We start from the raw sequence: 144,179 nt of genomic DNA, 5'->3' as shown, positions 1-144,179 counted from the left end.
TGTATGCCAGACGCTATACTAAGAGCCTGACAGATATTAACTCATTGAATTTTCACATTAACCTAGTGAGACAGGTAACATTATTACATCTAAGAGGAAACTGAGGCAAAGAGAAGTTATATAACTCTAACTAGTATGTGGTGGAGCTGAAATAAGATACATACATGGAAAGATCATTGATGTTAAAAAAAGAATTGCACTAAATGCCAAATGAGTGTTAGAGGTAGTAAGTATTATACTATAGGTGTTCATTAAAGCAAGAAATCAGTTATGGTCAGGGAACGCGTCTTGCTAAGTACAGGATCTTGACAGATGAAACAATCTCTTTCAAGTGTACTGTGATCTTACTGGAGCACAATTGATTAAGATAACGTCAAGCTCCATGATTTTTACCTAACCACATATTTGCAGTGTGAGTTCAAAGATGAGGGCGGACATAGCACTTGGTCACTGCCTGTACTTCCTAACTATTCTTCTTCACAGGCAATTCTCTGTTTTGTGGTTTTGATGATTTCAAAGAAAACAAACCATTTAAAGCAGAAATCAAGGTGAAATACATTAGATTTGAACATGCAAAAAATGGTTTATAAGACTCATTTGAGTTTTGTTTCCCTTCATTCTCTTTAAGGCTCTAAATGAATCTGAAATAGCTTTACCCATGTCTTTGATGATTTCCTGAGATTTCTTCTCAAAGTGCTAAGTCGGCTTTGGAATACACACAATAGGCGCCAAATAAATACATGTTGTCTAGTAGACTAAACTGTAGTATTAGATCTTGATGTCGTAGACATAGGTTGTTGATTCGATAGTGTTAGAGAAGGCAATACGTGAAGCTTCCTAAATCTTTCTCCTCAGTGTGCTAATAAACTTTTTTTGTAAGACAGCTTATTCTTTTTTTCTTTTTATTGCAATATAATTGACATATAGCATAATAATAGTTTCAGATGCACAACATAATGATTCTATATATATATATAGTGACGTGATCGTCACAATAAGTTCAGTTAACATCTACCACCACACATTGTTACAATCTTTTTCCTTGTGATGAGAAATTTTAAGACCTACTCTGTTAGCGACTTTTGAATATAGAATACAGTATTATAGTCACCGTGCTGTATATTATTTATTTTTTTAACTGAATATTTATACCTTTTGACCTCCTTCACTCATTTCACCCACCCCCTGATCCCTATCTCTGGCAACCAAAAATCTGTTCTCTGTATTTAGAAGAGTTTGGCTTTTCTTAATAGATTTTATATGTAAGTGAGATCAAATGGTACTCGTCTTTCTCTGACTGACTTATTTCACTTAGCATAATGCCACAAGATCCATCCAAGGTTGTTACAAACGGTAAGGCTGAAATGAAAATGAAAATATCACATTTTCTTGATCTAGTCAGCCTTGGATGGACACTTAGACTGTTTCAATATCTTAGCTATTGTAAATAATGCTGCAATGAGCATGGATTTATATATATCTTTTCGAGTTAGTGTTTTCTTTTCCTTTGGATAAGAAATGGGAATTGCTGGATCATATGGTGGTTCAAATTTTTTTTTTTTTTTTTTTTGAGGATCCTCCATACTGCTTTCCATAGTGGCTTAACCAATTTACATTCTTACCGACAGGGCACAAAGTTTTCCTTGTGTCCACATCCTCGCCAACACTTGTTTTTTGTTGTCTTTTTCCTATGGCCATTCTAACAGCTGTGAGATTATATCTCACTGTGGTTTTGATTTGCATTTCCCTTGTGATTAGTGATGTTGAACACCCTTCATGCACCAGTTGGCCCTCTGTATGTCATCCTTGGGAAGACGTTGATTCCAATCTTCTGCCCATTTTTTAATCAAAGTATTTGTTTTATTATTGAGTTGTGTAAACTTTTACATGTTTTAGATACTAACCCCTTATAAACACATGATTTGCAAATGCATTCAGCAGGTTGCTTTTTCTTTTTCTTTTTCTTTTTTTTTTTATGGTTTCCATTGCTGTGCAGAAGCTTTTTAGTTTGATGTGGTCTCATTTGTTTATTTTTGTTTTTGTTGTCTTTGCTTTTGGTGTGAAATCTAAACAAATTCATTGCCAAGACCTCTGTCAAAGAGCTTACTGCCTATGTTTTCTTCTAGGAGTTTTATGGTCTCAGGTCTTAACAAGTCTTTAACAGTTTGTTCTTTGTCTACTTTAAATCTGACATTTTTAAATTTTGTTTTTCAATTTCCAGTGGATGGGTTTCTTCGACAAACTTAAAGAACAGACTCTTACTTTATTTCAAGATATATCAAAAGTGAGTCACTTCTTCTTATAACTCTTCAGTAATACTCAGGAAAGAAATCACAATAATAAAAACAGTTAAATGAGAGCAATTTATTTATGGAGAAGGTAATTTTGGTAAAGGGAAGCAGAGAGGTAAGACAACCATCCAACCTCTTTACCCAGATACTTTAACCATGCAGATTTATGGACCAAAAGGCTGAGATTAGTGGTTCTTAAACCCAGCTGAGCATTACAATCATCTGGGGAGCTTTTAACAAATGCCAAAGTCTGGGCCTCACCCCTGGAGTATCCTATTTAATTGGCTTTAGTGATGTCTGGGCACTGGTGATTTTTAATTGCTTTTGAGGTGATTCTAATGTACAGCCAGAGTTGAGAACGACTGGTCTAGAAATTGTCTCTACTGACCCTATGAAATATACAGATAACATAATCAGAAGTATGTTTTATTGGTGCTCCTACTCTAAGTGTGGAACTTAGTCATCTTTAACTCCTTTCAGTTTCAGGAAGTGTTGCAGTTAGATGTGCAAACCCACATAGGCACAACAGAACACTGGACTGGCTCAGATCTTTAGAGCAACAAAGAGGTACCGACTTTATCAGTCTTTAAATGCTGTTGCTCAAAATCTTCAAGTGGCAATAACTGTCACAGGAATAATCACTGGTCTTTAATAAAAATAGAATTTCACAGTTTGTGCCTCTGAGAGTAAACATTGAATAAAGCTCTTAACTCTAGTAATATAGACATGAATTAACAAATTTTTTGGAAGAGGCTGTCCAGTGATTTTTTATTCACTTCCTCTTGGAGGTGAAAGTGATGACATGTGGAGAGTGAAAGTACGGACGTGGATTGAGGTTGAGTCCTCATCAAAATTTTTTTCCACATTGAGAAACTGCTATAACTCAAAGCGGTTGGGCTGAATGTAATCAAAGACCCCTGGGAATATGCCCATAAGCTTCACAATTGAAGAGCAAATAGGTAGGAATAGAGTGATGGGACTCCGCATAAGAAAGGGGGCAGGTTCTCCCTACTAGAAACATATAAATATTTCTTTTATTAACCATGCATTACTTACTTTTATTAGATTATGCTATTAATTTAACATACTTTCAGGGATTAGTCGGAGGTCAGCACTGGACAAGAGTGGCACATTGACTAGGTAGCAGAGTTGAGGCAAAAACAATTTCCACCAATATATTGGAAGCCTTTTGGCAGACCTACATCCAATTCTTCGCACATAGCTTTCTCTTCTCCAAAGATTAACATGAGCAGACTTCCCAGTCCCTTACCCCCCAGATCTGTTATTGCCACCTGAGCTTGCAATTCCTCCATCCTTTCTTTCTGTACTATCTGAATCCCTCTTGGCCGTTGTCAGGGTGTCTATTGGAAATCCCATTAAAATTCTGGCTCATCTAATTAATACTTATGTGACTTTCATCAACCTCAGTGTATAAAATGGAAATTAGATGATTTGTCCTACAGTTTTCATTAGAGCAAAAATTAGATTAACACATGAGAAAGTATACTGTATACTGTACACTTTTGCTACTCAACCTTACCCAAAGCTCAACCTGTGAAAATTCACATTGCTTACCTTCTTTGCTTTTTATTGCCAAACATCAGTGTGGAAAGTATTGCAAATATGCTGATCCTATTGAAATATTCAATGTCAGTCTGTCCCTCACTGCCGTCCCATTAATTTTTTTTATTTAACTTTTGTGGCCTGTTGTATTATCTAAAATGGCTGTTTCATACTTTTTTCACTTGCCTCAAATCTCTACTTCTGCCTCATTTCAGCTCCTGTGAGTAGATGGCCTTGGCTCTATTGTCAAGGATGATTGGGTCCATCCAATGAGTGGTCCCTTTAATGTTTTTGCATTTTATCTGGATGTGTTCCCCTTGATTGTCATTTTCCCTACCTCTCTTTGCTCCTGTTCAAAATCTCTCCTAAAGATTAGCTTGACTGAAGCCCATCTTCTTCCTCTCCTATGACCTGTTAAGTCATAATCCTCTCTCTGCTCAGCCTCTTCCCTGACTCCCTACTCATTGACTTATTGTTTTCAGACAGGTTCAGGTCTCACCACCTCCGTATAAACTCTCCTTCACCCTGGTTCTACCTTATATTATGATGATACCGCCCTTTTTCCTGGTTACCAAATCTCTTAAGTGAGTAGTTTTTCCTTATCATCTTTTCAGTATTTAACCTCTTGTTATTTCTCTTTGCCTTGACTTCTCAGTTGCCTTTCCCATCTTTATGGCACTGGCATCCCCTTTGGCCTCTGTGACAACAGCTGTCCTGATTTTTGTCTGACATCTCACATTCTTTCACTGACTCCCTTTTCTTTCTTGTCTTCCAAGTAGTTTTACACTTGGAATCTATTCCACAGCTATTTTTTCATTTTAGAATTTCTCCCTGAAGATTATTAACCATTCTCACAAATTCTAATATGTACCTAACTCTCCAAGTTGGTCAGTGCCAGTCTTTTGAGTTCTATTCTTGCATTTCAATTGTTTGATGGTTACCTGCACCAAATTCATATTTAAAATTGAATTCATTCTATTTCTCTCAAGCACATTTTCTCCAATCTTCTAACTTCTATTAATGACATTATCAGCTATGTAATGTTGGCGTTTCAATCTCACTCAAACACCGACTCCATCATATTTAGTCTAAATGTCTAAACCTATTAGATTCATATCTAAAAAGCATGTAATCTGTCTAGCCCATGCAGCAAAAAAGACCTCTTAAATACACACTCATTTTTCCTTTTTGTCATTTATTTTTGTGAATAATGTGTAAATATTAAAAGTATGAAATGGGTTACTAGGGATAATCTGATTTGATGGCATTGTATTTATTGAAAGAAAGGAATGGATTTAGAGTAATCGGACATGCAACTCTTGTCCAGTAATTAACCAAATCAAACATATAGTGTAACATGAATCTCTTTCACAATAAAAGGCATTCTGCCTTTAATGTATTTTTAAATTTGTCTTATTTTATATCTTAGGTTGAACCGTTAAGTGATAGCAGAAATTATATTTCATCCATCTCTGTATTATCTGTGGCCCCTGGAACTTGCCCATGTAAAATAGGTAATCAATAAACATTCACTAAATTTACAAAGACATTCACAAAGTTCTTGAGGTATAATGCAAAAAGCCACCCCAAACATGGAAAGGGTGGTGGAACAATTGCTGACAACAGAGTAGAAAATTTGCAAAAAATAATCTTCTCTTATTTATGTATTTTTTCCTAGGCCCAGACATTACTGTGACATCTTCAGTAAGAAACAAGGACATTAAGACAAGAAATGTATACATTTCTACCCATATTAACACTTTATGTTTTTTATATCCTATCTTTTTCTTTGTGATTGGCAAGTCCAACATATTTAGCTTAATGTTCATTCTGGGGGTTCTTCCAGAAATATCATATTAGCTCACTTATGAAACCTGAGCAATCTTACTACATGCTTATTACTAGTAATAATAATAATTAGTTAATAAAGAGAAACATTGATTTAAGACCAACAGAGCTCTATGGAACCACTTGGTTCTTGAAATCTAATTGGAGGTAGTTCTTGAAGAGCCAGTGAATAAAATGTAGACATTTTATAAAAGCAGTGTGAGCCAAGAATTATGAAAACATAAACCTTAGGGAAACTAACTTCCAACGTTATAAATATCCTCTTTAAGTTTCTAAGTTACTTTTTAAATATATATATAAAACTCCAGCACTTTCCATTTTATTTTGGAACTGGATTGTCTCAGAATCAAGCCACTGTTGTTTTCTGACTTTGGGTTGGTTTCACACTGCCTTTTCACTAGGTTGCCTAGTGCTGGCTTTAGCACCATGCCTAAAAGTGTGGGCATGTCAACAAAATCTGGTTTTTTGTTTTCTTGCCAACATGTTATGTATACCCTCATAGAATATTTAGTGAATAAATGGGATAGTCTCCATTCTTTGTAGCTATAGGAATTATTTTCAAAAGAGTCATTTGCTGTAAATGACTGTGCTGGAATGGGCTACTGCTTATATTAGCAATGTGTAAAATTAGAAACATATTCTATGAAACCTTAGAATAATGAAGACATGATTTAAATATTGGAAAGTTTTTAAATTGATAGTTTTATATTTGATTACTTAGACTCACTGACGATATATGGACTATTTACCAGGGAAGAAATATGGGGGAAGAAAAAGAAAGAGAAAAGAAAACCCACAAATACTTTTTCTTTGATTTTTATTTTTTCTTTTAGCCTATACAGATAAAACATAGTTCAGAATTTACTACCAAACACTTATTCCATGAGTTTAAGTCAAATTAAATGAAGACGTTAATGATAGCACTTTGTAAAAGGATAAATAGTTAAATAAATGGAAGGCATTATTATATTGCAAATCATTTAAAGCAATATTAGACAATATGTAGCAGTTTAGGAAAGATTTGAATTTATGACAGATTGTAAGCTCCTCAATGCCGGGAAAGAAGTTCTGCTTCATCATTGTATCTGTTCAGAAAAGTGGTATATTTTAAGGGAAGATATAATGTGAATGTATTAATATATAATTTTATATTTATACATAAAATATATTAAAATATAATTTCATATACTATATATAAATCTTACACGTATATGAGATTTTCAAAGAAGTACAACCTGAACAAGTTTTTTTTTTAATTACCCTAAGAGTCACCAGTATATGTCTCTATTGTTTTATGGAAACATGAAGAGTTAAATTCAGAAAAGTAAGAGAAAGCAGGAACCCAGAATTCTCCAGCGTGACACACTAGAAATATTCCTACAAAACAGAAATCTCAAAGAATATGTTGTATCTGAGAATATGGTCCTACAAGTACAAAAGGAGGAAGAAAACAGCTTGCTGACTCATTTATTTTCAATAGATGTTCTAATGTAGTATTGTAAATGGAAGGTATTCCTGCTCCAAAATAACATACTCAAACTTTTAAAATAAAGTCAACTTCATATGTCTGTTTCTTTACAGGACATTTTAAGGCAAATTGTTAATACACTTTGGAGACTTAATAAATGTTCTCCAAAAACATAGAGTTGACTTTCTCCCCCGTTCATGAATCCTACCAGACCCTCCAAACCCAGGCCTCACCTTCTCCTGGAGGCATCCACACTACAGAAAGGAAAATTAAAAATCATCTTATCTGGCTGTGTTATTTTACAGGCGAGAGAACTGAGGTGTAGAGAGGTTGAGTTGCCTAAAGTCACAGTCTGTTGTTCTGAGGCCAAAACCCAGATCTTCAAGTCAAAGTTTACTTCACTTTCACCCCTTCCTCACCACACCTAGAGAATTTCTCAGGCTTTGAAAATTACCAATAAATGCAACTTAGGGAGGTAGTGTTCTAGGAAATGGGTGAAATGTTCCATGATCAGCTCCTTAATGGGGTCTTCCTGACAAAGAAAAGAGATGTAGGAGGCTTCTTAGAGGCAAGACCTCACTCTTTCCTGGCTGGTTAGTTTAAGGGGGTGATGATGGCAGTTATAACACAGTGGGAACAACCTTCTTGCCAACATTTTTATAGCTTACCTTTGATATCAGAAATCAGTGTATGTTCTAGAACACTGATTTTGAAAATGAATTTATAAATGGATTTCACAGGCTCAATACCTCTCATGAAAATCTATGTAGAATTTTGTTAATTTTTCTTTTTTTTGCATTTATCAGGGGTAAAGTTCAAAGATTTCAATAAATTTCTAATAGTTTTATGAACCAAAAAAGACATAAAGATCACATATGTAGACTGTCACAGGAAGTAAATCCCACTCCAAAACTGAAAAGTTGATATTTTTATGTTTAGTATTTCCAGCCTCTTCTTTCTGTACTATCTTGCCTTCATTAACAATATCCTGTTCCAGCCATTCCCTCCCACTTCAGTACTCTGCTGTCATGGTCTTTTCTCCCTCTTCAAAGCCTGTTTTCAGGAAAAAAAAAACAACACACACATATATATATACATTCAAAACTCTTTACTCCCCACTGAGGTGGACGTGACCCATAAGGCTGTCATTCATCTACTCTCTTCCGTTGAGTTGAGTTGGAGGTTTGAGGGCATCCAGCCACTTCCCGCTTTGGTAATGAGAGGATGTCCTTAACATTCCTTGGTTATTTGCCATCCTCTCTTTCAGACCAACTTTAATGATTCCAGATGGGATATCATCCTTTTCCTGTGTTTATCAGTTTAACTTTCTAGAGAACATGGAGTTTTGTTCGTGAAATGATTACCAAAATCAAACTAATTAACATATCTATCACCTCCCATAGTTATCGTTCTGTGTGTGTGTGACATCTACTATCTTGGCAAATCTAAAGTATGCAATACATCATTATTAACTCTGGTCTCCATGTTGTACATTAGGTCTCCAGAGCGTATTCATTTTATAATTGATAGTTTGTATCCTTTGATCAATATCTCCCCTTTTCCCTTGCACTCCCATTCGCTGGTTACTACCATTCTACTCTGCTATTCCAAATTTGACTTTTTTTTTTTTTTTTTTTTAAGATTCCACATATACATGAGAAAAGAAATGCTGGACTAGCCTGAAGAGAAGGGATTTGCTTTGGGAATTATAGGCAGTAAGGCTGAGCACCTAGGGGAAGATAAGTTATGTCGGGCCTGCTATTCCATGGTGAATTTGAACACTGTTACCCTTATAGATTTAGGTACAGAACATGGTCTTTTTGTGGGGACTTAAGGAAAAAAATGGATGGTCAGGAAAGTGACTTGCCTGCAAGAATGACTCTAGAGGTGCAGATGGGTAAAGGGGACAGTGTATGATTTGATAAATAATTCAGGTGGCGAATGAATCAGGTATTCAGAACAAAATAGTAGGGAATTTAGGTAAAAGTTAGTTTTCAGATTTCGGTGGAAAGGTAAGGAAGTAGTTGTTATTTGTGAAAATTCTCCCTGATGGCAAGCGTCTTCACACTGACTTGGGTCTAGAGCAGAGCTCAGGTCTTAAGGTGGGACTGTGAGGGGTGTCAGGATCTCTCTCGTGACAAACACACACGCGCACGCGCGCCTGTACAGGATCCCAAATCAAAGACACGGGCAGTAGGAGAGGCCACCATTTGATTAGGCTGGAAAAGGAGTTATATCAGTTGTACAACTTGTATCCAGAACTCTTTTCTGGAAATACAAAGCTCTGGGTTAGCAAAAGGGACTCAGAGGATAAAGTAGCAATCCAACCAGTATGACTGGGCCATTTATTCCTGAGTCTATAAGAAGCAACAATTCCTACTACTAAGATTTACTGGATGTGGAGAGGAACGGAGACTGTAGTTTACATCTTACATCCTATGCTATTTAGGATTGTTGCAGGTTCTGGGAGGGATTGTACCTATTTGTGGGAACACCAGTAAAACTGTTATGAAGAGCTGGGGTAGCCAGAGGCAGGAAAAATGGGTAAAGACCACCAAAAAAATGAAAGTAATGTTTTAGAAAAATCAGTCTAAATGAGAAACAAAAATTGTTCTAAAGGAGAGAAAACAGACAGAAGGAAACCAATTTATACACTGGAATATTCCAGAGGTCCCAGCATGGTAATGGAAATTGAGAAGAGGGGATGAATATGATATAAAAGCTACAGGTGAATAGAAAGTCTTGCAAGTACCAGATTGAGGGCTTGAATACAGGCAAGTTACTATGGAATTTACCATTGGAATCAAGACATATTTGAGAGTGAAAGGTGCTACCAATATCAAATAACCTGGGAAAACAGGAGTAAACTAGGTCTGTCCCAGGCAAACTGAGATGGCTGGTTATCCTGGATAAGGGATCAAAACACAAAAAGCAGTCCAAACAGAGTCTCAGGTTTGACCAGCGAATAGGAAACTTCAATTCAGCCTACAGGGAAGTAGCTCTTTGCATTCATTTACTCTTTGTATGATATGGGATTACAGGCTGTAATAAATCTCCTAAGTACGTGTTACTTTCTCCTTTTTCAAACCCATTTTGTGGTTGTAACAATTAATATGACAGATATGTGAAGTCTCTGTATGGTAATGCTCCAGGCTTTGGATTCTTATTAAAACTAGTTCACAAAATATCTAAAAGACAGTTTCCCAAACCATACTCTGAGAAACATTACCTGCAATACTGTGATGGTTTTAAAACATGTCCTTAGATTCTTATATATTCCTTCCAAGAAGAGGAGTCATATATTCCTCCCCTTAGTGACTTGCTTCTAATGAATAGAAGGTGGTGGAAGTGAGTCTGTATGATTTTTAAAGCTAGATTTTCGAACTTCCACCTGAGTCCCTCCTGGGACACTTGTTTTTGGAACTGAGATGCCTTGCTCTAAGGGATGTCTGGGCCATGTGGAGAGACCTTATGAATGGCCAGCTGCTGTCTGGTTTGTGTCCCATGCAACAGCCAGTATTAATCTCCAGACAAGTGAAAGAATGAGCCTTTAGGTGTTTCAAGAGCCAGCCACTATCAGGTATCTCAAGCCAGAACTGCCTAGCCCAGGCAGATTCCAGAAATATGAGGGATAACAGCACTTATCTATGGTTATTTTATAAGTAGTTCAATGTGTGGGGTGGTATGGTATGCACCAATAGATAACTGGAACAGATAGTAACCATTCTTCCACCAAAAATAGTTCAATGATCAAATATCTTCTGGCAGTTCTATACTGTGTCTTGGCATGTCACCAGGGGTAGTAAAGTATTACAGTTTCTGATTAAAGAATTAAAGGGCTTCCCAGGTGGTGCAGTGATTAAGAATCCGCCTGCCAATGCAAGGGACACAGGTTCGAGCCCTGGTCTGGGAAGATCTCACATGCTATGAAGCAACTAAGCCCACGCCCCATAACTACTGAGCCCATGCGCCACAACTATTGAAGCCTGTGCACCTAAAGTCCATGCTCCGTAATGAAAGAAGGCACCACAATAAGACGCCCATACACAGCAATGAAGAGTAGCCCCCGCTCTCCGGAACTACAGAAAGCCCACTAGCAGCAACAGAGACCTAACGCAGCCAATAAATAAAAAATTAAAAAATTTTTTAAAAAGACTAAAAAAATAAAAATAGAAAATAAAGTATTAAAGTCTCACATGGGGAATAAATTGGGAGGTTGGGATTGCCATATATACATAACTAATAACAAAAAAAATACCAAATTTTACACTCTAAATATATGCAGTTTATTGTAGGTTAACTGTATCTCGATAAAAGTTCTTAAAAATATAAATAAAGTTTTACAGTAAGGATAGTCTGTCATAGCTTCACTGGTGAAGTCAATGACCATCCTTACCTGACCTGTTTTGGTAGAAACAACTCTTAATATCTAAAAAAATCCCAACGTATCACAGAGAGTATTGAGAAACACCTAGAAAAGCTCTCTGTTTCTGCTTGATGTTTTAGATTGTTGTTGAGACATCTCACTATAGGCTAAATTAATGCTTTTAGGTGCATTGCTATCTTTCTAATTTTGCCAAAAAGATTCTGTTCAACTGAATAAAATCTTTTGCTCCAAGCCATCCAATGTCCTTTCTGGACCAGTAAAGATCTTCATTTCAAGAATGGGCTAGGTAATAAAAAAGAATGAAATAATGCCATTCTCAGCAGCATGGATGGACCTGGAGATTATCTTACTAAGTGAAGCAAGTCAGACAGAGAAAGACAAATATCATATGCTATCATTTATATGTGGAATCTAAAAAGTGATATAAATGAACTTATTTACAAAACAGAAACAGATTCACAGACTGAGAAAACAAACTTATGGTTACCAAAGGGGAAAGGTGTGGGGGAGGGATAAATTAGGAAGTTGGGATTAATATACACACCCTACTATTTCTATTTTTATAGAATAGAAAACAGCAAAGACCTACTGTATACCACAAGGAACTTTATTCAGTACTCTGTAATAACCTATATGGGAAAAGAATTTGAAAAAGAATAGATATATGTATATGTATAACTGAATCACTTTGCTGGACACCTGAAAGTAACACAACATTGTAAATCAACTATACTCCAATATTAAAAAAAAAATTGACTAGACAGAACCCAGGGGTGACACCCCCATTTATTAGGCTAGAACTGAATAAAACTCAGGTTTCTGCATAGCCTGAGCTCAAATTACCTACAAGATATCTCCTGAGTGCCTCATTGTGATCTAGAAGATCATGTTTGCTCAAAATGCCATCTGAAATTTCCCTGAAGTAAACATTAGCAGGTCGAAACAAAGCTAGAGCCACAATAAAGAGCACAGAACCGTGATTAATATGCACGTAGGACTTTTGGACAAGACCTGAGTGGTGCACCATTTATTCTGGGATCAAGCATTAATAGGACATGATAAAGAGAAGTAGAAAGTAATCATGACTCACTTTGTCATCTGGTACAAACCCCATCCTCTGGTGTGCAAACATGTCCCTCCTTCCCATCCAGATATGGTGGGAACAGATGGCTTTTGAAAACTTTGTTTTGTAAGATGAACTTCTGAACGGTCTAGTGTGCTTTTTTACATGACCCTTACCTTCAAACACAAGGCCCTCAAATCTTTTCTTTTTTGTCACACTGTGAAGGGGATGCAAATTCTCTCAGTCCATGCTGACAAGTCTCTTGCCCTGGCCCTGGTCCATTTCTGCCTAAATGAACTCATAAGAAATGCTATAACTGGAGCCAAGATTTGAAGAAAAAAAAAGAATTGAGAGCGAGAACTGACTTTATTTCCTGCTGGGATTTTTTTAAAAAGTAACAGCCTTGTTGACTCCAGCTTTCTTATTAGGCAAATGAGTAGGTTTGGCTAGAAGGCCCACCTAACTAGTTATTCTGTAGCTCAGATCCCTGATACATTCAGCAGCATTTCTACTGGGGTTAATAATGGTGTATTGTACAAAGCAGACTTGATTTCCATGGCTCAGTCTTTCCTTTTCCTGGTTCTGTCTTCTTCCCTCTCCTCCACACACATTATCTTCTCACCATGCACATTATCAGTTCGCTTTGTGTCAAATAGCATCCCTGGCCTTCCTGTCCCTGCTACCTTTCATTAGTTCCAAATTCTAAACGTCCTCTCCTTTTCTCACTGGTTCCTCTCTCTCAGTCTTCAATCTCATACCCAAGTGGTGAGTAATCATTACAGCTCTTCCCTTTATGTCCTCAGCCTGCTTCTTCCTCTCGAAGCCTAGTTTTTTCTTCTTAGAAGTTGTTCTTGCCTGGACAGAAAGAATCAATGAAACATGACCAATGAAAATGTTGCCTTTCCCCTGCCATCTTCTCCCACACGTAGTGTGCTGTTTAATCATTGATTTGATGATATTCAGGTCACCAGTTGTTGATGATAAATTCTTAGAGAATAAAAACGTTCTCTACTTGAACAGTGGGCCTGGGAGAACCAAATTCTCGTGCTTATTTTGATACTTGCTGTGTGATCTTTGGCAAGAGACTGCTGTATGATGTATGCAAATTCATGTTAGTCCCTGTTGCATGATCTCAGGGTGTCATTGGGGAGTAAATTTTTTTTCGAAAATGCTCACATTAGGAGCTTATATGAGCCTCTGGAAGGTAGCTTCCTTAGTGTCTGCCGTATGTGTGTATATGTGCGTGTGTGTTTGTATGTGTGTATGTGAGAGAGAGAAAGAAAGAGAGAGAGGGAATGTGAGTATATAAGGAAGGTAATGAGTAATCACTTACAGGGTGAATGAATGAAACTGGTTAAAAGATATGAAAATCAACGGCATTTCATTTTCTATTAAGAAATAGAACAGAGAAACACATTCACCTACTAATCAACTTATACTTAAGTAAGAAAAGCCAAAGTTTTGAAAAATTCAATGAGGTTTTTTTGTAGCTCCCACTTTTCAGGTTTATTTCAGAATTTTCCAAACCCCACATCTTCTTAGAAGGTGTATTTAAGGTTTTTAAATGTCAATAAAATAAATCATGCTTTCAGGAAAATGTCACCATGCTAAGAATTAGTTGATTTCAAATTTTCAGATGACTCTGACTATTAATTCTCAGTTGATAGGGACTTTGTGAGCACACTACACATAATACTGTGAGATTTGCCAACAAAGGTATATTTTGGTTTCCAGTGAAAAGTGTTGCCCATTTTGGCAACAGTGGAACGAATTTATAAATCACTAATTTATGCAGGTGTTGTGTGTATACACACACACACTCACACATTTATATATGCATACACTCTCCCAGTAAGCAGTCAGGCTATCCAAGCTGCATTCCAATTTGCCAACATCAATAAAAATTGGCTAAAATACCAAAAGATGTTCTAATAAAATTGTGTTCTATCTCCAAATGGTGAGAGTGTTCATGTTTCTGCCTGAGTATTTTCTGTAATGCTGTGACAACGAAATGTTGGAACCAATCTCAACAAAAATGCATTAGTTATATTGCTGTATATCTGTCTAGTGGAGCACTGGGAAGCAGTACAAATGCTTCAGAACTGTAGCTATTAATTAAAAAGATTTTCACAATAAATTTTTAAATGAAAAGGAAAGCTATAGAACTTAATATCATGGTCTCATTTTGGAAAAAGTAACACACATATAGGTGTGTAGAAAATTTTCTAAATGAATATACCCTGGTAAGAACTTGTCTCTGGTGTGCGGAAGTTAGAGCCTTTAAAAGCCTTTTTTTTTTTTCTTTTTTGCTTGTTGGTACTTTCTGTTTTTCTATCCTCAACATGAGTTAATATGATAAGAAGGAAAAACATTTCCAGGATGACTATTTGACCATACATGTTAAGGGCCAAGAATCATCATGCCCTCAGCATAAGAAAATTTTTACACTTTGGAATATAACCCAAGAAAATGATTAGTAATATATACAACACATGCAAAATATTGGACTAATTTCCTCTTCCTTCAGCAGTGGCATCTTTGGCAATATTAAGCACTATCATTTTAAAAATCTGTGCCAAATTGATGGGTGAAAAATATGCTTATTTATATTTATATTTTATATATTAATTTTTAATCAATATGGAATTAGTATATCAGACAGGAATTCTAAGTTAGTGTTTTTCTTTTCTATACAGTTAATTAGACTTACTAATTAGTAAACCTACTAATTAATACCATTTACTGAGTATCATAAGCTGATATGAAAATTTAACCGTATTATACACTAAATTTATAGATATATTCCAGTCCACTTCTGGACTTTCTATTCTAACTCATTTATCTGTCTATTACTCTGCCTGGACAAGACTTTTAAATATTGTAGCTTCATGATTTAATTCTGGTGAAAATTTGCCCCTCTTTGTCCTTACTTTAATGAAGGTTGTTCACTAAAATAAATAGAGAATTATTAATCAAGGAACTCAAAAACATGACTAGGACTGTTTGAGGGCGCTTTACAAAGTTTTGACAGATAAACTGGTAATGTATTTCTCTAGGTATCTAGTTCAATGCTATCATTACGACTTGTTTACATGTGTAGACAGCTTTCATCTGCAGATCAGTACTTCTCCTAATCAGCTTTTCTACTATGAAAGTTCTTACTCCTTGCCACCTGGCTTCTTTCCTAGGAACAGGAAGTAACAACGTAGAAATTTCAGATAACTCCTTGGGTTCTGTAGGTCATATTTCATTCTATTCATCCTACTGCCCTGACCCCATTCACAAGGCATCCCTGTTCCTGATAAATACCTTTCATATATATAGCAAGACAGGTGCTAAAGTTTGCACTCAGCAACTCTGGTAGGTCAAGCAACCCTGGCAGTGATTTATTAGAGGATGCATGCTGGAGACATTTGAGATTGCTTCTGCGAGTCTCTGTAATCTATGAAGATAGTTCAATATGATATTTGTACATGAAGCTCTCATATCCCATTTTTGCTTTCTTCTTATTCTTCCAAGTATTTTCTCCTAGAATTGTACCCTTTTCTTTTTTTAATTTAATTTTTATTTTATGTAGGAGTATAGTTGATTTACAGTGTTGTATTAGTTTCAGGTGTACAGCAAAGTGATTTAGTTATACATATATATATATATCCACTGTTTCTCATATTCTTTTCCCATATAGGTTAGGACAGAATACTGAGTAGAGTTCCCTGTGCTATACAGTAGGTCCTTGTTGATTATGGAACTGTACCTTTTTCTTTCAAATCCTGCCATCCATGGTCATCTTCCCAGTGAAAACGACTTTGGTTAATTTTTTTTCCACATTCTTATCTCAAAATTTCTCTGTTTCCTGTGCCAGCTTGTCACCACCACTGCTCTCTCTTCTGGACTTCCCATTGTGCCTTCCAGAATGACTGTGTCATTGTTTACAAAACCTGTGTCACTTGTAACATCACTTCACTTCATTCAGCTCTAGCAAGGATAATGTATATTCGTAGCTTTTTAGTAGACAATCCTCATTCCATTACCTCCTGAGAATGCAGGAAGCAGTGTTTATTTCTAGGTTTCCCATTGCTATTGGCATCTTTCCTCTTCTACATGTGTGCAAATCTTTTTTTCCTTTGAAGCTGAGCAGCCCTCTATATTTGCTTAGCCTCCAAGCTACTTCTCCATATTCATCTAGGAGTTAGCACACTTTTCAGACTTTTCCTTTCAAACCTTAGTTTCTTCCATCATCTAAGTAAGTACAATGTTCATGTTATCTGATAGAGAAGCAGAGCTTATCTCTCAGTTCCTTGACATTCTGTTGCATTTATCTTACTTCATTGTCAGAAATAACTTCATCCTTGACCTGTTCATCACTCTAAAATTCTCGTTTTGTAATATTAAAAAAGTTTTTGATTTTTAATTTATTTTATAAAGTTAATAATGCTCACTTTAGAAAAATTTTAAGAGATCTTAAGTATATAAAGAACATACAACTCACCAGTAAACCCATGATATTGGTAATCTGTATGTTATATATCAATATCTACCTCTATGTCTATCTATCTATCTATCTATCTATCTATCTAGCCATCCATCTATTTATTGTCTATCATATGCATGTTATCTAGCTAGCTAGCTATCATCTAGTTATCTAGATATCTATTTATCTATAGTTCTTCATCTTGAAACCCTCAGCCACACACTAACACACACACACTATTATATAGGTATACTAATATATAAGCATACATACATCTTTTTGTCTATGTCTGCATGAAGTGGCAACTGAAACTCATTCTGGCCTAAACTGCTAGGAATAAGGACATGCCCTGGAAATATGGCTGTGCAGATGAATTCTCAAAGTTGTAAGGTTGAGATCCAAGTGGATCTGAGCAAGTAGCATGCAGTTTCAGCTTTATTGCCTCTCATAGTCTTAACAGAAGACCTCTTTAACTGCCTAGAGCTCTTGAATAATCATCAATAGTGTGACCAGCAGCAGTACAGCAACTGTCCTACAAAGCATCCAAATTCCACTGTGTCCTGTATATCTCTAGGGGACTTGCAGTGTCTGGAGCAGAAAGATTAGATCCCTGTGCTCCTGTGACCATCAGACACAGGTATTCTTTTGAATTTTTTTTTTTCATTATGGTAGCTCTCTTTGCACATGTGTGTTTCCTTCTCATGGCTTTCTTCACCTACTATACAAAGATTTAAAATATATGTATATTGGGACTTCCCTGGTGTCACAGTGGTTAAGAATCTGCTTGCCAGTGCAGGGGACACAGGTTCGATCCCTGGTCGGGGAAGATCCCACGTGCCACGGAGCAACTAAGCCTGTGCGCCACAACTACTGAGCCTGTGCTCTAGAGCCCACAAGCCATAACTACTGAAGCCTGAATGCTCTAGAGCCCGAGCTCTGAAGCAAAAGAAGCCATCGCACTGAGAAACCCGTGCACCACAATGAAGATCAGCCCCCGCTCACCACAATGAGAGAAAGCCTGTGCACAGCAACAAAGACCCAATGCAGATATAAATAAATAAATAAACAATACATATTTTAAAAAATTAATAAAATATACGTGTATTGTGGGGGGCAACATATGACTCCTAAATTGTTTTACATATCTTTCAATAAATTATTTTAACAGGCATGTTTTTTTTTGTTTTTTTTTTCTGGAAACTTGAGAGCAATGCTTCGTTGCCTCATTTCTGCATGTATTTTTGTAGACTTCAAGTTGTTTATTTTATCTATACTCAACTCAGGTGGAAAGATGTTCTAGTTCTGGTGTTGCCTAGTACTCATGCTGATAGAATTGCTACTACAGATTTATGGATTCCAAGGTTCAAAATGCTCCTCTAGTCCCTCAGCTAGCCCCTACCCCTCACTTTTAACCTATGGCTTTGCTCTGATTTCATGGAGAAAATACTTTTCATCGTGTGTATACTTCTTTACTAGCCTTTGGTAATCCTTTTTAGATGTTCCTTTATCTTAACCATTTATAATCCAGAACCTTAGTACAATCCATTTATAAACCCTCACATACATGATTAAATAATATTTGATAAAGGAGCCAAGAATACTCAATAGGGAAATGATAGCCTGCTCAGTAAATGGTTTTGAGAAAACTGGACAATAACACACAGAAGAATGCAGTTGGACCTCTATCGTACACCCTACACATAAAATAACTCAAAATGGATTAAAGACTTAAATATAAGACCTGCAATCACAAAACTCCTAGAAGAAAATACAGGAAAAAGTATTCTTGACAATGGTCTTGGGAATGATTTTTTGGATTTGATGTCAAAAGCAAAAGGAACAAAAGCAAAAATAAATGAGGCTACGTCAAACTAAACAAACAAACAAACAAAACTTCTGACAACAAGTAAACAACTGACAAAATGAAATGGGAAAAAATATTTGCAAATAGACATTTTTCCAAAGAGGACATACAGATGGTCAACAGTTACATGAAATGATGTTCAGCATCACTAATCATCAGGGAAATGCAGAACAAAACCACAATGAGATATCACCTCACACCTGTTAGGGTGGCTGTCCTCAAAAACATAAGCCATAGCAAGTGCTGCTGAGAACAGGGGAAAAAAAACGTAATGCTTGTGCACTGTTAGTGAGAATGTTAATTGGTGCAGCCACTAAGAAAAACAGTATGAAGATCCCTCAAAAAATTAAAAATAGAGCTACCATATGATTCAGCAATCCCCTGGTAGGTATTTATCAAAAAAAAAAATTGAAATCAGGATTTCCCTGGTAGCTCAAGGATTAAAAATCCACCTGCCAATACAGGGGACACAGGTTCGATCCCTGGTCCGGGAAGATCCCACATGCTGTGGAGCAGCTGGGCCCATGCACACAACTACTGAGCCTGTGCTCTACAGCCCATGTGCCACAACTACTGAAGCCCATGTGCCCTGCTCTGCAACAAGAGAAGCCACCACAATAAGGGACCTGTACACCCCACTCACAGCAGCTAGAGAGGGCTAGTGTGCAGCAACAAAGACCCAATGCAGCCAATAAATAAGTTAATTAATTAATAAAAAAATTGAAATCAAGATCTGGAAGAGATGTCTACACTCCCCTGTTCAGTGTAGCATTATTCACAATAGCCAAGATATAGAAACAATGTAATGTCTATTGATGAATGAGTGAATTTAAAAAATTTATATTTGTATACAGTGGAATATTATTGAACCTTAAAAAAGAAGAAAATCCTACTATTTATGATAACATAGATGGACCTGGAGAAGGTAATGCTAAATGAGATAAGCTAGACACAGGAAGACAATTACAATATGATCTCATTTATATGTGGAATCTAAAATCATCAAATTCATAGAAGCAGAGAGTACAATGGTAGTTACCAGGCTGAGGGGAAGGGAAATGGGGAGTTTATGGTTAAAGGATAGAGTTTCAATTTTTCAAGTTCTAGAAAACTACCATACAGAACAGTGCCTAGATCTAACAATACTGTATTGTATACTTAAAATTTACTAAGAGGGTAGATCTTATGAAGCATTTTTACCATGCAAAATTATAATAATAGTAGTAATAAAACAATAATTTAAAAAGGTGGTGGGAGGAAACTTTAGGAGGACTTGGATATATCTATGGCCTTGATAGTGGTGATGGCTTCACAGGTGAATACTTATCCCCAGACTCATCAATTCATATACATTGAATATGTACAGGCTTTTACATGTCATTTATACCTCAGCAAAGTGGCTTAAAAAAGAGTCTGCTGATTTAAATGTTAATCTCATCAAAAAACCTTCATAAAAACATCCACAATAATATTTGACCAAATATCTGGGTATCATGGCTCAGCCAAGTTCCCACATAATATTAACCATCACATATTTATAAGTTAAACTCTAAATCTTAATTTTTTCAAACTCTCTTTTCTCAGTTCCTTGACATTCAGTTGCATTTATCTTTTCTCTTCTTAAGCTACTCTCAGAAATGGCTTTATTTCTTGATCTATTGAGCAGATCTGCTTAATATAAAATTAATCTATGAATAATTGGATGGTTTTCATTCATATGTGTAGTGCATAAATGATCTCAACACATTGTTGAGAGCATGGTTAGCAGCTTTGCTTGGTTAAGTTCAGAGAGAAATCAGAAAGGATCACCCAGTCCTATATTTTTACTCTATCAACCTTACAGAGCAGTTCTTCTCCAACCCAGAAGCATGAGACACAGAAGTAGAGTTTGTAGAATGACTCAGTTATAAATAAATACATTTGTTGAATGTGACTCCTGGAACAATGTTTTTCCATATAGTTTGTATGAAAGTAAGGACACTTGCCTTCAACCTCAAGGTTTTGGTTGGTCTTGGTTTACGTGATTCCACCAGGTCAAAAGATGAACAACCGGGTCTGAGAACCTACTCAAAAAACATTTACTCAGAACTTGCAATCAGCATCTTGCTTTCACTTCTAGGTGTTTAAAGTTCATTTTAATTAACGTGTCACAGATTTGGGCATTATTACTCATGTAGGTATCCCTTCCTTTGTAGAGTGGGTCTAAGATTTTCAATCCTGAGTTGATCATCTTTGTCTGGCAAAGGATCTGTTGGAGGGCCTTCTTTGAAATGCAAATACAGGGCTTGCAGGAACACATTTTTCTGGGATTAGAGGATTAGTGTATAATAAATTCTTTTTTTTTTTTATGATTAAATAGCTGCAACACCCATTTGGTATGCACAAGTACATCTTTGTGGAGAGAGTAACAATTTAAATAAAAAGCCCTGGGTTTTCTGGAAGGAAAGAGTCAAATCCCAATCTATATACCCAGTGTATGATTAATTTGCTGTGTCAACTTGGCTAGGCCACAGTACCCAGACATTTGGGCAAACAGTATTCTGTTCCTGTGAAGATATTCTTGTAGATGAAATTAACATTTAAATCAGTAGACTTTAGTAAAGCAGATTACCAACCCTATATATATATATATAGGCCTCATCCAATTAAATGAAGGCTTTAATAGAAAAAAGACTGATCTCCCCTGAAATAGAGGGCAATCTGCCAGTAACCTGCCTTCAATCTCGAGCTTCAGTCTCAACTCTTCTGGGTTTCCATCCTGCCAGCGTACCCTGCAGATTTGGGACTTGCCAGCCTCCACAATTGTGTGAGGCAACTCAGGGAATACTTCAAGGTATGATGACCAAAGACAGAGACCTCTGAATTAAATAGCATGTGGGAAAAGAGGAATTTAAGCTCGGGGCTTTAGACAAGGACTTAAGTTTGATTGAAAGCTTGATTGAGAAGGGTCAGTTTGAAGCAATATGTAGCTGCTGCCTCCTTTAGATCTAGCTACCCTGCCATGAACAAGCCAGTATAAACAATAGCTAACCAAGTCAATGCGAACTAAGAACATCAGTGCCTTATTTGGAGCACCATCACTGCCCAGGGAGGGTTCAGAGCCTGTAAAAATACTTCTATATTTGAACCAGTTTTTCCACGAAGTGACAAAACAATTGCAATAATACCAATCAGAATCCAGTTCTCAGTCTCTGTTTAATATCTTGAAAAGGCATGCCATTCTTTAAACTATGTAAATCTGTGAGAGTTGTTGAATGATTTGGGGAATGGAAGGGTGTATATAGAGAAACGTAATGAATTTCCTGCTAAGTGTGTACTGGAGGCTCAAGTGGGTTATGAAAAACTTTCCTAAAGTTAAAATATACCTCAGAATTGTATGTTAATAGATAAAAGAATTCTTCAATTTTTAAATCTTTGATTTAAATTCATTCATGTAACAAATATTAACAAATATTTATCGGGCACTTACTCTAAAACATGCACAGTTCTAAATGCTGGAGATAATTTATTGAATAATTACTTGCCTCATGGAACTCACATTCAAGTGGATGAGAGAAAGTCTATAAAAATGAATAAACACACAAGTACCTGATATGGAATGTTGGTGTGTGATAAGCACAATGGAGAAAAATAAAATAGAAAGGGTATAAGTTGTGCTAGAGAAGAGAACAATGGACATTTTTGATTGTTACACCTCGTTGAGAAGGCAATCTTTGACCAAATACTTGAACTAGTTAATTATTCAGGTATATATCTGAGGGAAGAGCATTCCAGGTGGAAGGAACAAAGCAAATGCTGAGGCAAGCATGTGCCTGACATCCTCAAAGAATGTGGAGTAATCCAGTGTGGCTTGATTAGCGTGAGAAGGAAGATGAGCTCAGACCAGAAGGGACTGAGGGGTGAGCACAGAGTGTCAGAGTACAGGTCCTGTACGCCACTGAAAGTCACTGTAATGGATGGAGTTGTGTTTAATTAGGATGGTAAGGATTTTTCAGTCAGCCTGGATTTTCATGTGTAGGAAGACCGTGAAAGGAAGATCCTACAAAAACTTTCTCTACCTCTAATTGCAGATAAGAGGAATAGATTTCCCTATGGGAGTTTAACTGTGAAATCAACACATAATGAATCAAAACAGATATAAGCAGGCCAAGGACATGCAACTATTACTAAAGGTATATGTGCTGGAGTGTCTTATTTACCTCTTATTCACCCCTTTGGTGAGAGAGAGATTGCTGCCCTAGTGTTATGGGCGTGGCTGAACACACAACACCCTAGACCGAACTAGAGGAGATCCACAAAAGTCTGTGTCACTTATACTCATGGCCCTGGTTTGAAGGATGCCATGCCAGGCGTTCCATGCCCAAACACAGAAGGGTTGCATCTGGGAACAGAGTGAACAACCAGGGGCTATGGGAGGTAGGCTTAGCAGCACGAAGGGGATGAGGTGCCCCTGATTCCCAGGGGAGTATGTGATTGGCTTATTTGAGTAATTCTCTAGGTTAGCAGGAAACTGAAACTGACTACTCAGAGATAAGCAGGAACTGTGCCTGGTCCCTTTGGTAAGGATTAGTGTTTGACTAGGAGACCTTATCTATGAAAATAGAGTAGGGAGGGAAATTTGTAGTTAGGTCAATCCAAGCCCTCTTGTTTCTTTGGCAGATGTCAAAACACACATGCTATTGGATCTTAATTTTAGTTTTTATACCAGATGAAGAGTAGGGGAGAGTGTAGGTCGGCGATGGAGCACAGAAAAAGTAGAAGAATCACAGATAAAAAGATGGACGATGTCTATTTTCATTCCACTTGGAAGACAGAGTGTTCTGACAGCCCTATCTGCTTGTTAAGTGCATTGGATTACGCAAATGATGCATCAGTTTGATTGGACTCAATAAATCTCTGCTAATTGGCTACTGCATTTTAACTTAGGTACTGTATGATGAGAGGAAAGGTCACTTTATGTTACAAACAGCTTAATGCAATGTAGCAAGTCTTAAATAATAGCTAATAATTCAGGGTGAGAGGGGTTATTGGGTGATTATAATAGTAAAACCTAAGCAAGAAAGTAAAATCTTATGTAAATGCAGTACCTGAAAGGTGATAACAAAATCTCTTGGCTTTCTTATGTAAAAATGTATTTACAGAGCTTAAGAACAAATAGTTTTCTTTCCTTTGTGTCACACTATCTACTTACCACAGGTGGGAACATGGTAAGTTAGAATAGGAAAACTTAAGGCTTTACCTTTGTTCTGGTTTTAAAAGACTAGCAGCTCTTTTCTCTCTTTTCTTATAAGACTCAGCAGCTCATGGCTTGTGGTTCAGGGGCTCTGCTTGTTTTTTGAATGATCCTCCTTCGAATCATTAATTCAGTGTGCAGACATATATTCAGTAGCTACTATTTTCTAAGCGCTATGTTGGGGTCTTGGGGGTGCAATGATGACTAATATGTACCCTAAAGGAGAGCTCAGTTTAGAGGAGAAAAGGTCCGTCTATAGTTTTGAAAAATATTTGGATTTCTGTGTTTATGTAATTTTTAAATTATAAAAATAATGGTAACCACTACTTAAACATTAAGAAATACAGAAAGAAAACAGGCAAAAATGCTTATCTTCCCAGCACATACAGAAATGCCTCTCTAAATATTTGGGAATATTTTTGCTTTTGTTTTTTAACTCCAAATATGTTTTTGAAGTTTTTATGTATGTGACCATTTTGTATATAAATTTATGGCTTCATTTTTGTTCCAATATTATAATGTTAAGATTTCCCATAATATTAAATTTCATTGTAAGTGGTTTAATATTTCATTGAGTAGGTATGTAGTTGACTATATACACATCTTTTTATTTTGGGGTGTTTAGTTTTAGTTTTATCCTTTCTATTCATAATTGGGTCCTTTTTTCTCCATCATGCCACTTCCGGTTTTAGGTTCATTCACTCCTAAGAGGTAAAGATAAGGTGTTTCAAACCTTGAACACCTCCCCTACCCATTTATCTATGTCTGTTTTCCAGGAGTTTCTTTTTTAAGGTGTGCAGCAGGGAAGAAAATAAGAAGAGAGAGTATCCTACTGTGGTACAGATACTCTGCTCCAAGAAATACCTCCCAAAGGATCCATGAAAAGGCAGAGCTCAAGACAGATCCTCCCTGATACATTGATCCTCATTGCCTGTCTCCTGCTTGGTGCTGCAGGATCTTTTCACTATCAGTCTCTTCCCAGCCAGCATCCCTAAAGGATATTCTTCTTCTGATAATCATCTCCCAGTGAACTGTGCCCTTGAGGGATGGAACAAGGATCTGAGTAACCCCAACCCTACTCAAAAACAATCATTCATAAACTACACACTGCTGGAATCCCAGCAAAAACTCCTTTAATACCTCTGGACTTCAGTTTCCTCATATGTAACTTGGAGTTGTTGATACCTACATCAAAAATTTTTAATAGGAACTAGCGACACTACATACAATGTGCTTCAAATGGCATCAGGCATATATTAAAGGGAAGGGGCCTTCCAAGTTATCTCAGAGATTACAATGTATAGGAACTACACAGTTTGGAATGCCAGTTCAAAGTAGTAATGTTCTTACCTATAACCAGATCAGATTTCATTACCTCACTATTTTAAACCAAATGATTAAAATGGATCACCTTGTTAGAATCCTCTTTTTAGGTGACATTTAACTAAGAGACATTTGTGTAGAATAGAGGATAAAGTAAACATTTTACAAACACTTTTCAAATATATAGTATCATCTGATCCTTATAAAGTCCAGCGAAGCAGAATGCTGGAAGTTATTTGTTATATGACTTTGGAACTCAACTTTGTTCATAATCAAGATTCAAGAGAAAGTTATATTCCCAGTGCAATAAAGCAAGTGGTAGAGTAAGAACTTGAACCTGTTTTTCCCACTCAAGATCCTGTGTTCTTCCTCATGATATCACAACAACATCAACTTCTGCAACTGTCAGATTTTTTGCGAGGAGTAAAGACATCACATGTTTAAAGCATTTGCCAGGTTTCTGGCAGTTAGTGAATGTCAAAGAATTTATCTCCATTATTTTTGTTGTTATTAATATTATTGAGAGATTTTTTTTAGTCTGGATATCTAGTCTGATAATATCTTGCAATGTGAATTTGGAAAACTTAATTGTTTCTCTGAACAATACTCCTGTATCATGCTATTAGAAAAATGTTCTTTCTGCGGCTTGACAATTAGGAAGCCCTTGGAAGATGACTGCATCCTCCGTCCAGAGAATTGTTGTAAGTTACTGTGAGCTGGGCAGGAACAACAAAGGAAGTGATCTCTCTCCCGGGCATGGGTATAACATCATATATTCTTAGTTCAATAGGAATAGATGACCATGTCCCTAAATCACATGCTGTGTGATATCCATGGTCCCTGGAATAGGTGTAATGAAAGAACTTTTCATAAAAATAGATTAATACTCATAAAAATCCTTTAAGCATTGGGATACAAGAGATTGTGCAGATCACACAAGTCCTGTGCCAGGCCATTCTAGAGACCCTATAGAGCAGGCATATATAGGCTTGTCCCTTGTACCACGCTGCTTGGGTCTAAATCTTGCTTCCTTTGTAGAATAAGTTCGTGATTGTACTTAACCTCTCTTTACCTCAGTTCATTCTTCCTTAAAATGATAACGAAACTATTTATTTATTTATTTATTTTATTGGCTGTGTTGGGTCTTTTTTGCTGTGCACAGGCTTTCTTTTTAGTTGTGGTGAGTGGGGGCTACTCTTTGTTGTAGTGCGCGGGCTCCTCATTGCCGTGGCTTCCCTTGTTGTGGAGCATGGGCTCTAGGCACATGGGCTTCAGTAGTTGCAGCGCATGGGCTTCATAGTTGTGGCTCACGGGCTCTAAAGCACAGGCTCAATAGTTGTGGCACACGGGCTTAGTTGCTCCATGGCACGTGGGATCTTCCTGGAGCAGGGATCGAATCCGTGTCGCCTGCATTGGCAGGAGGATTCTCAACCACTGCGTCATCTAGGAAGCCCCAGTAGTGAAACTATTACCTAGTCCATAGGAATGTTGTGAGAACAAAAATTGTTAATTCACATATGAAAACTCGCTACACGTAATCTGTCATTTTCTGAAACAGGTCTCTATTCTGAATTCCAGATCTGCTTTTCCAGCTAACAACTGGATATCCTGCCTGTATGTAACACATCCCAAACTAAACTTAAATTCTTACCTGTTCTACTGCATGAATCTACTCTCTCAGAGAACAATATAATTGGTGGCCCATGGAAAGATCAGGGAAGGTAAATTATTGGCATCTCTACTTCCTAAATAAGTCCCTGACCTGAGCGCTGACCTCCATTTTCACTGCCACCATACCAGTCAATCATTTCATTGGTAACATGTCGTAGCAGCTTCCTAATTCTTTCTTCTTCCATTTCCTGATCTCTTTCTGACTGCATTACTCTCTCTACTGTATGAATAATCTTTTAGAAACATGAAGCAACTTATGTTGCCCTCTGCTTAAGTTCTACCAAGAACTTCCCATTGCATTTAAAATAAGATACTTAAAAGCCCAACATTATTTGGCCCTTTGCCCACACTCTCCAATTTCCTCTTTTCCTCTCTTTCATTTCCTCCAGCCATGCCGGCTTGCTTTTTTTTCTTGGATATGTCAACTGTGCTTCAGTTTTAATCCTTTTGCACTGTCTATTTCCTCTGCCAAAATGCTCTTGCCTCATATTTTTCCATGCCTGTGTTCTCATCATTTGTTACCTCCTGAAAGAGGCAGAACTAGCCCCAAGTCTACTCCCTTTCCATCCCTTTATGCTGGGCTTTAAAATAGATCAACGAGACCTCTGAGCCATCTGAGAAGGAAGGCAAAACTAAGACAGATGCCGACTAAAACAGCTTCTTTATAACGGGCTAAGCTGAATACAGGCAAACATGACTTAAAACTGTGGGCAAGTCTGTTTTAACACTCATCCTTAGACTTTAGAAGGCTCACCTACCTGTCCCAGGAATTCCACAGGGCAAGGATCTTCTGTCCCATGTATAGACTGGTCTCCACAGCCCCGGAACACTGAAGGCATGGAGAACAGATGCCTACTCTCTCTCTGTGAACATCTCACTCCCAACAGAAGGAGAAGAGGAAGGGGTCAGGCAGAGGAGTCCTTCCACTTCCCCTGGTAGAGTAAGAAAAGGGACAGAAAGGGGCCAGGAGGGTATGCCACTGAATATGCTTCACAGGGAAGAAACAAGAGTGAGGAATGGATGCCCCTTTGGGACTTATCACCCTGTGTTATTTCCTTCACAGCATTTTTTTGTCTACCCTCTCATTCCACCTGGACTCTAAGTTCCATGCATGTATGAATTTTTGTCTGTTTTCAAAGTTGTTGTTTTTTTCTTTCTTAATATTTATTTATTCAGGCTGTGCCAGGTCTGAGTTGTGGTACTCTCGGAATCTTCGTTGCAGCATGCAGGCTCTTAGTTGCAACATGTGGGATTTAGTTCCCTGACCAGGGATCAGACCCGGGTGCCCTGCATTGGGAGCGTGGAGTCTTAGCCACTGGACCACCAGAGAAGTCTCCTGTTTTCAAATTTTGATCTCCAAACCCTTGTGCAGTAGCTGGCACATAGTAGACACCAAATAAATCTTTAATGAATCAATAAACCCTCTTCTTAATTTCAGCACCCTTATTAACAGGGTCTATTTTTCTAAATTTATCTTTATTTTATTTTATTTTGCCTGCATTGGGTCTTTATTGCTGTGCATGGACTTTCTCTAGTTGTGGCAAGTGGGGGCTACTCTTCATTGCAGCCAGTGGGCTTCTCAGTGTGGTGGCTTCTCTTGTTTCAGAGCATGGGCTCCAGGTGTGAGGGCTTCAGTAGTTGCAGCATGAGGGCTCAGTAGTTGCAGGATGCTGGCCCTAGAGAGTGGTCATCAGTAATTGTGGCACATGGGTTTAGTTGCTCTGCGATGTGTGGCATCTTCCTGGACTAGGGATCAAACCTGTGCCCCTGCATTGGCAGGAGGATTCTTAAACACTGCACTACTAGGGAAGTCCTAACAAAGTCTTAATAGTAACTAAATCTTACCAATTCTGCTTCATAAATACTTCTCAAATCTGTCCCCTTCTTTTTATGCCTATTGCTTCTGTTAAATCCTTTATTTTTTACTTCCAACTGATTTCTTTTCTTTAAATTTTTCTTTGCTCTAATCTGACTTCAGCCATCCTCTAGGATACTGCCAAACTAATTGTTCTAAAATTCAAATCCAGTATTACCCTATTCCATATTTCCCCTTGCAGCACTGATGCCTTATAATACTATTATGTCCTACAGCATATAATATCCTAAGTATGCGTGTGTACATGTATATATAATATGTATGTAGTATATGTATATATGTACAGGTATATAATATACACATACATAAACACACATATGTGTATATATGAGTATATACATGCTTAAATGCTATTATAAATAAATAATATATATATGTGTGTTTATATATATACCCAGTGTATGTATAAGACATATATATGTATGTGTGTGTGTGTGTGTGTGTGTATGAAGCACCATTAATAAATATATTTTAATCACTGTCCCTGAGTGCTAGTTTATGCTTTTTCACATTCTACTGCAATATTCTGAGTTCACTATATTATGAAATATAGATCATGTAGCTCTTCTTTCTACTGCTTATTTTCTGTTCTGGCTAAGAGTTTGACCACTAATGACAATAAAAAGTATAAATAATAAAGCTGCATCTATCACTAAGAAACAAAGGGGAAAATTAAGCTGGATGTCAAAATTCAACTTTTATGCTTGATTGATTAATCTTCAAAGAAATAACCTGGGAAGCAGAGTATAAACTTTATTTAAAATTGGTATGACTTATGTGACCCTAGAGGGCATTATAAATATAACCCCAGGCTATGCAGATTGGCCAAAGTTTATGAGAATGATAGCATGAAGAAAATGTGGGCAGAGACATATCAAGACTACAGGATATTTGAAGAGAACTGAAAAACAATTGCCAATTTAAGAACACTACGTGCACCGCTGTGCAAACTGTGATCATTCCTTGTTTCTGATGTGCTGCCATCTAAACAAGCAAGTGTGCAAGTTACTGAACTGATTAGAACCTACCAGTGGTGCCCATTCTCTACAGGGACAAAGCCAAACATTAATTGTTTTATATTTAGTAGGATTTCTTCCCATTCCTCCAGGCACTCTTTGCTCCACCACAATATTACAGCCATAAACTAATGTGTTATGAGACAACCTCCTCACTTCTCACAGTTGATTCTTAATTGATCTCATTGCTCCTGCCTCCAGGAAGCCTTCCTTGCCCTGCTAGGAGTTAGGCATAGAGGTCACCTCTGACCTCTGACCTCTATGCCTAAATCTACCATAGCATTAAACATAAGGTACAGTGATATATGGACAGCACTCTGCACAACTTCATGGTAACTGTTCTTGCCTATCTGCCTCACCAGACTGTAAGCATCTCAGAGGAAATGATTGTGTTTTTAACTGTGACCTCAGTGCCCTACACATAATAGATACTAATGAATGTATACAGAATTAATGGAGAAAAACCATGTAATCACTTAAATGCAGATATATTCTTTCTATTCCCTGGGAAAAAAACAAAGCAGTAGAACTTTGATGGAAGAGACAAGAAATCTGTGAGATTCCCAATCCTGACGGCTGAAATGTTTAATGACGAGATTAAAGAATTCCCTTATGATTGTTGGCCAATATGTGTATGATCATTTAGAGGGATCCCTTTTCGTTGCGATCACTAGTATAAGAAAGTGCTTCAGAGTCCATAAAATGATGCATAAGTTTAGAGGAGCAAGAATAGGCTTTGTGATAATACTTCAGGATTTTTAAATAGGAATCATATATTTATTTCTCAACAGAATTATAACTGGGTGTATAAATCAGCTCTGTAAGTAGGAAGCATTAGAGTCTGTGAGAAAGCGATCAGACAACACCGAGTTCAAATTCCACTCCCGCCACTTGCTAGATCCCTGACTTTGGGCAAGCTCCTTAAGCTTTTTATTCTATAAAATGAGAAAAACTGAGTCAATCTTTTGAATCTTTTATCTTTTTAAACCCTAGGTTTTTTTTTTTTTAGTATGCAAATTAAGGATAAGATGATATTTTTCACACAGGAGTATCATAAGAATCAATATAATAGTAAGTATAAAGGATCTGGAACTTAGTAAGCAACTCTAATTAATATTAGCTATTTAGGGCTTCCTAGGTGGTTATGTGGTAGCCAATGCAGGGGACATGGGTTCGATCCCTGCTCCAGGAAGATCCCACATGCTGCAGAACAGCTAAGCCAATGCACCACAACTATTGAGCCTGAGCTTTAGAGCCCGTAAGCCACAACTATGGAGCCCATGTGCTGCAACTACTGAAGCCCACGCACCTAGAGCCCATGCTCCACAACAAGCCATGGCAATGAGGAGCCCACGCACCAAAACGAAGAGTAGCCCCAACTCACCACAACTAAAAGAAAGCCCCCACACAGCAAAAAAGACCCAACACAGCCAATAAAATAAATAAATAAATAAATAAATAAATAAATTTATTTTAAAAAATTAGCTATTTAATTAGCCATACAGTGTGATATCTGGGCATGCCAACTTAGACTCACTACCACCTGTGACAACTCCTGAAATTTTCCTGGAAATTACATTTTTTGAGTCTTAAAGGCTTCTCCCAATCCCCCTCTCCTGGTTGTTATTGATGATACAAATTCCCATGGGGAACTCAAACACCTTGAGCTTATAGAGTCATACATTTTTATTTCATGATAGTTCAAGCTCCCCAAGATCATGATTGTGGAAGAACAGGCTAAGAACACAAGATAATTGGAAAAGAGAATTTTACATAATAATGGGATTGAGTCAGAAGTTGCTTCACTGAACCACATGTATATGTGAGAGAAGAACAACCTTCTCAATAACATTTTTGCCAACATAACGCATACATAAAAATGCATATACATTTATTTCTTTGGCTTTTTATTTTTTTAATTTTTATTTATTCATTTTTTTTGAAGTATAGTTGATTTACTATGTTGTGTTAGTTTCAGGGGTACAGCAAAGTGATTCAGTTATACACACACACATGCACATATATTTTCTTTCTCATATTTTTTCCCGTATAGTTTATTACAAAATCTTGAGTTTAGTTCCCTGTGCTATACAGTAGGTCCTTGCTGCTTATCTATTTTATATATAGTAGTGTGTACATACACATATATTTATTATGCACATAGTAAATACAGATATTTGTCAAGCTACATTGAAGCTGTTGTGGTGGCTTCTTGGAATATAGTATTTTATTGGAAATGTACTGCTTCTGAGTGGAGAATATGGGGAAGAAAGAAAGAGAAACAATACTGTGGGATCAAGGGATCTCAGAGCCAGGCGGCGGCCAGAACTTCCGTCTGCTGTGCCATTGTCACAGGACCACAGCTCTGAGGTTGTGCAACACCTTTAGTAAACACTTCCTGAAGCAGAGACAAGAATGAAGCCTGGGGTTTCAGTTGGTCTCACTTGAGAGGAGGAAGGGATAGACCCAGCAGTGCACGTCTGCTTGAGCAAGAGGGGCAGACACCAGGCTCCTGGGATCACCCAGCATGTGGCAAGGGCTTCTTCTGATGGCTACTTTCCTTTTTTCTCCACTTCCGGGTAGGTGTTTAACTCCTTTTCAGGTTCTGTTAAATACCCAGGGAGCTGCTTGTTTTTCATCTTCTTTCAATAGTTTTGTTTGTTTGCTTGTTTTAAACCAATTTTACTAACTAGTGAGCTGGTTTGATTTGTTGTTTGGGGGTCTCTGACTGATGTAAACACTCAGTGTAAAGGAGAGGCAAGCCGACAATATTTACATGCCTGATCTGAGAATATACAGAAATCAAAGGGGAAATTTCATTCAGCATTATTTAAACAATGAATGTGATCTTTGAATCAAAGAAGAGAGTGCATCAAAATCAACCTTGTGAGTTTAGAGCAGTTAAGATGAGGCACATATGACTGGTTATCACGGTGCAGAAGGCTTCAGAGAGTATCTGCTATTGTTATTGGGGCCAGTGTGACTCATCCTATTCCTTTCCATCACATTTTTATATGTAGTCTTTTCATTATTAGTGACAATAAATATGATGAATTAGAAATAAGTAATGGACCCAATTCATATTTATAAAGGGCTGTGATATTACTTGATCAAAACAATGTTGCTATTAAACTGAAGTTGATCATTCACTTCCATTTTGCTGGCTAGATCAAACATTTGTCGAATGAAAATAAAACACACAATGTGAGAGTTGTGAGTGAAGTTTTATTTGGGGCAAAATGAGGACTATAGCCTGGGAGACAACCTCTTGGGTAACTCTGAGGAACTGTTCAGAAGAACTAGGGCAGGGAGATAAGTACATACATGATTTTGTTGCCGGGGGAGCCCTGGAATCAAGCACACATTTTGACAGGAGATTGCTGCTAGTCATGATGAGCAGATGTCTCCATTAATGATTTTAGTGCTTTTCTAGATATGAACATGCAAGAAATTGGGCTCATAAAATCTTCTCCTAAAAGTATTTAATTATCTGAAGGCCTGTTCTGCCAGTTTTTCCCACAGTACAGAGAGTCTCATTTCTGATCATTGCCTGCCCTCAACTCCTGTTTCAGGATGTGTGCTGAAGGTGAGCTACCGCAGTGGCTAGTGACTTCATTCTTGTAGTGCTAGGTGGCGAGCAACAATTTTTGGTTTAAGAATTCAGAAGTAGAGTAATATTACTTCCTAATCATCAATTATACCCAACATGTCTCTCCATTTCTGATGAATACTCCAATTAGATTTTGGTTAAATTAGATTGGATAACACATTTCCTTCATTTATTTCTACTTCTAGAAATAAATGAAGAGGTTATTGACGTTAGCACATTAGCTTCAGTGCCTGAGACTCCTTCTCTGGTAAACCTTTTCTTAGGTTTTAGAATGTTTGCTGGGACATAGAAATGGCAACAAATTATCAACAAGAAGAATGGGATTAGGGAGGGAAAGATTCTCCTACCCCTTTTGCCCACTCAGTACTTTGTCAGTAAAAAGGATTTTCCTTTTCTGCTGGTTTCTGATTTATTTTTCAAACTTGGGAAAGTTTTACTTAATATCTTTTGATATAGAACTGTGCCAGGCATTTAAATTATTGACTTAAAATTCCCATTTTTTGAGTCAAACTTAATAGAAATTTTCTTTCCCTACATTCTCCAAAAATATGATCACTGAAAACTCTCTGGGACCCTTTGCTTGGTTGAAACATAAGAATTGTTTGTGTACTAGCCTTATCCAACAGCATAAAGATCAAGCTGGATCCATTAACAGAATAACATAGCTGACACTGGGGTCCACTCACATTATAGCCTTTTCAGTGAAATTGGGCATACCAACTGGTTCTGTTCCCCTGTCTTTTCATTCACAACATCTGCCCCAAGAGACACAATATTTTTAGAAGTTGTGTCTAAAAGTGTGACATCTCTGAATACATGGTGTTGGAGGGGTGGGGAGGACAGAGATTCTGAAGTGGCTTTTGTGAGAACGGGGAAGGGAGGAACCAACAGAGAGCTGCCCCCTCCTTATCTTCCGTCGGGAACAGAAAGCTGCCCCCTCTTTTTACTTTCCATTGTGTATTTTCAAGAGTGCCTCCATGGTCACTGAAATACCCTGATATCATTCCCATATTAATTAATTTCCCAGCCAGAATGTAAGAAGTAAAGCAATTTCCATTTTCCCATCTCCTCTTTTTTTTTGTTTCTCTGCCCTCTTCATCCAGAGAATAAGTATGTGCCCTTCTAACGGTGACTTTTGCCCAGTTCTTACATATGTGAAATTAAAAACATGAGGTAAAATCAGGACAACTGTTTGCAATGAGATTTACAATCCCCTGAGAAAAATAACTTATGGGATTTCATCGTGGGAAAGGGAAAAAAATTCAAAGAATGTGACAGGTGCTTGGGAGTGAAGAAGTAAGTACTCTCATAAAGGAGAAAGGTCTTTATTTCAGCAGAATATCCAGCGGATGCAGTGCTTTTTGAAATTATTTTATTTCAAATTCGCAATTTTTCTTGCTTTCATAAGGCGACTAGAAGACCCTAAAGAATTTATGCAATCTAATCTTTGTAGCCAAAATGATAGACTTAATTAGGATGTGTTTTTTCCCTTAATGTTTGTACTCACTTTTACTACATGAAGTTTAAAATCACCAGATAGTTTGATGGGTTACAGAGAATCCCAGAACTTAAGTTGTCATTGCATAAACCCTGATTCAGGGCTTAACATCATGTGTTGGAAAGACATTGCTTTAAACAGTTTTGAACAGATTTGAAGAAAAATGAAAATATCAATATTATGTGCAAAGGGGCTAAACTCTAAAATGGCTCAAAACACTAAAAAATAAAGTAGCCATCCAGATTAATGTCTGTTACATTAACCTTGTCAACAAGATTTAACTTTTTTAAAGACAGAGGGAGGGAGGCAGAGAGAGAAAGAGAGACAGAGGAAGGGAGAAAGAGAAATTTAGAAAAGAAAGAAAGGAAGGAAGGAAGAGAGGATGAAAGGAAGAGAGGATGAAAGGAGGGAGGGAGGGAGAAGAGAGAGAGGAAGGAGGGAGGGAAGGTTCCAGATTAAAAGAGAGTAAGGAGACATGAAAACTAGATAAAATACTGACCCTAGACTGGATCCTGCACTGGAATGGGAAAAACGCTATAAAGGATATTATTTGGTTAATTGACAAAACTGGAATACAGATGGTAGATTAAAGTACTGATTCAGTATTAAATTTCTTAAATTTGAGAGCTGTACTATGGTTGTGTAACAGAATATTCTTATACTTAGGAAATATTGAAGTTTGTAGGGGTACAGAACCATGACATATTGGGACTTCCCTGGTGGCACAGTGGTTCAGAATCCAGAGGAGATGTGGTTTCTATCCCTAGTCTAGGAAGATCCCACATGCTGCAGAGCAACTAAGCCCATGCACCACAACTACTGAGCCTGTGCTCTAGTGCCCATGAGCCACAACTAATGAGCCTATGTGCTGCAACTACTGAAGCCCACACACCTAGAGCCCATGCTCTGCAACAAGACAAGCCACTGCAATGAGAAGCCCACACACTGCAACAAAGAGTAGCCCCCACTCTCGCCACAACTAGAGGGAAAACCCATGTAGCAACAAAGACCTAATGCAGCCAAAGGAAAAAAAAAAAAGAGCCATGATGTGTGTAATGTAACTCATCCTCAAATGGTTAGAAAAAGTTGTGTGTATGTGTATACATATTTATATGTATATGTATGGGTATATACACATCTGTATATATGAGAGAGATTGATAATATGCAAAATCTCAGTAGCAACAACCTCAAAATATTGGTGGCTTGCAAGAATACTTTATTTGTCACTCATGAACATGTTGGCAAAAGGGTGAATCTGTGAATTAGGTAAATCTGGGCAAAGGATATAAAGATATTCTTTGTATTATTCCTATTCTTGAAATTCTTGTACACATTTGAAATTATTTCCAAATAAAGAGTGTTTAAAAACTCCCCCCACCCCACCCAAAGATTTAACTTTTCTAAAACTGATAAATGGTGAAAATAATTATCTAACTCCAACCCAAATAACAGTTTTCTTTTTCTTGATCTGTTTTTGCTAGCCAAAACTAATCCAGCATGTGAGTTCTCTGTGGGAGAGAGAAAAGCAAGTATTAAAATGAATTGGTAGAAACATGTTTCATCTCAGATGTGTGTAATCCCTGGATGGCAGTTAGCTGTGTTTGTTCCACAGGCTTCAAAAAAATTAGTCTGATGTTATTCAGCTGGGAGGAGACTGTGCCATCTCCATCACACTTAAAGATAAATGAGCCAAACAACATTTAGGTTAATTGTCTCTCTTTCACTGCTGTGTAATTTGTTACATCTCAGATCTCTTTCTTTCAGGGGCCTTCTTGGGTTCAATAAAAGAAGGGCCATTAAGGGAAATTCTATCTGTTATCTTTAAAGAATGTACTGTGTTGCAAGAGTGTAAAAGCTGGAAATATGTTCACTTCAAACTAAAGAAAACAAGAGGTTGCTGGAGGCGTTTAAAAAAATATTCCAGTTTAGTTTATTCATTGATTTATTTTGGTTGCTGTTTGGAAATGTTTGGCCATCAAACAAAGAGTTGGAAAGAAATTTCTCCACTGATTTACATCTTTAGACTCCATATTTAAGAGTCGATTGGGAAATATTAGGATTTAGATGCTAACTAGAGGCATGAAGTTCAATATGTATATCAGAGAAAACTTGTGTGGTTGGATTGGCCTGTTCCCTTCTCACCACTTCTGATGGGGAGCATATGAGTGTTCTCACGTTCTGCTTTTATAAAAAGAATTAGTTGGGTAGTTATTATTTTATGACCTGAGGGAAGCTTGGACTAATATTTCCTATCAGAATAATGTGTATTATGGATGAAAACCATTTTTCATACAGCATTTTTAGAAGAGTTACTCTGGTTGCAACGTTGGTAAATATATGGCTTCATGAGCTCCATATTAATGGACTAATTGCATTGATTGGACGCAGTCCTCCAGTCAGCATGTGGGTGCCTTATGGTGTAATTATACACAGAGTAACAGGAGACTTTAGGGAATTGTGTTGCTGCCATCAGTTAATTTCTGGCAAGAGCAATTTTTCTTACCTGTCGGCATCTTATTTTTTTTTTTAATTATCTGCTTAATCACTGGTCTTTTATTTTTTTTACATACATTTATTTATTTATTTATTTATTGGCTGTGTTGGGTCTTCATTGCTGCCCATTGGCTTTCTCTAATTGCAGAAACCAGGGGCTACTCTTAGTTGCGGTGCTTGGACTTCTCATTGCAGTGGCTTCTCTTGTTGTGGAGCACAGGTTCTAGGCACTTGGGCTTCAGTAGGTGTGGCACACGGGCTTAGTTGCTCTGCGGCATGTGGGATCTTCCTGGTCCAGGGCTCAAACCCATGTCCCCTGTATTGGCAGGCAGATTCTTAACCACTGAATCACCAGGCGAGCCCAGCATCTTATTATTTTGAAATAATTATAACTATGAAAATTTTCACTCAATGGAAAGAAAATGACTGATTTAATGTTCCTTTAGGCTTCTGAACTTCACTTATTAAGGTTTTCGGGGTTTTTTAGTTGTGGTGAGTGGGGGCTACTCTTTGTTGTGGTGCGCCGGCTCCTCATTGCCATGGCTTGTTGCGGAGCACGGGCTCTAGGTGTGTGGGCTTCAGTAGTTGCAGCACATGGGCTCCACAGTTGTGGCTCACGGGCTCTAGAGTACAGGCTCAGTAGTTGCGGTGCACAGGTTTAGTTGCTCTGCAGCATGTGGGGTCTTCCTGGAGCAGGGATTGAACCTGTGTTCCCTGCATTGGCAGGAGGATTCTCAACCACTGCGCCACCTAGGAAGCCCACTTATTAAGTTTTAAAACTAACATTTTCTTCGTCTACCAAAAATTAAATAGAAATAAAAAGTGCCCAGTGATTATCTCTATAACAGCAAGAAGTAAGTGACTGAGGGAAATTGTGATGTAATTCTTGAAGTGTGACTATGTAATGAGACATTTTATCACAATGTTCTAATTAGAACGTTATCGAAATGATCATCACCTCTTCAAAGAGATCATAGGAGATTCTGTATTTATTTGCAGAAAATTGTAGACTACTTGAACTGTCCTTAGAGATCATTTAATGTGCCCCCTCTTTTCACAATTAAAAAACCCAAAGTAAACCCAAAGTTAAGGTATTCTAGTGTTGATGCCATGGCTTTAAGTGTTTCTGAGTTGTTTTTAAGAGTGCATCTTGAGCCAGTGAAAGAAAAACCATTTCATCACTTTAACATTCCACTTTTGACCCAATGAGCTTTTAGCCAATTTAATCACTTCTTCTGTTCTTCATAGTTAGATGCAAATGGCTCTTGAATGGTCAGATGAATGAAAGCCATCCTAAAATGATAAAAGAAAATCGACATCACTAGGAATTTTGGAAAGTTTCTGCTTTAGTTTCTGAAGAAACTTTGAAAAAAAAATGCATTTATTCTCTGGAGCATCACTGGGATAATTGTACATTAATGCAAGGTGGCTAATGAAAAATACTATTTTATCTGCTAAAAGATCAACCACAGTCACATAAATTTATAACATTATGGAATTTAGGTTTGCCTATTTTAATGAGCTAGGGTTACCCTCTAGTCATTTAAAGCCTTTCCAGTCACAGTTAAGAAACTGCTGGGTTGGGGCCATACCGTGCACCCTGGTACCCCTGTACCTGAATTCTGTGTGAACCTGCAACCCCTTTAACCCCCAAAGAGCTGATTTGTTGACATTTCCTCAGGCACTTCTTTGCCCAGAGCAGGGACTGGACCATGTGGACCAATAAGAAAGAAAATAGAAAATTCAGTGTTAGCTTTTGGAAAACTGATTTCTTTTAAAAAACAACTTCTAGAAATGATATGAGAATTCAAGATGCAAATAGAAGGTTGAATTGTTCCAATTCTCTTTCAATATAACTGCAGGCTCAAAAGGTTTCCTTCCAGGCCAGTCTTAGTGTTTTAATTGTCTGCTTCTCCAATTTTCTTTCTTTTTTTTTTTTTTATGTTTTGTATGCAAAAAATGAAGGTTTGTCTGTATTGTAAAAGCCAGCCCACTCTATGGAAGTGGTATCGGATCATTTTCTTACTAATTTCGTTTCTTTCATCGGTGTAAAACACTGCTGTTGGAAAACCCAAGAAAAATATATTAGAATCTGAAATGGCATCCATTAGTTATTTTATTTTCATAACACTGTATAGTTTCAGATGCTTCACAGTAATTATTCTGACCCCAATTAGCTTCTTAGAGGATGTGTTTGGCTTCTGCTCTCTGTTCTGGCTTTTGCCTATACTTTTTGCTACGTTCCCCTAGAGGACCCAAGCTGGCAAAGAGAAGTGGGAAAATTCCCAAGAAATATGTTCACTAAGCTGAGAAACACTGGTAAACTTTCAGTGGGAAAATATCTGAACATATAGGTTAAATAGGTTAAAGATTTGAGAGGAAAAGTGGGTTTCTGATTTTGATGATCTTTTCTGGCGTCTGCACTTTTATAACTCTCTCACATAATTCAGTTAAAGCCCCTGTGTATGGTGTCATTCATCAGAAACGCAATCAAGATGATCATTACTGAACAGCCTATGTTAGTTCTGCTTTGCTGAATCTTCTCTCTCTCTTTTTTTCTTGCTCAGTAAATTCTATAAAAGAACTTCCTGGAGTGAAAAACTATGAAGTGGTTTATCCCAGAAGACTTCATCCACTGCATAAAAGAGAGCTCAAGGAGCCAGGTCAACAGGTACAGCTTTTGATTTAACAAAGAATTTTGAATATCTATATATCTGTATATATGTATAAATACATACATATGCACACACACATATGTATACATGTGTATGTATATATATGATATGCACATATATAACTATATTTAACATGTAGATATATATACATATTTTTGTATATATACATACACACACATTTGTGTATATCTTTTGACCTAGCTTATATTTATTAATCTTCACGAGACCCCAACATTCTATTATTAGCTTTATTTTGATGTTAAAGTTCTGACAGTTGAAATAAACTGTCCAAGGTCATACAGAGAGTACACTTCAATTATTTATGGTAATTTATAATTTATTCTGTTACTTCTAAAGAACTTGATACTTCTTTTATCTATCTCTCTCTATCTCTACTTATCTATCTATTTATCCATACACACATACAAACAAATCTGTGAACACTAAACTTGAAGTAAAAAATAAAATATTGTGGGTGAATGCATGCATACATGTGGAATAAATTAGGATTAATTACTGTAATTAAATATAAAATGTACCTCTGTGTTTTCAAAAGAGGCTGCTCTTAAAGTTTGTATAATTCTTACCACTTGACGAAACACACATTCTCAGTCAAAAGAGAAAGCTAAAACGTGATGATTCATTCCACAGCAATTTTCTAATTACCTACATGTGGAAGTCTTCTGCTGGAAGCCAGGAAAACACAAATAAATGAGATGTAAATAACAAATTTTACATCTATTGTAAGATGAAAGTCACTGGAAGCTCATATTCCCCAACTAGACAAAGTTCCTCGCAGATTATTTTTTTCTAAAGCAAACATGTGTATAACAACAGAACCCAGAGTAGACTCTGTTTCCCAAAACAATTGTCTCTCAACCAAATGTTTCTGCTAAATTTTTATAGGACCCATAAACATTCAATTCCCCATCTATATGACTTTCTTCAAATGCTTTCTGGCAGTCTCTTAAAAATTCTTTTCACTGAATATTTTGAGGTGAAAGCCAAGTTCTTGGAAATTATCTTTGTGACTTCGGTGTTGAGACTCTTGGTCTTCCTTATGCAAATAATTGATTAGCAATTACTTAAAACATTTAGAATTTATAATGCATGGGACCGAGGGATCTCTGTGTCTACATAGATTTCAGTCTGGATTAATCACTTCTCAAGGCAGTAAAGAGGATTCGTATTTACTATTATACAACTGTGCCCTCTGCTGGAACAGAGAACTGAGGCACCGGCATTACCTCTCAGGTGTGCCAACAGCATGACCCCTTCTTTCTGACGTCGTCACACCTGGCCACATTACTTAAGATTCGAGCTGGAATAAAGTAATCCTTTGAAAGATTTTCAGGAGGAGGCGCTAACTGCCAAGGCAGAATCTTGAAGATTGTATTCATGATTGTATTTTACATGCATGGCATAAGGACACCTGAATAAGCATTAGTTGAATAAGTGAGCAAATGAGGACGTAAACAACTAGACAAATGAATGAGTGTAAGTGGAATACATTTCCTATATACCTACATAGATGTATATTCAACAAATTCTTAGTCAAGGTCCCTGATGTTGAAACTTACATTCTAAAGGTGCTCACTGTTCTTCCTAAGATTCGGTCTTCAGATCACATGATTCCTTAGGGGTCAAAATCATCTTGCTGTCGGTCCAAGCCATAAAATAGAATATCTGGCATCACGATGCCTCCCCTTCATTGTGAACAATGTCAGGCCTTAGCTGGGTCCACCGGGGCTTTTAGAGGCCTCAGGTTACTGTATGTTATCACAGTAGTTGGGCTACAGGGTTTCCTTTGTGTGCTCACCCGGGCATCGTCTTGACTTTACAGTTCTGCTTCCATTACAGTACCATCCAAGACGTGACCTTCCCAATCCACCCACTAGACCTTACCCATGGTGTTTCCTGGAGGAAATTTTCATTTATATGTCCCTGTGACCAGCTAATCTTACTCACCGGACTCCAAATCATTTCCTTCTAGGGGAAGCACTCCAAATCAAGGTGCTTATTTCCTCTCCCAACCCATAGTTCAGAACCTAGGGAGAATACAAATAAGACACACTTCTTTTTAGTGGGCATTGTTCTCCACCATGAACCTCTACTTGAGAAGCACAGTTCTAACGTCACTTAGTGCACCCTCTTTCATACAGTCTCTGGTTTTCTTCCTTGCTGTTTTCTTCCATCCATATCCTCTATGCTAGTGTCAGCTAAAACTCCCATTCCCTTATTATCTTTCCTGAAACAACCTCCAAACACTATTTTAGCCGCAAATCCACTGAAATCCATTGCCGACACAAAACAGATATCTTGAAGGCTCTTCTGTATGAAAGGTCATATCTGATATCCTCCCAATATTTTCATTCTCTCTGGCCTTTCTTAAACCTGAACGAGAAGTGGTGACAATTCCCCATGACGTTTGTTTTCAACACTCTGGCTTTTTTCCAGCTACTGTTGTTCATGAAAATGAACTGAATTACAGCAGCTTCCGCTCACGTGGACCCACAGTTTAGGATATTTATAGTCTGAGATTTTTGACACCAAAGAAGATTTCAATAGCTGATCATTTAAAGGAAATTTGGGATGAAATAACTGACCTTGGAGATGGCAAATCCCTGCATAGTATCCTGACCTGATGGCTTTAACTTACTATTGTCCCTGGATGAGCTCAGGTCCTCTCCTGAGGGAGGGGACAAGGAAAGCTTGACCTTAGGTACAACACAGCAGCGGAAACAGCACCGAGTCCATAATAAGTGGTGCTCCATCGCATTTGGTCTACCATATTGGATCCCTTTAATAACGACAATGTCCTGGTACTTCCCAATGAATTGGTAGATATTATGTGGCACCATGGCTAATAACCCTGTTTTATAGAACTAAGTCAGAATTCAGTACCTCAAAACACCTTCTTTAAAATCCTTCTGTTTAGACCTCTCTATCTCTTCCCGTATATCTAAATCTAAACTTAAAATAGTTCTTCTTTTCCACACAGTTTAGAAGTGACATTTTCTTCTCTTTCTAAACATTCAAGACCATGTTTTCTTCCTGATGGCTTCTTCCTGCCCTAGGGTACGGATACCTGCTATTTTGCCCATATTCTGCCTACCATTTAGCCTGGAGAAGATCTCCAGACCAAAAATCATCAGTGAGAGGCTTGCAGGTCTTTGGGTCTGTGTGCATAGTAGTGTTTCTTCTCAAATAACCACCCCACCCTGTGTCACCTGGCTAATTCACATCTCGGCTTACCTGTTACTTCCTCAAGAAAGCCTTTCCTGACCTTAAGATGTTAGACATCTTACCCTGCTTCCATATTTATACCCCTTATCATATAACTCACTTTTATTGTCTGTCTTTACACATTATTATAAGCTTTCTGACAGTAGGTACCAGTTTTTCCTGCTTAGAGGCCAATTTCCAGAACTAAACAGTGCCTGGCATGTAAACCGCACTCAAAGAGTCTTTGTGGAATGTGCAGCTGGCTGGCTGGATAGATGGGTTGGTATAAATGTCTCAGACAGTTTGTCTATTCAGTTGGCAGTTGTTTGATTTGTTAAAAGAGGCAGAAGCAGACATTTGGAATTATAGAGACCACTGTTAAAGAAAAGCAGGCACTGCTTTCTAATGATGAGACGGAGAGACATAGCCAAACAAATGTGGCTGTGTATGTTTTTAATTACCAGTAAATGTTTGTGTATTTCTGCAGGAAAAGTTTGAAACTGAACTGAAGTATGAAATGACAGTTAATGGGAAAATCGCAGTGCTTTACTTGAAGAAAAACAAGTAAGTGTCTTTACTTCTGATACGGTCCTCACCAGCAGCCAGTTAGTATGTGGAAAGTGTGATAATTGAGTCTGTTACACTTATGACTGCCATAAACCTTGGTTAATCAGACTTTACTCTCGACTGACCCAAGCAGTTCTGCAACTATTTGTTCCTACTGAAGTAGTAGAGGCACATAGAGTAAAATAACAGTTTACTAGTGTTCTGATAGTTGGAGTCATAAAAAACAATGAATGAGGTGTGAGCAAGTATATATTTTATCAATTTCTGTGAAACAGCATATAGATTTTTAAATCTTCCCCATGCATTACTGCATTTTAACACTGAAAGATTAGATATTAAAACAATTTATGACTATTGTCATCAGAAAAAAAAAGACATATATAAGTTATATAAACTCTAGGACCAAAAAACAAGTCACTGGTAAAACTGGAATCAGGGTCCCCTAATTGCTACGCCAGTGCTGTTTCTATCCAGCCATCCACTAACCCTCCATTTCCTCATACATCACATTTTCTTGTATTCCTTCATTCTCTACATTCAGTTCATCGAAATTCAACACTCTTTTTCAAATTTCATTGCCTCAGCTCTCATCCAGGTTCTTGATCAACCTATATCTAGACTATGTCCTGAGTAGTTTTTCCTAATTCTATGCTTTCAAGCTTTTTCTTAATCCCTAAATTGTTCAATATAGGACAGCCAGATTCTTTTTCCCCTCAAATAGACTCTCACCTTTTGCAAAAAGTCGCAACTGTCTAGAGTTTGGAAACAGTGTGGCACAATGGAAATAGTACAGGCTTTGAATTCAGGCAGACCTAGATAGGATTCTTTGCCACTTGAACTGTTTAATCTCATCTGAAAATAAGGAGAGTAATATTTATCTCGTAGGATTGTTGAAATGATTAAGTGATGTGTGAATAGGTCTATGCCAGCAGTCAGGATAGAGATGGCACAGAATACATATGTTACTTCCTTTTCTCCTTGCCCTGCCTCTTTTAAAAATATATTCAGACTCCTATTTGCTGGTGGGTAATAGAAATGCTTTTATTTTTAAATATCTCAATACTAAGAGCATTCTTTTTTTTTTTTTAATATTTATTTATTTATTTGGTTGTACTAGGTCTTAGCTGTGGCAGGTGGACTCCTTAGTTGCGTCATGCGAACTCTTAGTTGTGGCATGCATGTGAGATCTAGTTCCCTGACCAGGGATCAAACCCAGGCCCCCTGCATTGGGAATATGGACTCTTATCCACTGGTCTACCAGGGAAGTCCCTAATTGAAAGAATTTTAAGACGCTCATGAGAATGCTGAAAGAGCCCTAACTACCAAGTGCAAGTCAATTTTCAATTGTTAACAGTTACTGGTAACTGACAAGGACTGGGTGAAAAAAGCAGTCATCCTAAGCTGTGGGGAAGGCCATTGCTCTTTTCAGTCTTTTTATCAACTTTGCCCTTCTCAGTTCTATTTCTTCCTCAAATTGCTCTTCAGACAAGCATGCAAAGTCTGATGAGGAAACATTGTTCCACACTACTCAGGAATTCCCTGCCCTTTCTACTCTCTCCAGTTTAGGCACCCCTTTCATGCTCGGATTTATCTTGAGGAGCTAGGAGGAAGAGCTCGGGAGGTAAAACTTTTCTCTACACCAAGGGAAAGTTCTTGCTTTGATCACTGGACTTTGCAGTTAGTACAAGTAAACATGACATTTTTTCCCCCCAGGGGTCTCCTTGCACCAGGCTACACGGAAACATACTATAATTCCAGTGGAGAGGAGGTCACCACAAGCCCACAGATCATGGTAAAACAGAGTATCCTAAATTCATTGCTAATTGGGGTGTGACCCACACACCCAGAGGCAGTGTCATTGCCAGACAATTAGTAAAAGTGAAATGGTGTTATGGCAATGATGCTTTTTTCAGCAGTAGTAATTTCTTTTTTAAAGTTTATATTTTATTATTATAGTTGATTTACAATATTACGTTAGTTTCAGGTGTACAGCAAAGTGATTCAGTTATACATATACATATATCTGTTCTTTTCCAGATTCTTTTCCCATATAGGTTATTATAGAATATTGAGTAGAGTTCCCGGTGCTATAAATAGGTCTAGCAATCTAGACCTACTGCAACAACAATCCAGCCTTGTTGATTATCTATTTTGTATATAGTAGTATGTATAAGATGTGGTAATATATAGTATGGAATATTACTCAGCCCTAAGAAAGAATGAAATAATGCTATTTGCAGCAACGTGGATGGACCTAGAGATGATCATACTAAGCGTAGTAAGTTAGGCAGAGAAAAACAAATACTATATGATATTGCTTATATGTGAAATCTAAAAAAAATGATACAAATGAACTTATTTACAAAACAGAAACAGTAGTAATTTCTTAATAGATCCTCTAACATTTTCATAGTTTGACAAGAACAAACGCATTCCTTGACCACCTTGGCAATGATTTCCAGCCTTCAAGGACTCCTTATAGGAGAGGGGGCAGAAGAAGCTTCTTATTTTCGTTTGAAAAGTAAAGAATTAAATGCATCTGGTGTTGTTACTCAGTGCCAATCACCTCTCAGGATCATGTAGTCTCTCAAACTCAAGACTATTTCCTCAACGGTAGAATCTTAGAATTCTATATTTTCCCTAAATAATTTCCACTCTGGACACTTATTCAGAGAAGAAGACAGGTTAAAGTGCTATGGGGGCGTTTAATCCTTGCCATCTATTCTGAGGGAGGTTTTCAAGCATTTTTTTCCATAGCAATGCACAGACGTTTATGTGGGCCAATACCTCACCAGGCCCAAAGTAGAAAGGTGCATTGGACTGAAGCCCATCCACATGAAAAAGTGCTAAGATTGAGCATTTTGCTTCGAGGGGAGACAGGGATGTTGTACTAATCTAGTTAGTCTGGTGGCATGCTTTGGATAAGTCAAGAAATAACAACACAATCTGAACAATCCATTCAGTGGAAAGAGCTTGTCGGTGTTAGGAAAATTTAATGAGCAATTAGCCAAGGGAAAGAATGAATGTCTGGTGTTTCAGGGGCTCAGGTTTTAAACTTACATCTCTGAGTTTGTTATTTTCCAGGCTGTATTCATCCCTCTTATCCTTTTTCTGCAACAACAAAATTTACAACAATGTTTAGTTAATGCCCCTTAAGCATTTGGAATCATTAGCTAAACAGTAAAGATTTTAACCACAAAAGGCTGCTTTAAAAAAATTTTTTTATGCCTCCGTTGTTTGACTGTTGTTCAGCATAAAATGATTTGAAAAAATTATAGATCCCATTTCAAGATTTCACATTCAAATTTAGTAGCAGGTCTGAAATACAAAGGTGAGTCAAAAATTCTCTGCACTCTGGCTGCAGAATTTATAGAAATTTTAAAATAACCGGAGTGCTGATAATTTTTGACTCACCCTTATACATGCATAGTTTTCCTTTGTCAAGAGCCTTTTCCCTTTTCTCTAGGATGACTGTTATTACCAAGGACACATCATTAATGAAAAATTTTCTGATGCTAGCATCAGCACATGTAGGGGTCTAAGGTAAGACTTCATAATGGTTTGTATGTAACTGTGATGATGTGTGTATGAGTGTGTGTGTGTGTGTGTTAATAACCTAAAAAATCTCTAATCTAATTAATTATGCTATAGTTGAGTATGAATTCTAAGGACTCAAAAATTTTGAAATTTGAAGGAAATGTCTTTTCTTGGTAGCAGTCTGTAAATTACACTCTGAATTGTTTGCAGAGTTGCTTTTGTTTGTTTGCTTGTTTTCAAAATATAGGTTTGTGCGTCCCAGTTTTAGAGTCAGAATCTTTAGGGAATGGGAGCATCTCTCTAGTGTGTCCAGTCCATGCCTATGACATCCATTTCTTTTGGGATGTTAATGACTCGCCATGTATTTGTCTACAGTAAGATGTCTCTTCTGACGCCCAGACTTGATTATCTGATTTCCTCTTCCGTGTCTCCATATTTCTGCATATCTGGATATCTTAAGGAAGTCTCAATCTTAATATACACCAAATCAAACTAATTATATTCTCCCTAATGTGGTATTTTTTCCACTGTTTCCTATCTCAGTGAATGATATAGTCAACCAACCACCTAATCCAGAAACCTAGGTTCCTTGATGACTTCTTGCTTTTCAAATACACATTTTCAATCCATTTAACAAACCCTATTGATTATATGTCCTAAATATTCCCTGAGATTATTCACTACATTCTCTCTCTACTGCCACATTCTAGTCCAAACTGCCATGATCATTTAGGCAGACCATTGCAATAAAGCATCTAACTTATCTCCCCAATTCACTCCTCTAATTCCATGTCCACTTAGACCAGGCTCCCTGCTATATGTTCTCAGGCTTTTTCTTCCTAGCAATTATCTGCTGTAATTGCACATATTATGTATACATCGTATAATTGTTTATATTTGTTGATCAAATGTGATTATTTGATCCACAACCACCTTTCTCACTTGAATATAAGCTCCACGAGACAAGAGACTGTGATACTTTTCCTTTTACCTTGTGCCCTTGCTCCAATGTCTAATGAATAATGGGTGCTCCCTAATTAATGGTTAAATGAATCTTAGCTAAGGGCTTTGGCAGAGAGAATTGAGAAGAAATTGATAATATTCATTGAGTATGTGCTTTACATATTACCTCCTTCAATCTTTACAACTATCCTGTTAGGTAGGTATTATTATTCCCATTTTAGAGGTGGAAAAACTGAGGCTATGTGAGTTTAAGTCATTTTCCCATAGTATCATCGATAATAAGTGATAGACCCAGAATTTTAACCCTATCTATAAGACTTCAAAGTCTCTTTTATTGTCAGTGTATCTTTAGAGTAGACAAGGCATGGGAATTGGAAGGACACTTGACTGAGAGTCAGGAAATTTCCATTCCAGCACCAGCTGTGACATAGGTTAGCTATATGACTGCAGTAGTTACTTCTTCCCAACAGGTCTAATTTCCTCATAGAGAAAATAAGTTTAGGTAATCTCTAAGGGTCTCTTCAGCTATAATGTTATACTATATTTTACTTCCATGAGCTTCGAATGCTTTGGCATTGGTTATTTTTTGAAGTCAACAAGTCTTTAGTGCTCAAAACTGGAATATTTTTAGGAAGCTTAGATTCTTGTGTTTTTCAGGGGTTACTTCAGTCAGGGAGATCAAAGGTACTTCATTGAACCTTTAAGCCCCACAAATCAGGATGAACAGGAACATGCACTCTACAAGTACGATCCTGATAAACAGAAGATTAACAACTCCTGTGGGATGGATGACATGTTATGGGTACCTGAAATTCATCGGAATGTGGTCCCACCAGCCACCAGTCTGGATGTACGCCTACTTTTATTATTTATTTGCACTTCTCTCATGTTTCTCACCCTGGCTGCTCCAGGTTCCTGTCTTAGTAGCTCCAATTGACTGAAACTTTACAGTCATTGTTGAAACTAGTAGATTACAGAGACATTAAAACCTTACTGTACATTGGTGATATATTTAATGAGTGTGTATGGATCAACTATTATTAACAACATGTGTGTAAGGGTTAAAACGATGCATAGATATAATGCTGGCCTCCTAGAAGCAGACAACTTTCACGATGCTACAACATACAACAAAGGTGTAAAGTATTGTTATTGCTTTGAGATAAAATACCCTGCTGTCTCTGTGAATGAATTTATTCAACAAATCTTTCTTAAAGTACAGTCATAGGTGCTGGGGATATAGCAGTGAGGAAAATAAATCTAGGATGCACCCACCAGAACTTAGAATATTCTTTCTTACCTGGAATTCAGCTTCTGGTCATAGAGGGAAAACGAATATGGCCTGTGCTTGAAACTATAAAGTATATACACAATATTTTTGTCATTACTACCTTTAGGATACACTTCACATCCAATCATCTCTTCTACATGTTCTCAGAATCCATAAGCACTGGACAGAATAGGTTTGAATAAAATAGAATCTCTGTCAGGTTCAATTTGCTATGGGTTTAAATTCTATCAGTGGTATGATGTCTAAGAGTCCAGGAGAATCACTCCAAGCTATATGTTCCCATAAATGTTGATCTCCTGGTTCAGCTTGGTACAGGCCTCTAGTCTTTCTGTCTTAATTCCTTAGCAACCATGTGCAAATAACCTCTCTCTCATGACACCTTCTTGTTTGGTTTTGCTACTCCTTCTCAGTTCCTCTCACTGTTATCCCACCTCTGATAGACCATTAATTATTAGAGACCTCAAGTAACTCCATCCTGGGTCTCCTTCTTTGCTCTAGCTGCACGTGCTTCCTAGGTAATCTCATCTAGTTCCATGTCTTATTTAAACAGGACCTCTGCACTAATTACCATCAACTGTATATCTCCAACCTTGGCCTTTAGAGGCCAGACTGTTACAAGTAACTACCTACTTCATGCATCTAATCCTTGCCTGAATTTCTCATCTGGCCTCCTATCAATTTCTATTGATTAAAGAATTCAAGAACCCAGGTCATTAACAAATCTACTATGAAATATGTTTCTTGTTTTTGTTTTGTTTTATGGAGAGAAAGAAACTGAAAATAGGGAAGCTTGGAATGTGGGAAGGAGATCCAGCTGTATCAGAGAAGAAAAGGACAGACTAGGTGCCGTGGTGGCTCTGGGCTGTGCACCATAGTTAAAGGAGGGGGTATTCACTGGGATAGGAATAAAAGGCAACCAAAACCAAACAAAACCCTAGGAGGATGCTGAAGTTAACTGTCTCTATTTCATGGCAGGCTAGTGGAGAAAGTCCACTGTTCAAAAAATCTGAAGACTTTGGTTTTCTTTTTAGCACTCCTACTATTAATTAGTTGTGTAATCCTTTATACTCTTTCGTAAAAATGAAGGGGCCAGACTAGAATATCACCAATGTCTCTTCTACCTCTGACATTCTGAGCCTTGTCTATGGATGATTCTGGATGGTTAGTCAGAGTCAAAATGATAATTTTTTTTTCCATCATTCCCAGATACCAACCAACTCACAAAATTACACATTTCAAGTTTAAGAATGACTCTTGCAGAGGAGGTATTGTCTTAGTAATTTTTCTATTTATGTTTATTACAGAAATCCAAAAGCCGGAAGGCTTGGGAGCAAAATAAATACATAGAATATTATTTGTTCCTGGACAATGGTGAGGTAATTATATAAGATCAATGTGTATTTTAAAATGCTATACTACATAAACTTATTATGCAAGATATTAAATAATGGGTAAGTTTTAAAAATAATGAATTTGAGCTATTCTTTTTTACAAATTGTTTTGAACCTTGGAAATTTGACATATAATTAGACTGATATGATTTTACCTTTCAAGGAATGTACACCTAATATGATAAACATAAACTGATTTTTTTGCACTATAATTGCTCCTTTCTCATTGTCTTAAGAGCTCCAAGGTTATTTTCCAATTAAATTCCTTTGTCACTTTGTCTTCTGTTAAGTAGTTAAATCATTGATAAATTAAAGTTTATGCTCACTAGGGAGTGGTAAATAAAAAAAGAAAAACTAATGGATAGAATTTTCTGAAAAAGGCAATATTTTGGTAATATTCATTGTTAATCTTCTTTTATAAGAATGCATTTTATACAGTGATTGTTTTAAATCTGAAGTCCACATGTGTGATCTCAAAAGGAAAATTTTTGTGTTATGATAATATGAGTAAGTTAGTTCAGATCCTAAAGTTTTGACCTCTCTCATTATACTAAATTCATTTACTGCTAATATATATATATTTAATAAATAGACTAATCCTTGCGCTAGTTCTCCACAGCTTAGGAAACCATGGTATTTAACTGAAAATACATCTGGAATAGCTCCTTAGAGCTTGACAATGAGCTAGTACTTCAGGGGACAAAAAATCATCTCTTCTCCCAAAGTGCTTTAATTTAGCTAGAGAAATAAGGAAGTGCTTTGTTTTTAATGTTTCATTGTTAACTTTTATAGCTGATCATTAATTATAATGACAAGTAAAATAAAATGAAACTGCTTTTTTTTTACCTTCCAATTATATTCATTTCTTTCAACGTCTATATTTTGTCTTTGTTTTGTAGTTTAGAAAGTACAATCAAGATCAAGAGGAAATAAGAAAGAGGGTGTTTGAGATGGTCAATTACATCAACATGGTATGATATATTTTATTTTGTCGTTTTAACAATTTGCTAGGCAGTGTCATTGGGTGTTTCCATGAATGCTCATGAAGCAGGCAAGAAAAGCCAATACTCCTAAGACTAATACTGCTGACTGGCTCTTGACCACAACTTTGGCTACTAATTGAATATTAATATTACATGATTGAGAAGTATCTCACCAACTCGCCACACTATTCTCAGGTCTATGAAGGTATAAAAGGTGGTTTTGTTTCATGGTTTTTGTTTTTCTAAAACCCAGTAAGAAAATGCTGACATACAAACACCAATAGAAAACCAACCTAAGGAAGAAAATGGAAAAACCAAACAATCAACCAACAAACAAAATAAGCCAAGCCCTGGTACGGTAGCAGCTCTCAATACATTTTCTCATTTAATCCTTGAACAACCCTAACATATTATTAAACCTAATTTATAGCTAAGGAATTAGCTTCTAAGATGCAAAATAAGTTGCCCAAAATCACAAAGTTAGGAAACAGTAGAGAAAAGATTTGAACTTGGATTGGTTAGATTTCCAAGCCTATTTCCATTGTACAACTGTTGATTTGGTTCTTTAAACATGATTTTATTATGTAATTTCTAAAAAAAATTTTTTTAATGATTTTTATATCCCTTCTATTTAAATCTTGTTATTTTCTTGTTAGTTGAACATACGGTTAGCCTACTTAGTTAAAATAGCTGAGTCACTGTGGTCCTGCAAATACTCTAAGGATAGAAATAAAATGAAGGTAGATTCAATGACCAAGGTTGTATCATCTTCTTACCACAAAGAGTATGCTGACTGCTCTTAAGGAACCCCAAGAACTGGCCATATTGATTGAACACCTACTTTTGCCAGGTATTCTTCTAGATTACAGAAATAAACTGGGGAACAAAACTGACAAATATCCCTTTTATCAAGGAGTTATCCTTCCCTTCAGGAATTTAGCATCCTTGTTCAAGGAGGCAAACAAACAAGTCAAAGAATTAGTGTGTAATAGCATGTAATGGTGATAAGTGTTATAAAGAAAAATAAAGTAGAATTTTTATTTTTATTTATTTAATATAAATTTATTTATTTATTGGCTGTGTTGGGTCTTCCTTGCTGCGTGTGGGCTTTACCTAGTTGTGGCGAGCGGGGGCTACACTTCATTGCAGTGCATGGGCTTCTAATTGTGGTGGGCTCTCTTGTTGCAGAGCACAGGCTCTAGGCACGTGGGTTTCAGTAGTTGTGGCATATGGGCTCAATAGTTCTGACTCACGGGCTTAGTTGCCCTAGGGCATGTGGGATCTTCCTGGACCAGGGCTCAAACACATCCCCTTCATTGGCAGGCAGATTCTTTTATTTATTTATTTAATTAATTGGCTGTGTTGGGTCTTCATTTCTGCACATGGGCTTTCCCTAGTTGCGGCAAGCTGGGGCTACTCTTCATTGTGGTGCGTGGGCTTCTCACTGCAGCAGCCTCTCTTGTTGCAGAGCACGGGCTCTAGGTGCATGGGCTTCAGTAGTTGCGGCACATGGGCTCAATAGTTGTGGCTCATGGGCTCTAGAGCACAGGCTCAATAGTTGTGGCGCACAGACTTAGTTGCTCCGCAGCATGTGGTATCTTCCTGGGGCAGGGATCGAACCCATGTCCCCTGCATTGGCAGGTGGATTCTTACCCACTGTGCCGCCTAGGAAGTCCTGCAGGCAGATTCTTAACCACTGCGCCACCAGGGAAGCCCCAAAGCTGAGTTTTTAAAAAGAGAGAGAGAAAGAGAGACAGAGAGAGAGAAGAGAAAGATTGAGATATCTTGGGTGCTTTGTTAGACTGGGGAGTCATCTCTAATAGGGTAACATTTGAGTAGAGACTTGAAGAAAGGGAGAGAAGTCTGATAGGTAGATCAAAGGACCTGAGGGCAGAACTTAGATTGCCTTTTTGGAGGAATAAGGGGAATGCCATTGTGGTTGGTTGTAGTAAACCAGGGCCAGTATGGGAGATGGTGTCGAAAGGTAGCTGTGGCCAGAACCTGAAGGCCCTGGTGGGCCTGTGTAAGGACTTTGTTATTCTTTTTTTTTTAATTGAAGTATAGTTGATTTACAGTGTTGTGTTAATTTCTGCTGCACAACAAAGTGACTCAGTTATACATATATATATACATTCTTTTTCATATTCTTTTCCATTATGGTTTATTACAGGATATTGAATATAGTGTCTTGTGCTATATAATAGGACCTTGTTATTTATCCATTCTATCTATAATTGTTTGCATCTGCTAATCCCAAACTCATAATCCATCCCTCCCCACCCTTCCCTTGGCAGCTGCAAGTCTGTTCTCTATGTCTATGAGTCTGTTTCTGTTTCATGGATAAGTTCATTTATGTAATATTTTAGATTCCACATATAAGTAATATCACATGGTATTTATTCTTGATGAGTGAGGAAGACATTGGAGAGCCTGAGCTGAGGTGTGACATGTTCAGATCTGTGTTCTTATAAGATTACCTTGGCCATCCTGTTGAAAATAAACGAAGGAAAGCAAGTGTAGAAACAAGACGAGGTAGGGGAATTGCATCATAATTCAGGGCAAAAGATGATGGTGGCTTGAGAAGAAGCAGTGATGGGGGATCTATTGAGAAGCTCTGATCTCTGGATAGAATCAGCGGGGTTTATGAGGTGGGTGGGAGATGAGAAGCACAAGAAAAAGAGAAGAGTCTGGTGACATCAAGGGTTTTGACCTGAGCAACTTTGTAATGGAGAACAATGGTGGGGGACAATGGAAACCTTTCAGAGGAAGGATTAGGATTTCCCTGTTGGACACATCAACTCTGAGATATCTCTTTGTATAAAGATTTCTAGGTGGAAATGCTGGAGATACGAGACTGGAGTTCAGGGCAAGGTCTGGGTGAAGATATAAATCTATGTCTTTAGCACGCATAGGTGGCATAAGACATGGGTCAGCAAACTGTAGCCTGTGGACCAACTCTGGCCTGTTGCCTTTTTACAAAATAAAGTTTTATTCAAACACAGCCATGCTCGTTTGTTTGCATTGTCTATGGTTACTTTCCTACAACAATGCCAAAGGTGGTGAGTAATTGCAACCAAGGTTGCATAGCCTCAAAGCCTAAAATATTTTCTATCTGGACCTTTACAGAAAATGTTTGCCAACCCCAGTGTCAGATAACCAAGGGAATAGGTGTGTACAAGTAGAAAAAGGACGCAAATAAAAATCTTTGAAGTACTTCTTTGAGGAAAGGTAAGAGGGGAGGAGGTGAGAGTAAGGTGAGACCAAGAAGGAGGAGACAGTGAAGTAGGAGGAAAACCAGGAGAGGCTGTTGTTCTTGAAGCTCCTTGAAACAAAAATCTATCAAAGGAAAAATGATCAATGATGTGAGATGCTTCTGGGGACCAGGGACTGGCCATTGGATTTAACAAAGTAAAAGTTATTGGTCTCCTGGATAAAGCAAATTTCTGTGGAGTGTAAAAGCATGATGCTAGGGAGTCCAGAAGACAATGAGAGAAGTGGAATTAGAGACAGTAAATACAGAATTTTTTTTCCCAGAAGTTTTGCTATAAATGGGAGCAGAGAAATGGGGCATAAGTCAGAGGAGGGATGGCAATAAAGGGAAATTCTCCCCCACCACGATGAGGCATCCTTTTTCTGCTGATGGGGACAATCGCTAAACACTGACAATGCAAAAAAGAAGGAAGAATTGCTAGAGGAATCTCTGATCTGGGGAGACATGGCAGGTCTGGTGCATGAGTGGAGACGTTGGCCTTGGGCTCATAGACCATTCATTCATATAGTGAAGAAGGGGAAGCATAGGTTGGATGGACTGGGTGGGAGCTTGTGGAAATTCTTTTGTAGTTGCATCTATACTCTTTAATGAATTTGGAAGCACGGGCATCTGCTCAAAGTGAGGATTTAAAAGAAAGTTTTGAGAAAGAGGAACAAGTATGAAAAAAATGTTCAGAAGGCTGGATTTCTGTTCCTTTCCTGATGTCCAAATCAGCACCGACTCAAGCTTGCTAATTCTGAAACATTATGACTCAGAAAGTCACCCAGCATTTGAGGAAATAGATTTATAGTGAAGTCATAGTCATGACGAACTAGCAGGAAATTATAATATTTCTTGAGATTGCAAGCAGGGAAAGTTTGTTTCAATAGGCCCTTTGTCCCCAAGAAAAGGAGTTTTTAGACCTGAAGTATCTAAGGGTGTCTCTCTTGCCTCCAAATGGAGTTGCTAGCATCTGCCAAAAGAGATGGTAACTTCCATCTCACAAGTATGTTTGGAAAGAAGGTTTTTTACAGTGCGGTTGTAAATAAGTTTGAAAATCTAAAGTACATTGAAAATTCAAAGATAATAGCACCGTTATGAATTACTGCTTTGCCATTTATTCTCTTTCAACAGCTCTATAAAAAGCTCAGTACTCATGTGGCCTTAATTGGGATGGAAATCTGGAATGACAAGGATAAAATAAATATATCCCCCAATGCAAGCCTCACTTTGGAAAATTTTTCTAAATGGAGGGGGGGTGTCCTCCTAAGAAGAAAGCATCATGACGTTGCTCAGCTAATCACGTATGTATAGATTTTCTCCTTTGTACACTCTGTGGTATTTGGCATAGACACTTTTCAAAGCCTTGGCAAAGCAAATGGTATCATACCGTACAGGTTTACACATAGGGAGTTAAAAGTTTAAAAAGTATTCTTCTGAATCTGAATGTTGCCTATGCTCTTACTTTTGTTCCAACTATTCCCTTTTCTTTATTTCTTTTTTTTGTTTGTTTTAGAGGGAGAAGCTAATAAGTGAGCAGTGATTCAGTTTAGATAATGGCAAGAGGAATTTAGGTTCAATGATATAAAAGAGCTGATTAGCTTCATGCACCAGTCAGGACAAACCTCTAGGATAGAAGGAAAATTGAACATGATATTCTAATCCTGTACTTCTATCATCCTGACAAAATGACAATTAGTGACTAATTTAAAAAAATAGGGGAAATAAATCTAACAGCTATAAATGATACAAGACTCTGAACATAGGCCTCAAGACAGTTCTGCTGGATGGTTTGCAGCTGGAATCAGATTGGAACAAAGAGTGACTTGAAATTACTTGTTTCACTACCTAAGAAAACAGTGAGTGTCATGGAAAATAAGTGGACTAGGTTCTGTCTGAATTCATTAACATTCCGTGCTGGTTATCTGTTACTGCATGACACATCAGCCCACAACTTCCAGACTTAAAATAAGTCTTCTTCATTGATATGTTTAGTGCCTTGCCTAGGATGCTTGTTGGTCATCTCTCTGTATATACAACTTTTTATGTGACTAACTTGGACTTCCTCGAATATGGCAGTCTCAGGTTTCTGGACATCTTAACAAGGTGACTAGGTTGGCCCAGGAGAAGGCTTCAAGGCTTATTATGACTCAGTCTTAGAAATCACACATGTGACTTCTGGTGTATTCTGTTGGTCAAGAACAAGTCATAGACCTATCTAGTTTTAGGGAAGACGTTACATAGGATATGAATACCACAAAGCTGGCTCACTGGGGTTATCTTTGAAGGATAGCTGCCACAGTTCCTTAATTTGGAAAGATGAGTTCCAGACTGAAAGGCCCACCACGAGGCATAGCTCATTTTGGGAAACAATGGGGTGATTTTTCCAGGGTCTCATAGGTCGTGAGTAGTAAGGGAATTCAAATCTTACCAGACTGGCTCTGGGACCAACCTGAAATTGTAGTAGAATCCAGTATTGTGAAGTAATAGGGTAGAGAGATATAAATTGTAGGCAAGATGACAAATGTATAGATAAAAAATAGTAATCCAATATCGAGTAGATTTCCTGAATACGCCAAAATAAACAGGATTAAAGAACTAAAAAGATAAGGATGGAAGGAAATAATTGTGCTTTCATGTGTAAATTGAAAGTCTTACCATTTACCTGACAAATTAACAAAATATACCTATACCTGGGCATAACCGAGCATGAATCTAGAGTCCAAATATACTCTATCCTCTGAAAAGAGAAATGCAAGTAGTTAACTCCATATTGAAGGAAGATTTTATTTTTTATAAGTGAGCTAGCAGTAAGAATTAAATCCACAAAAAATGTAGACTTAAGTATAAATAATTTTACAATATAATTTTAAAAGTCTATAAATGTCTTTAAAATATCATGTATGATACAAAATATCATTTCAAAATAACAGATATTGAAAATTACATAGGGAATGGAAAGTGGGAGGAAGTTCTCTAATTTCCTCATTTTTCATGGCAAAATGTGTACTCTCCATTCTTGATGTTGATAATTGGGTAAATATAGGTTCAACTTTTTATGTAAATGCATCTACTAAGGGGATTTTAAAAACGATGCATACTTTGAAAATTTCTAAACACAAACCAGGGTCGGGATCATAACAGATAGTAATAACAGAATAATAATAATAAAAAAAGCACATGGGGTCATTACAAATTGAAAGAAAAACAAAATGAAACAAAACCAAAAAAGAGATTAAAATGACTAAAGACCAAACACATCATCTATGTAAATAAATGCAAGTGGTTCCAATGTCTCTTCAATAGGACAAATATTGAAAATCCACAAATGCTTCAATAACACAAATACTTATAGAATTAGCCCAAACTTAAACCCAGCTGTAGCTGAAACAGTGTTCAAATAAAACAAAAGTAAACATACATAAAAATATATGAGGAAAATATATTACTAAAGCAAAAAATGTTTCATTTTAATTAATATATTTACATAAATGTATACATAAAGCAAAAGATTTATTAGAAAAGCAATCCCATTTTATTTCCTGACAAGAGATGAATTTTACAATGCAAATATAAGAATCAAGAATAAGAGATATAAAATATTAAAGTGATTACACCCAGATGAGTAGATTTAGGTGGTATGAAAACCATAATATCTTTAAAAAATACCTTATGCAAATGCAAACACTGAAGGAAATATTTAAGGGTGATGATTCACAATATGTTTCTCTATTAATCAGGGTTCTGGGTGAGTTGTCTATAGAAAATATACTTAGAGTCATAAGATGTATCAATTTCTTTCTTTTTCACAGGGCAACAGTATTTTCTGGAACAACTGTGGGCCTTGCTTTCATGTCTACAATGTGCACTCCTTATCATTCTGTTGGCATTATTCAGGTTTGTTTCAACTCTTGGTTCTATAGTTTAAGCCTGTCAAATGCTGTTTCGCTGCATCTATTGAGAAGTTCATGTAGTTTTTTTCCATTGGTCCTTTGGCATGGTAAATAACATTGGTTGAATTTCAAATGTTGACTCAGTCTTACATATCCTGCATAAACTCAACATGGTCATAATGTACTATCATTTGTATATATTGCTGGACTCAACACGCTAACATATCTTGAGGATTTTGGCATCTATATTCATGAGGGATATTAGTCTGTAGTTTTTTTCTGTAATGTGTTTTTCAAGTTTTGTTGTTAGGGCAAATATCAGGGTAAACGTGGCCACATAAAATGATGTGTTCCCAACTTTGATTTTCTGGAATATTTGAGTAAAATTAGTATTATTCCTTCCTGAAATGTTTGATACAATTAACCAGTAAAATCATATGCACCTAGCATTTTTTTTGTGAAAAAATTTTAAACTATTTTCAATAGATATTGGATTTCTCAGATTATTTATCTCTTCTTGAGTGAGCCTGGGTAGTTTGTGTCTTTAAGGAAAGTTGTCCGTTTCATTTAAGTTGGCATATATTTGTCAGTGATATTCCTTTACTACCCTTTTAATATTTGTAGAATTTATAGTGATTTTGCCTCTATCATTTATGATATTAGTAAATTGTGGGGTTTTATCCCCCCATGATTAGTCTGGCGAAAGGTATATCAATTTTATTGATCTCAAAGAAACAGTTTTTGCTTTACTAATGCTCCTATGACTTTCCTGGTTTCAATTTCACTGATTTCTGCTCTTGTCTTGATTATTAATTTTTTTCTTCTTTCTCTGCACTTAATTTGTTCCTTTTTTTCTAGCTACTTAAGGAAGAATTTTAGATAGTGAATTTAATCCTTTAATACTATAAATTTCCTACTGTGCACTGCTTTAGCTGCGTTCAAGATATTTGGATATGTGTGTTTTCATTTTCATTAACAATACTTTCTAATTGCCCTTCTGATTTCTTTTTTGATTCATGAATTATTTAGATGTGTGTTGTAATAATTTTCTTTATTGATTTTTTAGTTTAATGCTGTTATTCTGTCATGGTCTGCGTATTCATTTGTTAGGGCTCCCACAACAAAATACTACCACCTGTGTGGTTTAAACAACAGAAATTTATTTTCTCACAGTTCTAGAGGCTGGAAATCCAAGATCAAGGTGTTAGTGGCTTTAGTTTCTCCTGAGGCCTCTCTCCTTGGCTTGAAGATGACCACTTTTTTGCTGTGTCTTCATATGGCCATTTTTCTGTGCACACATATCCTTGGTGTCTCTTCCTCTTCTCATAAGGACACCAATCTTATTGGATTAGGGCTCCACCCTTATGACCTTGTCTAAGCATAATTATCCCTTTGAAGGTTCTGTCTCCAAATACAGTCACTTTAGGAGTTAGGGCTTCAACATATGAATCAGTGGGCAGGATGCAATTTACTTCATAATAGTCTGGGAATATACTTTGTAGAATTTTGATATTTTACATTTTTTGAGGTTTGTTCTTGGTCATTACTCCATATGAACTTGAAAAAGAATGTGTCTTCTGGTATTGTTGAAGTGTTCTGTAACTGTCAATTATGTCAAGTTGACTTACAGTGTTGTTCAGTTCTTTTGAATCATTCATGGAGAGAGAGGGTTTAAGTATTCAGGTATAATTGTAGTTTTGTCTATTCTTTCAATTCAATAAATTTCACTTCATGTAATTTTGAAGTTTTATTATAAAGTGAATACACAGAGCTGTCATGTCTTGTTGGAGAACTGATCCATTTATCATATTATGTCCCTCCATTTCCCTGAAATATTCTTGTTGTGAAGTCTACTTTGTCCAATATCAGTATAATCACTCTAATACTTTTTTTTTTTTACAACAAACTGCATATATTTAGAGTGTACAATTTGATATCTCAATCTCCCAATTCACTCCCCTGCAACCCTCCCTGCTTTCCTCACTTGGTGTCCATATGTTTGTTCTCTACATCTGTGTCTCTATTTCTGCCTTGCAAACCAGTTGATTTGTACCATTTTTCTATATTCCACATATATGTGTTAATATACAATATTTGTTTTTCTCTTTCTGACTCACTTCACTCTGTATGACAGTCTCTAGGTCCATCCATGTCTCTACAAATGTTTCATTGCTTTTTACAGCTGAGTCATATTCCATTGTATATATGTACCACATCTTTTTTATCCATTCATCTGTTGATGGACATTTAGGTTTCTTCCATGTCCTGGTGATTGTAAATAGTGCTGCAATGAACATTGGAGTGCATGTGTCTTTTTGAATTATGGTGTTCTCTGGGTATATGCCCAGCAGTGAGATTGCTGGGTCATATGGTAGTTCTATTTTTAGTTTTGCAAGGAACCTCCATACTGTTCTCCATAGTGGCTGTATCAATTTACATTCCCACCAGCAGTGCAAGAGCGTTGCCTTTTCTCCACACCCTCTCCAGCATTTGCTGTTTGTCGATTTTCTGATGATGCCCATTCTAACTGGTGTGAGGTGATCCCTCATTGTCGTTTTGATTTGCATTTCTCTTATTAGAGTGATGTTGAGAATATTTTCATATGCTTTTTAGCCATCTGTATGTCTTCTTTGGAGAAGTGCCTATTTAAGTCTTCTGCCCATTTTTTGATTCGGTTTTTTGTTTTTCTGATATTGAGCTGGATAAACTGTTTATGTATTTTGGAGATTAATCCTTTGTCTGTTGATTTGCTTGCAAATATTTTCTCCCATTCTGAGGGATGTCTTTTCATCTTGCTTTTAGTTTCCTTTGCTGTGCAGAAGCTTTGAAGTTTCATTAGGTCCCACTTATTTATTTTTGTTTTTATTTCCATTACTCTAGGGGGTGGATCAAAAAAGATCTTGCTGTGATTTACGTCGAAGAGTGTTCTTCCTATGTTTTCCTCTAGGAGTTTTATAGTGTCTGGCCTTACATTTAGGTCTTTAATCCATTTTGAGTTTATTTTTGTGTATGGTGTTAGGGAGTGTTCTAATTTCATTCTTTTACATATAGCTGTCCAGTTTTCCCAGCACCACTTATTGAAGAGGATGCCTTTTTTCTTCATTGTATATCTGTGCCTCCTTTGTCATAGATTAGTTGACTGTAGTTTATCTCTGGGCTTTCTATCCTGTTCCATTGATCTATATTTCTGTTTTTGTGCCTGTACCACACTGTCTTGATCACTGTAGCCTTGTAGTATAGCCCGAAGTCAGGAAGCCTGATTCCACCAACTCCATCTTTCCTTCTCAAGATTACTTTGGCTATTTGGGGAAACGCAAAAGACCCCGAATAGCCAACGCAATCACTCCAATACTTTGTGGCTATAGTGTACTTGATACAACCTTTTCCTTACTTTTATTTTTAGCATATGTATTTCTTTATATTTAAAGAAGGTTTCTGCTAGATAGTATATACTTGGGTTTTATTTTTTATCTAATCTGACAATTTTTATCTTTTATTTGGTATGTTTAAATAAATTATATGTAATATATTATTGATATTGGACTAAAATCTTTCATTTTGCTAGATGTTTCCTGTGCCATCTCTTCTATTTTTTTCTGCCTTTTAGGATTGAGTTTTTAAAAAATAATTTCATTTATCTCCATTTTTAGCTTTTTACTGATTTGTTTCTTTTTAATGGTTATCTTGGGGTTTATTATACATGTCTGCTTGTCTGTTTTACCTTGCAATAGGACTAAACTGGTTCACATGTAGTGTAAGGACTTTACAAGGGTACAAGCCTAATTACTCACTTCCATCCTTTGTGCTATTTTTATCACTTTTAACTTCACATATACTATAAATACAAAATACATGTTACTAATTTCTCTTTAAAAATCATCTTGTAGTGCAATTTAAAATGAGAAAAAAATTAGCTTTCTGTTCATCTTATCTTTACTGGTGCTTATTTTGGTTACATTCTCAATATTCTTCATTTCTTTGCAGAGATAAAAATTTCTATCTGGCGTAATATTTTTTTTCCAAAGAATTTTTTGTTAATATTTCTTATAATACAGATCTGCTGTCCACGAATTCTTCCCATTTTTTAAAGAAGATGACCTTATCTCTTTCATTTGTGTATCTATATTTCACTCCATTTACAATTCTGGGTAGCTAGTGTTTTTCTTTCAGCACTTTTCGTTATTTCACTGCCTGCTAGAGTTCCTAATGATAAATCTGCTGTAAATTTTATTTTTGTTCCTTGTTAATGTGTATTGGTTTGTTTTTGTTTTCGTTTTTTCCTATTTTAAGATTTTTCCTTTGTCCATTTCCTTCAGTTTGATTCTATTATGTTATAACTAAGTGGGTTTTGAGGGGAGAGGTAATTTATCCCACTTAGTGTTCCTTGGTCCTGAGGCTTGCTATTTGTGATTATTTTTTGAAAATTTTAGGCCATTATGTCTTCAAATATTTCTTTTATTCCATTCTCACCCTTTTTTCTTTCTTGGATTTCAACTACATATACGTACGATCCTTCTCTATTGGCCCACAAAGCTTGAATCTCCATTGTTTTGCTTTGTTTCTTTCTTTTTATCATTTTTTTCACTATGTGTTACCATTTGGGTAATTTCTGTTGAAATATTAAGTTCACTGTTCTTTCCTCAGCTGTTCCAGATCTACCATTAAGCCTGTGGAAGGCATTATTCATCTCTGGTTCTGTCTTTTTCAATTCTAGCATTTCCATTTGATTCTCTCTCATAGTGTCCCACTCTTTGCTGAAATTTTCCATCCAGTCTTGTATGATATTCATCTTTTCCACTGGAGCTTTTAACATATTAATCATAGTTATTTTAAAGTGCCTCTCTGATAGCACTAATATCTGAGTCTGGTTCTGTTGATTGGCAGGGTATTGTTTTTTCTTGTTTTTTTTGTTTGTTTTTTTTTGGGGGGGACAGGGGAAGCTTTATTATTTTTTGTTGAAAGTTAGATATCTTGTGAAAGACAATATCTGAGCTAAATAATTTATATATATATATATATATATTTTTTTTTTTTTGGCCTGGAAATGATCACTTCTTTCCTTCCTCTAGGACTTTAGCGTGAGGATTTGAATCAATCTAGCAGGAGTTGAGCTGGGTTTGGGATTTTTTGGTTGGTATGGCCATCCTCATCACAGACTTTAAATTCCTTTCACATTATTTTGTGTTTAGAATAAAGGCTGGTTTGCCAGACAGTTTTTCTCGCTGTGTGCTCCACACTCATCTTTAGGGCTTTACTGTACTTCACAGAGAGTCTCTTTAAGCTGTTGTCTTCCGTCAATAGGCCGTTGTTACTTGTTACTGGATGATGGTTGGACTTTTGGGGGGAGCAGGGATTCCCTTTTATTCTCGTTAAGCTCAGTCTTAGGCAAGTCCTGTGTTGCTTAGTTTCTGGGATGGGTCCTTCTAGCAATCCTGATCCACTGCCAGCTGAGAGACCTCTAGTGATGTAAGCTTAGCATGTACTCCTGCCTCTTCTGCCTCCTCCAGCCAGTGGTAGAAGGTTTTTGGCTTTGGGTTTTTTCCCTTTTTTTTGCCTTTTTCACAGTTGCATTGAGAATTCACCAGTGCCCTAAGGGTGACATGATTTGTTGTCCTTTCTCTCAGAAATTTAAGACCTTAATTAGGGCTAGGACTAGAGTAAGGCAAGTGAGGCCCTTAGCTCTCTTTGGTGCTGGATGTTTGCTCCATTACAGGGATAGGGGAGAGGATTCTGAAGGGGTTTCATGCCTTTACTGCTGCTATTCTGATCCCCCAGGTCAATACCAGAATGGAGGCTTTCCCAGAACTCTCACTTAGTGAAGTCCTGTGGAGGAAAACCTGTGAATAGGTGGGAATTCCTCTTATGTCTGAAGCCCTCACATTTTGCATATTTTCTTGCTATTTCACAATCAACCTTTATCAGTTTTTAATGTCTTATGTGAGTTATTACTGGCATTGTGGTAGTGTCTGCCCCAGGTAAACAGATGTTCACGTCCATCTGTAGGTGCCAGCCTATCTTTCCTTAGATTTCATCTTTGTTGCCTTGTGACCTCAGTTCTAGGATGGGTTCTAGAAAACTGTGAATCTGACTATTATATTACAAGTTTGGGTGTGATGCTCTGTCCAGATGTCTGTAATCTGGTGGCGGGAAGCAGGGGTCAGGGAATTCTCACCTGACTTTGTCTACTTTCAGTTTTTGGCAGGCCCTGGGTCTCAGGAGTTAGGCTTTCTGCATGATTCTGCATGCTTTCCGTGGCAGCAAAACTCTGCTTTCTGGTTTTTGCAGATGATTTGTGGAGGAGAGTTTCCTGGTCCTCCTGCAATAGGAGAAAACCTCCATTGATAACAACATAGGATCCTGGGCTCAGAATTTTTGTCTGCCCCTCTCTCTTAGGAGTAGAGGCTTTTGTAGTGTGTGTGTGTGTGTGTGTGTGTGTGTGTGTGTTAAACTCATGCCCTATCCATACAGTTCTTCAGTTCTGCTATAGATTGTTGCTACTTCTCCCATCAGTGAATATATATATATATATATAGCTCTCTGATGTATCTTATGAGTCTGGGTTTATGATTGGCTTCCTGGGATGAACAGAGGAACTAAAATATGCATTTTATACTTCGAAAGAGCCTACCATAAAATTGGAAGTGAAACTAGCCTACTTAAAGCAATAGTTAATAATGTATGATAGTAACATCCATAAGATGTTACCGAAAAAACCTGAACAAACTTTTTGGCCAACTCAATAGAATTAAAACTGCAGTAGGAATCTAGGGAGAGAATTGTTGATGAAGAGTAACGTGGTCAGGAAAAGTTGCATTAAGATGAACCTCAAAGCATGGGTTGGATTTAACAGGAAGAAAGAAGGGAGATGATTCCAGGGGAAAAAGCCTGGAAGTTATGAAAATAATTATTTCAAGGAAGATATCCTAAATTTGAAGGAAGCTCAATTAAGGCAATTTGGAAAGTGTCTATTTAAACACATTTCCTTTTTTCTTAAATTGTTTGGTTTGTTTTTGTCCCCACTGAAGACATTCCATCTAACTAGATAGCAAGGTTACCAGGTTCATCTCAACAGGATGAAACAATATTGTGAGTGGTGGGTATTAACCTCCTGTCTTACCCAAGTGTTCCTTGTTTACCAGCCTTGTACTGTGCTCGGCGGACTTCTTTGTTCTGTTCTTTGAAATGAAGTACATAAGGGAATCAGGTTTCTGTGGGTGGGTGTTATTGGCAGATTCTTCTTTCTCCCTCCTGGGAAATTACAACCAACAATGATTCTCTAGTGTTGTTGTATTGCTTCTGGATAACTTGGAGGCCCTGGTCCAACACTTTTCATTAGAAACAATCTGGTAATGAAGTTGGCTACTGGCTGAACTTCATGCAACAGGACAAGTCTGGAGTTGACTGATGTCTAGTCTTGGCAGTAGTAGATTTGAAAAAGATGCAAATGGTTCTAAGGTTCTAGGTTCATGAGCACTTTTAGTTCCCTATGAACTAAACACATCAAAGACCTTCAATTAAATTGGAAAGTATTTGAAAAACAAGCCAGATGGGGGTGGGGGAGGGAGGTAAATCAGTTTTAAAAAATTCTGATTTCTTATCATTGTTGAAAAAAAGTTTGTCTTTATCCATCATGGCAGGAAATTACAATAATTTTCATCATAGGGACCCATTGACAAGAACAGTTAGTAGGCTGCATGCCTTGTGATTGGGATTCAATACCAAAGGGGTGTGTGTGGTGTGTGTGTGTGTGTGTGTGTGTGTGTGTGTGTGTGTGTATGAGAGAGAGAGAGGGAGAGAGAGAGAGAAAAGGACGGAGAAAGGCAGGGTGAGAGGCAGGGAGAGGGGGAAGAGAAGGAGAGATGATGGGTAAGGTGAGGAGGCTGAAGCTCTCTACTCCGCTTGGCTACAGTAAAAATATTTAATTATGTCCTGAGTGATAATTCAGTTTGCAAGCCAGAGGATCTGTCTCCCTATTCTCATCCTCAGGACCACAGTCGCAATGTGCTTAGTGTTGCAGGGACCATGGCCCATGAAATGGGCCACAACTTTGGGATGTTTCATGACACCTATGCTTGCAAGTGCCCTTCTACAGAATGTGTGATGGACAGAGCACTAAGGTGAGCCTCTGTGAGAAGATGCCATTTATCTGTGTTTTGGGTTCACTCTGGGCTGTCATCTTCAGCAACATGTTCAAACTTTCAAACTATTAAATAGCAGTATCAGGACATAAGCATGGATGTATATCTATACCAAACTATCTTGTACCTCATCTGTGTGTAATGTTCTTCATTAACTGAGACATAGTTTAAACATACAGTCTCTTTGCTGTTGGGGTGCCATGTCACTTTATCCTCATCTTAGTTACACAAGATCTGGGTTCAGAAAATCATTAGCATTTATCACATTTTCAATGAATTCCGATTGGGTGGTGGTAATGGAAAAGTTTTAGAAGAAAAATCTAATTAAAGAAAATGAAATTAGAACACTTCCTAATACCATACACAAAAATAAACTCAAAATGTGTTGAAGACCTAAATGTAAGGCCGGATACTATAAAACTCTTAGAGGAAAACATAGGCAGAACACTCTTTGACATAAATCACAGCAAGATCTTTTTGATCCACTGTCTAGAATAATGAAAAGAAAAACAAAAATAAACAAATGGGACCTAATTAAACTTAAAAGCTTTTGCACAGCAAAGGGAACCATAAACGAAATGAAGAGACAAGCCTCAGAATAGGAGAAAACATTTGCAAATTAAGCAATCGACAAGGGATTAATCTCCAAAAATATACAAACAACTCATGCAGCTCAATATTAAGGAACAAAAAACCCAATCAAAAAATGAGCAGAAGATCTAAATAGACATTTTTCTAAAGAAGACATACAGATGGCTAAAAAGCACATGAAAAGCTGCTCAACATCACTAATTATTAGAGAAACGCAAATGAAAACTACAATGGGGTTTCACTTCACACTGGTCAGAATGGCCATCATCAAAAAATCTACAAACCATAAATGCTGGAGAGGGTGTGGAGAAAAAGGAACCCTCCTACACTGTTGGTGGGAAAGTAAATCGCTACAACCACTATGGAGAACAGTATGGAGGTTCCTTAAAAAACTAAAACTAGAGCTACCATGTTATCCAGCAATCCCACTCCTGGGCATATATCTGGATAAAACCATAATTCGAAAAGATACATGCACCCCAAATGTTCACTGCAGCATTATTATAATAGCCAGGACATGGAAGCAATCTAAATGTCTATCAACAGAGAAATGGATAAAGAAGGTGTGGTATGTATGTACAATGCAATATTACTCACACATAAAAAAGAACATGCCATCTGCATCAACATGGATGGACCTAGAGAATGCCATACTGAGTGAAGTAAGTCAGATAGAGAAAGACAAATATATGATACCGCTTATACGTGGAATCTACAAAAAGGGTACAAATGAACTTAGCTACAAAGCTGAAATAGTTACAGATGTAGAAAACAAACTTATGGTTGCCAGGGGTAAGGGGGGGGATAAAATGGGATATTGAGATTGACATACACACACTACTGTATATAAAATAGGTAACTAATAAGGACCTACTGTAGAGCACAGGGAATTCTACTCAATACTCTGTAATGGCCTATACGGGAAAAGAATCTGAAAAAGAGTGGATTTATGTATATGCATAACTGATTCCCTTTGCTGTACACCTGAAACTAACACACCATTGTAAATCAACTATACTTTAACAATAAAAAATTTTTTTTAAAAGAAGAATATTCTCACAGGAAGATGACAAGAGCCTCTGAAAAGAGATTACACATTCCTGCCTTGCCTTAGGTAAAACTGCCCTGGAATTTTATTTTTAAAAACCCCACAATCTCTTTTATGTGGTCATTTCCTCTTTTGTGTTTCCCTCTGCCAGCTCACTCAAGCTAAGGTTAGTCTTCCAAGCCCTTCCACAGAATAGCATATGGCTGCATGCCAGTTACATATCATATGCTATCTCTCCCAGATATTACTGCATTTTAAAAAAATTTTTAAATTTTATTTAAGTATAGTTGATTTTTGATGTTGTGTTCATTGCTTCTGAGTACAGCAAAGTGACTCAGAGAGACAGATATATATAGATAGATATATATAGATATATTCTTTTTCATATTCTTTTCCATTAGGGTTTGTCACAGAATATTGAATATAGGTCCCTATGCTATACAGTATGACCTCGTTGTTTATCCATCCTATATATAATAGTTTGCCTCTGCTAATCCCGAGTTCCTATTCCTTCCCTCCCCTCCCCCCACCCTTGGCTACTGCTTTTTTAAACCTCGTGGTCATTTGTGGAATGAAGAGAGGCTGTCAATAGAAATTCCTCTGAAGGAAAGTGAATTCTTAAACAGGTAAATAAATATTTTAGTGCCTTTAGGACTTAACAACCAAAATGACCTAAGGCTGAATGAGATTATCTGGATAAATTAGAAGGATTTTTAGGTTATTAAACAGCAGCCTGGATGCTTTATTTTGAGATGTGACCATACTTGCTCGTTAAGATGGAGGTGTTTATATCTGCCCAGGTGGGCTAATTCAGGTACAAAAAAATGAGCTCATGATTTAGCAGTTGGTGAGTGGATTCCATTTTCTCTTTTGGGTCACACTTTGAGTGTATCACACCCAACGTCTCATATTTCTCCCTATCTGCCCAGTGTGACTGTATTTCATTTTCTCTTTCCTTACCTTTACAGCTTCCATATACCTACGGACTTCAGTTCCTGCAGCCGTGACAGCTTTAAAAAATTCTTGGAAGATAAATTATCCGATTGCCTCTTTAACATTCCGCGGCCTGCAGATATCATATCCACCCCAATCTGTGGGAACCAGCTGGTAGAAATGGGAGAAGAATGTGATTGTGGGTCCCCCGAGGTATCACCGAGTTCTTTCTAAAATGATATAGTTTGTTTTTCAATTGCTGAGAGAGAAACTAGAAAAGAATGTGCAGTTCACTAAAAAAATTGCTATTTTTGTAATTTTGTAGATTTTTGTAGACATTTGTCAGGCCAACCTTTCTCACAAAAAACACTGCTTTGCTTAAGACCTTCCTTGTTTCCTTCTCAGGTTTCCTTCCCCATCCCTTGTTTGATAAATTCCACCCACCAGCTTGGGCTTCGTTTCCTCAACCCTTCTTTTCTGACAGAAATAGTTTATGTTTCTTAAGTGCCTGAGGCTTACTGGGCAGTTACTTTATTTATTTATTTATTTTTCACTTAATGTTTTCTTTTTTTTAAATTAATTTTTATTGGAGTATAGTTGCTTTACAATGTTGTGTCAATTTCTACTGTACAGCAAAATGAATCAACAATATGTATACATATATTCCCTCCTTTTTGGATTTCCTTCCCATTTAGGTCACCACAGAGCATTGAGTAGAGTTCCCTGAGTTGTACAGTAGGTTCTTATTAGTTATCTATTTTATACACAGTATCAGTAGTGTATATATGTCAATCCCTGTCTCTCAATTCATCCTACCCCTCTAGGCTGTTACTTTAGACCCCATCCTGTGATAGATCTCAGAGGGCATACATTTGCTCAGGGTCACTGGGCTGGTAAAAGGAGGATCCAAGATCTAGACTGAGGTGTGTTTGTTTCAGCAACCCTAGGGCCACCCTGCCCTGGGATTTAGTCACCGCGTACTGCTTTGGGATTCAGGAGTTGTTACCATTAGAAGTGCCTGGCTTGGTCCCACCCTCCTGACAGGGCAGCCAGAATTCTGAATGGGACCTTTGCCCCCATCTTATTAACATCCAATGTGAGTACCACACCAAGCCCTCAAGGGGTCTGTCTTTCAGTAACTTCAAAATAGGATCACACATTTATCCCTTCTATGAGAAAAATTAATCTTTCCCAGGTGGTTTGTTTGAATAAGAGCAAGAGTCCTAACCTTAAATATGTGTAACTCTAAATATATCACTCTGCTTAGAGAATCTAAACAGCTACAAGGGAAGGTTCCCAAAGTAGGAGTTTCCCCACTGCCTTGTGCAGATGCCTGATTTCTCAGAAACAAGGCGGGGAGAACAAGACGAAATGTACTGCTTTACAGAGAGTTGAATTAAATGTCAAACTTGAATAAAGAACTAAATTTTTAGATTTTCAGTACATGCTCTAGGGATTTAATTTACTGCTGGATAGATCCAAAACTGATGAGCTGAACTAATTATGTTCTTTAACTATGTAAAGGAATTTGATTTTCAAAACTGTCCCTTTCTTTTGTTTTCTCTCATGTTTCACCAAAAATAGACCATGTTCAGTATTACTATGGGAGACTGGGGGAACTAGAAAAGATATTCAAATAAAAATAGATGTAAGTAGAATTCAGACAAACTCAGTATTTCTAACATTAAGCTGTTTTTTATTTTATTTTCCTCAAAATCATTTTCACACTTTATCAAAGAAAGGTCTGAGTGATGATTAAATTATATTATGAATTGTGCCAAAATGAGACCAAAAGGTAAATGTGCATTGGCATTTGTTTCTGGTATTTCTTAGGAATGTACCAACATTTGCTGTGCTGCAAAAACATGTAAAATTAAAGCAAATTTTCAGTGTGCAGTAGGGGAATGCTGTGAAAAATGCCAGGTAAGATTATTACTTTATTATATCTTAATAATTATGATTACTCTTTGTTTATTCCTGTATTAAAAATCTTAGGGATTATGTTAAATGAAATAGGCAAAGTAATATTTGTCTCTCTATAAAATAATGTTACCTATCATCTATCAAGTCCTCACTGAGTACTTTGCAAAGATGGGCTCTTTAATCCTCCAAGAGCCCTTTGAAGTGATATTATTATTTAATTTTGTTTTTGAGGGGACAGAGTCTCAGAACAGAAAATGTACAAAATAAATGCACGGCCACTAAATGGCAAACTCCAAATATGACCCGTTCCAAAGCTAATGCTTGGTTTTACTCCTACCTGCTGTTTCTTCTGATGTCCGATGACCTTCTTGGACCAAACCCAATAATTTCTTGCATATCACTTTGGTCGATAAAAAATTAGTCTATCTAAGATCGAAATGGAAAATTGTTTTCTAGCCAAATTGAGGATGATAACCGGGGAAGAGCATCTCAGAAAGTACTGAAAACTGTTGAGCCCATTAAAAGTCACAGCACAGTTGTATAAGTTTTTTGAGACAGAGGGCTGTAAGTTAAATGATGAATTATCGATAATTTACACAATCCAGATCTGAGTGTCATCATGGCCCCTTACAAGATCAAGAAGGAATGTTATCTTTTAAGGAATTATCTTGTTGGTGCTGGGAGTGTGTTGCTCTTTATGGCTGAGCAGGTATTTCTGCCAATGGGGAGGTCTGGTCGATGCCTAATGCAGATACACACAGTACAGTGTGGGGAGTGAAGAGGCCAGAGGGCAGAGACAATTTTTTATGTTTAAATTTTTGTTATCTTGCCATAAACTATGAATTTTATCTCACACATTAAAATGGTGTACTGGAAAAGCTTTTATTTTGAATAATATAGGGGCTCCCCTATCTTTAACCTTTGAAGTCACTCCCGGGTGAAATTCTTAGAAAAAAGACAAAGATGAGGATGCCTTGTCATTTTCTCTGTGGGGCTTTCTTTACTTTATTTTCCAGTTAGAATTCAGCATATTACATTCTATTGTTGCAGAGAATTCTATATAGCGATTATTTGTTTATGTGTCTTCTTGATTAGATTGACTCTTAGGGACCGGGGTCTGATTCACCTAATATAGAATTGCGTACATTTTAAATGCCCAATAGCCATTTGAAAAAGGAATATGTAGATGACATGCCAGGTTATAGGTAGTGTTTGAGATAGGTTTTGTTTTTGTTTTTGTTTTAATGTTGGAGGTAGAGGAAAGAAATAAAGGAGGCAAAAAGGAAGAAAATTTGAGAATTTAAGTAGTATTCGACAAGTGTTTATTAAGTCCTATTTGTTAGAGATTATGAGTGATAACAAAAAATTAGTATTTGACCTCAAAAAACTTAGGGTAATGATATACATATCTGAAACAGAAGAAAATATGATACATGATTAAATGTCCAGGTAGATGTTATAATGATATATGGCCTTTGGGTAATAGTTTCCACATATATTTTCACTTAATTTTCATAATAACCTTATAAAGTTAATACTGGATCAGGAAGTGGATTTTCAGAGAGATTAAATCCATTTGCTAAGGATACACATCTAGCCACTGGCACAGCTGAGATTCAAACCTGTATCTTGCAAATCCAAATTCAGGGCTCTTTTCCTATCACATGTAGAAAAGAGGAGCAGTGATCTGCTTTGAAGAGGTTAGAGGAGGCTTCATGGAAAATGAGCATTTCAATTAGTCTGTAAAGTAATGAGTAGATTTTAGATAACTGGAAAGAGAAAAAAATTTCAAGTGAGGAGGTGGGGAGAAAGAACAAAGAAAAGGAGGTATAAGTATGGTTTGTGTAGCATCTGGTAAGAAAGCTAGTCTGACTGGAGCAGAGGGGCTTAACTTTGGAGGGTCTCATATGCTCCAATGGAAATTTGGATTTTATTCTGTCATCAGCGTAAAGTTATGGAAAGTCTTTTGATGATGCAAGAGCATGTCTCCTCCCTTCAACTAGGGAAGGGTATGCTTTCAATATCAACACAGCCCTCTTCAGATGTGCATGAATGGCAGAATTTCTTTTACTAAGATTTCTCTGAGCAAATAAGAGCAAGATTTGCAGTAATAGATTGCAATGGAATTAACACATCAAATGAATATTTGGTTGTTTCTTCCTCCTGATAAATCATTCTATAGGAAGATGTGAGTTAAAAAGAAATATCTGAACATACAATAAAAGGAATTAAGGATTAGGAAACTCTGTGCCTGGGAAAGTCTCAGGGCATGCTAATCTGGGCTTGTAAACTTATCTTCCTTACTACAGAAGATTCACTTCACCAATAAATCTCTGAAGCTGCAGGTTTAAATCTCCTTGAAAAGCTTGACAAACATGCATTCAACAAAGGGAGAAATAACTTCCTTCTTTGCATCTAAGATGTTGCTCAGTTTTCTTCTGTAATTTTTCATTGTTATGTCTATAGTGTTTGCTCTACAAATTCAGAAATATTGATTGCTTAAAGACTCAGGGCTTGGCCAAGGTCAACAGAAGTGGCATTATAAGAGATGGCTTTAGCTTATACAATGCATATGTGAACTAAAATATTGATAGAACAATGCTTCTAACTACATTGTCAAAAAAAGTCCACAGGGAAAATATTATTTGCATCAATATGAGATATTAGGGTAAATCAGGTGGAAAAAAAGCCTTCTCTCCATTTTTATTTCCCTACAGTTTAAAAAGGCTGGTGAGGTGTGCAGACCAACAAAAGATGAGTGTGACCTGCCTGAAATGTGTGATGGCAAATCTGGCCTGTGCCCTGATGATCGATTCCAAGTCAATGGCTTCCCCTGCCAAAATGGGAAGGGCTACTGCTTGGTGGGGATGTGCCCCACCCTGGAGGAGCAGTGCACCAAGCTGTGGGGACCAGGTAGGAGGACAAATCCCAGCATTGCTGGCATTTCCGCCTCTCTCAGTGTACATACAAAGGAAAATCATATCATTCCAAGTGACAGTGTTTAATCATGGCCAAAGTAGCATTCTGTCCCTTTCTTCCTTCTTAGAAACTGTGCCACTGCTCAAAATCCTGGATGAGTGGGCAGTTTTGGTGTTGCTAGATTTAGCAAGTAAAAATAAGGATAGTCCAGTTAAATTTGACTTTCAGATTATCTATTTTTGTTTCTTTTAGTATCAGTATATCTCATGCAATATTTGAGTTAGACTTCTACTAAAAAAAAGTCTTTGTTTATCTGGAATTTAAATTTAACTGGATATCCTGTACTTTATCTGGCAACTGTAACCAAAATCCTTCCCAGTTAAGCAGACCCTTGGAATTGTGTGTGTGTGTGTGTGTGTGTGTGTGTGTAGGGGTGAAATGCAGAGGAGCAGTGAGGAAAATTGAAAGTTCTTAAGTTTATTTTCAAAGTTCTTAAGTTAATTTTGTCCATAATACCAGAATTTTAGATGTCGTATTCTCTGATTACGCCATAAAAAATAAATTAAAAATAAAAGCACAACTTAAGAATCTTTAAAAACTTTAAACCAAAATTTAAATTTGCTAAATTACTTGATTAAAAGGGCAATTTTTAAAATATCAGTTTTTTGGACTTCCTGGATATGGTGTATATTGTGTACATATATTAAATTTTCAAACCCTTTTCTGCTACATTTCCAGATTCCTACTTAAATGGCTGAAGGGATATTTTTTAATAGGGAAAATACATATTCCTAAACATATTTGAAGAGGGTTATCATGCTGGAAACTTTCCATAATTCCTGAAAGTATACATAAGACAAGATGAAGGAAAGCAACAAAAATCATTCATTGATAATACATCCAGAAATAAAGAAACGTGGGAAATAAATGAACAGGAACCTAGAAAAATCCCTGAATGAAAGCCTCTGTGTCAGACTAGGGTGAGCTAAGGCACAGTTTGAGGAGAAAGCTTGATACCATTGGTGCATCAGGAAGTGCTCTGATGGGCTGGACTTTGGCTGTGGCTCTCCTTCAGTTTATAGGTAATGCAGACAGACGTGCTAAGTTACAGGTGCAAGCAAAGATGGCTTTGCTGGTTAAGGACCTTGTACTTCCTTGACTAACTTCAGTACATGGCCGAAACCTGGGGGAAGGAAATCTTCAGCACAGAGGTGAAGCTCTGAACATTCCCTGCATTACTTGATCATAAATCACTGCAATAAAAACAATTACTTTCTTCTTTTGCCTGACCCTTCAATATCTGCGTCCCTTACAAATCTGTAAATGTTCTAGTACCTGGACACTGTTTTGTCCATAGTTGTTATTCTCAGTGTATCCTAGCACAGTGCCCGACTTTAGTAAACTGAAATAATGTTGAATATATTTATCTGACATTGGAATACAGACCTTTTAAATCATATATTTACAGGTGGTACCTGTAAAAAAACAGAAAAATAGATCTGCCTAAATAAAATTCCAAATTTTACAATTCATAAGAGTCACACATTTATTTTAAATTAGTTTTCAAAGTTTGAAAAATCTTATAATACATATAAGGGGGAAAAAATCACTCTCTTTAACCTCCTATAAATCCAAATATTGAAAATGTGACCAAGGAACAAACAGGCAATTTAACATAAAGAAGTACAAGTGATTAATAAACATTAAAATCATTTTAACTCACTAGAAATAAGTATGAAATACTATTAATGCATCAGCACATGCAATATATGGTAAGAAATATGAATTACGACGACTTAATCTTCAACACTTGTTAAATTGCAAAGCTTTGTTACAGTTAATGCTTAGTGTTGGTGAGGATGTGATGAAACACCTAATTTCATACGCTCTGGTAAGAGTATGAGTTAGCACAATCTTTTCAGAGAGAATTTGGAAACGTATAAGTACAACCTGAAAAGAAAACGTGCCCCTTTCCTTAACAAATTGTACCCAGGAATATTTATTTACAAAGGGTTTTCAGCCATCATTTCTTTAAATGATAGTGGACAATTGGAAAACATGCAGAGTCCAAGAATTAAGATGAGTCACATAAATTACAGTATATCCATCCAATGCAATTATTACAGCTATGATGTAGAATATTTAATGCCTAGGGAAAGGAATGTATATTGCTAATCGGGAAAAAGTAACTTATAAAGCAGTGTGATACCAGGTATATGAATGATAGTTTATACATTATTAGCAGCAATAACTCTTAACTTTGTGATTAGGAATATGGTTTTCCTTAATTATTCATGCCTGATTATTCAATTTTTTCAGTGTACATTTTTATTATAATAAGGAAACTATAAATGTTCCAAGATCAAATAATCAAGAAAATATGGTAATAAAACTCATTTTATCATCTTGGACATTGAAGCATAAAATTAATTTAAAATAACTTGAGTCTATAAATCATTGTAATAGGTTTAATAATTTTTGTTGAAACCACTGCAATATCTTCATAGGGTTTTTTTTTGTTTCTTTTGTTTGTTTTTTTTTAATTGAGGTATAGTTGGTTTACAATGTTGTGTTAGTTTCAGGTGTACAGCAAAGTAGTTCAGTTATATACATATGTACATATATTATTTTTCATATTCTTTTCCATTATGGCTTATTACAGGATATTGAATACAGTTTCCTGTGCTATACAGTAGGACCTTGTTATTTATTAATTCTATATATAATAGCTTGCATCTGCTAGCCCCAAACTCCATAGGTTTTCAATTATTTTTAACTTTGTTAGTGTTTTTTCAAAGGCTGGATTCATATTTTCCTAGTCTTGCTTATTGAGCTTTAAGGGGGGCATCTCAGCAGGGAGAAGGAGCAGAGGCCTTCAACTTGATAGAACTGGCTGTGAAATCTGGTTTTTCATCTCTCTTTGTGGCTTTAACTAATATCATCCTCTGTTACTTTATTGATAAAATGGGAATGATAATAAGAATAGTTAATATTTATCAACCATGTACTACAGACCAGGCACATTTCCAGTGGCTCACATAGATTAACTCAACACTCGTAATAATGCTATGAGGGAGGTACTATGATAGAACCCTCACCTTTAGGCAGAGCAAACTGAGAGATTGAGGCGCTTGCCTAAGATCACACAGCTCTTACTTAACGCCTGAGCTCTTAACCACTCTGTTGTGTTGACCAGTCGACGGGATCTGAGGAAGATTACATGTGAAACTAAATATGCGATGCTCATTGTTGTGCTTGGCAAAGTAGAAGTTTGACGAAGCACCGCACGTATCCGTGACAACTGCACCCTCCGGCAGGACAGCGTTCCAATATCTGCCTGTGGGCAGCTGCTGTGATAAATACAGCTCTTCCGGCTAAGTCTTCAGTCATCCAGATGTTTCCAAATATTTAGATAGCCATTATTCAAAAATAGGCTATCTGAAAGATGATTTTAACTCCAGCCATCTCTCTTGATATCAACTTAGTGCAACATATATTTCTGAGAAGAGTCAATGGCATGATGCTAAAACCATGTTCCTCATGCTGGCTTTCTATTTCATGAATACTTTGCAGCATTGAACTACTTGTCTCTTTTCTTTTCAACTATGTCCCTACTGACCATGCCTGGTCTCAGGAACGCAGGTTGCAGATAAGTCATGTTTCAGCAGGAATGAAGGTGGGTCGAGGTACGGGTACTGTCGAAAAGTGGCTGACACACGCATTCCCTGTAAAGCAAAGTAAGTGGCCTTGTTATTTGAACCTTCCTGCTCATTTCCACACATTCTGATTTATCCCATTTAAAGAGAAAGTGAATTTGGACATCATTCATTTGATAAACATTCATTGAGTGACTATCATGTGCTATATTTTAGGCTAGGCACTGAGTTAAAAAGACAAATAGGGAATGATCCCCTTTTTCCAGTCCCTCATAATGGATGCTTCAAAGGATACTAAGTACAGCTGTTGTTAAAGAGAATGAATGTTTGAGATAGAACATGCCATAGTAAATGGGCCTGGTTGGAAATTTGCACACTGATTCTCTAGTATACTTTAGAGGCTTTTCAATCTAGTGTTTTCATTATGATTCTAGGCTAGAAATATGTATCTACTCAGAGGAATAAGCAATACAATGATTGTACCATTTTATTTAAGTTTGCCATGGCATTCCATAAAGAAAAAATACAGTAAGGGAAAAGATTGCCAATTCACCTAAAGAATTTGTTTTCCTTTTTCTATCGATAGTCTGAAAAAAATGATAGAACACCATGAGCCATAAACTTGAGACTTTTCTATATATTTTCCTTTGATGCTGCAAATTTTAAGATGATTTTTAAAATTCAAATGATGGTAGATTAAACTTTATATTTGCTCTAAATTTTACACATGCAAATGAATGTGTAACAAGAGATTGAATGAAAATGATCAGCATTTTTCAAAGTTTTTCTATTAGAATAACACTAATTTTTCTCAGTGACAGATATTACCAAACAAACTATATTTTGGACAGAAGCTCATTTCTTGGGGAGTCTGAGCCTCCAAGATTATCATACCCTGTGGGCTCTCCTTTACAGGATATCAGGAAGAAACGTGTAAAAGGCAATTTGCGTGTGGGAGTGGGGTGGGGGTGGTGATATTTAGTCTGAGAGGTCGTGATAGGGAAAAGAGACTAGGGTAATTTCATCTTTCCTCTGTAGAGTGTACACACACCCTTGTGCTATATAACTGTTTGTGTGAACAATGGATCATTTCTGCAACCAGAGACACAAGCGTTTCATTTCTTCCCACAGGCTGACCTCCCGGTCACTTCTTAATAGTCTTTGGCTATAAGGGGAAGTAAGCCTGAAATTCCCGGTGTCCTAGAGCCTTCCTCATAAAGCGCTACCTAAATGATTCAAGAAAAACACCCGCTCAGGTCTGGAGAGAATGCATACCTTTCTCTGCTCCTCAATGGTAGTTTTTAAAAAGGCACCATAGATATCACTCTCAGAAAAGTTTTTCACAGCTTTCCACTGAATTCTGCATAAAGCAGTTGATTCCAATTTTGTCAGCACTGACTTATTCCCCCTCACTAGTGATTGCAAGGCTTTAGTGAACGCTGAGCAGTTTCATCTTAATTTGCAGGGGTTCTTTCTGTAACCCACATGAAACCCTGGAGTGTCAACCGAGGCTCAGCCTTGTACTGATACAACTATAGTTGAAAGAATTATTTTGCTGCAGTTCATGACAAGAAATAGCCTGAGCTGAAACAAGACAGAAACTGATTTCCTAGGTGCCCTCCATGATGTTAGACTTCCATCTTCCTTATAGCTTCTTGCTCTATCACACTTATGACCTTCTTTCCCAAATGTTTCTCTCGGCCTGTGATGGCTTCTTCAGCTCCAACCATTCCAATAAGCAAAAAGGAGACAAAATTGAAGAGAAGACACATTCCCCCACATAAGGCCACCTTCAAGAATCTGCAGTTAAGATTCTGCTTCCTTCCCGTTGGTCAGAATTTAGGCAGCTGGCAAAAATTAGGGAATATGGAAGACGAGGGTTTTTTTTTTTTTTTGAGGCAGTGTACCTTGCTAATATTCAACAGTTCTATTACAGAAGAATAAGGGGGAAATTGGTATAAAGAAAAACTAAGAGTCTCTGGCATAGAGAGAAATACCATTTACTATATGTTGATAGTCAGGAAGCTGATTTAAATTTGTATAAAACTGCATTTTGGATCCTGGTATTTTAACGGCAGCAAATTTTGGCTTTTCCTCAGTGATGCCGTGTGTGGGAAGTTGTTCTGTAATGGTGGGTCAGATTATCTGCTCTGGAAAGGACGTATAGTAACGTTCCTGAAATGTAAAACATTTGATCCTGAAGACAGCAATGAAGAAGTCAGCATGGTAGCCAATGGAACCAAGTGTGGAGACAAGAAGGTACATTGAAATGGTAGCTTTTACTCAAAATGTTCTGTTTTTTTACTGGTGTTTCGTGGAGCACAGTTTTCAAAGCAATGTTTATGCCATTCATGTTTGCATGCTTGCATTCTTCAGTATTTTTTGCGGGGGCGGGGGAGATCAATTTTATTTGGGCTTCTCACAGTGGTTAGAGCCATTCCACATTCAGAACAATCACAGCACAGGAAATGCGTCACTGACACTGCCCAGAAAAGTCTGACTAACTGAATCTTATTGCTTAAAATACACATATTCACAGTAACTGACAAAGGGTGATGTGCCTCACACGGGAATGTGTTAGCATTTGCAAATCCTCCAACTGTAGCACCAAACCCCCGACCAACCCCTTTCTTCTTGTTCACCTGGACCACCAGACTCCCTAAATCTCCCCAGCCCCCTCACGAGTCCTTCAGCTCCCTACTTCCGTCTTGCAGGGCAGCCTCGTGTCGCAGGGGCCACACTGTGATGCTTGACTTGAGCCCAGCTCCACCCACTGTGTTTTCTTCTTCTTGTGCCTTTGGGGTTGGACGCTGCAGTGAACCCAGCAGTAAGCACGCGGACAAGTTCCCCACTCTGACTGGAGAAGGAATCCTGAGAGGGCCAGAATCCATCCCTTTGACCAGTTAACTCAAGCAGGGTTAGTTTTGGTGAAACTTGATCTCCTTTGAGACACTTCAGTGAGTTGTTTAGCATTAAAAAAAATTAAAAAAAGGTAGCAGGAAAGGCACCTGAGGGCTGCTGGCACACTCCTGCCCACTCTCACCACACACTGGCCACACTGGACCTCAGCAGAGGGAGGCAAGCCCTACAGCACTGTGGTGGGTGACAAATCCTCCAGTATTTTTTAATAAGTACTATTATGTGCTTAACACTGGTTATTAAACAGGTAAATTTCATTGCCCCCAAATTGGTAGGAATACTATTTATTTATTTTTAAATTTGTTTATTTTATTTATTTATTTGCTGCATCGGGTCTTCATTGCTGCACACAGGCTTTCTCTAGTTGCAGCAAGTGGGGACTACTCTTCATTGTGGTGTGCAAGCTCCTCATTGCCGTGGCTTCTCTTGTAGAGCTCATGCTCTAGGCGCTCGGCTTCAGTAGTTGTGGCACATGGGCCCAGTAGTTGTGGCTTGTGGGATCTAGAGTTGTGGCACATGGGCTTAGTTGCTCCATGGTATGTGGGATCTTCCTGAAACAGGGATCGAACCCGTGTCCCCTGCATTGGCAGGTGGATTCTTAACCACTGCACCACCAGGGAAGTCCCAATGCTATTTATTTTAACATAAGTGATAATTATCTTAATATTGGAGATGATGTGATATTAACGTTTCCCATAGTATTTTTATTTAGAATGGGTACCTTGTATCATGTGCAATGCTTAGCTCAATGCTAAATATGTCTTAAAAGTTGGACTAAAGAGGTAGATTAAGGGAATGACCCATGAGGAATAATGTGAAGTAAGGAAGTCTTCTTTAAAGAGGACTTCCTAAGTATTTTATTATAAAAATTATCTAGATTCCATCTTCCTATTTTCAAAAGATTGCAGTGATTTCCCTAATAAAAAGGCAAGTTTGATAACAATTATAGTAACTAAAAACACAAGATTAACTCCCAAAGAGTCCAGAGTTTGCAGAGCTGAAGCCATCGGACCTTCATGTCCACTTTGTGTTTTTCACATCACTTTCAGGTTTGCATTAATGCAGAATGTGTGGATGTTGAAAGAGCTTACAAATCGACCAATTGCTCCTCTAAGTGCAAAGGACATGCTGTAAGTCTTGACAACGTTTCCCCAAGCTTGCTGAATCTTATTGTCATTTTATGCCAGACAATTTGGATGACGTTAGTGTTTCAGCGTTGAATGATTAGAATTATGAAGTTTAACCCCTCACTAGTCTGATTCAATGAAAAATTCCTTCAAAGAACCTGGTACTGAAATTCCTATTGCTGATTCTATATAGCAAGAGTTATTCTTTTCTTAGAATGGACTTAATTATGGGTGAATTGGCTCTCGGGGTGGGGATCAGTCCAGTGAGAAAACTAACAGGATCTTTGGTCCTCTAGGTCTGTGACCATGAGCTCCAGTGTCAGTGTCAAGAAGGATGGGCCCCTCCTGACTGCAATGGTTCTTCTATGCTCTTCAGTAGGTAACACTACACATCTAACCTAAAAAAAATCACTCTCCTCTTCCAAGTTTTTATTTCCTGCGACATAAGATTTCATTACCTTTTTTCTACTCCTCTTGGAATTCCTCTTCTGCAGATAATGAATCCACAATATTAATCCCCAAATTCTCTCCAGCAACTTTTTAATCATATTTTCCACATTCTTAGGTTTTATGCTACATACAAAAAGATTTCTTGAAATTTTATACTTGTCATTTTATTTTAATTTTCTGAAATTTCTTGCTTTATGATTGTTCCATTTCCATAGCAACCTTGACTGAACGTATACTAGATATAATATCCTCGTAAAACTTTCTAGAGTATGACTTAGACTATGACTTATTATTTTTGTCAGTTCAATTTGTTCTTTAGATTATCTCTGTTTCTTTTGAGTTGGGTTGTTTTGTTTTTTCACCGTCTCTTGTATTTCACTGTGCTGTTTATTTTTAAAATTTTTGTTATTTTTAAAATTTTTTATACATCTTTATTGGAGTATAATTGCTTTACAATGTTGTGTTTGTTTCTGCTGTACAACAAAGTGAATCAGCTATATGTATACATATATCCTCATATCCCCTCCCACTTAAGCCTTCCTCTCACCCTCCCTATTCTACCCCTCTAGGTCATCACAAAGCACCAAGCTGATCTCCCTGTGCTATGCAGCAGCTTCCCATTAGCTATCTATTTTACATTTGGTAGTATATATATGTCAATGCTACTCTCTCACTACATCTCAGCCTCCCCTCCGCAACTGTGTCCTCAAGTCTGCTTTTCTCTTTGTCTGCATCTCTATTCCTCCCCTGCCACTAGGTTCATCAGTACCATTCTTCTAGATTCCATACATATGCATTAGCATACAATATTTGTTTTTCTCTTCCTGACTTACTTCACTCTGTATGACAGACTCTAGGTCCATCCACCTCACTATAAATAATTCAATTTCATTCCTTTTCATGGCTGAGTAATATTCCATTGTATATATGTGCCACATCTTCTTTATCCATTCATCTGTCGATGGACGTTTAGATTGCTTCCATGTCCTGGCTATTATAAATAGTGCCACAATGAACATTCTGTACATGTATCTTTTGGTCAAGAAACATGTGAAAAGATGCTCAACATCACTAATCATTAGAGAAATGAAAATCAAAGCCACAATGGGGTATCATCTCACACCAGTCAGAATGGCCATCATCAAAAAACCTAGAAACAATAAATGCTGGAGAGGGTATGGAGGAAAGAAAACCCTCCTGCACTATTGGTGGGAATGTAAATTGATACAGCCACTTCAGAGAACAGTATGGAAATTCCTTAAAAAACGAAAAATAGAACTACCATATGACCCAGCAATCCCACCACTGGGCATATACCCAGAGAAAACCATAATTCACTGTGCTGTTTTCCTCAGGATGTCTGATCCTTTGTTAAATATGGGATTAGGTTGACTTGAATTATCTCACATGGGTTTTCTTTGCATGTTTGTATGCTTGTTGTACCCACTGTACCTCTCCTGACGGGAGATCTGTCTGTGAGCTCTATCCATAGGCAGATCTCCCTACAGACCTCAGACCTTCAGGGTAGGAAGCAGCCAGAGAGATCCTCACCTCCAGTTGCCTTGGTGAGGAGTATTTTGCCCTGTGGAGAGAGCTCTTCATTGCATTGACTTCTTGAGAGAGCTGCCTTTCCTCAGCACTCCTTCCTATTGTTCTACAACCTTTAAGCCATTTGGCATAAACAGAATTATTAAATTTTAGCAAACCTGGTGGGTTAGTAGTGATAGCACATTGGAGTTTTTGTTTGCTCTTTATAACTAATAATAACAATAATACATTTTTTTATTTTTTTGGCCATTTGAATTTTCTCTTTTGCAAAGTTTGTTCAAGCCATTTTGTTTATTTTTCTATTGGGTGTCTCCCCTGACCCTTTAATAACTTGTATAAGTTTTAATATATTCTTGACATAAGCTATTTTTCAGTATATATGCTGCAAATAGCTCCCTTCATTCTGTGTTTTTTCACTCTCTTCATGATGTCATGTGATTAAAGAAACTTTTAAACATAATGTAGTCAATTTGTTAAAAAAATAATCTGGAATTATTTTGTGTGTGATGCAAGTTCAATTTCGTTTTTATCCCAGATAGATGCCCAGTTGTCACACCATCATTCATATAATAGATCATCCTTCCTTAATGCTCTGTAGTGCCAGTTTTCTAATAAAAGCACATGTGTCCATGCACATGTGTCTTTCTGGGCTATCTGTTCTTTTCTGGTGGTCCTATTTGGCTATCCTTAGGCTGGTATAACACATTTATTATTGAATCTTTAAAATAATTTCATTATCTTATAAGCAGTCATTTAACTTTGTTCTTTAAAAATGTCTTGGCTATTAGCTTTTGTACTTCCACATATATTTTATAATCAGATTCTCAAGTTACACACACAATTCCTGTTGGGATTTTAATTTAGTGTAAACTACATCTATAGATTTACTTGGGGAGAATAAGCATATATAAAATATTGACATGAACTATCTATCCATTTACTTAGTCTTCTTTAATTTTGCCAAATAATATTTAATGGCTTTCACCATAGAAATTTTATATATATTTTGTTTGATTTGTTTTATAAGAAATTAATTTTTATTGTATATTTTAAATGGTATTTTTGAAAAATTATTTTCAACTATTACTAGAATATAGAATGTCAACTAATTTTTGTATATTTTTTAATATCAAGTACCTCTGCTAACCTCTCTTAATAATTTTAGTAATTTATCTGCAGATTCTTTTAGATTTTCTACATTTTCAATCACACTGTTTCAGAAAAATGACAGTTTTGTTTCTTCCTCTCTAATCTTCACAATTTTAATTTCTTGTACTTGTTTTCCTTCCCTGCACAGTACCTCTTGTGCCATGCTAAATAGAAATAGTGATAGCAAGCATCTTTGTTTCTTTCCCAGTCTTAGGAAAGACAGTATTTTGCTGTGTTATCTGCAGGTATTCTGTACATATTAGATCCACTTCATCTGATTAAGAAAATTCACTTCTGTTCCTAGTTTGCTAAGAATTGTATCAAATACTTTTTATTTATTGGTTAAGATTTTTACCTCTTCACTCTGTTGGTATTGCAAAATAAATTGATATTTTAACATTTTTCTAACTTTGCATTCTTTGGATAAACTCAACATGGAAATAGCTCTTATGGATACTGATGGATGATGTTTGCTATTATTTTATGTTCGTGAGTCATGCCTGTAATTTTCTCATAGTGTACTTGCTGAATCTGAGTATCAGGGTTATGCCAGACACATTAAATGAAGTCGAGCATTTTCATTTACTTAAATTCACGAAAGAGTTTGTATAAGAATGGAAGACTCGGACTTCCAAGATGGCGCAGTGGTTAAGAATCTGCCTGCCAATTCAGGGGACACAGGTTTGATCCCTTCCCCAGGAAGATACCACATGCCATAGAGCAACTAAGCCCGTGGGCCACAACTGTTGAGCCCGTGTGCTGCAACTACTGAAGCCCACGCACCTAGAGCCTGTGCTCTGCAACAAGAGAACCCCACCACAATGAGGAGCCCGTGCACCACAATGAAGACTAGCCCCTGCTCGCCACAACTAGAGAAAGCCCGTGTGCAGCAACAAAGACCCAACGCAGCCAATTAATTAATTAATTAATAATAAAAAGAAAAGAATGGAAGACTCTTTCCTCAAGTATCTGGTAGAACTTGTCAGTAAGCCTAGAGTTCTGGACAATATTTTAATTAAAGATTCAGTGTTTTTAGTAGTTATAAGACCCTTCAGGTTTTTAATTTCTTCTTATGCAAATTTTAGTATATTTTCCTAGGCAGTTTCCTACTTCACCTAATTTCAGTGATTTTGTTTAAAATTGCTCATAATACTTATTTCAATATCGATAGTATCTGTAGCATTGTTTTTTCTCTTTTTTATATATTAGCCTACAAAATTTTAAAACTTTTATTATTCTTTATGGTTTTTGTTTTTTTTTTTGCTATTTCAATTTCTACTTTATACTATTCCCTTTCCTTAAGTTTATTTCATCTTTTTTTAAAAAATTCTTGAAAGGAGTCTCTGGCCCATTAATTTTCAGTTTGTAGCCCGTTTAGTAATTGGTATTTTCATTATCATTTGGTTCAAATTATTTTCTGTTTTCCATTTGCTTTCTTCTTTGGCCCTTGAAATATTTAGATGTATATTTCTCAACATATGGAGATTTTTTAGCTATTGTTAAATTAATGCTTAGCATAATTTCATAGGGATCGGAAGAACTACTGTGTTGAGAATATGTTGATATTTGTTGATACTTGCTTTGTGACCCTGCATATGCTCATTGTAAGTGTTCTGTGTGTGTACACAAAAATGTGTATTCTGCACTTATGCACAGTGTTTTCCATATGTTTTTTAATGCCATGTTTGTTAATTGTGTGTAATATATTAACCCTTACTGATATTTTGTTTGTTGTACCAATTACTGAGCCAAGAGTGTTAAAATCCCCCACTATAATTGTGGCAATTAATCTTGGTTCTATCAATGCCTATATATTTTGAGACCATGCTGTTATCTACAAAAAAGTTTAGAATTGTATGTCTTCCCAGTGAATTGACATTCTTGTCATTATGAAATGCTTCTGTGTATCTCTAGTCTTCTTGCCTTTTAAAGTCTACAGTTCCTGGAGAAAAATTTAGCTGTACCCATATTTCTTTTGATCTCTTTTGCTTTGGTATAACTTTTTTTTTTTCATACTTTTACTTTCATCCTTTCTGAATTCTCATGTTTTTATATCTGCCTCTCGTTAAAAAGATACAAATATGTTTTATTATTTTTAAATCCCATTTTTGTTAATGTTCTTCCTCATCTGTTGCCTTTTCAATGATTGATACGTATATGTATTTTTTAAAACAGAAATCTGAAATATTTTAGCTATTTTCAGTCATATGCCCATTTTCATTGAAAATCAAGTGAACTTTTTTTTTAGAGTACATTTGATGTAATTCTGAGATTGTTGCATGTGACTACTAGTAGCTTAAGATCTAGACGTTGTCCCTAACAAGGTGTTTTTTTCTTTCTTCAGATTTTTATTGGACTCTAATTGCTTTACAATGTTGTGCCAGTTTCCACTGTACAACAAATTGAATCAGCTATATTTATACATATATCCCCATATTCCCTCCCTCTTGAGGATCCCTCCCACCTTCCCTATCCCACCACCTCACAATCATCTTTTTGAAACTTAGTCCATTCAAATTAAATGTAATTATTGATATACTTGGGTGTAATACAATCTAATTATACGTATATATATTTTTTGTCCTGCCTGGTCTCTGTTCCTTTTTCTCTCCTTTCTTGCTTTCTTATGGACTTATTGAGGATTTTAATCATTTCATTTTTTACTTTTATTAATTTGGAGATTGTGCATTTATTTTATATTCTTTTAGTGGCCATCATAAAAATTTCCACTTTATTATTTTTAATAGAGACTTTACTTTTTAGAGCAGTTTTAGGCTCACAGCAAAACTAAGCAGAAAGTATCGAGATTTCCCATATACCCCTGTCCCACAGATGTACAGTCTCTAGTCTCTCCGCCAGGAACATCCCCCACCAGAGTGGAAGGTTTGTTACAGTTAATGAATCTACATTGATACGTGATTATCACCCAAAGTCCACAGTTTACATTAAGCTTCACTCTTGGTTTATTTACTTTTTATTTCTTTCTGTATTTCTGAGCTTCCATCTAGAATAGTTTTCTTTTTTGTGTTTCTGAGTTCCTGCTTTCTCACTCCAAAGTGATCTTCCCCTATATCTTTAGTACTTCTGTGTTTATAGGAAGATTTTTTTTTTAATTTGTTAGTTGCTTTTAGTGAGAGAGCTGGTCCAAATTTCTGAGACCACCATTTGCAGAAGCAGAAAAGACTGTATTTTTTGTTCAGTCATTGCCATCTTCAACTGTAAACCTGTTTGCTGCTATAATACTCTCCATCTGTTTTATGCCTCAGCTTTACCTCTAGACCACGTGCTTTCAAATTATGGGTGCCTGTGAAGTATTTCCAAGTTCCCCTTTATTTCCTCTGGACCATGTCACTCTTTTCAAAATAGCTACACTTCTGTTGTTAGTGCAAGCACATTTTTAAAATTTTGAACACATCTATACTGTTTCTAACACAAATGCCTCAGAAGTTTATTTCCTTTGACTTTTTAGATAGGAATTTTTATGGAGGGTAGAGAGTATTAGGTATTAGAACTGTTGTTATCTTACCCAGAATTCTACTTCAAAGGTCTCCATCTCTCTGCATGTATGTGTGTTCACACTTGTGAACTTTCCTTGTATTTATGCAAAAATCATTCTTCTTATTGATTTACTGATCTCTGCCATCTCGGTAATAAGACAGCAGTAGCTATTTGCATTGCTCTTCAAACTGGTACATCCTGGTCTTTGTGGTTTCTGATTATTATAAGAGAAATGAATATTTGAGATGGCAAAAGATTGAAATTGCACTCATTAATGAGATTAGTAAGTAAAAGAGAAAACACCATATAAACCAAAAAAAAATTTTTTTGTTAAAACCATTCCCCAGTTCACAAGGTCACATAATTTTTCTGTCCATAATAATTCCAATATAGAGCAAACATCAGTAGGACCCTCACTTATCTCCCATCTAGCTATCAATTATCTGTCAATTCTCTTTTTCACGTCTCAGCTTCTTACTTGCTGCTCAGAGGAATATGATTTCAAGGCTTCAGATTCTTTTTCCTTGTTTTATTCCAAGGCTGAATTTTAACATTTCCCTCCTCTTCCATCATCTTCCTTACTTCATATTCCTTCTGATCTCCCAGCCCTTTTTTTCAATTTATTACAAACATCATTCCTTCTAAGAATTCTCAGTAGTATGATGCTTTAGCTATCTCATGTGAAATGTTTTGTATAGATATCCTCTTTATTTACTCTGTCTAAATAATATAATAATCATTTATCAAGATACATTTTCATATTACTAGCTATGAGAGGTTTTCCAGGGAATGCATGTTCTTCGGAGAAAGGGTAGATGGAGTTTGTGATAAATAAAGAAATAAGGACCAGTGTGATGTACATTTGTGAATTTCTCATATTCTCACAAAGCCCTTGTTCTCTTTGTGCAGACTTCTCCATTGTGGTTGGGGTGCTGTTCCCTGTGGCCGTCATATTTGTGGTGGTTGCTGTAGTAACCCGATACAAAAGCACCAGAGGAAAGCATAAGAAAGTCCAGAGGTAGGCTTTTCTCTTGCTTTGGGGACTTTTGGGCCTCTAATGCACTTTAAATGTAAGAACCCAAATTATCAAACTTAATTTTAGTTTACTTCAGATACTCAGAAATAAGTACAGATACTCAGAGGCTGGGTATTCCTTTTACTGGGAAATATTTCACAGTAAGATCTGCTTTTTTTCTTCTGTTTATAATTAATAATTCTCATTATTAAAGATTTTTACACTCATTATACAAATACAATATCTAAAATGTGTTGATCATAGCTTTATGGCAAGCACTATGCTTAGCCCTTTCACGTATATTATGTCATTTAATCTTCATAAGAACTTTTAATCTTCACAAGGAAATAATAGTTACTATTATTTCCATTTTATTAATGAAAAGGTGTTATACATTGATCCTCACAACAATCCTGCAGGGTCAGGTACTTCACATTTTTACTGATGTGGAAACAGAAGCTCAGGGAGATAAACAAACATGTTCAGTCTTACAAAGTAAGTAGTGGAGTCTAGATTTGCACCTAGATCAGTCAGTCTTTCAAACATAATCTTGACACTACAGTATCTTTCTAGCATTTTTAAAAGACTAACTTATTCACCCAGAATGGGCTTTTAATAAATATTGAAGGAATAAAACAAATCTTTAATTAAATGGTGTAATTTAGATAAAAGTTGGATTCAACACCATCATTATTAGGTTTCAGGTCTCGATAGAGGATTGAAAAGAAAAATCAGTGGTGATAATTATGAATTACAGGACAAGAAAACTTGCAGGGTGTCCTAGATAAAAATCCAGTCAATCACTGAGAATGAGACAACGGGCAAAGGAAACTAGCTGACTTCTCTTAAATCTCCCTCCCATGGTGAAGGAATTGCTTAGTTAGTTTATATGATATGCTTTCACATACAGGCCACTGTCTACTGCTGACCCCGGGCCACACAAGCAGAAGAAACCACAGATGTCGAAGGCTGTTCAGCCCCAAGAGGTGAACCATAGTCTGTACTGTGTTTGCTGTGGGTCCCAGCTTGTGATTCTCTGGCTCTCTTGTCCTGACCAGCTAGCTGGCATTTCTACTCATCAGTGTCTTACAAATCCACCTCTCTAGTTAGTAAGTAGCAAGGACTGTGGGCTCTGTAACTACACATTCAGAAATTTCCCCTTTGCCTTTTGTTAAATGCAGAGGCGTCTCCCTACAATGCAGCGGCTAGTTCACAAAAAGCAAAGAGAACAAAGGGAAAGAGGAGGGCAGATGCTAGCTCTCTTTCTCTCTCTCTCTGTGATCCTAGGTTGATTCCTTATTCCTTTTGCAACATCCCAATAATAACAATAATATGTATACTTGTATGACAATACATGTAGTATGTATAATCCTTAATGCCCTAGTTACATCCTGCAAGTTTAGAAATTTAAATGGCAGTTGCCTAATGACAATGACGTTGGTAGTAATGCTTTTGATGGAAACTTACACATCTCTGATAGCTCTGTACACAACAGAATGCAGCGGCTCGGCCACTGTGATTTTCCATCCAATCTCTTGGTGTCATCTTAGTTCTGAGCTCACGTGAGCAGAAAGGGCTGCTTATTTGGAAGCTGAAATTAGGAAACGGATCATTTCATTTTTTTAATGTATTTATTTTTATTGAATGAAAGATTCTCTAAATTCTATAGCGCTTTCCAATTTTCAAAAGGTTCACACACATGATTTCCCATAATCCCATTTTAAAATACATATTTTTTCTTTTTAGACGAAGCTTCACGAACATGACCATCCAGCAGAGGGATATGAGCCTCCAGCTTCTGTTGTGAGTTGGCAACTTTTCTTAAAGATCCCTTCTAATCAAACCTCAAGGGAATACTAGTGAAAGACATAACCCAAGATGCCCAATTATTTCCTCAGGAGAATGTCGAAATCTGTGTGAATGGTCATAGAAAATATAGATTCTTCTGTAACGCTTTTTGAAAAGACGAAATGTGAGCTTGCCTTTCCATTGTACTGCTAAATTTAAGCCTTCAGCCTGAATTACTGGATCTGAAAAGCTGGTAACTCATTAGAGAACCGATCTGCTTCATAGGATGCCATCTTCATTACATGCCTGTTGGCACTGAGCTTATTTTTGAACCACATGTGAGCACCTAAAGGAAAGCAATTAAACTTACAGGTTTAGAAGATTCCTAGTTCTCCATTTCTGAAAGTGATTTAAGCCTTTCTGTTAAGCACAATTGTTTTCAAGGCACCATTTTTTAATTATTCTTATTTTTTTTCACCTTCTTACTAGCTAATTACAAAACCAGATTTTCCTCCACCACCAATTCCTACATCTGTATCATTCTCTTCCGTTGTAAGTATCAGATGGTCACTGGCGATGTTTTAAATGTTTCTTGTGCCCAATGTAAAGGCTGTCTGCAAATCTCTGGGTTCCCCTTCAGGATACACTAAGCTAACCTGAGATATCATAGCCCATCTGAGAAAGAGGGCCTACTCACCATCTACAAATTAGAGTGACTATTAATTTTTTACTGTTAAAAATAGTTCTACTGTTACATAATTGTGAAGAAATGATCAACGGTTTTGCTGTAGAAGCTCAGTTGTCTCTTTCAAAGGGTAGCTTCTAGATGCTTATTTTGGAGGATATAAAATTGTATTAGAGGGCTTCCCTGGCGGTCCAGTGTTTAAGACTCCGTGCTCCCAGTGCAGGGGACATGGGTTCGATCCCTGGCTGGGGAACTAAGATCCCACATGCTGCAAGGCATGGCAAAAAACAAAATAAATAAATAATTTAAAAAATTGTATTATAAATTAGATTTTACTTATATATTCTAGATAGAATAAGACCTAGATTAGCAACAGTTTTCTAGAGGAGGAATAGTATGAAAAACAGAGCACATAAAGGCAAACCCAGAATAAAAGCCAATACTAATGAAGTAAGAGGTAGAGTCATTTGCTCAAGCGTATGCTTAGCATCTTCCCTCACACCTGGTACTCTGTTGTGAGTAAATGAGAAGGAACTAAAATTGAAGGTCATTTTCTTTCAATAGTTTTTGCATTTTTGGTGGGAAAACAAGTCATATACATTTGGAGCATTTAACTCCTCATATATTATGTATGCCAAAGTAGGTGATACTACTGAGAAAAGTAGTGAAGGGACAATGAATGGGGTAGGAATGGGAAAGTAAGAGGAAGGTCCATTGACTAAGTGGTTGGAATTTGTACTGGACCCTAAGAGTTGGGTAGAGTTTAAAATAAGTGACAAGGGGGTAAGGAAAGATTGAAATAAGGAAATAAGTATAGCGAAGATGGGAATTGTGTAGCATTTCTTTTTTTTAATTAATTAATTTATTTATTAGCTGTATTGGGTTTTCGTTGCTGCACGCAGGCTTTCTCTAGTTGTGGCGAGTGGAAGCTACTCTTCATTGTGGTGTGCAAGCTTCTCATTGCAGTGACTTCTCTTGTTGAGGTGCCTGGGCTCTAGGCACACTGGCTCAGTAGTTGTGGCTCGCAGGCTCTAGAGCTCAGGCTCAATAGTTGTGGCACATGGCTTAGTTGCTCTGTGACATGTGGGATCTTCCCGGACCAGGATTTGATCCCGTGTCCCCTGCATTGGCAGGCGGATTCTTAACAACTGTGCCATCGGGGAAGTCCCTTACATAGCATTTCTAATGCCCTAGCATTATTTTTGTCCCTAATACAGCATAAAGACATTAAAGGATCTTCCTCTACTGTTTTCAAGGATAAGCCAACGTCTACATCTAAGGTAAGAGATACATAACTAAGCTATTCTAATTTTGTAGCCCTCCTAGAATCAAGGACAGAAGTTCTAACCATGTCTTCCTAGAAGATGTTCACTAAGGAAGGTGTCTATATGAGTATATGGTGGGCTCTAGTATATGTCTTCCTTCTGAGCTTGGACAATAACCAAGAGAAAGAAGATGTAAGGGTCTTCGCTAGAAAGTGATGATGGACCCAATATTCTTTGTTTTCTCAGAAATATTACCCAGGGATAGTGAGATGGCAAAAATTTCCCATAGAAAAATCACTCAGCATGGCATAACTCTTCTCCTGATCCCTACCCTTTATATATGAGAAGTAGCCAGCTGGATAGTTGGATGCCAGTGTGATGTTTTTCTCTCCTTCCTTCTCTACCTTCCTGTGTTTCCACCCCTTCACTGATGTATCAAATAAGCTGTAGAATAGGAAGTGTGACTACAGAGAATTCATTTTAATTTCTTAATAGTTCAAAGTTATAGAACATCTAAAATTTTAGGAAAAGTTCATTATTTAAGACTTTTGTCTTTTTTTAGGGCTCCAATCCAAAAGTCTGAAGTAACAACTAAGCAAGGATTGGTGGGTAAATGATCAACTTGGAAGATTGGACAATCTGTATGGGAGAGAAATGTACTTAACTTTCTCACTATTATTTGTTATTGGTACCCAAGGACTACTTCTTGATTATACTTTGATAACATAAAACTTCCAAAAGAGACATACTCTTGATAATCACTGTATGAATTAAAAATTTCTCTTCTCCATCCTCATGGGAAAGAGGATGGCTCTAAAGAAAGAGCTATGAAGCTGAAATCTCTAATTAGGTGAATTTCCTAGTCTTTCTCACACCCCCCCCCCATTTTTTTTTACTGTGATGTTGACTAATATTTGTAAAAGGATTTTGAGCACCTTGATTTTCTCATTCCATAGGAATTAATTCATGCTCTAATGAAAACAAAAAACATGCTATCACAGGAAACTGGGAGGGATGGGAGAAAATTGTATACTCATCATTAGATGACTAGCAACAGCTTAATTGTTTTAACCATGAAACTGTCAAATTAGAACCCTCAGTTACAAAGAATATATAAACATTCTCTGGTTTGTATAATGTCTTTTTCCTATCCTACATTATCTTCTGCAATACTTATTAGGTGTGTCATTGGAGGTTCACTATAGTTGATTAAGACTTTATTAATTAAAATTTTTTCATAGAAATTTGTATAATTCAGTTACTGACAAGCTTTAAGTGACATTACTTTCTATGAAAAAATTTTAGTTAAATAAATTAATAACATAAACCAGAGGTTGTACATTGGTGGCCTGCAGGATGTGTCTGGACTACAGATTTATTTTATTTGGCCTGAATGATTTTGGCCAAAGAGTATTTTTTAATGTTTTGAATATATTGCCAATATTTAAAAATTGGGAGATCTTGCATAAACATCCAGATCTCCAGCATTTTAAAAGTAATCAAATGGTTTGTCAACACTTGAATTGAAACTATGCACCTCAGATTGGGACTTGAACCCACACGGCTGGGAATCACATCCAGCCAAAACCCACGGTCTTCCAACTGAGATCACACACCTGGTTTTAGGACTTAATGAAGATCAGGTTCTTGATGTCTCATCATAGAATGAATTCGGTGAGAGACAACATGATAGGTAAGAAGTGAACTTAGAGAGAAACACACTCCACAGAGTGCAGGCCATCTCAGAAGATGGGAAAGGCACCATGGTTTGGGGTTGTCAATTTTTGTAGGGGTGGGTAATTTCATAGGTTAATGAGTGGGAGGAGTATTCCAGCTATTTTAGGAAGGGGTGGGGATTTCCAAGAGTTGGACCACCGTGCACTTTTTGATCCTTATGGTCAGCCTTGGAACCTTCATGGCGCCTGTGGGTGTGTCATTTAGCTTGCAGATGTGTTACAATGAGCATATACTGAGGCTCAAGGTCTAGTGGACATGTTGGCCATCTTGGACCCATTTGATTCTTATCAGTTGATGTCATGTCTATGCTATGTCATTCTTTCAAAGGTTGTGCCCTGCCCCCTTTCCTCCTATTTCAGAATCACATTGCCCACAGCAACCATCAGCTTAGTTGACTGGTGATGGAACAAACATTGTAGGTTGCCTACCAAAAGCCCCTTTCTTCCTTTTCAGAACCCAAATTTTGTTCAGTTTTCCATAACTACAAGGGTGAGTCAAAAATTATCCGCACTCTGGCTATAGAATTCATAGAAATTTTAATATAACCAGAGTGCGGATAATTTTTGATTCACCCTCATATTTTAGAAGACATAAACTCTGTAATAACCTATATGGTAAAAAAATCTGAAAAAGAACAGATCTATGAATATGTATAACTAAATCACTTTGCTGTACACCTGAAACTAACACTATATTGTAAATCAACTATATGCCAATATAAAATTAAAAATTAAAAAAAAAAAAGATAATCGTAACTCCATCTCCTGGATCCATTTCTATCACTCTAAGTCAATCATGATAATCTCATTTCCCTTACCAGTGGTTGATTGATTTGGAGATGAGTGTATTAATCCCCACCCTCCTGCCTTTTTTGCCAATGGGACAAGACAGCATATATGCTGGACAAGATATCCTTGTCCCTTCTGGCTATTTGGATATCCTATCTGGTATTGTCGCAGCTATGGCATGATTATGAGGGCATGGCTGATATACTGAATAAGATAGAGCAGAAAGATGAAAAGAATAAAATCTGGTCTTTTAATAACGTCACAAACTGGTAAATTAATAACTGCCTGGGTCACCATGTACTTTCTGGGGACTTCTGTTGTATGACCAATAAAATTTTCTTAATGTTTAAGCCATTTCAAGTTGGAGTTGCTCTTACTCGCAACAGAAGCCATCCTGACAAATAAAGTAGCTGTTTCTATTATCAGGGCATATGCTTTCCACTTCATCATCTACTATATATTGTTTCCAGAAAAAGACCTTCCCTTGCCACTGGCAACTTTAGACATTGCTTAGTAATTAGCCTTGGACAGTCTGCTATGCTGCTCAACACTAATACAATATCACTGTTATTAGTATGCCTAAGAAGTAATATTGTTGGGGAAACTAAATCCCTAAGCAGGAGAAAATTAGGGTATGCAGTTTACTATGAAAGTATCTCCTTCTTAAAATTTAACTCTTTTCTCTCTCACACTTGGTGTTGAAGTCCATACACTTTTTTTAAAATAAATTTTAAAAAATGTATTGTGGTAAGAACATTTGACGTGACATCTGTCCTCAACAGATATTTGAAAGTACAATAAAATATTGTTACCTATAAGTACAAGATTATACAGCAGCTCTCTAGTTCTTATTCATCTTGCATAATTGAAATTTGATACCCATTGATTGGCACCTTCCCATTTCCACTCCCAGCCTCTGGCAGCCACAATTCTGTGCTTTGCTTGGATGAGTTTGCCTATTTTAGATACCTCATGTAAGTGGAATCATGCAACATTTGTCCTTCTGTGATTCACTTATTTCATTTAGCATAATGTCCTGCAGGTTCACCCATGTTGTTGAATATGACACGATTTCCTTCCTTTTTCAAGGCCAGATAATATTCCATTTTATGTATAGACCACATTTTAAAAATCCATTCATTCATTGATGTTACATTGTTTCCACATTTGGGGTATTAGGAAGAGTGCTGCAATGAACACGGGATTGCAGGTAACTCTTTGAGTTTCTGATTTCAATTCTTTTATATAAATATCCAGAGATGAAATTGTTGAATCAATATGGTAGTTCCATTTTTAATTTTTTGGAGGAAACAATACTGTTTTCCATAGTGGCTGTACCAATTTACACTCCCAGTAAGAGTGCACGTTTCCCTTTCTCCACATGCTCGCCAACTGTTGTGATCTCTGGCCTTTTTGAAACTAGCCATCCTAACAGATGTGAGGTGATATTTCACTGTGGTTTTGATTTGCATTTCCCTGATGATCAATGAGGTTTAGCACTTTTTTAGATACCTGTTAGCCATTTGTCTGTCTTTTTTGGAAAAATGTCTATTTGGCTCCTTTGACCATTTTTTGAAACCTGGTTGTCCTTTTGAAAATATCAAAAGAATTTTACGATTTTAAAAAGTTTTACCATTTCAACCAATTTCATGTATACAGTTCTTTGGCGTAAGTACGTTCACAATGCTCTGTGCTCATCACCACTATCTGTTTTCAGAACTTGTTCATCATCCCAAGCAGAAGTTCTGTACCCATTAAATTACTTCCCATTACTGCTTCCCCCAGGGCCTGATAACCTTTCTTCACCTTCTATCCATATGAATTTGCCAATTTTAGGTACCTTGATAAGTGGGATCATACAGTATTTTTTTTCTTTCACATAACTGGTTTATTTCACTTAGCACAACGTTTTCAAGATTCATCCATGTTGTAGAATATATCAGAATGTCATTCCTTTTAAAGGCTTAAGAGCCCGATATCATTTTAATGTATTTATTTTCTGCTTAAAACAGCTGGAGGCAGTTTCTGGGGTTCCACATCCTCATGCACGTTATCACTATTTTCAGACTTGCTCAGTTCCTAACCCAATAATGCTTTTTACACTTTGCTTCTTAGTGAACATACTTTTAAGTTGATCATTTTACTCACTTTATTCTTAATGTTTTAAAACCTTGTTTTAGAGCAAGTGTCTTGCTGTCCTCTTCTTAGCAAGAAGCATGTCTCAGATTGCTTTCTTAGCCTTCCCAAGTGTCCGCATGAGTTGAGTGTTGAAATCCTGTGTACAACCCAGATGGGGAACTTAAAGGAAGCCCACAAGTTTGTCTAAGTGAAAAACAGGATGATGACAATCTGACTATAGATAATGGTCTCCTCCTGATGTCCCTGTAACTTCTGATGAAGGTGATCACGGCCTCTGGGCTGCAAAAATTGTTGCATTTTTCATAGAGAAGGCCCCTGATTCATAGACCAAGTGTTATGATTCAGTGCATAGCACTTTCCCTTCTAAGTCAATGGGTGTCATCCATCTGGCTTTCTAAACTCTAACTGCTGTGAAGTAGTTCGCTAAGATTTGTGTGTCTTTGGGGACATGTTATTAACTATGATTAGAATGGAGCCTACAGGAGCAAGTTCTAGGCAGAGACTCTTTTAGTCCTACTTGCCAATAGCAGGCCAACCAGATCCAGTGGAAAGCTGAAGTGTCAGATGGGGAACCAGAGAAAGTCAAGAGAAAATTTAATGGAAATGTACAGAAAAGAATAAGGTAAAGTTTTAAAAAAATGTTACATGGGGGAAATATACAACACACAGGGATAAAAGCAGAGACAGTTCTCCCAGCTCTGCCACTGACTAGACTTTTAGGCTTAGTAAATAATTTGAACTCTGTGGGCATCTTTAAATTTCCTCACCTATGAAATGCAATTAGCAATTCACAAATTGCCAATATCTAAAGAGGGTTTTCTAAGAAATGTGTAAAGGTAGTATGAAAACATAAAAGGAAAAAGAGAAAAGAAGAAAGATGTCCATAGTCTAGAAGGGCAGATAATGTCCATCTGTCAAGGATCTACCCATAACATGCTTCCATTCATGGATTTGTCAAAGGTGAAGCCCTTCTCTGTACAGGCTACTGTTTCACACATCTTTGAGCAGGAAGTAGGGCAAGTTACTTATTATTTGTAGATATTTCATTGGTGAGCCTCTATTTTCCTTAGTGTTTTATTCTGCCTATGAATTGCTTTTAGAATTTGTCTCCATATCCTTATTCAGAGTCCTCCTCTTCTACTAAGTCTAAATCTCAGCCAGAACTTCTGGGTTAAACCAAACGCTATCCTAAATTTGGGGGTGCCATGTAAAATGACCCTGAATTGATATTTGGGGGAAATCAACAAGCACTGAATCCACAAAACTATTAGAAAAAATTCAATCACAACTGATTGTAATTTTGGTGATTTTTTTTTTTAAAGTTAAAATATCATAGGGTAATGATAAAAGTTTACAATTATAGAGTACTATATGATTTATACTGTGTGTATGTGTGTGCATGTATGTCTTCACTTAATCCTTACAACACTGTCCTCATTTTACAGATAAGAAAACAGAGATAAAAAGGAGAATAGGTTATTTTTCTCTAGATTATTCAGCTAGGAAATGTTGAAATGGGAACTCAAACTCAAGTATTCTGACTCCAAGTTTTTAGTTCCTTCTACATAGCCATACTGTCTGCAGCAAAAATATTTTGCACAGAAAGTCACATTTAATGTTATAGTACTAAATAGGGAAATTCCCCTTTATTTCCAGCTATAATTTCTTTTCTACAGTGTTAGTGGTGAAAATTTATCTGATGTTGGAGTCAAATCTGATGCCCCTTGGCTGTCTACTCCTTCTGAAAATAACTTTTAATTTTTCTCGCCATTATTGTCACTTAGCCTGGAAAATGGTAAGTACTTAAAAAGTCCTTAGCAAAAGTCTTCTGTCAAGAGTCTGAATTTATGCATTATGCAACTACACTTACTTGGTTGTTTTCTTTTGTTCTTTAATTCAAACATTTATAAAATGCCAGTTTACTATGTTGATCCTGGGGATGGAAAGGTTAACCTCTTTTCCTGCTGTCTAGGGACTCACAACCTCATTCTAAAGGCTGAACATAAATAGATACGCAAATAAAATCATTGCTAAAATATCAGCACAGGGGAAATATTTATCAAGGGAGGGCATGAGAAGTTTCTCAGGGAGATGCCATTTAAACCCAACCTAGCAGGTTGGGCTTCCCTGGTGGCACAGTGGTTAAGAATCTGCCTGCCAATGCAGGAGACATGGGTTCAAGCTCTGGTCCTGGAAGATCCCACATGCCGTGGAGCAACTAAACCCGTGCACCACAACTACTGAGCCTGCAAGCCACAACTACTGAGCCCATGTGCCGCAACTGCTGAAGTCCACATGCCTAAAGCCCAAACTGTGCACTAAGAGAAGCACTGCAATGAGAAACCCATGTGCTGCAATGAAGAGTAGCCCCCGCTCACCACAACTAGAGAAAGACTGCATGCAGCTACAAAGACCCAATGCAGCCAATAAATAAATAAATAAACCAATAAATTTTTTAAAAAATAGCAAGTTTGTCAGACCAATAAAGGAAACAAGAAAGGGGCATTCCAGGGAGATAATGAGATTCAACAACAGCATGTATGAAGTCATGGTTCATCAGGTTTATCAAGGCTAGATTGAAACAAAACATTTTATTTATTTTTAAGGAGTCGCTTTCTATATTTATACATACCACCCTTTGTTAAACATACACATACATTGTGCACACACAAATTAAGGAGGTTTCAAAAAGCATAACAAAAGGAAAAGAAACAGTTAAGAGAATTAGAAAACAAGAAAGCAAGAAAGTTCCAGAAACCATAAAGCCATGGGTGGCATGAAATAGCAAACATACAGCCCTACATGTTTGATGAGTATGAGCTCCAAGTTTTACTCCAAACTGGCAACAAAAAAGTAAACAAACAAGAGAAGTAAACAGGATTGATAGGAGATTTATAGGGTCCATAAAGTAAAAACAAACATACTATTAACGAGGATAATAAAACTACATAAACAAAACAAAGCCAACCAACCAAATAAATAAAAACAGAAGGAGCACAGCTCTTCCTGCTTCTGAGAGTTTTCATGATGGTATTGCTATTGGATCAAACTTGAGAACCTGACTTTGCCTTTCTCCCGAGCTCTCACCCTGGTGTCCTCCAGGTATTTCAGATACAGATTCTTTGCTGCTTGCCCCAACCCATGCTATGCTCACACCCAGTAGGAAAAGAACCCCCCAAAGAAGCAATGTGTAAGCTCAATTCAGGTCATTGATCCAACCTTTTCACTAGTGATTTTAATTTATTACTTGTCACAGTAATGGAGTAATTATTTCTAACTAAGCTCTGAACTGTGAATTGAGAAACCAAATAATTGATCTTTTTCATGCTAGTATTTCATATCATCACTGAGCAAATGAAATAGGTATTTTAACCTGTTTTAAGGATACTTGTAGCAAAATGGATGGACCTAGAGATTATCATATTAAGTGAAGTAAGTCAGACAAAGACAAATATCATGTTATCGTTTATATGTGGAATCTAAAAAAAAAAAATCATGCAAATGAACTTATTTAGAAAACAGAAACAGACTCACATAGAAAACAAATTTATGGTTACCAAAGGGGAAAAGGGCAGGGGGAGGGATACTTTAGGAATTTGGGATTAAAAAATACATATTATCATTAGATAACCAACAAAGTCCTATTATATAGCACAGGGAATTATAGTCAATATCTTTCGATAACCTATAATGAAAAAGAAGATATATATATATATATGTATATATATGTGTGTGTGTATATATATATACATATATATATATATATAAAACTGAATCACTTCTTTGTACACCTGAAACTAACACAACATTGTAAATCAACTATATTTCAATAAAAATGTTTAAAAAATTAAAGAGTACTTGAAAAAATTTTTAAAAATGTGCATTCATAAGGTATTTAAAATTGCCACTGAGTAAATTTAATATCTGAAAACTGAATGGCTTGTTTACATTTTGTATCATTTTACAAACAGTTATAAATATTTCTATCTCAATTGATTATTTGGAAACCAGAATCCATTTTTTTTTCCATAAAATCATTTCTAGCCTCATTGGATTGATATTTTTTGGTCACTAAAATCTTTAGAGAGAGTATTACAATATTTTCTCTCCTGTAATAATGAGTCAACCAAAGGTGAGCACTGAAATCATCTATATTACTTTAAAATAATAAGGGCCCCACTTTATACCAACAGAATCTGAACATAGGAGGAAGGAATCAAGACGTCAGATTTTTAACAAATTTTAGATGTGATCCCAGTGTGTGCTCTCGGTTAAGAACCAAAGACGTAAAGGGAATATCTCAGCCATCTTTTGCTACCTATATTCTATTCCTATATCCTAATTGATCTTGATTGTTTATGGAAATTAGCATCGGGAACAGCAAAAGTTATTTGATTACAAAAATATTTTAAAATATATGTTTTTCAGTAGTCACAATCTCTTATCCAAACATTGTAATTAAATTGTAAACATAGGATATTTCATTGATGCTACTGATAAAAACCCTTGGGGCTTTAACTGAAGTAAAAGGAAGACAAAGTTAAGTATTAGAAACAAAGGCTACAGACAATATTGAAAATTCAACTTGTAAATAATCAAGAAAAAGCAATATTTATATTTGAGGCTATCATTTTCTCTCTTGGTGGCTGCTCAATAAGAAATTTGTATAAGGATATCAAGTGTAAACAACAAAATATATGAGCTGTAGCAGAACCCAAAGCAATTGGGATAATCTGATTAGCTGCAGCACACATTCATGGTTCACTCATTTTTTGTGGTTCATTCCCTTGATTGAAAAGAGAAAGCTTTTATTCTCTAGAGCAGTTTTAGGTTCACAGTAAAACTGAGTGGAAGGTACAGAGATTTCCCATGTACCCCTGCTCCCTCACATGCACAACCTCCCCCACTATCAACATTCCCACCAGAGTGGTACATTTGTCATAATCAATGAAACTATGTTGACATATCATTATCATTCAAAGTCCATAGTTTACATTAGGGTCCACTTTTACTGTTATCTATTCTAGAGGTTGGACAAGCATATAATGCCATATATCCACCATTATATTTTGTATGGTACTATCCTCTTTACTCTGCAGACTTATTCCTCCCACTCTCCAGCCGCTGACAACCACTGATTCTTTTATTGTCTCCAAAGTTTTCCATTTTCCAGAATATCATGTAGTTGGAATCATAAAGTATGTAACTTTGTTTGGATTGGCTTCCATCATGTGGCAATATGCCTTTAGGTTTCTTTCATATCTTTTCATTCTTGATAGCTCATTTCTTTTTAGTGCTGAATAAAATTCCATTTGTGGAATTTTATTTATTTATCCATTCACCTACTAAAGGATATCTTAGTCACTTCCCATTCCTGGCAATTATGAAAAAGCTGCTGTAATTATCCATATTCAGGTATTTGTGACATAAGCTCTCATTCATTTGGCTAAATACCAAAGAATGAGATTGCTGGATTGTATGGTTACGCCAAACTCTCTTTCAAAGTGGCTGTACCATTTTGCTTTCGCACCATCAGAGAATGAGAGTTCTGCTTGCTCCACATCCTCCCCGGCATTTGATACTCAGTGCTTTGGATTTTAGCCATTCTAATAGGTGTCTAATGGTATCTTATTGTTGTTTTAACTTACAATTCCTAATAATATGTGATGTTGAGTATTTTCGTATGTTTATTTGCCAGACATAGCCTTTTAAATTGATCCAGGCACCTTTTATTTTGTTGCAACTAAAGATAATGCCATAATAAAACTTATACCTGAGTCTTCTAATTTCTCTTGAGATGGTAAATCTTCCAAGTAGTTACTCAGATGATATCAAATAATATCTCCATTAGCAATGTGTGGGTCCCACAACTAAAGATACATAAGCTCTTTGGTTTAGACTTCTGCTTTCTTCTTAAAACAAAAATGGAGAAGTAAAGAGGGGAAAAAGGAAGCTAAACTGATACAAATAGGTTTTATAACTTGAAAGGGAATTTAAAGGACCCATTCAGTTGAATGATCTAATTCTAAGTAAATTTAGTGAGGAAAGAAAACATGCATATCTTGTTTACATTTAAAAATCATCCAATGATTTCAAGCAAATAATCTGATGTAGCACAGCTGGCTATTTCTTTAGTCCCAGAAGAACTTAAGGAAGCTGGAAGACTGCCCCGGATAATGTGGGAGTGGGGGTGGGTTTGTTTTTAGATCTCTGTGTGTGGCTTTGGCTTGGAACAAGAGGCAGCTTGACAAGTCTGTGAGAGGGTAAAAGAGGAACAGAATGTTTTGAGCTTCTCTACCTGTTTGCCAGCTTTGCCTTGAATACCCAGTGTTGTGTATTATACCTGCTGCAACTGGGATTAGTTCTGGTGGATTCAGGGATAAAATCAGGGCAGTAGAGAAACTCTCAGTAGTATGAGTCCAGAGGAAATGAGACTAACTAATCCTTGACAGTTGCTTTCTCACCTCACCGGCTCTAAACTGACAAGGGAAGTTACATTTAAGGAGTTTATCTTACTAATGCTATTTCTCTCGGGGCAAAAGGTGAAGATCTGAGTGCTGTCGGGGACGGAGGTGGGGGGGGGCAGTAATTGACTTGTTTCCTGGTATTTGAGGTTTCCCACCCCGTGGGAGACTCATCAACTTCCCAATTTCTAACTTTTCTAGCTGACAATATGTGAGGCTGTCCTTCTCTATATGGATTGCTTAATAGAATAAGCAATAATGTCATGTAAAAATGAGGTAGCTGACCCAAAAATAATACATGAGGGAAACAAACATTTCCAAAGACAGACAATATGTTGGATTACAGATTCCGGCCTAGGCAAAAATATTAGAAGAGAGGAGACAAAAATAATAATAAACATATGAATACACATGAGGGAAGATAGCTCAGATATGAAACTGGAACCAGAAAACATAAAGAAAGGAACCAAGGGGAAATATGAGACATAAGAAAACTTAATAGGTGAAATATACAGAATAGAATAGATAGAATAAATAATAGAACATACAGAATTGAGGAACAAATCAGTAAACTGCAGAGATCAAATGAAGAGTTTTTCCAGAAAGAACTAAAAAGTAACAAAGAATATTTTTTTTAAAATAAAGAGCCAAATATTATGAAGGGTAGAAGTAAAAATGCTAAAATCCAAATAATAGAAATCCCAGAAAAATGGATATCTCAAAAAAGTGGCGATAGGGAAGTACTTGAATAATGGAGATGAACTTTTCAAACTTAAGAAAAAGAAAAGAGCACCGTATAAGAAAAGCCATGGAGAGTCAAAGTGGGAAGGGAAACAAAACATTCCAAAAAAAAAAAAATCTTGCCCCTAGCAACTTTATGGCAAATGTAGGAATGTCAGAACAAAGAAAAAACCCAATGATTTTGAGAGAAATAGCATATCACATAGAAAAAAAAACAAGGTTATCATCGACCTCACATTTTCCAACAGCTGTAATAGATTCATGAAGAAAATACAATAGGAATTTTAAAGTATTGAAGGAAAAACTTAGAACTAGGATTTTATATCCAAGCAAACTCTATTCAATTATAAGTGTTTGATTCAAAAATTCTCAAGCATCAGTGGTTACAGAAATTAACTATACAAAGACCCATTTGAAAACCTTTTTAGATAAAAAAAATCCAGAGTATACCACAAGAGATATATGAATCAGAGATGATTAAATACCTTGATAAAATGTATGTATCCTAAAACAAAATAGTTATAGCTCCCCCAAAGTATATTCATAATTTCCCTGATTTGAAAGTCTAGATCAATTCTATCCAAGAAAACTTTCTATTATGGTGGAAGTATTCTACATCTTCACTCTGTAAATGGTAGTCACTAGTCACATAGCTATTGAATGCTTGAAATATGGTTTCTGTGACTGAGAGACTGAATTTAAATACAATTTAAACTGAATGTTTAAATTGTATTTAAATTTAATTAACATTAATATTAATAGCAACATGTGGCTAGTGACTACTCTTTGGACAATATAAGTCTATATAATATCAATACAATGTAGGACTTTGAAAGAGTAAGAAATATGAGAGCCAGGTGAATTCTTGTCTTATCTGGGGGAGAAATAGCTCTCAGTTATTTAAAAAGTAAGAAAGAATTTGAAAAGATGAATAAAAGGACAAAAAATACCAATAGTCACAATAAATATAATTAAACTAAACTTACAAGTAAAGAGACAAAGATTGATGTACTGAATACAAATAAAATATACATATGTGTAGTTTACAAGTGACACATCTAAAATATAATTTCATGCAAAAATATAATTTCACATGAAGTGAAAAGACAGGAGTAGAAATATCAGGCAAATATAAATATAAAGAAAGCTGGGGTATTTAATTATCAGAGAATATATACTTTATGGCAAAAAAGCATTATTAGGGATGGAGAGAGTAGAAAACAGAGTTGTATAATTTTAAAAGTTACAATTCACAAAGTAAAATGTATTTTATGTATCTAAACACCTAATAAATTTCTAGAACCACAGGGGAAAGTGATAAATTTGCCTTCATTCTAAGATATCTCAACATCTTTCTCTTGATTATGAATAGTTCAGACAGACAAAAAATTAGGAAGAATATATAGGTGATGTGGACAATATAATTTTCAAGCTAGGACTAATGTAGTTATATAGAGTTCTGCATCAAACAACAAGAAAAAAAAAATCTAAAAAAAAAAAAATTACAAAGAGATATAGCCAAAAATCCAAACACAAGAATTAAAATGTGACACACAAAAAATTGAATAACCAAAAGAAGGCAAGAAAGGAAAAACAAGGGAATAACAAACGCAAAAAAGAGAAAGGAAACAGCAAAATAGCATATTCTCCCTATCATAATAATAATACCTAAAATGAAAATGGGCAAAATACCTCAAACAAAAGAGCCTAAACAGATATATTAGAAGAGAGAGGGCAAAAATAACAATAAACATATTAATAGGCATAAGAGAAGTTACTCCAAATATAAAACAACAAGAAAACATTTAAAAAAAACAAGGAAAAATATTAGGCATGAAACACTTAGTAGATGAAATACAGAGTAAAATAGAATAAATAGTAGAATGAATAGAATTGAAGAACAAATCAGTAAATTGCAGAAATCAGAGAAAAAATTTCCAGAAAGATTTTTAAAAATTTGATTTATATCCAAAGAAACTTATACTCAATATTCCTGTAAAGATAGAATTAACTATAAAAAGACATACCATGTAAACAGTCTTTAAGAAAGCTAGTGTGACTACATAAATATCAGAAAAATTAGATTTTTTACAAGAAATACAACTGGAAATAAAAAGGGACATTCATCATGAACATATAATAATCTCAAATGTTGTGCACCAAGTAATAAAGCTTAAAAATACACGAAACACAAACTGAAGAGCATTAAGGGAGAAATAGGTAAATCCACAATTATGGTAGGTGATTTAAAATACCTCTTTCAGGAACTGACGGAACAACCTGGAAAATTTTAACAGTATAGTTATATAAGACTTGAACAACACTACCAACTAGGCAACTAGTATGATCTGATAATGGTACAGCATTATATTCATAACCACAGAAATTATATGGTTTTTAAGAAAACGTGGATTCTTCACTAAGATAATATGTTGATCAATGTCTCATATATTTCAAAAGACTGTAACGTTACAAAAATTTTCGCACAAAATTTCATTAAATGAGATGTATTGAAAAGCTCCAAATATTTGGAAATTAAGTAGCACACTTCAAAATCTCATAAGCAAAAATAAAATTTAACTGAAAAATACTAAAATAAAAAATTTGTTGGTTAGTGGTGAGAAATGTATAGCTTCCCAATGCTTGTGTTAGAAATTTAAAATCAATGACTTCAAATAACAAAAAATTAAATGAAAATAAATTAATTAAAATTAAAATTATAAAAAATAAGGAAAAATGAAATGGCACACAAAAAATAATAAAGGAGATTAACAAAGTCATAATTTGATTTGAAAAGAGAAATTAAATTGATAAATCTTTACCAAAACATATCAAATATAAAAAGAAAGCAGACATTACTAATATTAGGAATCAGAGTGATGGCATCATAGCAGACCCTTTAGATATTAAAAGGATAATAAAAAGTAGTATGAAAACTTTACAGAAAAAAAAATCAGCAGCTTAGATAAAATAGAAAAATTCCTTTAAAAACAATTTAAGCAGGAAGATAGAGTAGGTGTACTTTTCCCTATTTCTCACATGAAGTACAACTAAAAACCCTATATGGAATATATACAAAATAAACATAATAAGACTCTGAAAGGTGGAGAGAAGACAGAACATCTAGGACCTTGGTCTGCAAGAAAGGACATAGCGGTGAGTTCCCTGGGTTTTCTTTTTCACCCAAATTGTATCTGAAGAAGCCATCTGGAAATGTCAATGGACACAGACAAGAAAAGTCCCAACAAAAGTCTGTTCACTTTAGCCAAGGAACCAGGAACAAGACTAGCAACACATAAAATTTTAAATGCTCTACTCCAGCCAAACACTACACACAATAATTTGTGGCTATACTCCAACTACACCCGCAAAGGCTGAATGAACCCCTGACCCCCATACTGGGGTGGTGTCAGACAAGGTTAAACAGATGCCTGAGCCTTTTTTCATTCTCATCAGGTGGTCTCGGTGGAAATGAGGTAGGTACCCTCAGCTTCTGCTCCTACCTGGGAATAACGAGGAGCTCCCTCCTCACTCACTGTTGCAGGATTGTCAGAGGAAGCTTAATGGAAAGTCAAATCTTTCATCACCTCCCAGGTGTAACAAGGCCACCTTCCCTAACCTAGGTGTCAATGGAGGTCATGTGGGGAGGAGTAACAAGGTGCTCCTATCTCTCCAGAGACAGAAGTGTCAGTGGAAACTTACTGGGGAGCCAGAACCCCCACTCCTACCCAGGAGTGATGAGAAGCATTCCCACCTTTAGGTGTCAGCGGAGAATGTGGATTTCTACCTGCACTAGCAGGTAATGAGGCGGTGTCCCCTTTCTGCTGCCAGAGTGGTGTCAGAAGAAGCCAGCTAAAACAGAAAGTTTAAATAATATTTAAAGCTTCAAAACATAATATCCCCAAAGCCCAAGCTTTAATAAGAAATCACTCATCATAGCAAGAACAATGGATGCTCTAAACTAAATAAAAAAAAACAAAACCACCCAGTATAGTTGGCGACACTGAGATGACAGAGATTATAGAATCATCTGACAAAGATCTTAAAGCAGTCCTCATAAAGCTGCATGAATGAGCAACTATTAACATGCTTGAAACAAAAATCAGTATTTGAAAAATCAATCAACCATCACATTAATAGATTAAAGAAGAAACATCACAGGATCATATCGATCAATGAAGAAAAAATTTAACAAAATTCAACAGCAATTCATGATAAAACCCTCAGAAAAAAAGGAATAGAAGTGAATTTCCTTAACTTCTTTAAGAACTTCTAACAAATTTTATATTTAATTATATTTAATTATATTTAATTATATTTAATGATGAAAAACTCAATGTTTTCTCTTAAAACTGGGAACAAAATGAAGATATTTGCTCTCACTACTCTTATTCAACAATGTAACAGAAGTGCTAGCCAGTACAACAAGGCAAGTAAGGGGGAAAAAATCAGATCAGAAAGATAAATAAAATTTTCTCTATTTACAGATGACATGATGGTCTATACAGAAAATCTCAAGGAAGCTAGAAAATAACCCTAGAATGAGTAAGTTCAACAGGTTGCAGAATACAAGATAAACATATAAAAATAAATTTTATTTCTCTATATTACTAATGAAAACAAGGAAGCTTAAATTAAAATTACAATCCCATTTGCACTTTTTAAAAAAAATGCGTGTAAATCTAACAAACATATATAGAATTTACACGCTGAAAACTAAAAATGCTGATGAAGTATATCAAAGAAGATTTAAATAAATGGGGAGAACTACCATATTCATGGTTAGAGAGACTTAGCATAGTAACATGTCAGTTCTTTGCAAACTGATACATGGGTTCAACACAATTCCTATCAAAATCTCATGAGGATTTTTTCTATGTACAGACAAGATAACTCTAAAATTTACAGGGAAAGGCATAGAAATTAGTATAGCTAAAAGAATATTGAAAAGGAAGAAGACAGTGAAAAGAATCAATTTACCTGATTCCAAGACATATTATATAGCTATTCTCAATTTCCTTCTAATAGCTTGTATACATTTTTTTTTCTAGCTCATGAATATATTACTAGCAGAGAACTGGTCTGATACAAGCTAGTCCACAATAGCTGGGAGTTTTCTTTGCTTGATACCCAAAATACTCCCCTTTTACTCAATTCTGTATTTTCTTTTCCCTCATGCACTGTTCCACTTACTGTTCAGTGTAATTTTCCTTACAATTATACAGTTGAATCTTACCTCCCAAAAACCTTAATACAAAGCCTGGAACATAAGCAATTCTAAATATTTTTTTAATGAATGGGCAAACCAAACTGAACCCTCACTCATTCCTTTTACTTTATTCACCTGAAAACATGCTTAACCTTCACCTTCAATCTCTTTGCCACCTCTAATAACTGAAATCTCACTCTCCATTCAATGACCATGTTACGTTGCATGCATTTTAGGGATTTTTCCAACATACTCCACATATTTCCCACATTAATTGGGAAAACTGCTGGTTCACCAAAGATAGCTTTAAAACTATTGCATTTTCACTTTTACTTCCATTAACTTTCACGTTGCTCAGCTATCACGTCCTATTTTTACTTATCTTTGATATCTAACAGCTTGATGATATCTAACAAATACACATCAAAATGGTGTGATGTAGCTGTTCACCAAATCCATTTCCCTTTCCTCTGGATCATATAGCTGGACTACTGTTCAGCCTCCATTACAATTAAATGTGACCCTGTAAGTTCTGGCCAATGGAGTTCCAAAGATGTGATGTTAATTCCAAGTCTAGCTACGTACATGCTCCACTCTTTCTCTTCCTCCATCTTTCAGATGGATGTGGATTTCCATGGTAACACTGAAAGTTACATGTTGAAAATGGCAGGGCCTCTATTGTTTGGTGTCTCTGAATGATCGTGTGGAGCAGAGCCCCTTGCTGCTAATTGGATTTCAAGTGAACTATAGTTTGTGTATAGCCACAGAGATCTGGGATTTACATGTTACTACCCTTACAATTACCTTTAATAATGCACCCTGTTACTTTTCTGTATTGATATATTCTGCAATAATTTTAGAACTTTTAATATGTAAAGACCCCAAAATATACTAGCATTATAGTTGTTGGATCTTGCAAGACAACTTTAACTTCAGATAACTTAGGTACCTAATCTATTCTATTATATGAAACTCTTGTACATCTAACTCTTTCTGTTATTTATAACCTTAGTTATTTCATTAATACTAACTAAATAATCTTTTTATCTCTCCTTAGCTCCTCTTCCATTGTTTTCAATAATTATTCTCATTTTTTTAAATTTATTTTTTATTAAAGTACAGTTGATTTACAATGTTGTGTTAATTTCTGCAGTACAGTAAAGTGATTCAATTATACATATATATACATTTAATTATTCTAAACCCTCTCCTCTCATCTCAAACCTCTCACGCAACCCACTAGTTCCTATTCTCTCATATTCTTAGAATAGGTTTCTTCCTTGAAGCAACTGAAGCCATCATGGAAATCTCCCACAATAAAATATTTGAAATACTTTAGTTCTCATATCAAGCAACTCTTCTCCTATGTCAGTGACTTAGGAGACATATATTACAGACCTTCTGGATGATTTGAAGTTAAGTCTCTTTGAGTATAAAGAGAATGGGAGTATAAAATGGAATAGGAATCAATCTTTGAACTGACTACTTAGATCTGTTATGATTACCAAGTAAAAGAATTCATGTAAAATATTTACATTTTAAGGGATTATTCTAATTTTTATCCATGTTGCTGTTTTATTTTCATTTCTAGTTAGACACTATTTAAACATCTTCCCGAATCATCATGCATACTTATTATGAAACATTTCAGAATGTTAAGTTGCTGAGTTTTATGGGAACAAAATTCTCTGTGGTCAGGATGTTGGTGATGATTTCTTAGTTTTATGATCATAAATTAAGTCCTATGTTTAGTGAATCCTTGGCTATTGTATTCATAAGGGTACATGTATGTCATTCCTCATTCCCACCAGATGCACCAAGTAAACAACCTTGTCACTGTTATTACCAAAGTTTTAATTTACAGACTGATATTCAACTAACAAACAACATGAATATCTTGGGCAGATAGTTCAGTTTACAAATTTGTGGTGAATATTAATATTTTTAAACATCTATTATCTTCAAGGTGCTATGCTCTTGCAAGACACACCAGGAGATATATATTCTGCCTTTAAGGGTTATAACTGTTTAGTTATAACCCTTCAACTGACTATCAACTGACCAAATTGGAAGATGTCATCTATAAGATTCATACAGTTGCTCAACCTGCACCTTAGAACTCTTTCAGAATTTTCTATCTCCCTTAGTTGCTGCATCCAATCCATTGGCAAGTGTGACAATTTTATGAGCTAAATTTTTCTCAGATAGGTACCATTTTCTTTAAGGCCTTCAGCATTTGTCTCTCCATAACTTGCTCCCCACCCCCGCATATCTCAAAAGCTTTATGTCATATACCTGTTACTTTTTATGTTATGTTCAAGTCATGGAAAATATACTGTAGCTCTAAAAACATATGATTTTCTACATACCCATGGCTTTTCTCACATAGTTTTCTCTCGCAGAATACTCATTGCCCTATTTATTTTCCAGCTAATATTATCTGACTCTCTCTGCCCACCAGTATGATGTATTCTAAAATCTACCTCAATCATAATGTTTACCATTTGTATAAATTGTATCTATTTGTAAATTAATCTCTATTATTGGACTTTGTTACAGGAATATCACAATACTAAGGACAATATCAGGGTCATCTTCAAATGCCCAGAAATGTAGTATTAATTTAGTGTAAACTCAAATTTAACATGATCTCAATAAATATTTAACTTATCTTGCAATACTAGTTGTATAAGTAACAAAAAATTAATTTGTTGTTTAATAGTCTGAAAGCAGACTTTCCAACAGCAACATTAGTTGCCAAAAAACAAAAACAAACAAACAGAAGAAAACAAAACTCCAGTAAAAAAGCTCCCAAATGCTGAGACATTGTCATCCTAAAACTATAACTGTATTCCCAGCTAAACTACCATTAAAGAATAGGGTGAAATAAATATACTCTCAGAAAAAAAATTAAAAACACAGTAGTGTTTACTCTAAGAAATGATTTGTCAGAGAATATGTTTTACAAGGAAATTCTTTTTTTTAAAAAAGACAAATGCTAAAAGAATCTATAAGCAAAGAAGGTGGTATGCTTGTGAGGATTTCAGATAGCATCATCTGTATAAAACACAAAACTAATGATAATGACTAATTTAGGGGTGAAAATCATGTTAGAACTAAAATACCTGACAGCAACATGTAAAGTGGCAAGGGGTGGGATGCTATTACACCATTCCAGGGTCATGTATTATTTGTTGGTAGAGATGTTAATTAAGATTACATTTTGTCAAATGTTAATGGTAACTATTATAGGATATATGTAGAATGTTGATCTCCTGGACCAGCGAAAAATATATAAAATTATAGAGAAAGCTTAAGTGACTCAACAGAATGTAGATCAAAAAGAAGCATAAACATGGAAAGGTAACTATGAAACTTACAATCTGATGCTAGCAAACTCTGAAACGTATCAGTAAAAAGTAAACTCAGCAGTTAAGGAGCATAGATTTTTAGATTGAGTAAACTCTACAAATGGGAGTGTAATTTGGAGCTAATTCTCTAAGAAGTACCAGGTCAATGTATACCAAGAATCTCAAAGTGTTTTATCTTTTTAACTAAATAATATCATTTCTAGTAATTTATCCAAAAGAGGTAATCAGAAATTTAATCAAAGAAATATACACATATAGCGACATACATAGCATTAAGCACAAGGCAATATTCTAAAGTCATTAAAATAACATCTTAATATTCAATAGCATGAAAATGTTTATGCTATAATGCTATGCAAAAAATAACAGGTTCCCCAAACATTTTATGCAGTAAGAACTGAAGATTATAAAGTTTGGTTTTCTTTTCTCTTTCCTTTTTTTTTCTTGTCTTTTTGTTCTAGTGCATGGAAAAGAGATGAAAATAAGTTGTCAAAATGTTAACAGAAGTCACTTTTTTTTTAAGATTTATTATTTATTTATTTATTTATTTTGGGCTGTGTTGGGTCTTCGTTGCTGTGCTCAGGCTTCTCATTGCCACGGCTTCTCTTGTTGCAGAGCCCAGGCCCTAGGCACATGGGCTTCTGTAGTTGCAGCACATGGGCTCAGTAGTTGTGGCTTGTGGGCTCTAGAGCACAGGCTCAGTAGTTGTGGTTCAAGGGCTTAGTTGCTCCCCAGCATGTGGGATCTTCCTGGACCAGGGCTCAAACCCATGTCCTTTGCATTGGCTGGCAGATTCTTAACCACCACACCACCAGGGAAGTCCCAGAAGTCACTTCATGATGTTGAGCCTTTGGATGACCAACTTTCTTTTCTCAATATACTCTTTTGATATTTATGACCCTGAAAATGTATTATTTTTGTAATCTGGAAAATATTATTTTCTTTCAGAACTCATAGTGCATTCCAAAAATATTTTATATGCAGTGTAGTTTGAGGCTAACCCTGTCAGGAGAATTTACATCTGCACATTTCCTTATAGGTTTATGTGTGTGTGTGTGCGTGCAAGTGTGTGTGTTACCTTGTATGAACTTTATAAGAAGCTCAGGGCAGGTATTGTTATCATCATTCCCTTTTCACAGATAAGGAAACTGAGAGATTACAATATCCTAGCTTATAAGATTTTGCCTGGTGCTTGTTTTACAGATTGTGTTCTCTGTGCCAATTTTTCAAAATACATACAGACTACTGATATATTTTCTAAAGGTATAGATCAATTTCTATAAGGTTACCTAACAGCATGAGCGATGGCTGAACTTAATGAGTAAGCAAATATATACACGGACATCTCAGTCTCAGTTGGTGCTTTCCCACTACTGTAGGAGCACCAGCCATGCAGCTGTCCAGATGTGACTCCTTAACAAGCTGTAAACACAGACATAACCACCTCTCATAAATGAGGAACATTCTCATGATCTTGACACTGCAATCTCTTGGCAACGTCCCAACGCCATTAGGAAATATTCCCCAACCTTCCAAAGAAGGTTTGAGGTTTTCATATTCTTTTTTTTTTTCAATTCGTAAAGAGAAGTAGAGGACTATAAAACTGAACAGCTGGGTAGACCACATCTTCGTGTTGTGTGGGACTTCTCAGCTACCTGCAGTAGCCAGCATGTCTTTGGTCCTGTTTTCCACCCTCTGGCTCATTGTTCAAACTCAAGGTAAGCACTAATATATTGACAGTTCCAAAGAATTGTTTTGTCATTGTCATGTCTTTCCAGAATAGAGAGAGAAAGCTAAAAAAATATCCTTTGTTATCAAAGCTGAACTAGAGGAAGGAACTTGTTCTTCTCAATGTTTCCCTTCTCAATGGAAATTGTCTTCCATGCAATTTCAAGAAACCAACCAACAAAATGTTTACATATTTTATGTAAATATTATCTCTCTTTCTCTAGCAATAGCCATAAAGCAAATGCCTGAATTAGAGCCCTATGAAGTAGTTCGTCCTAAAAAACTACACATTTTACACAAAAGAGAGATACAGAACAACCAGACAGAGATGCATGGCAAAGAGGTAAGCAATGGGATGACGTGGGATTTTACTGTCATCTCAAGAGATAGTAAAGGACCTTTTTACTAATAGAAGTGATGTCACAGTCAACATCTAATAGTTTAATCTTGAAGCCCACTTATACAAAAGCTCCCCTTTGCCCAGGAGAGGCTGTAGGATATCTTTAAATGGTTTTACAATTAAGCAGCAGGAAGGGAGTTAACTGCCTCACTGGATCAGAAAGAATAAAGCAGTTTGGACATTTCTGCAAGTTTGTGGGGGGGACAAAAAAAGGGACAGAATGGCAGCCATTTCTAGGAGGAGGTATTCCTTGCCAAGCTCACAAAACCCATGCCTTCTCCTTACCTCCACCCCTACCCCACTGAATTGCTTTTTGTCTGTAATAGAGAAATGAAATTATCTATTTATTAACAAGATTTTTAAAATGTATTGATGATATTTATTACATTTTTGCAAATATTTTCCTCATTTTATAATTTTTATTTTAATTTTTAGTAGGTTTTGGTTGTTTTTTTATTGTATTTAGTTTGGTTTTAAGGTAATAAACATATCATATGCCTTATTATTTCCCCAGTAGTGATCCATTAGAATACACAGAACAGTATGCCATACATTGGAGCAAACGCTAAGTCCCTATCTCACATATTCAAGTTAGTTTAATCTGTATTATTATCATGTTATTGTACTTTTTGGAAATCCATCTTAATATAAAATTTATGTTTTCTTTCACATATTTTAAAAGCATAAGAGGACTGCTTTTATCCTACATGCATTTGTAATTATTATTCTATATATGCTACCTATATCATTATATTATAATTATCTTCGATAGACTCAGAAATATAAATTAACATTATATTATTAAACATTTTAAGGAAAGATATGAACCTGAACTTCAGTATCAGATGATATTAAATGGAGAAGAAGTCATTCTTTGCCTACAAAAAGCCGAGTAAGTTGTATTTCCTGCAAGTCTAGTCACTGGACTATAATAAGAGAATGTGGAAAAATAAATCTTCTTGAGGCACTGTATAGTGTAATTTGACATAGAAGACATGAAGCATATTGAGCATTAGATGCTAACAGTTTGTGCTAATATTATCTAAGAAGCTTGATGTTTCCCTAGGAAATTATATGCAAAGTGTAAAACAAAGAGAGCTGCATGAACGACTTTCTTCCTTGCTGCTTCTTGGAATTTACTGAAAATATTTTCTACCCAGATAAACTCAAACCTTTGCTGTGACTTTCCATTACTTTTATAAGAACTTATATCTAAGACTCATTCAGGGCACACAGGCTTGAGATAGATCCCAGGGGATGGGACTCCACTAAGTTCTATAATAGTCAGAAAATTTCTCCCAGAATGCAGTGGTCCTTGATGTGTATCTGTGACCCAACACCCTTCAGAGATCCTGTGGAGGCTATGTCCTTGGTGCGAGGAATCCCAAAATAATCCATTTGAAGTTAGAAAAATCCCTCTCTGATTTCTCGATTAGAAAAGTATTTGAGGGCATTTCTTTCCTCAGATCTAAGAGGTATCACTAATGCTTTGATTTTCTTCAGGAGCAGATTTTCGATGTTAGAAAAGTACCAGTGGATGAGAATGTCAGCTTTTTCTCACTGTAGACACTATCATTCCTTTAGTGCTGAAGATCACATCAGGAATATTAGCCTTTATTACCACTGGGAGAGTATCATGCCACTTTCTGCTCTCTACAGGCATCTCTTGGGGCCAGACTACACAGAAACATATTACTCACCAAGAGGAGAGGAAATCACCACAAGCCCTCAGAACGTGGTAGGTTCTGAATGCTTTCTGAGACTCTTACTTGGATCTGCTTCTTACATCATAAGATTCATAGGTCCAAGGACAACTTAAAAAAATCAAAGAACTTGAAAGCAAGGTGCTCATCTATGACCAAGGAGACAATAGATGAAAAAAAATTGTATCTTTTTTCAAAGATAGGAGTAGTAGGAGGCTTTCAAGTGTTGCCTTTTTAGAAGCAACCAAAAGTCTGCTTTCCCCTAAACCATCTTATCCATAGGCTAGAAATAGTCTCCCCTAGATACCTGAAATATCATGTCACTATTTACTCTTTTCTAATGATACATGCATTTACCCTGAGATAGGCAATGGTTTATCAATTACTTAATATAATTTTTTACCTGGTTAAATCACTATCATATAAATAGTGCCAAGGTATAGACATCAGACACAGAGAATCAAGGTCAAGGGAAGAACAGAACGAAAATATAAAAAGGCTCAGGCATGGAGTATTACCAAGCTAAGTTAGTTTTTCAGAGCCAGCCTCCGTGGTGCCCCAAACATCTACATCTCTATAAACAAACAGACAAGGCTTCTACCACAGAGGGGCTTTTTGTTCCCTTCTCACATCAAGACTCCCATTTCATGGACATCTGAATTTTTGCTAACTTTGACCGCTGGAGAAAATATCTGATAAATTAACTCATGCCCAAGTGTGAATGGCCAGGGATATCTTAATGTGGTACCTTTTCCAAGTCGCCTATAAGAAAATGTTTATGATGACAAAATTTCTTACAAAGGAAAGAAAGACACAGATGGGATTTCAGACCCTGAGACAAGTTTATTTTGAACATGTGTTTATTCGTTAGCTTTCTTGGATCATTCTACATAAGTGACCCCTTACTTTGCTTATACGAAGCACCAACCATGTGTGAATCTCTAGTTGTAGACAAATTCCCTGGGCTTTTGATGCTGGTAAAGGGATGCCACTAACACAGCAGTTAAAATAATGAGTTGGACCAGTTAATCTGAAGGACTTAGGAGTGGTGGTGTGGCCACTTGAGGACTCTAGAATCTAGAAAGATGAATACTTCCTTTTATTGATATGGGATGCACAGTGGAGTTCGCACAGGGGAACTAAATTCTCAAAAGTTGGCACTCCAACCTGAGAGCTCTTGGGGAGTGCTGTAGATCTCATGGGAGTACCGGCTACTTCTCAAATGCAGCATCCACTCTTGCCGTGAGTCCATTTAGGTTCAAATTCCCTGGACTTTTCTTTAGTGTGAATTAGTATCAGAAACACAGCTCAGTCATCAAATATGGGAGTTTCCAGGGTCAGTGGTGGAGTAGATCATGAAACCACTGAGGTTCTCAATGTTTTTGTTTCTGGGAACTGATCTGGCCACAGCCACTACCTGAAGAACTTTCCTACATATTCAAGATAAGAGCTTTCAACACAATTGTGATACGTTTATATTGGTAGTTAAAAAAAACATTTTTTTTTCCAACCTTAGGAACACTGCTACTATAAAGGATACATCCTAAGTGAAAAGCATTCTGTTGCCAGCATTAGTACTTGTGATGGGTTGAGGTGAGTGCCACTGGCAAAAACAAACATCAAGCACCATTTTGTTACACAAAATTGAGTCTTTCTGGATCCCATGTTTTCTTACTATCTTGGTAGAATCGTCTCCATTGATACAATGCTGATTATATGTGGTTAAAGTGAAGAATAATGTATCATCCTTGCAATCATTTCATTATCTGCGGTTCTAGTAAAAGTTAGAGTCAGCAATTTTTAACCAAGTACTATGTTCTGGAGCTTGATCCCTTTTCTGGATCCAATTTCATGTTTATCACCCACTCCACCCCTCACTCCCTGAAACCACCTGTTTTATTTTCTTAAAGATTCTACCCTGCAATTGTCATGGCTGAACATAATTTTTAAAAGTTGGTGTGTATGGGGGGGCGGGGGGTGTGTGTCTGTGTGGTATTTCTGTTTACTAAGGTAATTCTTGCCAATTAAGGAAAATTTGTAAAGTGTGAGAAAGCACAAATAAGAAAATATCCACTGCAAAATTTTACCTCTGGGTATCACTTATTAATGTTTTGTCATGGTTGCAGCCATTTATGCATATAGACATGGTTGAAATATGAAATAAAATATACATGATTCTTCTTCCAACATGGGATATAACACATGACATCATAAGCCTTTTCCCATATCATAAAATACCTTCATCGATGTAATTTTTAACAGCTGTGTTGGCTTTCTAATATTCCATCATATGGATTTACTTTATATTTCTGAACTAATTTTCCTTCTAAGAAGAGAAAATCTTTAATTTAATACTAATTCCAAACTGTTCCTTTGGCTGATCTGCTCATCATTCTTTCTCTCTTCTGGGGTTCTTGGTATCTAAACACACCTTTACTACATTCTCCATTATATTCCTAGGACCTGCCAAGAAGTATTTGCTAAATGTGAAAATAAACTATGGACAAATATTTACTGAGATCATGGTGTAAAGTCCAAATCCTTTGGGATAGCTTCATCTCAGTACTTCTTGTTCAGAATTCTCTGGGTAATTAAAATAGATTCCATTTTAGTATTGACAAAATACTGATTATAACTTAAATTAGCAAAAGTTAGCTGCAAGACCTATGAATGAAAACCCATGTGTTGGGACTTCCCTGGTGGCACAGTGGTTAAGAATCTGCCTGCAAATCCAGGGGACATGGATTCAATCCCTGGGTCTGGGAAGATCCCACATGCCAGGGAGCAACTAAGCCTGCAAGCCATAATTACTGAGCCCGTGAGCCTAGAGCCTGTGTTCCACAACAAGAGAAGCCACTGCAATGAGAAGCCTGTGCCCCACAACAAAAAGTAGCCCCCACTCGCTGCAACTAGAGAGAAAGTCTTCAAGCAACAACAAAGGCCCAACACAGCCAAAAATAAATAAATAAACAAAAACAAAAACAAAAAACACCCTATGTGTGAGCTCAGGATTGAGGGAGAGGTGTCCCTCCACTCTGGTCAGTGGTTGTGACTCCGACAGAGAATCTTGAAATATGAACCTCTGTATCTTGCAGGGGATACTTCACATACCACGATCAGAGATACATGATAAAGCCTCTAAAAAGCACAGACCAAGAAGAACACGCCGTCCTCACATACAACCAGGAGGAGCTGGACCCAGCTAATCACACCTGTGGTGTAAGAAATGTTGGCAGGAAACAAGGCCTTATTCGAACCTCAAGGTCACTCAAAAGTCCAGAGGTGAGTACAGCTTTCCAACCATCATTCATTTCAGCTGTCTCAGCAATGATGTATGAAATACTGATGCTCCCAGCAATGACTTGTATGGGTGAAGACCAACCCTTATTCACTTATTTAAATCTCTGTAAGTTTTTTAATCTCTTAGGTTGAAGATATTATTAACAATGTTCTTTCACTCTTTGTAAAGAAAGAAGACTTTCTTCAGGCTGAGAAATACATTGATCTCTTTTTGGTGCTGGATAATGCCTTTGTGAGTATAAAATATGTGTTTCTTGGCCAGTTAAGTCAACTTTTAAGTTTTCTTATCAAGCAAACTCAAGCAATAAACTATTCTAGCTGAAAATATAAAGCCTGTCCACCTGATGGTCTTGTCTGTTCTACCTGCCTTGTCAGAAATAGTTTTTATTCATTCCCCTCCTTTTAACATCCATCTGCTCCCAAAATAATCAGATATTGGAAATATACTTAATGCCAGTTATCAACAGTAAAACAACCATAACTAGAAACATAAAAGAGTGGGTTATTAATATCTTTTTAAAGTTGTCACTGTAATATGTAAATATGAAGTAGGTATAAACTATATGTACTTTACAAATTATATTCATATAGTCAAAATACTAGAATTTGTGCTTCTAACTCATATACTGTTTTACAACCAAATTTTAATAATATTAAATTGGTTTAAAAACACTGAGATTAATTTGATTTATTCAACTTAATTTGAATTGAAATTTTATATGAATGCCTAATTTTTCTCTTGCCAAAAACTTCTTAAATTTGAAATAAAATTTGTTGAAACAGATTCTTATGTAAGGTAAACATGGAATCAATAGACATGTATTTACATTGAGATGTGTAATTTTTCTTACAATGTAAAATCCTGTACCCCATCAGCTTCTTCACTTTAATTTGTGGTTTTAATTACTCTCTGCATTTTGTATTTTACAGTATAAAATGCATAATAGGAATATAACTTTGATAAGAAGCTTTGTGTTTGATGTGATAAACCTACTCAATGTGGTAAGATGTTTGTTCTCTAAACATATATTTCCACATAGGAGCTTAGGGCTTCCCTGTGTTTTCACCAAATAAGGAGTTGGGAGAGTCACAATGGCTTAAGGTCAGCAGTTTTGGGAAATTCAGCAGACAAGGATCAACATCAAGGCAAAATCACATATACTGTAGCAAAGGCAACTTCTAGATTTTCTCTTTTCAAAATGGGATACATTTATCCATCACTTGTGGTCAGTAAAATATCTAAAATACTAAAGAAATCTCTCCTACTACATAGCACAGGGAAGTATATTCAATATCCTGGGATAGACCATAATGGAAAAGAATATGAAAAAGGATATATATTTTATATATATATATATAAAACACTGAGTCACTTTGCTATACAACAGAAATTAACATGTAAATCAACTATACTTCAATAAACTTTTTTAAAAGAAATCTCAAATGTTTTCATGAAGAAAAATGTTCTTCCCACAGATTTATAATACCATAGATATTCAAGTGGCCTTGGTAGGTATGGAAATCTGGACTGATGATGATAAGATAAAGGTGGTACCCACCACAAGCGTCACCTTTAACAACTTTCTGAATTGGCATCGGTTTAACCTGAGGAAAATGAAGATCCATGACCACGCTCAGCTACTCAGGTGAGCACACGCTGGACGAGGCCAGGCCTGTTTTGTTAGAGAAGATCATTATCCCAAAGGTTTCTTGGCAGAGATTCCTGTTCAGTCCTACCTCCCTGATCAGTTGTCAGAGAGCCTAAAGTTCTACTAATAGCAACTCACCTATGGGGTTATTGGAGACCCATGTCAGCTCACGGAAATCAATTCTTGGATGTGGGATTACCATCTGTGGTCATTATAATGCTATTGAATAGCAGAAGCTTTTCCAGGGCCTCATGAATATGAAAAGGGTAGGGGAACTAGGGAAATCTCAAACACAGTTGACAAATGCTGATGGTTCCAAAGACTCAATTGTGACAATGTACCTGTAACTTTCACACAGTGGAGTTGGCTTCGAAAACCGAATTACAGGACTGGCAGCCTCAAATTCCTTGTGCTCCCCAGCGTCTGTTGCTGTTATTGAGGTTTGTAAAAATATAGCTCCCTGAGGTTCTACAACCTCTAGGAAGACAAGCACAATGTCTTTTTTTTTTAAGAACTTTTATTGAGATACAGTTAACATACAATAAATTGCATATATTTAGAGCGTACAATTTGGTATCCCAATCTCCCAACTCACTCCCCCCCACCCCTCCCCGCTTTCCCCACTTGGTGTCCATATGTTTGTTCTCTACATCTTTGTCACTGTTTCCACCTTGCAAACCAGTTGATTTGTATCATTTTTCTATATTCCACATATATGTGTTAACATATGGTATTTGTTTTTCTCTTTCTGACTCACTTCACTCCGTATGACAGATTTCAGGTCCATTCATGTCTCTACAAATGTCCCAGTTTCATTGCTTTTTACAGCTGAGTAATATTCCATTGTATATATGTACCACATCTTCTTTATCCATTCCTCTGTTGATGGACATTTAGGTTGCTTCCATGTCCTGGTGATTGTAAATAGTGCTGCAATGAACATTGGATGCATGTGTCTTTTTGAATTATGGTGTTCTCTGGGTATATGCCCAGCAGTGGGATTGCTGGGTCATATGGTAGTTCTATTTTTAGTTTTGCAAGGAACCTCCATACTCTTCTCCATAGTGGCTGTATCAGTTTACATTCCCACCAGCAATGCAAGAGCGTTGCCTTTTCTCCACACCCTCTCCAGCATTCATTGTTTGTCGATTTTCTGATGATGTCCATTCTAACTGGTGTGAGGTGATACCTAATTGTAGTTTTGATTTGCATTTCTCTAAGAATAAGTGATGGTGAGCAGCTTTTCATATGCCTCTTGGCCATCCATATGTCTTCTTTGGAGAAATGCCTATTTAGGTCTTCTGCCCAGTTTTTGATTGGGTTGTTTCTTTTTTTGATATTGAGCTGCATGAACTGTTTATATATTTTGGAGATTAATCCTTTGTCTGTTGATTCATTTGCAAATATTTTCTCCCATTCTGAGGGCTGTCTTTTCATCTTGCTTATAGTTTCCTTTGCTGTGCAGAAGCTTTGAAGTTTCATTAGGTCCCACTTATTTTTGTTTTTATTTCCATTACTCTAGGGGGTGGGTCAAAGAGATCTTGCTGTGATTTACATAGAAGAGTGTTCTTCCTATGTTTTCCTCTAGGACTTTTATAGTGTCTGGCCTTACATTTAGGTCTTTAATCCATTTTGAGTTTATTTTTGTGTATGGTGTTAAGGAGTGTTCTAATTTCATTCTTTTACATATGGCTGTCCAGTTTTCTCAGCACCACTTATTGAAGAGACTGCCTTTTCTCCATTGTATATCCTTGTCTCCTTTGTCATAGATTAGTTGACCATAGTTTATCTCTGGGTTTTCTATCCTGTTCCATTGATCTATATTTCTGTTTTTGTGCCAGTACCATACTGTCTTGATCACTGTAGCTTTGTAGTATAGTTTGAAGTCAGGAAGTCTGATTCCTCCACCTCCATCTTTCCTTCTCAAGATTGCTTTGGCTATTCAGGGTCTTTTGCATTTCCATACAAATCATATAATTTCTTGTTCTAGTTCTGTGAAAAATGCCATTGGTAATTTGACAGGGATTGCATTGAATCTGTAAATTGCTTTGGGTATTATAGTCATTTTCACAATGTGGATTCTTCCAATTCAAGAACATGGTATATTTCTCCATCAGTTTGTATCATTTTTTATTTCTTTCATTAGTGTCTTATAGTTTTCTGAGTACAGGTCTTTTACTTCCTTGGTTGGGTTTATTCCTAGGTATTTGATTCTTTTTGTTGCAGTGGTGAATGGGATTGTTTTCTTAATTTCTCTTTCTGATCTTTCATTGTTAGTGTATAGAAATGCAAGAGATTTCTGTGTGTTGATTTTGTATCTTAGAACCTTACCAAATTCATTGATTATCTAAAGTAGTTTTCTGGTGACATTTTTAGGATTTTCTATGTATAGTATCATATCATCTGCAGACAGTGACAGTTTTACTTCTTTTCCAGTTTGGATTCCTTTTATTTATTTTTCTTCTCTGATTGCTGTGGCAAGGACTTCCAAAACTATGTTGAATAGTAGTGGCGAGAGTGGACATCCTTGTCTTGTTCCTGATCTTAGAGGGAATTCTTTCAGTTTTTCAACATTGAGAATGATGTTTGCTGTGGGTTTGTCATATATGGTCTTTATTATGCTGAGGTAGGTTCCTCCTATGCCCACCTTCTGGAGAGATTTTATCATAAATGGGTGTTGAATTTTGTCAAAAGCTTTTTCTGCATCTATTGAGGTGATCATGTGGTTTTTACCCTTCAATTTGTTAACATGGTGTATCACGTTGATTGATTTGTATATATTGAAGAATCCTTGCATTCCAGGGATAAACCCCACTTGATCATGGTGTGTGATCCTTTTAATGTGTTGTTGGGTTCTGTTGGCTCGTATTTTGTTGAAGATTTTTGCATCTAAATTCATCAGTGATATTGGTCTGTAATTTTCTTTTTTTGTAGTATCTTTATCAGGTTTTGGTATCAGGGTGATGGTGGTCCCATAAAATGAGTTTGGGAGTGTTCCTTCCTCTGCAATGTTTTGGAAGAGCTTGAGAAGGATGGGTGTTAGCTCTTCTCTAAATGTTTGATAGAATTCACCTGTGAATCCATCTGGTCCTGGACTTTTGTTTGTTGGGAGATTTTTAATCACAGTTTCAATTTCATTACTTGTGATTGGTATGTTCATATTTTCTCTTTCTTCCTGATTCTGTCTTAGGAGATTATACCTTTCTAGGAATCTGTCCATTTCATCCAGGTTGTCCATTTTACTGGCATATTTGCTTGTAATAGTCTCTTATGATGCTTTTTATTTCTGCGGTGTCTGTTGTAACTTCTCCTGTTTCATTTCTAATTTTATTGATTTGAGTCCTCTCCTTTTTCTTGATGAGTCTTGCTAGAGGTTTATCAATTTTATTTATCTTCTCCAAGAACCAGCTTTTAGTTTTATTGATCTCTGCTATTGTTTTCTTTGTTTCTATTTCATTTATTTCTGCTCTGATCTTTATGATTTCTCTCCATCTACCAGCTTTGGGTTTTGTTTGCTCTTCTTTCTCTAGTTTCTTTAGATGTAAGGTTAGATTGTTTATTGGGGATTTTTCTTGTTTCTTGAGGTAGGATTGTATTGCTATAAACTTCCCTCTTAGAACTGCCTTTGCTGCATCCCATAGGTTTTAGATGGTTGTGTTTTCATTGTCATTTGTCTCTAGGTATTTTTTGATCTCCTCTTTGATTTCTTCAGTGATCTCTTGGTTACTTAGTAGCATATTGTTTAGCCTCCATGTGTTTGTGTTTTTCACAGCTTTTTTCCTGTAATTGATTTCTAATATCATAACATTGTGGTTGGAAAAGATGCTTGATATGATTCAATTTTCTTAAATTTACCAAGGCTTGATTTGTGACCAAAAATGTAATCTATCCTGGAGAATGGTCCATGTGCACTTGAGAAGAACGTGTAATCTGCTGTTTTTGGATGTAATGTCCTATAGATATCTATGAAACCCAGCTGATTTATTGTGTCATTTAAAGCTTGTGTTTCCTTATTAGTTTTCTGTGTGGATGATCTGTCCATTGGTGTAAGTGGGGTGTTAAAGTCCCCCACTATGATTGTGTTACTGTCAACTTCCTCTTTCATAGTCGCTAGCATTTGCCTTATGTATTGAGGTGCTGCTATATTGGGTGTATAGATATTTATAATTGTTATCTCCTCTTCTTGGATGAATCCCTTGATCTTTATGTAATGTCCTTTCTTGTTTTTGTAGCATTTTTTATTTTAAAGTCTATTTTATCTGATATGAGTATCATTACTCCAGCTTTTTTTGATTTCCATTTGCATGGAATATCTTTTTCCATCACCTCACTTTCCATCTGTACATGTCCCTAGGTCTGAAGTGGGTCTCTTGTAGACAACATATATATGGGTCTTGTTTTTGTATCCATTCAGCCAGTCTATGTCTTTTGGTTGGTGCATTTAGTCCATTTACATTCAAGGTAATTATCAATATGTTTATTCCTATTACCATTTTCTTAATTGTTTTGTTTTTGTTTTTGTAGGTCCTTTTCTTCTCTTATGTTTCCCACTTAGAGAAGTTCCTTGAGCATTTGTTGTAGGGCTGGTTTGGTGGTGCTGAATTCTCTTAGCTGTTGCTTGTCTGTAAAGCTTTTGACTTCTCCGTTGAATCTGAATGAGATCCTTGCTGGGTAGAGTATTCTTGGTTGTAGGTTCTTCCCTTTCATCACTTTAAATATATCATGCCACTCCTTTCTGGCTTGCAGAGTTTCTGCTGAGAAATCAGCTGTTACCATTATGGGAGTTCCCTTGTATGTTATTTGTCCTTTTTCCCTTGTTGCTTTTAATAACTTTTCTCTGTCTTTAATTTTTGTCAATTTGACTACTGTATGCCTTGGCATGTTTCTCCTTTGGTTTATCCTGCCTGGGACTCTCTGCACTTCCTGGACTTGGGTGGCTATTTCCTTTCCCATATTAGGGAAATTTTCATCTATAATTTCTTCCAGTATTTTCTCGTGTCCTTTCTCTCTCTCTTCTCCTTCTGGGACCCCTATAATGCGAATGTTGGTGTGTTTAATGTTGTCCCAGAGGTCTCTGAGGCTGTCTTCAGTTCTTTTCATTCTTTTTTCTTTATTCTTTTCTGCATCAGTGATTATCACCATTCTGTCTTCCAGGTCACTTATTCTCCCTTCTGCCTCAGTTAACCTGCTATTGGTTCCTTCTAGTGTATTTTTCATTTCAGTTATTGTGTTGCATATCTCTGTTTGTTTGTTCTTTAATTCTTCTAGGTCTCCGGTAAACTTTTCTTGCAACTTTTTGATCTTTGCCTCCAGTCTTTTTTCAAAGTCCTGGATCATCTTCACTGTCATTATTCTGAATTCTTTTTCTGAGAGGGTGTCTATCTCCTCTTCATTTAGTTGTTTTTCTGGGGTTTTAGCTTGTCCCTTCATCTGGTACAAAGTCTTCTGCCTTTTCATTTTCTCTATCTTTCTGTGGCTGTGGTTTTCAGTTCCACAAGACAAAATACTGCTGATACTGTTCTCTTCCCTCTTGTGGAGGAAGCTATTTAGGGGGCTCGTGCATGCTTCCTGATGGAAGGGACTGATGGTGGGTTGGGCTGGGTGGGCAGGGCTCAGTAAAACTTTAATCTGATTTGGTGGGCAGAGCTCAGTAAAACTTTAATCTGCTTGTCTGCCAGTGGGTGGGGCTGTGTTCCCACCTTGTTGGATGTTTGGCCTGAGGCTACCCAGCACTGGAGCTTACAGGCTCTTTGGTGGGGCTAATGGTGGACTCTGGGAGGGCTCACACCAATGAGCACTTCTCAGAACCCCTGCTGCCAGTGCCCCTGTCTTCTCAGTGAGCCACAGCTGCCCCCCACTTCTGCAGGCAACCCTCCAACACCAGCAGGTAGGTCTGGTTCAGTCTACTATGGGGTCACTGCTCCTTCCCCCAGGTCCTGGTGAGCACATTATTTTTTGTGTGTCCTCCAAGAGTGGAGTCTCTGTTTCCCCCAGTCCTGTGGGGGTCCTGTGATCAAATCCCACTGGCTTTCAAAGTCTGATTCTCTGGGGATTCCTCATCCTGTTGCCAGACCCCCAGGTTGGGAAGCCTGATGTGGGGCTCAGAACCCTCACCTTAGTGGGTGGACTTCTGTGGTATAACTGTTCTCTAGTTTGTGAGTCACCCACCTAGCATTTATGGGATTTGATTTTAACGTGATTGTGCCTCTCCTACCATCTCATTGCGGCCTCTCCTTTATCTCTGAATGTGGGGTGTCTTTTTTGTTGAGTTCCAGTGTCTTTCTGTTGATGATTGTTCAGCAGTTGGTTGTAATTCTGGTGCTCTTGCAAGAGGAAGTGAGCGCACGTCCTCCTACTCCGCCATCTTGAACCATCTCTTAAGCACAATGTCTTATTCAGAGTTAGCACAATGTACATTTGCTGAGTCGGTAAATAAAAGTAGAAATGAACCTTCTTCTAGATCACGACATTGAAGATTCCTTAGATTATGAAACAGAATATCTCTTTACATTGACCCTCCCAGATGTTTCACTCTTTAGTTGGTGTTAGGAAATAAGAACAGGAAAATTGGGAGAGAAAGGGAATCCAGGCTCCCCCTGGGGCCTGAGGCAACTCCAAATTAATCATCCCTAGTATCTATGGCTAGGGAGATCTGACAAAATGCATGTTGGTGTCATATGGCCAAACACGACTGATGTCATAGACATCATGGCAATAGTTTTTGGAGGTCTTTGAGTACATAGTACGGTATATCTTAGCACTTCCCATGAAGAATGGAATTACCATAATTTAACCATGGTTTCTCAAGAATTCATCATTAGTTTAGCTCAATATTGATTGAACACTGGCTCAGTTGTTAGATTCCCAGGAGGCAATCATTTCAAATATTTATTCAACAATTTACAGTAACCAATGACAGGGGAAGAAGCTCAGTGATTCAATAATTTTCATATGTCAAACTATTTTTTTGTGATACTGGACATTGCCACAATTAACAAATAACTGAATAAAATCAGAAGTAATAGATATATTTATTTTTTCCCCAGGGTAAGAAAAAGAATGCTGTGTCTCTTGTAGCAGTGATGTCACATGAGTTGGGTCACGTCCTCGGTATGCCTGATGTTCCATATAACACCAAGTGTCCCTCTGGGAGTTGTGTGATGAATGAATATCTGAGGTGAGGCCTTGTCACCCTAGAGAAAAAAATATTTCTTAAATCTTAAAGAATTCAGATGCAGTCTATATAGTTGGATAGACATTTTTTTACCTAGAGTTGTTTCCTGCTAATTTATCCTCCAGCTTCTTTTTTTTTTTTAATTTTAAAAAAAATTTTTTTGGCCACACTGCACAGCATGTGGGATCTTAGTTGCCCAACCAGGGATCAAACCCATGACCCCTGCCTTGGAAGCATGGAATCTTAACCACTGGACCACTAGGGAAATCCCCACTCTCCAGCTTCTTGATGTACAGGATTTACCGGCTGGCAGAGCTCATTATTTAAGATTTCCAAATATGCCAAGATAGAGTTTATAAGTATAATGACCATGTTATTTTAACTTAAAATAATTTTAGCTTAAAATATATATTTTCTAAAAATATTTAATTAAGATGATGACAACAACCTTATAAATCCCTATCACCAATCAATTCATTTTTATGTTATTAATAGTTGTTTTTTAATTCCAGGCACTTTGCAAGGACTTGGAATAGAAAAATGAATAAACATACCTTGCTCTTGAAGTGCTCATAAATAGGAAGATAAATATGTCCACTGAACCTCTAAGTCTGCAATTATTTCCCTTCACTATTCATCGTTATTATTACTTACCTCTCAGCCCTCAATGGCGAGATGAGTGAATGATAAAAAATGGCAAGGCTCATCTCTGCTGCCCTTTAGGACAGAAGTGAATCCACACAGGAATTTAAATTCTTCCAACTCTACAACAGGATGTTTAGGGAGAGAATTTTCCAACCAGCATAGTATGCATGCTCTACCATGCTCCACATATAACATGGTTCATTTATACTAAATTTGGAATTTTCATTGAACTAGGTAATATATAGTTAGACAAGTCAGATTCTCATATTCACTTGTCACTGTATATCATGGTATTTCTCATTTTTCTCCTGATTATAGTTCAAAATTCCCAAAGGATTTCAGTACAGTCAGTCGCTCGCATTTTAGAAAATACATTTTATCTCAAAAACCAAGATGCTTGCTGGAATCACTGGTTCCTAAAAATATGACAAAACCGGTGTGCGGGAACAAACTTCTGGAAGTAGGAGAAGACTGTGATTGTGGCTCTCCTAAGGTATGAAAGCATCAATGGTTTAAAAAATTTACTAGTATTTTGGCATAAGAATTATGCTGGGTTTTTTTTTCCTTTTAAAATGTTCTTTTGGAAATTCTTTTTACAAACAAATTTGGCATTTTAGTAAAAAGTAGACTTGCATTGTTTTCAGTACTGATTTTAGTCATCTTTTAAAAAGTACTTCAAAAGCCAGGGTACACCTATGACATAATTGTATGAAGTTCAATGTGAAGAAGTAAATCATTAACTATGTCACTTATGGCCTTCCCTAGATACATTAGTCAGAAATTCCTAAATCACATGAAGTCATAGCTGATTGTTTTGTTGAACAATAACAATTAAACATCTAGAAGCAAGTTCTCTCTAGAGAACTTTGAGAGAGAGCTGGCCTTCTCTCATCAAGCCAGTATGTAAACAAGGCAGAAAATATAACAGAAGGAGGAAAACGAAAAATCACAAACCTGTAGAAAATAGGTTAACATAGAACATCTAAGATAATTACTATACTTCTGCTAATCTTTATAAAAATCTGACCCCTTCAAGGCAACAGTGTACTTTAAAGAATGTCTCTGATAGAATGTTTACTAGCAATCCCAGATCAGGTTTCTAAAAGAAAGCATTCCATTTTCTTAGCAATCTTCTTTTACTTTAGAGACTAATAAAATGAGTAATTATTTGAAGAGACTTTTTATGTGTCAATCTGCAGAATGTTTTTATAATTACTCACAAAAAACCTACAAAATAGGCTTGTTATTTTCCCAATTTAGAAAATAAGTGAGATTCAGAAAAGTTAAGTAACTAAATCCAAGGATACAAAGCTAGTAATCGGTGAAGCCCATTGCAACCCAGGATTTATCTTGAGTTACTTTAAAGGCTCTATGACAATGGGGAAGGCATGTAATCTCTTTATGCCTGAGTTTATTTATTTATAAGTTTTAAGCTATTGAATTATATTAGAAGTTTATGTGGTGCAACAATCATTTGCAAAGAATATTGGAAATATTCTGTATGAGATATGGAACTTTACAAATGATTTGATACTTTACAATAAGTTAGACTTACGTTAATCTCATTTTTACTTCCTTACATTCCCATACGATTTTTTGGGTAGAGGATAATTGAAGTTGTTCACAATCCTAGGTATTTCTAATTTCAGCAGGTAAATGGCCTGTATTCAGTACATGCAGACATCTACACACACACACACACACACACACACACACACACACACAAAGGGAGGGAAGGGAGGAGGAGAGGAGAGAAAGAGAGAAAACTACTATCTATACAATATGTAATACCTAATATTCTTAAATATATCATCCAGCTCCTATATTGTTTCCATATCTTGTTGATTTGTTTCCATATCTTGTTGATTTTCTTCTTCTGTAGTTGAATAAAAGTAGAGAGGTGGAGTTCAAGCTTATGAATAACTGAATTTTTAAATAAATTTTTATACAAAAAAGTATAGTGTATACTATATAGTATATAAAAAGTGTAGTATATACACTTTATATAGTATTCTTCAGTGAAAACTCTGGTTTCCCATGATCTTATATGCTGTTTTATTATTTTTATATACATATTTAGTTATTTTTCTAAATTTAAAAAATAATCATCCTATCTGTCTAAGTATATCACACAACCAGCATGCCATTTTAATGACTGTAACTATGTAATACACTTTAATATCTTTACTGGAAAGTGTTTTCATTGTTGTTTTTATCTTTTTTTTTTTTCCAGGGTTTGCATAACAATTGTTGTGTCCATTCTTCCATAAAACTGTTGTGGATTTTTTTTTTTTGTCAGTTTGCCCACAAATACAATTGAGATTCTGGTTGAAATGTATTCAATTCATATTTCACTCTGAAGCCCACTGGCATTTTCACAATATTAAGTATTCTCTTAAAAGACAAGTTGCCTTTGAAATTTTTCAGGGAAGTTATATATAAAGTTCTTCATGTCATTCTTGCACATTTTGAAAGTTGATTTTGAAGTATTTTCAATTTTTCTTTTTGCTATTAATATGTACAATGTTTTCCTTTTTATTTGGGTTTAATATATTAGTTTCTGGTATTATTTTATTATTATCTTAAACAGCTATCTTAGTGACTCATTCAATGTTTTTGGAGTTGATCCTCTCTTTTTTTCCAGGTCAAGAATTGTATTATGTATAAATAATGAAGATATGATTTGTACTTTCCAATTATTATACTTTCATAATTTTTTGTCTCATAGCACTTGTCAGAATTTACAAAATCATAGCCTATAAATAATTCTTCTCGTACTTTATTGGACATATTTTTGCTATTCATCAGGTAGATTTTCTTTATCATTATAATGCATAATTTGAACTAATTTTTGCCATCTATCACAATAATATTAATTGTTTTCTCCCCTCAGTCTCTTAATATGGCAGATCATATTACTTTATTCTACAGTTCAGATACTCTTGCATTTTTGGTGACAAAAAAAACACTGCATAGTTTGTAATGGAGTAACGCTAGTGTTTTACTAACATTTTATTCAAGTTTTTGCATTTATGTTCATAAATGAGAATAGTATGCATGTGTATATTCATTACCAAACCTCATTATCAAAATTATACAGGGTTGGTAAAATGAATTGAGGATTAAAAAAATTTTTTTATCTATCTTTAAGCTGTTTGAATAGTATAGAAATATTCACCCTTGAACTTTTAAATTAACATATGTAATACCATTTAGGCAAATCTATTTGGAATAATTCTTGGATAATTCTGTTTTTGTCCTTTTAGGAGATAGTTTTCATTACTCAGCATTTTTTTCTATTATTAAATTTCTTTGGTCATTTCAACTGGGATTTATACAGCAGAGTAATTTAGTTTAAAAAGTGAAATTTTGTTGTCATCTTACACAAAATTCTTTGCGCCTAGTCTATAGGATAAAAAAATCCTTGTACCCACTTTTGCTTGTGTGTGTATGTGTTTTAAAGGAATGTACCAATCCTTGCTGTGAGGCCATGACCTGTATGTTAAAACCTGAAGCTGATTGTGGAAAAAACAGTAAACCATAACACGTAAGACCTTTTTTTTTCTTTCTTTGTTCCCAAATGTTTTCACACTTTTATGTGATTTAAGAAAGATGTGCCACTGAGTTCTACAATACATTAAAACATGATTTATTTTACATTTTTGAAATGACTCAATTTCAGAAATGAAAAAAGCCACCATTATGAATATAAATAACACACAGTTGTGTGTATACTAATACACCAATGAGAAAAGTGACTACTTTGTCTTCTATGAGATGAGGACTGCTGAAATTTGTGCTAAAAATTGTATAAAATTCTGCTAAATAGTCATGAGTTTAATACAAAGTAATATGGCAGACAGAAAAGTTTATTTAAAAAAACCTCAATTGGACTTCCTAGGTGGCGCAGTGGTAAAGAATCCATCTGCCAAGGCAGGAGACATGGGTTCAAGCCCTGCTCTGGGAAGATTCCACATGCCACGGAGCAGCTAAGCCCGTGTGCCATAAAAAAAAAAAACAAAACCTCAATTGACGAGCAGATTTTGTCCCTAAGTGCTGATCATTGAAATTTGCAAGGTAGTCAGAAAATAACATTTAAGAACACACTACAAGATGTGACAATTTTATTCATTTTAAAATGCCTCAGTGAGTCATCATTCATATATTATTTTTGTGTTTTACACACTCCTACATGACTTGGGCTAGGAAACCTAATTGTTCTGAATATATTCCTTTCAGTGAAAAACAGTCTCTAAATCTAAAAAGGGCAACTACAACAAAAAGTTATAAATAGGAGAAAGACTCAGAATAAATTATATTCAAGGAGTTATTCTTACCAACCCTTTCCTGAATTTCCTAAATCTTTTTGGGATGGGAACTGCAGAGAGATTACAAAGGAAATAATTTACTCAAAGACCACTGACTATCACTTCCTCAAGGAAAGGACCAGCAAGGTCATAAGATGAGGAGCCTCATTCCTTCTCTCACCAAGCATCATTTCACTCGGCTGAACTCCTGGTGTGATCCACTCTGCAGGGAATGCTAGGAATTAGGCCCATCTTCTTCCTCTGTCACAGAGAGCAGGAACATAGCATTGCAAAAAATATCCATTCAACTCTCTAGGGCCTTGGAATGATAGGTGGGCATGCCCTATTACCAGGCAAGATTGGTGAGTTAATATCATGGAAAGAAAATTGGACTTGGATTCAGGAAACTTCAATTTTTTTCTTAGTTCTTCCCAATACTAGTGTTGCAGAAAACCGATCCCACAAGAGACCAAGCACCACACTCAGAGGGTTGGAGAACTCAGGTTTATTGAGCTGGCAGACCCAGGTGAGCTAACGCTCCAAAATTCTGGGTCCCATTTCAGGGGAATCTTTTCCTTATATAGGTTAAGGCATATAGCTATAATTGGCACAGACTGATTGGTTGGTTTAAACAAGGCTCTAGTGGAGTTTGGCACAAACTGATTGGTTACATAATTACTATAGGTTACAGGCAGTTACAGAGTGTGGGAGTTGCTATGGGTTACACGCAAGGGGGGGGGGAGTTCCAAACAGAAACTTGCATGTGCAGGAGCAGGATATTCCATACTTATCAGAACATCTTAAGGTTACAGTTGATTACTAGGTCATGTTGTTCTTATCGTGGCACAGCAAGCAGATTTTACAGAAACAGAACTAGCATAAAGTTATAAACTTAAAAATTCCTTCATCATTCCCTTCTCTTGATGCCCTTGGAAATTTCATAAGGCATCAACTTCTTGGTCATCCAGGCCCAGGGGCTGGTAACCTCTCAGGGCTAGGAGGTGTGCAGTGGCCCCCCTATCCGAGGTGGCTTCAGCTAGGCTGGAAATCATCCTCATGAATAAGGGCAAGAGGCAAGGTAAGAAGAGGCAGGTCCCAAAGAGGAGTAGACCTATTTCCACAGGAGTTTTGAATCCTCCTAAGTAAGAGACCCACCCCCCAAATAGCTCTCTGGGATTCCATTCCTTCCAAGTCTGAATTGGGACATGAGCTATTTTAGTCATCTAGTTGGTTATTTTTTTTTATAACCTTGCCTTTATCATTTATCCATAGACAACAGTTACTGAGATTGAAATTCCCATAGATGCCCCCCTCTGCAGCCAGTAAGTAATCTAGGGCCAGGCAATTCTGATAAATAGCATTACGCATCTTGGTTTGTTGTTTTGTCAATAAATTAAGAGCCTTGGCTGTTTCATTAGTAATTATTTCAACTACTGCCTGGAGCTGGATAATTCTGTTAAGCATGTAAATTGGGGTTCGGAAGCTCCAGGATCCATCTTCTGCCCAAGTGGCTGGCCCATAATATTGGATTATGTGTTCAGGAGGCCACTCATCATCTTCCCAGTTTTCAATCTGTAGAGACCTGTATTTCCTGGTGAGGCCTCTGTCTTCGTAAACTGGGACCCCTAATGATTTACCCTGGGCTAAGGGAAATAGGAAAAAGGAGGAATACATGTAATCAAACACATTTTTTTGTAGAGGGTTTTGCTAGTCATGAGGAGCAGATGTCACCATGTAGGGATTTAGTGCTTTTCTAGATATGAGGAGATGCAAGGGTTGGGCTCATAAAGTCAGCTCCTGAAAATATCTAACTGTCTAAAGACATGTTCTGCCCATCCTCCAAAGCACAGAGTGCCTCATTTCTGACCTCCACCCTGAATTCCCTTCAGGGGATGTGGAAGGTCAGTACTTATAGCAGCATAAAGTGATTTAGTCTTTGTACAAGCAGATGGCAAGTTCCAATTTATAGTTGACAGGGCCCCCCATGGTCATAAATTCAACCATGCTTTGAGAGGCATTTCATGACCATTTTGTCCCACGGTGCTAGGAAGGCTCATTCCTAGGTCTGATGAAGAGCTCGCCAATAGGCCACTCAATGTGCCAGTACTGGGCTAGGTCTTTGTAACAAAAGCCAAAGCTCTCTGGACCACCTGTATTCCTAATCTGTTATGGTCCAGGAAAAATTCCCTCTTACTGCATCTTCCCATATCCAGAGTTACACTATTACAATCATTGATCACATACAGAACTATATATTTGATCAGCTGAATCAAGTAGGCTAGTCATTGTTATTTTTGTTGGTGGTTCAGTCACACATTTGGTAATATGAGAAGCAATAATCTTGAAAAGCAGTCAAAATACAAATAATATAGCTAGCAGCATCAATAGAGTTACAAGTAAATGCTTAAGCCATGAGCTTCCCACACCAAACCAGTTTTTGAAGAGGTCAAGACTTTGGAGTGGGTCACAGAAATCTGAGCAGGTATTATTAATTGGCCAGGCAAGGGGATCCCCCAAACAGGACTATAATTTTTTTCTTTTTTAGAGCAAATTTTCTAAGGGCCATCCAATTAGAGCCTTGGAGGGAGGAAACCCACCAAGGCAACCCAAAAGTACTAGTCATAGGTAATTGACCACAAACCCAACAATTGGATTGATTTTCAAAATTGGCATAGGATTGTACCCATGATAGAAAAACATTTGATTTATATGTAAAGGTCCAAGAAGTCAAGAAAATATTATAAATGCTCATACGAGTCAGATCCAGCATCTTGAGCTAGCTATCTATTTCTGATGTCAGCTTCTTCTCATCCTAGTGTGAGTGTAGTTTCTCCTTTGATGTGTCCTTCCGTCTAGGTTGCAGATTGTCCTTTAAATAAGTTCTTTTAGTATCCATAATCCCCTGGTTGCAGGTTGTGGGGGCATCTGGTTTTCATCCAAAGATAGTTTACTGAGATAAGCTTCAGAAACAAAGTTAGAGTTTCCTTTTAAAAACTTAGTTGGATTTTACATTACTATAGCGCAACAGCAAGGAACTATCCAGGGAGTGAATCTCAGTAAATACAGACCTCCATCTGCAAAACTGGCACTTAATATTTATTGAAACATAATCTTCTCTCTAAAATTACCCTCATTTTTACCTAATATAACCAGATTAAGGCTAATTTGTTTGCAAAATAAGTCTGGTCTCAAAAGAAACTTGGCCTGATAATTTATGTAACTATAATTGATCGTATAGGCTTTTGGCTTTGTTGAAACTTTTATAAGGAACCTCAGACTGGACTTTTAAAAGACCTTTCAGGGCTAGGAAAGCCATGCCAAGGGTTTGGGCTTATCACAGATTTTTGCCTAACAAATGTAGGTGAATTCCTCCTTTTTCAAGGTTCCCAAAATATCTTAAGTTTTCTATACCTGTTAGTGAGGTAGCCTTTCTAATTTATCTGATAAAGCTGCTGGGAACCTAAGAGTTTCCAATGTCTGGAGGGAACAGATAGAAAAGATAAATGTTTCAATCCTGCTTACAAATGTACAATTTACCAAATTATTGTAAATCATAATTAGTTTGAAGGGAAGGTTTTCCTTACACCTGGAAAACAGATTTAAACCAGTAAATTCTTTAGATAGAAACCATAAAATTTATAACCATATTTGCCAGTTTACTCAGTCCTATGTAACATCCTTTTTATTAACAACTTATGAAGCCATCAGTTTTCTCATTAGGATTCTTCAATTTTTTTACCCCATTCAGCATTATGGTCTGAAAGTCAGAAACTTGTATTTATCCAAAAGTCCTTTTTATAAATCTTCTTGAAGAGGAAGCATTTTGCAAAAGCATCAGAATAAAACCAGAATAGTTTTAAGACATAAGGCTTAAGAAGGCATGTTTAAAATCTGATTGCAAGGTAAATCAATTTGGTTATTGTTGTGTCATACAACATTTTAAGATAATAACTAGAGTTATGACTGATAACATTTTACCAGGACATATCAGAATTTTAGGAACTCCATATAATTTCTAGAATATCTATATTAATAACAATTACCATACACTAAAATCTAACATTTATTATTCATTTGACAATACTTCCTATGTAACTTAATGTACCAAATGAACCTAGTTTATATCTCTCTTTGGGATGTTTCAGGGGCCCTTTGAAGCATCTCAAAGTTAGCTAGAGGAGAAAGAACTTCATCAGAATTTGTTTTAGGAAGTTTTGTCCAAAATACCCAAAAAGGGTTTAGAACACTCTGTCAGATAGGCTTACAGGTAACTGTGAAACAACAGTTAGTCATTTAGCCAAAGTAACAAGAAGAGATCACTTAAAAGGTAAGGAAACAAAATTTTTTATCAAAGGGCAGTTCAACATTTTAAGAAAACTTGTCCTCTTAACAGAGAGAAAAGCCAAATTCAAGTTTGCACCAGCTTACTTTCCAAATTAATGTACTCAACTAAATTTATCTAAACTTAGTCAATCCTGATCATGCACAAAACTCTTTTCTTGGGGTCCTCTTTCCACAAACCTTCTTATCACTTTCTGTATCATTATTTTATTTCCCATTCAGTCACCTGTAAGTCAGACCTACTTTCTTTTCCCTTAATAAAATGTAATTCCATTCCTCAGGGCTTCTTTACTGAAAACATACATCCTACTTTCCTTAAGCAACCATGAACTGTCCTTTGTGACAGCATTCTGTAGATTAGTGAACATAAATACCAGTGATATTTTCTAAAAACATTTGCTTTCTTTACAGAACGTGGCATCAAGCATATTTATCAATAGTCCTAAATATCTTTTTGTCTCTCTGTAAAAGGAAGCCAATGTTCAGTAATTTATATTTCAGTATCTTATTTTATTTGGGAATGATCCAGGTGGTCATTAAGCTTTCATCACTTAATTTAGGGCAACTCCAGAATTTCAAGTTACCAGGATCTGAAGAGACTATTTTAGGTAGATATTCCTAAAGCATAATTCTTCTTGACAGAGTTTATCTAAAAGCTCTTATCTCATTTACATTTTCTTTCCTCAGAAGTTTCTTCACATCAGGTTACTTTCCTTGCTGACAAATTTGTAACACATATAACAAGACTTTATTTAGCTTACATTACATCTAGGCACAATAAAAATTTATATAAAAATTATACTTAATGTTGATGACTCTAAAACATGTCTATATTAATTAAACCAAGCTTAAGCCATCTTCAATACCAGATATCACTTTAGTACTGAATTTTCCTGATGTCATGAACCTGAAATTCATTCTGGCCAGATTATTTTCTATTTCTGAGTATTTATAAGCATTTAATAATTTTTTAAGCCAATTATAGCTCTTTTATTAATTCTTTTGGCAATACCATACACCTACAACGAACATATAGATACATATGAACACACAAACAAACACAGAGGCCTCATAATTCTCATTCTAAAATTTCAGTACTGAGTCAGGTACAACATAAAAGCCATCAGGCACAAGGGGTTGGATTTAAATTAGCTTCTAGCAGATGGAACAAATCGAGGTCACCTATCTAGAGGTCACCTGTCTAGGTGGCTAAACCCTTTTACTATTTGCAGAAAAGACACTTAGGATTTCTATTTATCTTTGACAAGTCAAGTTTTAAATTATTATTATTATTTTTAATCTGCATTTAAAAAGATAGCAGAGATAAGTGTTCCTTAGATGACCAGATAAGACATTTACCTCTCAAAGGTACAAGCAAGTTCCTCCTAAGATGATTTTGTTTCCCCTTTGTTGACAAGTGTAATTTACCTCTTTGATAAGGAAGGAGAGAGGCGTGCATGGAAAGGTCTTTGTCTTAGGGCCTTATAACCTAGGTAGCACTGATGTCGCCACTCCTGGGAAGCGCAGTATTCCCAGACAGCATGATTACATGCCTCCTTGAAGATGGCCCTGATTGTTAAATGTCTCAGAGGGACAGGGTTGAAAGGAGGTGGTCCCTTGTAAAGGGGTTTGTGGAGGAATAACTTCAGGTGGGGCTCCAGAGGGGGTCTGGGGTGACTGACCCTCTCAAGGGCACTGAGCAGGCAGAAGAGCAGTATGCATACGCCTCGCCTAAGTGAAGAGCCTGAAATCCTTGGGGAGTCAGGGGATTATGAAGGAAAGGTGACAGAGGAATCCAAAAATATACACGAACACATCAGAGTGTACTGCTCCACACAGACCAGCCCAGGGGACCTAAAGAGAGAGAGGTGCAGATCTGTCTGGCAAAACGGGCAAGTCTTTTGGGGAAAACCTAATTTCTCAATAAGTCAGCTCAAAGAGTCAGCTGATGGAAGGGGAGAGTGAGACTTAAAATTTTAAGAAAACTTTGGCAGAGGGCCCTAGGGCAAAAGGGACATTTGGACATACACAATTGCTAAATCAAATCAGTAACCAATTCCCCCCCTGTGTCAATGACGCAAAGACAAACAAGGATGGGTGTCCCTCTGAAGAGGAGGCCACTCAGGTGCCCACCTGGCCATATCCCCGTGGGGAGCTTAGGTGCCTCTTAGCTTTGGCAGGTGGTATAGAGTCCCACTTGAATCTGACTCATAGAGAGGGACTGGGTCCCCCAGAGACAGATACCACCCTGAGCTATATGAGGTCACCATGGAACCATAGGTTAGGGCCCATTCAGACTCCGTAGCCATGAAGGCTGTGGAGCCACATAATCACCCTGTAATGAGGATGAACCAGGGCACTGACTCACACACACATTCACACCAGGGTTTATCACAGTGCCTCCCCTCTCTGGGAAGGCCCCTAACTGGTGGGCACCGTCACCCCTTGGGAAGGCCCCTAACTGGTGGTCTTCTTACTGAAGACCGTAGGAGGTGATCAAGCTCCTCTTCTGGTCGGAGACAGGACCTAACTGGGTTCAGTGCCCTGGGGCCTTACCTGATCCTGTGGCTGTTCCTGGTGAGCTGGTCTGTCCCTCTAAATAGTCCACTTGGGGCCCGGCCATCCGGAGAGTCGGAGCACCAGTCTGAAAGAGAACCCAGAATACTGTCAGGTGGCACGCCTCCTCTTTCATCTCGGAGCTCCTTCACCCCGACCTGGCTGAGCCACCTGTCTGGTGGTTCAAGCAGCCAGCATGGTTGGAATCTCGCTGGGGCCTCCAGAAATGTTGCAGAAAACCCATCCCACGAGAGATCAAGCACCACATTCAGAGGGTTGGAAAACCCTTCAGCAGACCCAGACAAGCTAATGCTCCAAAATTCTGGGCCCTGTTTCAGGGGAATCTTTTCCTTATATAGGTTAAGGCATATAGCTATAATTGGCACAGACTGATTGGTTGGTTTAAACATGGCTCTAGTGGAGTTTGGCACAAACTGATTGGTTACATAATTACTATAGGTTACGGGCAGTTACAGAGTATGGGAGTTGCTATGGGTTACATGCAGGGGGGGCAGGGCGGGTTTCCAAACAGAAACTTGCATGAGAAGGAGCAGGATATTCCATATTTATCAGAACATCTTAAGGTTACAGTTGATTACCAGGTCATGTTGTTCTTATCATGGCACAGCAAGCAGATTTTACAGAAACAGAACTAGCATAAAGTTATAAACTTAAAAATTCCCTCATCACTAGGGGCTTTAAGCCAAGTTATTTAATTCATTTTCTCACCTGTAAAATGAAGCTAAGGATACTGTCTTTCAGTAGGGTTGTTAGTATTATTTAAATTCTATACATGTTTGTTATTATCACATAATATTTTATAATTTATAATAATCCTGGTTTCCAAACTTTTTTCTCTTGATCAGAGAGTGAATCCAAAAATCCACTTCATCGAGATGCCTCTTACCAGGACAAGTATCAAGAAATCTAAACACACCAGGAATCTTGCATATTCTTACCGTTGTCCTGAGAGATATTTTGCTTTTCACTTGTCATTATACTTCCTATATTCTTACCGCTCCAGCCAACAGGTCAAGAGATGTATTTAGAGAAGCTGCCTGTTTTCCAAGCCTGATCTTTAGCATATTTTTAAGGATCCTGAAGCTGTTGTTTAGCTCTGTTCTTTGGAGAACAAAAGAAATTAGCCTTTGATTAAGACACCTTAAAATGCACTGCTGAATTATGCAGGCTCAATTACAAATTATGAAATGACAAGTGACTTGTGTTTTAACTGCACTTTTATTTTAGTATAGTCCATGCAAAAATAAGGCCATTTGATGAATGAAGTCTTCGGTGGAAGAAAGGAAAGCAGAGTTCATGTGTCATTTCTTACTCCTCAGTGTTCTGCTTACCTTACACTTAGAAGTGTGGTATTTTTCTATATCATGTTAAGATTAATTAAGCATTTTTTATTTTATCATGTATAATCCTTTCACCATCATGTTTAATGTTAATTTGGAGAAGTCTGCTTTGCTTACACTGTAATTTAGCCACCAAGGAATGCTTCATTCATCTATTGAATGAATAGATGAATTTATCTATTGGCTTAATGAACCAAAATGTCAAAGAATTAAAAACAAGTTTTTGAGGATTTTTTATGTGGTCACTTTCAAAAATGAATATTTTCTAGCTTTGTTGTAGGTCTGTGTTGGATGTTAAAGCCTCACATAAATAGACAATTTTCCCTCTGGTCATTTGACAGCATTGCCACAGACAGCTGGGTATCTGAGATGAAAAAGGTCACATTATATTTTAATGCCCCAAATGAAAAGACCTTAGGCCAGTTGCACAAGACTAGACTTATTTTTGAAGTTTCTCTAAAT

General features: G+C 36.6%; 2 protein-coding genes across 2 annotated transcripts; both read left to right on the top strand.

Moving 5' to 3' along the window:
• Positions 1-32,538: 32,538 nt before the first annotated feature.
• ADAM28 (ADAM metallopeptidase domain 28) lies at positions 32,539-94,687 on the top strand. The gene is made up of 24 exons (XM_057720643.1): positions 32,539-32,653; positions 40,245-40,348; positions 44,065-44,141; positions 45,858-45,936; positions 47,611-47,687; positions 49,302-49,494; positions 51,240-51,311; positions 52,226-52,297; positions 56,694-56,863; positions 59,372-59,456; positions 67,439-67,569; positions 70,198-70,375; positions 71,996-72,085; positions 74,803-74,998; positions 78,639-78,741; positions 80,760-80,919; positions 82,629-82,709; positions 83,003-83,081; positions 90,261-90,369; positions 91,277-91,352; positions 92,113-92,169; positions 92,644-92,706; positions 94,057-94,119; positions 94,667-94,687. Exons 1-24 carry the CDS (start codon positions 32,602-32,604, stop codon positions 94,685-94,687), a joined length of 2,388 nt encoding a protein of 795 aa, XP_057576626.1. The 5' UTR covers positions 32,539-32,601.
• A 21,491-nt stretch (positions 94,688-116,178) lies between these two features.
• Positions 116,179-143,841, top strand: ADAMDEC1 (ADAM like decysin 1). Its single transcript, XM_057724005.1, has 14 exons — positions 116,179-116,271; positions 116,506-116,624; positions 117,497-117,573; positions 118,341-118,419; positions 119,901-119,977; positions 121,480-121,666; positions 121,854-121,916; positions 122,615-122,686; positions 123,161-123,330; positions 123,692-123,773; positions 130,380-130,510; positions 131,471-131,645; positions 134,616-134,699; positions 143,223-143,841. The coding sequence occupies exons 1-13, from the start codon at positions 116,223-116,225 to the stop codon at positions 134,694-134,696; spliced, it is 1,362 nt and encodes a 453-aa protein (XP_057579988.1). The 5' UTR covers positions 116,179-116,222; the 3' UTR covers positions 134,697-134,699; positions 143,223-143,841.
• The last annotated feature ends 338 nt before the right edge of the window (positions 143,842-144,179 follow it).

This window comes from Hippopotamus amphibius, chromosome 2 (genome assembly GCF_030028045.1).
Source record: "Hippopotamus amphibius kiboko isolate mHipAmp2 chromosome 2, mHipAmp2.hap2, whole genome shotgun sequence".
Classification (NCBI taxonomy): Eukaryota; Metazoa; Chordata; class Mammalia; order Artiodactyla; family Hippopotamidae; genus Hippopotamus; species Hippopotamus amphibius.
The sequence above is the reverse complement of the archived record's forward strand: the minus strand, read 5'-3'. Positions and strand labels throughout refer to the sequence as shown.

Coding starts and splice junctions, on each gene's coding strand:
- ADAM28 (XM_057720643.1), top strand. CDS start 32,602: ATGTGGCAAGGGCTTCTTCTGATGGCTACTTTCCTTTTTTCTCCACTT. Junction 78,742..80,759: donor CGCATTCCCTGTAAAGCAAA/GTAAGTGGCCTT, acceptor GCTTTTCCTCAG/TGATGCCGTGTGTGGGAAGT. Junction 92,707..94,056: donor CTGTATCATTCTCTTCCGTT/GTAAGTATCAGA, acceptor TCCCTAATACAG/CATAAAGACATTAAAGGATC.
- ADAMDEC1 (XM_057724005.1), top strand. CDS start 116,223: ATGTCTTTGGTCCTGTTTTCCACCCTCTGGCTCATTGTTCAAACTCAA. Junction 116,625..117,496: donor CAGAGATGCATGGCAAAGAG/GTAAGCAATGGG, acceptor AAACATTTTAAG/GAAAGATATGAACCTGAACT. Junction 117,574..118,340: donor CTTTGCCTACAAAAAGCCGA/GTAAGTTGTATT, acceptor TGCTCTCTACAG/GCATCTCTTGGGGCCAGACT.